The 128,014-nt window shown below is 54.1% G+C and overlaps 2 protein-coding genes across 4 annotated transcripts; one reads left to right on the forward strand and one right to left on the reverse strand.

Annotated features, from left to right (window-relative positions):
* Positions 1 to 1,962: 1,962 nt before the first annotated feature.
* On the forward strand, positions 1,963 to 4,938 carry PRF1 (perforin 1). Its single transcript, XM_055325759.1, has 2 exons — positions 1,963 to 2,501; positions 3,368 to 4,938. Exons 1-2 carry the CDS (start codon positions 1,963 to 1,965, stop codon positions 4,494 to 4,496), a joined length of 1,668 nt encoding a protein of 555 aa, XP_055181734.1. The 3' UTR covers positions 4,497 to 4,938.
* A 16,958-nt stretch (positions 4,939 to 21,896) lies between these two features.
* Positions 21,897 to 99,114, reverse strand: PALD1 (phosphatase domain containing paladin 1). Of its 3 annotated transcripts, none has more exons than XM_055325725.1 (20): positions 99,076 to 99,114; positions 58,541 to 58,754; positions 55,381 to 55,483; positions 54,242 to 54,421; positions 52,741 to 52,905; positions 51,588 to 51,748; positions 51,289 to 51,364; positions 50,422 to 50,573; positions 49,979 to 50,078; positions 49,712 to 49,816; positions 47,506 to 47,601; positions 46,944 to 47,072; positions 46,163 to 46,279; positions 45,895 to 46,050; positions 45,398 to 45,580; positions 44,129 to 44,269; positions 43,936 to 44,007; positions 41,179 to 41,319; positions 25,621 to 25,776; positions 21,897 to 23,655 (listed from the first exon to the last, which is right to left on the reverse strand). In XM_055325725.1, exons 2-20 carry the CDS (start codon positions 58,723 to 58,725, stop codon positions 23,503 to 23,505), a joined length of 2,571 nt encoding a protein of 856 aa, XP_055181700.1. In that variant the 5' UTR covers positions 58,726 to 58,754; positions 99,076 to 99,114; the 3' UTR covers positions 21,897 to 23,502. The 3 variants fall into 3 exon arrangements, with proteins under 3 accessions (XP_055181700.1, XP_055181701.1, XP_055181699.1); XM_055325726.1 differs by lacking the exon at positions 99,076 to 99,114 and adding an exon at positions 98,679 to 98,920 and having other exon boundaries at positions 51,304 to 51,364; XM_055325724.1 differs by lacking the exon at positions 99,076 to 99,114 and adding an exon at positions 98,679 to 98,920.
* Positions 99,115 to 128,014: the final 28,900 nt, after the last annotated feature.

Raw genomic sequence — 128,014 nt, forward strand, 5'->3', positions numbered from 1 at the left:
CTTGCGGGACTGCCCATCAAGCCCAGGACTGAATCTCAAAGTCCTCAGATCCCTGTGTTCACTCCACATGGATCCTCACCTGTCTGTCCAGGTCCCCACACCCCAGGGAGTTCTGCTTGTGGGATGAGACCCTGGCCCCCACAGCTTGCTTCCTGGAGGGTTGTCAGAAGGGCCGGATGAAGAGGTGAGGACAGGATGGGTGCTGGTGGGAGGGGGAGAAGAAGGGACCTGTGGCCACAGCAGGAGGGGCGGGACAGGAAGCAGAAGTGATATAAACAGTGGTCTGGGTGATGAGCTGGGTGGTGAGCCTGCCGGGGTGCTGACACCATTTCAGGAGCGTCTTCTGCGGAGAGAGAGCATCTGTGGAGAGCATCTCAATACGGGACCCCAGGTAGGGAGGAAGGCAGGCGTCGGGGAAGCTGGGAGCCCCTGGGTGGGCACAGAGGGGCATGGCAGTGGGGCTGCTTCATGTCGGGAAGAGCCTGATGGAGCAGGAAGTGCTGTGACCCATGAGACTGTGCCTTGTCACTGACTCTCTGGGTGGCCTCATGCCCGCTCTGGGCCTCAGTGTCCTCATAGAGATAGTGGAGACGTTATAGGGCATCGTCAGATGTGGACAGGGAAAGGCCGCGAGTAAAGCTAGAAACAGACTGCCTGGGAGATCGTATGATGAGGACCAGGTAGAGACAGAGCTCTGTGATTAAGGTCATGAACTGTGCTGGCCTCCCAAATGGGATGACCCTAACTGGGATGACCCCAGGACCTTCTCCTCTGGACTTCCCCAGGGCCTGCGTGTCGCCTGGAATCCTACCACCCCGTCATTCCTTCGGGTGAGGTGCAGGGTGCCCCAGCTAGAACACAGGGCTCCTGCTTTCCAGAGCCCCCCATGTCTCAGAGAAGCTGTGATCCCTGGAAGGTACTAGAAAGGACCAGCCTCCAAGGGGTCCGGTTTGGATAGGGGTAGAGTGTGGAGACTCCAGATGATAAACAGGTCTGGGTGAGGCTCCAGAGCCACCTCAAAATAAGGAAGAAATTTCAATTATTGTTCAACAGTAGGCCTCAGGCAGCTCGCAGGCGGTGCCAAAATTCTGCAGAGCATGGCAGAGAATGCCAGAGGAGGCGCAGGCATCAGGAGCCCTGGAGAGGGAACGTAAAGCCCTCCCCACACAGGTGCAAGGGCATAGGCACATGTCCAGCTTCCGGGCGGGAACACGGGCTGCTGTCCTCCCATGAGGCTCAGAGAGCGAGCCCCAGCGGGAAGGTAGGGACCATAAGGGCAATGCGTTCTTTCTTTCCCACTTCTGTTAAGGGCTTGGTGGGAGAGAGACAGAGAATGAGAGAGGAGGGGTGGGAAAAGCATCGCTTGTTCTGGGGCTCCAGAATCCAGGCCTCTCTATGGTCGCAGATGCCTCCCTAAATGTGTTATGTCCCTCTGCTATACGCAGAGCCCTGGCCCCACCAGCAGCGTCTGTGGTCCTGGGGCCAGAGCCATCTCCCTGGATCCCCATTACGCCTTAAATAATGAAATCCCAGCGACGCCCGGATGGCTCAGCAGTTGGGCGCCTGCCTTCGGCTCAGGTTGTGATCTCAGGATCCAGGATCCGGTCCCGCGTCGGGCTCCCTGCAAGGAACCTGCTTCTCCCTCTGCCTGTGTCTCTGCCTCTTTCTCTCTCTGTGTCTCTCATGAATAAATAAACAAATCTTTAAAAAAAAATCATGAAATCCCAGCAAGGGGCACCTCCTGCCTGTGTGACCCCCTTGGGCAAGTCACTCCGCCCCTTGGGCCCGTTTGCACGGGGGAGGGATGGGCCAGGTTTGTCAAGGCCAGCGCAGCTCTGACATTCGGTGACTTGCGAGATCTCCCCTTCCCTCTCCGCTCCATGTGCCACGATGGCTCAGCCTCCGCACCTCTCCTCTGCCCACAGCTTCTGGAGCCCAGACCCCCCCTGTTTCCGCAGCTCCATGGGTGCCCGCCTGTTCCTCCCGGGCCTCGTCCTGCTGCTGCTGCCCACGCCCACCCCAGCCCCCTGCCACACGGCCACGCGCAACGAGTGCCGGCGCAACCGCTGGTTCGTGCCCGGCTCGATGCTGGCCGGGGAGGGCATGGACGTGACCAGCCTCAAGCGCTCGGGCTCCTTCCCAGTCGACACAGAGAGCTTCCTGCGGCCCGACGGCACCTGCACCCTCTGCCGCAACACCCTACGGGGGGGTGCCCTCCAGCGCCTGCCCCTGGCACTGACCGACTGGCGTGCCCAGGGCTCTGGCTGCCAGCGCCGCGTGGTCAAGGCCAAGGCCAGCTCCACCGAGGGTGTGGCCAAGGAAGCAGCCAGCAACATCCACAACGACTGGCGCGTGGGGCTGGATGTGTCTCCCAAGCCCAACATCAATGTGCATGTGAGCATGGCCGGCTCGCACTCCAAGGTGGCCGACTTCGCTGCCCAGAAGACCCACCAGGACAGGTACAGCTTCAGCACTGACGTGGTGGAGTGTCGCTTCTACAGGTGAGCATAGCAGGGGGGGGGTGGAGGGGCTTGGGAAAAGGTGTGGGGAAACTTGGAGCGGTCTGGGAGCCCTGGAATGGCAGGGTGGGGACTCGGTGCCCCAGGAGGAGACACAACCCTGGTTCTCACACACTGGGTGGGACAGTGCCCCCAGGTCTCCTTCCCAGGGTCCCTGAACAGGAAAAGCCTCACAGAGAACAGGTGGAGGAGAAGCGAGCAAGGCTGTGCTGAGATCCCCAACACGGTGCCATTCAGATCTACGGAGTGCCCAGTCCCCTCTGTCCTGTGGGCAGGTCACCTGGCAGGAGACTTCCCATCACTGGGCCTCATGCACCCATCCACCCACGATCATGTCTGCCACGTATCAGGCTCTGTGCTGGGAATTAGGGCTATAGTGCCAGACAGCAGCATTACACCCCACCCTCAGGGACCTGGGTCTCACACCCCAGAAACACACGGTGTCCATGGAGGACCCAAGTCACCCACCCTGATTTCAACCACAGTGAGACAGGGTGGCCAGAGCCGTCAGGATCTCAATCTAGAGGCCAGACGGACCAAGGCCTCAGGACGTAGGTTCCAAGACTGGAAGGTCACCATCAGTGTAGCATCATCACCTTTATAACTAAAAAAGAACAGAGAAGAAAAAACTTAATTTTGAAATGGAAAAGGAGAGATTCAGCACACGTAGGTCACCACGGAGTGACAGACAGAATGGGTTTCCCTGGCGGCTCAGCGGCTAGAGCTTGGGCTCGGCGCCAGGCCACCTGGTTCAAGTTCTCTTTCTGTCACCTACCCGTGACCCTGGGCAATCCTGCGGGAAGGCTGATGGGGAATGCTAACCATCTGGTGTTCCTCTCCTCCTTCAGTTTCCACCTAGTACACTCTCCGCCACTGCACCCCAATTTCCAGAAGGCCCTCAGCGACCTGCCCCCCAATTTCAATACCTCCACAGAGGCTGACTACCTCAGGCTCATCTCCAACTATGGCACCCACTTCATCCGGTCCATGGAGCTGGGCGGCCGGATCCTGGCCCTCACTGCCCTGCGTACGTGTGAGCTGGCCCTGGAAGGGCTCACAGCCGATGAGGTGTCAGACTGCCTAACAGTCGAGGCCCAGGTCAGCATAAGTGACCACGCCAACCCTTCATCAGAATTCAAGGCCTGTGAGGAAAAGAAGAAGAAGCACAAGATGACAACCTCCTTCCACCAGGCCTACCAGGAACGCTTTTCCGAGATAATTGGTGGCCACCATACCTCCATGAGTGACCTGCTGTTTGGGAACCAGGCCGGGCCGGAGCAGTTCTCAGCCTGGATGGCCTCACTGCTGGACAGACCCGGCCTGGTGGACTACACCCTGGAGCCTCTGCATGTGCTCCTGGAGAGCCAGGACCCACGGCGGGAGGCGCTGAGGCAGGCTGTGAGCAAGTACGTGATGGACAGAGCCCGTTGGAAGAACTGCAGCAGGCCCTGCCCCCCGGGGCAGCAGAAGAGCCCCCACAACCCATGCCACTGTGTGTGCCACAACTCAGGGATCACCAACCAGGACTGCTGTCCCCGGCAGAGGGGCCTGGCCCACTTAGAGGTTATGAACTTCCAGGCAATGGGCCTGTGGGGCGACTACTTCACGGCCACAGATGCCTATCTGAAAGTCTTCTTTGGAGGCCAGGAGCAGAGAACCTACACGGTGTGGAAAAATAATAACCCCACGTGGATGACGCGGCTGGACTTCGGGAATGTGCTCCTGTCCACGGGGGGGCCCCTGAGGGTTCAGGTCTGGGACCAAGACTATGGCTGGGACGATGACCTCCTTGGCACCTGTGACCAGAAAGCACAGTCTGGCTCACATGAGGTCAGGTGCAACCTGTCCCACGGTCACCTGAGATTCTCCTACATTGCCAAGTGTTTGCCTCACCTGACGGGGGCAACCTGCCTGGAGTATGCCCCCCATGGTCGTCTGGGAGAGCCTCCAGGAAACCAGAGTGGGCCAGTGTGGTGAGAAGAGTGAGCCTTGAGAGGACCTAGGGTGCCTAGGCCTGGACTGAATGGGGTTCTCACAGAAGGAGCCAGGGCCTATCTTCATACCCCCATTAGACAGATGGAAAACTGAGGGCTTTTTTTTTTTTTTCCAATGAAGTGCCTGAAAGGCAAGCCCCAAGTTTCCGGTCCAAGGTGCCTTAGCTCTCTGATACACTTGTGCCTCCAAAACGAGCTGGGGCCAGGCCACAACCTCCAGCCCCTGCTACACAGGGTCAGGAGCTGGGCAGAAGGCCAGGAGGCCCTTCTTCCTAGGCTGCCTCATGTCATTGAAGACCTTCCCTTGGGGATCCCTGGGTGGCTCAGTGGTTTAGTGTCTGCCTTCAGCCCCAGGCGTGATCCTGGAGTCCCGGATCCAGTCCCACATGGGGCTCCCTGCATGGAGCCTGCTTCTCCTGTCTGTGTCTTTGCCTCTCTCTCTCTCTCTCTCTCTCTCTCTCTCTCTCTCTCTGTGTGTGTGTGTGTGTGTGTGTGTCTCATGAATAAATAAATAAATAAAATACTTAAAAAAAAAAAAAAGACCTTCCCTTGTGGCCCTTGGTAGTACGGGCAATCCTTCACCCTCTGGAGTCTAACCCTGCCTGCCCGGATGGCTCTGCCTTCCCTGTCTTCTTTGCACCACCCCCACCCCCCAGCTTTGCCCCTGAGCCAAAACGAGAACTGTCTGAACCTGCCTGGTGCGTGCACTGCCTGAAGGAGGACTAATAAACGCGACGTGACGGTGACGGTCATGGCGTGGTTGAGGCAGAGGAGAGGATGGGGACCAAAGACGGCCCTGGAGACCAACTTCTCCATCAGCAACCCTGCACAGTGGGACAGATGGCTCACCCCGGGGCAGGCTGGGTAATAAACAAACTGGCTTTCCCCCTTTTATTGGAAATGCGGGGACCCAAAATATTTTACTTCCCTCGTAAGTCTTGATTCAAGAAACAGCAGCACAAATTCGATGACCAAAGGCAACAGACGTTCAGCTCCCACCTGGGTGGCCACAGGGAGCGGTGGTGAGGACTACGGTGAGTTGACGGGCACGTGATTCATCTGTGCGTGTCGGGGGCGGGAGGGGGGCAGTGGGGGCTGCAGCTCTGCACCCACCGAGCATTCCCAGGCAGGAACGTTGAGTCGGGGGCTGGCAGGTCTTCTAACTTCTGCAAGTAGCCACAAACCCCAGATCAACGTCTCTAATTGTTGGCAATGCAGTGCACTTTGCAAAAATAAACCCACGTGGGTGCGGTAAAAGCCAAAGAGAATGTGTGTGCAGGCCACGGTCCACCCAGAGCCATCGGCTTGAGACCTGTAATTTCAACAGAACCCGTCCGATGGGCTGAAGAGCTCTCCCCTGTCCCACAGTGTGAGGGGCGAGGCGGTGGCTCCAACAAGGTGGTGCAAGGGGGAAGGCGGTGGCTCCAACAAGGTGGCATCTGAGGCCTCCTGGCCTTGACATGAAGTAAGCCCTGGGGCCTCGGGTTCTGAAATCAAATGAAATGGTCTTTGTTTCAAGGGCTTGGGACACAGGCCTTAGAACACAGGCCCACAGGGGGTGGGTGGCGAGATTTGGGCAGCCTCCTGGAACTGGCAGATTTGGCTGCCTTCAGAGGGGCTCCGAGTTGCTGGCGTGGCTTCCTGACTCTCTTTGAAACTCCCTGCAAAGTCAAGTCAGCCTTTTGAGGTCCACGTGGACCTGACCCTCCAACGCCCAGCAGTCACATTACAGAGCCCGGATCCCCAAGTGGGGCGGGAGGGACTGGTTGGCTCTAAAAGCCTGGTTGCAGCCCATGTTCTTACACCTTTCCCTTCACAGCCACGCACATACCCAGGAACACAGGAAAAACATTGGAATGTCATGCGGGCCGCTGCACCAATCAAAAATAAACATGGGTGTGGGCCGCACCCCTCTGGGAAAGCAGGGGCAGGGCAGGCCTGGCTGGGGGGCCCGCTCTGACCAAAGAGGGGCGCTTTGTTTATGTGCCCACAGGACCAGTGACCTCCAGCCATCACTCTGTGCCCGGAGCCTTGGTTTCCCCAAAGGCTACTCTTGATTTTTCTCCCTTCTCAGGACTGTTTGGAAGGGGGGCCGTGAGCCTTTCTAGAAGGTCAGTGCTACACACGGGGTCATCTCATTGCCCCTCCTGGTTTGACACATAGGAAAGCTGAGGCCCAGGACATACCCGTGGCTGCAGAAGTTACCAGCAGAGCCAGGTCTTTGGGTCCCGGCGATGCCACCCGACAGCACCACCAAGAGCCCAACGGGCTCGAGAGAAAAGGGCCCTCGGCCAAAGGGGTGTGGGATGGCCCAGGAGGAGGAACGGCCGAGGCCATGGAGGGCAGCTCGCCCCCGCCCTGATGGAGACCTAGTATGACAGCACCATTTCTGCCCACGCTTGGGAGACTGTGAGCCCCAGGCTCCTTGTTTTATTTGTTTTGTTTTGTTTTAAAGATTTTACTTATTTATTCATGAGAGACACACACACACGGAGAGAGGCAGGGACACAGGCAGAGGGAGAAGCAGGCTCCATGCAGGGAGCCCAACACGGAGACTCAATCCTGGGTCTCCAGGATCACACCCTGGGCCGAAGGCGGCGCTAAACCACTGGGCCACCGGGGCTGCTCATGGTTAGTGATTTCTAATGCAATCGTGCAAACAGACCTCCCTGAAATGATTATAATTCGAATGCCTCGTTGGCTTCCGCTATGGTCTGAGTGTTCGCGTACCCTCAAAATCCATATGCTGACATCACCAGGCCCAAGGCGGGTGTATCAGGACGGGGTGCCATTGGAGGGCTGCCGAGGTAAAAGAGGCCTCAGAGACATCCGTATGAGGACCCACGGAAGAAAGTGCTCTTCAAACAGCAAACAGGCCCACTGAGTCCACCGACACCTTGACCTGGGGCTTCCTGCCTCCGGAAGTCAGGGGAATGTATTTCTCCTATTTGTAAGACCCCCGTCTGTGATATTTTGTCAAAGAAGCAGAGCCACAGGGGCCCCGGTGACACACCACCTGTGAGTCCCGTGGAAAGCAGAGCCACCCCACCCACACTCAGCAGCTGAAAATGCCTGACTCTTGCTTCCCCATCGTCCCCTGCAACCAGGAAAGGACACGCGACAGGGTTGGCCCATAGGAGGCACCTGCCCCAGGTGTGGGGGTCCCTTCAGAAGCAGAGGGGAGCCCAAGATTTGAGGACAGGTGATGTATGTCACAGGCAACTCCACGAAGCCCGGCAGGGGAGAGGAGGAGTGAGCCAGGGAAGGGGTGGTGGCCGGCCATTCAGCAGGTCGCCACTGTGGGCCACCAGAGCCAACGAGGAACACGTACCCCGAGTTATCCCAGCTCGGCGTGGAGGGAGCTGGGTGTCAGCACACCGCCTCCCATCGGTCGTTGGTTGGAGCTAAATCCTTTTTCTGCTTATTTTAAATCCAGGCTTGAGGGACGCCTGGGTGGCTCAGCGGTTGGGTGCCTGCCTTTGGCTCAGGTCGTGATCCCCGGATCCAGGTTCGTGTCCTGCATCGGGCTCCCTGCGAGGAGCCTGTTTCTCCCTCTGCCTGTGTCTCTGCCTCTGCCTCTCCTCTCAATCTGTATCTCTCATGAATAAATAAATAAATCTTTAAAATAAATAAATAAATAAAAATAAATAAATCCAGGCTTGGCTTCTGTTTCTGGCAAAACCCTGGCTGATGACACCACCCCATCTTCTCCCTCATGGCTCAGTTGTCCCCAGCACCTGCCTCCCCCCGCCCAAGCGCATGGAGCACGGAACAGCTGGGACCCCTCGCAGATCCCACGGTTCAGCAGGTGGTTACGGAGCACCTCCTGTCAGCCACATCCCACAGATGCGCCATGCAGAGCACCCGCCCTCTTGTGGCCTGACAGACAGGGAGACAGATGTGCCCACGGACTGGGACCAGGGTGGCATTCAGGCCGGGGAGCTGGGGGATCTCGGCTGCGTTGCTCTTCTCTCATCCCTTCCCCTAGGTCCAAGGGATCTCCCTCTCCTGAGACCTGGAGCTGGCACTGAGCACAGCCCAGTTTGGGGGCTTTGCTGAAGCAGCTCCTTCCCAGACCCTTCATCTCCCTTCCAACACACTGAGTGACCTCTGGGGCACGGGCCCCACTGACGCAGAGGAGGACCCGCTGGAGAGCCAGCAGCGTGGGGGTAGGGAGAGCCCTGGGGAGGTGCCGGGGCCCTTGCAGCTTCGGGAGGCTGTGCATCCTCTCCACCATGTGCCTGATTGCCCCACGTCCGTCACCCACATCCTGCCATCCGTCCCCTTCTGCTTATAACCACAGCCTCACCCGGACAGCGACATCTCCCGGACATGCCTTCCTGTGGCTTCTTCACGGATCCCTGGCTCCTGTCTGCCTCTCAGGGTCCCTGCAGCCCGTGGTCACTGTGGTGCTGGCACGCAGACCACCTTCCCTCGGCCCACTCCCAGCCGGCCCCCACCCCCTGCCTGAGGCCCTGAGTGAGGCCCCCTCTACCTGCCCCACGGGGAAGCCAGAAGTGCCCCCTGCCACCGGCCCAGAACAGCCTTCACCCAATGGCTGATGGGAGGTGGGTGGTACAGAAAACTCCAGCCCCCTCCCCGTCGTGGGGGGGAATAACTCTGAGGGACACAGTCGACCCTGACTCCCAGGGCCCACCACAGGGGAAGCTCCCGTGCCCACAGTGGTGACTTGCTTGCCCACATGTGCTCTCTTGGCTGGCCTGCCCCCTGGTCTCAATCCCTCCTTCCCCTACTGGTAGTTTCTGGAACCACTCCCCACATAGACTACCTGCCCGCGAATCCCTGCCTCAGGCTTTGCTTCCAGAGGAACCAGCTAAGGCACACATCTGACTGCGTCATTGCCTTGCCTAAAACTCTTCACTGGTTCCTTGTGGCTCCCGGAAGAAAGCTCAGACCCCCTAACGCGACCCACATGTCGGCTCCCTCTCAACTGTGCCCCTCAGCACGCCCTGCCTCACTGAGCTGCCCGCTCCTCTGCCGGCCGCGTCTCTCTCGCCCTTCCCACAGGCTGCCTCCTCTTTCTGCAACTTCTCTTCAGCTTCCAGGTCTAGGTCACGGCCCACTGTCAGGCCAAGGGTCATCTCTATCTTAGTCACCGTTGCATCAACCAGCGCAGCAGCGGCCTAACTTTGATGCTTGAAAAACACTGGATGGGGCAGCAGGGGTGGCTCAGCAGTTGAGCATCTGCCTTCAGCCCAGGGCCTGATCCTGGAGACCCGGGATCAAGTCCCACGTTGGGCTCCCTGCATGGAGCCTGCTTCTCCCTCTGCCTGTGTCTCTGCCTCTCTCTCTGTGTCTCTCATGAATAAATAAATAAAATATTTAAAAAAAAAAAAGAAAAACACAGGATGGGTGATTAGCTGGGAAATGGATAAATGAATGAATGGAACCCACCAAAGAGTCTTCCGGTCTATGCTTGAACTCTCCCACAGGCAGGGGACTCATTACCTACAGAAGCAGCCCTTCTACACGTGGCAGGCTCTAAGCGCAAGCCATCACGTTAGCCGGAAACCTGCCTTCTTACAGTGCGCAGCCCTCGTTAGCAGATCAGGGGTTCTGTGGACCTAAATCTCTGGTCCTGTCGGCGACTTAGTTGGGTGGAGGGACCAGTGCGGGCCATGACTGCCTCTCATGCCTCCCTCTGTGAGGCCACGAGAGAGACCACACGCTGCCCAGTGGCGGTGCTGTCCCGGCCGCCACCTCTGCTCCTGCCAACAGACACGGGAGCCTCTCCTGGACGGGGACGGATGGCTCTTCAGTTACCTATCCAGGCCTCTCATTCTTTTCAGTGGCCCCAGTCATAACCAAGTCGCTCCCAGCTGCGGCCGTTCTGTCTCTGGACACTGCTGGGGCTCACTTGGCCTAGGCAAGGTGTGATCCCAGGAGGGCAGCCCCACCCCATGGGATCCCTCTCCATGACCTGCATCCTGCTCTCGGATGAGGCCTTTCCCAGCCAAGGCTTCCAAAGCCCGAGCGGGCCCCCCCAGGGACTAGGACAGACTGAGCCCCTGCCTGGCTTCATTCAGCTCAGGACAGGGCTGGGGGCCGAGGTGGGGAGTGGGTCTGGCACAGCTGAGAGTCCCACCAGGTGGCTAGGGTGAGTGTCATGCACCACAGGAGATCAACCCCATCACAGACAGGACCCTCGAGAGCAGCCGAGGACTGACATCCAAGCCAGGCCACAAATAAAATGATCCCGGCCACACATTCACCCCAGATGAGCCAGAGACAGATCATATGAACCTTGATTTTGATCCAAGGCTGAGTCCCAACCTCAATTTGTTCCCTGTAGCACACTGCAATCACACACACCCCCTCCGCCCCATCCCGGGGTTCCCGGCCATAAAACGGGGGCTAGAACACTGATGTCTACACCACCTTCCAGCTTGGGCCTCAGTGGGCATGGCCGGATGGACCCAACACCTGGACTGCCCCCGGGCACACCCCCTGAGCACCACCCTCCCCCTGCTTGGAGGAAGCCCTGCCCTGCTTGCCTGCCTCTTCCCAAAGGCCCCGACACACCACCCAGCCAGCGGGACCCAGAACAGCTGCTGTTGTTCTGCAGACTGTGCTGGAATCTGCGTACGGCCGGGCTCCCTCTGCACATCTGAGACATCTAGGACCAGCATTAATCTGCACAACAGCTGGTCCCCAGCTTCCTCTTAAAAGGGCAGTGACGTCAGCTCGCTGGCAGGACACTGGCTTTTCCCTTGGGAAACCCAAACTCCCTGTGACACTCAACCATCCGGCTGCCGCCACCCCCGGAACACGTCCTTGCCCCTCTTTTGTCCATGTTCACAGGAATCAGCACCTCTAGGACCGGGGACCTTTGCCCAAGGTCCCGCCACTGCTGGCAGAGGCGGTGACCCAGGGAGGGCATCGTACTGTCCACAGCCACCGCTCTCCCAGGGGGATGGGGGATTTCGTGTGATTTCATTCTGGAAAGCATTTTTCCAAGCCACAGGAATTGAGAGACTCGCTGCCTTCCCTCGCCCCTTCCCTTCCATTCCTTCCCCGTCACCAACACCACAGATGAAATGCTAACAACATTTCTGCAGCGCTTGCTGTAGCATTTGAAGGACCAGACACGTATTGGTGCATTTAATCCCCATCTGAGAAATGATGTCCCTTCCCCCACTTTTCCCGAACCTTCTCCGCTCGTGCCACTGTCGGACTCCTGGGATGTCGAGCGCACATTTTGCACTGTCTCCCCATCGTCGTCGTCTTCACCACCACCTCCATGCCTCAGAGCGGCTGGACGGGACCCACTTTAGGGGGATGCCCACAGGGGGAGGAATGAATCTCTCTATGCCAATCGCTTTTTACAAACGTCATAAAATATACAGAGTATGGCATCTATCTTTCTAACCATTTGTGGGTGCACAGTTCAGTGGTGTTGAATACAACCACAATGTTGTGTAAGCCTATTTCTGCTTAGAACTTTTTCACTGGGGATCCCCGGGTGGCTCAGCGGTTTAGCGTCTGCCTTCGGCCCAGGACCTGATCCTGGAGACCCGGGATCGAGTCTCGTGTCGGGCTCCCTGCATGGAGTCTGCTTCTCCCTCTGCCTATGTCTGTCTCTGTCTCTCATGAATAAATAAATATTTTTTAAAAAAGAACTTTTCCATTATCTCCAGCAAAAACTCTGCGCCCTGTGAACCGTGAGCCCCCCTTCCCGCCACTCAGCCTCTGTAACCCCTAGTCCATTTCCTGTCTCTCTGCATTTGCCTGTTCTAGGTGCCTCGTATAAGTGGCATCACACAATGTTTGTCTTCTGTGTCTGGCTCCTCTCACTAAGCAATGTTTCCAAGATCCATCCACGTCATAGCTCGTGGCAGGACTTTGCTCCTTTTATGGCTAAATAATATTCCAACCAACGTGTCCATCACTTCGTTTGTTCAGTCATCTGTCCATGGACACTTGGGTTGTTTCCACTTTTTGACCATTGTGAACAACGCCGCTTAGGAACCATGGGGTATAAGTATCTGTTTGAGTCTCTGCTTTCACTTCTTTTGGTACATACCGAGGGGTGGAATGCTGGGTCACGCGGTTGTTCTATGTTTAACCTTTGAGAAACCACCAAATTGTTTCCATAGCCGGCCACTGGCGTCTTAGCCAGTCTCTGCCCTGACCTTCCTGTGTTCAAATCAGGACTCGAACACAGATCCACCAATGTGGAGACCATCCTCACACTCACGCAGGGGCAGGGGTAGGAAGCTGAATGGGTGGGCGCCTGTTCCTGGGTGACGGGGTTCTCTTACCCAGTATGCTAAGTCGTCCTGTCTTATCGTAACTGGCTCCATAGCCCCGAGCACAGGCCTGGCATATAAGCATTGGAGAGTGAATAGATGCTGACATACATTTCTGCCCCCAAAGGACTTATGAGCCAGGAGTGGGTGAGACGGTGAACACAGGCGCCCAGCTCCTGAGAAGGCAGGCAAGGAATGCTGAGGCTGGGCTGGGCTGGAGGGAGAGCTGTGGGTTCCCCCATCTTCACCTTCTAAGGCTTCCCCTTGTAAAGGACCAGCTTCCCTGCTGCCCCTTGGTGGTGTGGGGAGCTGATATACTTGGATAAAGGAACCCCCCAGAGCCAGCCAAGGTGCCCCTGGTCACAGACATAGGTGCATAAGAGGCACAAACGTGAGGATGGGACACTAGGGGTTTCTGTTTGCTTTTGCCTTCATCTACCATGACTGAAGTGGCCGCTATGGGGCAGGCCCTGTGTAAATATGCATTATTTCATTTTGTTTTCCTAAAGCCTCACTTACAGATAAGGAAACTGAGGTTCAAGAAGGCATGGTAACTTCTTCACATTCCTGCATTGCTGGATGCCGGAAAGGGTGAGATTTGAACCAGAAGCTGTGCTGCCAACGGTCCAGAGTACACGTCCTGCACCAGCCCCCAGACCTTCGCAGGGCAACAGACCCCTAGCTGCTGCAGACCTGAGGCGATGCCCACCACCGTAAATCTCTCCTTTCCTCCCAGAGCTGAGGGCTCATTGGGGGCCCCCTCTTTCCTCTCTGGCTCCCCACTCCTGCGGCCCAGGTCCATCCTGCACTGTGAGCCTACACTGGCCACCCCCTCTGCTCTCCACGGCATTTGGAAATGATTCACACAGGCTGCCCACAGCTCTCCGGGGGCTAGAACGAGGGGCATCCTTGGTTCCCCACCCTGGGGCACTCAGTGAGCCATACCCTCAGCTCCCACACCCGCTCTCTGGACCAGAAGACCATGGGGATGGCTGAATTGGGAATTCCAGGAAGCTTGAAGGAAAAGTGGGGAGCACGCATTTGCAGAGCATCTCTCTGGAGTGGCCCGCGGACACTCCTCCGTCACTCTGACCTCAGCTGGTAGGCAAAGACCCCGCAGGCAGGACAGGACAAGGACTTGTTCAAAGCCCTGCAGACTGGCCTGGCAAGCCCACTCCCTTTCTTCCCAAGGGCCATCCCCTCCCGGACAGGAGCTGTAAAGGGAGCAGCCAGGTGCTGGAGGCAGCTCAGGGGAGGGGCCGGCACCCGACTGCAGCCTGGCCGGAACCCCACTTCCCACCCCTGATGGAGTGAGCTGGGCAGAGGAGAAGTAGAAAAGCCTGTGTTTAACTGGAGCCGGCAGTCTAAACATAAACATCTGTTTGTGATTTCAAAAACAAAACAAAAATACAGTTTGCAGAACCAATTCACGGGCAAATGAGATGGCAGGGAATTCTATGACTTTGTTAAGAACCCAAAATGTTTTCAAGTCCTTTGGAAACCATTTAAACTGTGCAAATGTGCTTATTAAGCAAACCATGCAAATTAGCTTATAAACTCTGAGTGACTCCTTGTGACTCCTCTCTGGTACTTGAAGCAGGTGCTGCAGGGACCCCAGCCGGGGCACACGGGAGCTTATTCTTGACTAGAATCTGTAGCATATGTGAAAATAATATTAGGGCTTTCCTTGGAAACAGTTCAGTGATATAGACATCATGGTCATTTCTTCCCTAATATGTCCCCCCAACTAGTAAAAAAAAAATTTGTTTATGGTCTTTGTTTTATCAATCAAACTGGGCAAAAGGGCCTTTATGGGTACCATCGGGAGGGAAGAGCATTCCCCAAGCCCTCCCAGACCAGATGTGTATGGCGGGCTACACCCTTACTTGCTAAGTGACCTGGGACAACTGGCTTCTCCAGCAACTACCCAGCCCACCGTGCATCACCTGGACAGACTAACAGCTAAATCGCACGTGTGCTTCCGTGGGAAGGGACTAACGTGGTGGCGCCTACAAACATGCTGAGTACAGCAGCATCAGAAAGGGACCCCGCTTATGGGCGGATGCCCATACTGCCTCTGGTTCCACAGACAATTGGGGAATCCTGCTGGAGCTCAAGGAGAGCATCTGGGGCAGGGGAGCGTTAGCAACTCCATTTTAGAGATGCAGAGACTGAGGCTGGGGCCACTGAAGCAATTGATCGGGCACATATTAGGTGCACAATAGCACCTGTCAGCTGAGGACTCACCCATGGAGACGCTGCACACTCATGGAGACAGAAGGATCCAGGTCCTCAGCCCACTGCTCTCCCCTCCCCTCCCAGAGACCTGCTCCCTCCTCAGCAAACCTGCCCTGGAAAAACCTCTGTAGGAAGCCAGGTCCTCAGCCAAGGAGAGAAGGGGCCTAGCAGAAGAGAACCAGCCAGTGTGCTGATGCTGACTTGACAGGGAGTCGCAGGCAGGACAGACCAGGGCCTGTCTAGACTGCAGTAGCCGCATGCAGGAGGGAGGGAGGGACCCTGGCAACCACAAGGGAGTGGGGTCATTACACATGGCCAGCTCCTCCTCTCCCTGGAGCTTTCATAACCCCCCCAACCTCCCTCCCCCACCAGGGTTTCCCATCCAAGGGGGTTAGATGCATCAGGTTGCTTGGGCCACTCAGAGCCCACATTCTTCAGATTCTCTCCCAAAACCCTTAAGAGGAAATTGAACCCAATGCACAAGGACATAACCTCCCTCTGGGAAATGCATAAACACACCTGTGTTCGTTCCCCTCTGGAAAGCCGGGGAAACCGCCACCCCCACCCACCTTGCTAGAAACACCACCCAGGCACCCAGCAGAGCCTGTGCCCAGGCCGCTCCAGCAGGTGCCTTTCAGAACTGTCTGCAGCTTCTAGGACACAAGCTCTAAGCAGCTGCTTCTTTGGGTAGATGGAGCAAAGCGAGGCTTCCAGAGGACAAAGGACATTTGTCCACATTGACATTTTCAGTCGAGGACAAAGGAACAAAATAAGGACCTGGACAGTGTGTTACAACCCCTTTGTCTACTTGAAAACCTGTCATTAACCCCCACTCCACGAATTTGTCCTTGATTTGGGGGGTTAAAATGTCCCCAGATTTCCCTGAAGATACCTCCAGCAGGCTCAGGGAATGCATGCTGCCCCCATCTCTTACAGGTCCAGGGGTGGTTACCACTTGCCCCCATACTAGCTCCTGGCAGTCTCACTATTCCTCGCTGGTCCCCTTAACCTGCGCACACCTCTGTAAATTGTCCTTGCATTAAATTCTCATGGCAATCCGAGCTAAGGCTACCATTCATTCTCTGCCAGAACCCTGACAGCCACAGGGTCTGGCATACAGTATAAACTATTTATATTTAAAAATTAAGATTAAAAATATGCTCTGATTTCCCTTTTCCAACCCAAAGTCCTTAAGATGTCATAAATAGTGTACAGTTTTAAAATTCTATGCCAGTTCTGGAGTAAGAAGAAGTCGGTTGGAAACTGTGACGAGTCCCTGAAAGATAGAAGACCCATGAGATGGGTCAGGCAAGGGGGAGGGCAAGCCCACAGACCATGTGGGTTAGGCCTCTGTGAGAGGATGAACCTGCTTTAAGGAAGCTTCCAGCTCAGAGATGCCAAGCCAGGAAGCAGGATGAAGCCTGGGCCCCCATTGTGGCATGGCTAGGAACATTCCAGCAGAGGCATCTGGAGAGTCTGACTCACCCTGGGCCCCCTAAGTAGCCTGGATCAAGTCAAGGTAGCAGTGGAGGTTACCCCATGTAGTAGCAGGGAGCAAGGCACGGAGGGCAGCACCCTGAAGTACACCTAGCACAAGGGGGCATCCCTGCCAGAAGGGCAGCCACTGGCCTGCACTGGTAACAGCATGTCCCATCCCTCCCCTGGAGTTGCCAGTTCAGGCTGTGCTAAGTAGGCACGGATCTTACAATCAGGCTAGTCTGAAATCTCAAGACAAAGATGAGCGCACAACCAAAATTCACCAGCCACTGGGGACAACCAACAACACGAAAGACAAGCACCCCACTCACTGAAGAACGAACACCCAAGGAACCAGGACTAACCAAATCAGCCTTCAGATAACAAGATCTTCAAAGAGATGAGGCTTTATCCAACCCCAAAAAAGAATGAACTAGAAATGTTATACATTTAAAATGTGACCGGAGGGTGGGGATGGGACTAGATCCACTACATACCTCTCAGAACGGCTAACGTTACAGATACAGATGATACCAAGGTTGGTAAAGATGTAGAGGTACTAGAACCCTCACACTCTGTTGGTGGAGATGAAACTGCTCATCAGCGTGGCAATCTCTTCAAAGGTCTAACACACACCTGGCATGTGCGTCACTCTCCTCCTAGGTATCTAACCAAGAGAAATGAGAGCATATGCCCAGGGTGCGCCTGGGTGGCTCAGTCAGTTAAGCATCTACCTTTAGCTCAGGACATGATCTCAGGGTCCTGGGATCAAGGCCTGCATCAGGCTCCCTGTTCAGCAGGAAACCTGCTTCTCCCTCTCCTTCCACCCCTTCCCTGACCTGTGCTCTCTCCCTCTCAAACATATAAATAAAATATTTTTAAAATAAAATAGTGACTAAGACCAGATAGACTGGGTCAAAGAACTTGCTGTACATCTAGCCAACTACCTATCTATGAACTAAATAGATCATATTAAACATTTATACCTATTAATCTTTTTTAAAAAGATTTTGTTCATTTATTCATGAGACACAGAGAGAGGCAGAGACACAGGCAGAGGGAGAAGCAGGCTCCTCACAGGGAGGGCGATGTGGGACTCATCCTTGGACCTCAGGACCACACCCCGAGCTGAAGGCAGATGCTGAACCGCTAAGCCATCCAGGCGTCCCTAGGCCTATTAACCTAAGAAAGACAACCTGATGGAAAAATAAACCCATAAGAGAATAAATTCAAAGGGCCAATAAACATATGAAAAGACGGTCCATCTCAATAGTAATTGGAAAAGCCACATTAACATAAAAATAAGACTACTTTTTTCCTCATCAGATTGGCAAAAGTTAAAAAGGTGAGTGACCTCAAATGTCAGAGTAAGAAGGGGGAAGTGGGTATTGTCATAAACCGGTGGTATTTAGTTCAGCCCAGAAGACGGCCTCACGTAGTTCAAAGAGAATGACAGTTCCATCAGGAGAGTGTAGACATGCTGTCCCATAGGCTCTGCGCATGGGTGACGTGAGCAGATGGTAGGAAAAGGAAGGAATCCACTAAGAGGAGATATGAAGTCAGACTTAAAAGGCCCAAGTCTTAGAAAATCTGTCACTGTGACTCATAGGAAACAAGCATTTCTTGTGGGCGTTGAGGGGAACCTCTTGAAAGAACATACGGGTTTGAACAACATCGAGTCCGAGAACCACAAGACCTTGAGGGAGGGTTTTCAGAGAAATCATCTGTCCCCCACAACGCCTGCCCCACCCAACCAGAGAGAGCTAGGGCACTCCTCCAGAAGGATTCCAATCCTTGAAAATGTCAGAGGATTCCACTACCAAAGAGAATCCCAATATTGCTAGCTCCGACACCCACCTCTGAAATGAGCTGGGCCTGGAATCAGACACTCTCTGGGCCTCAGTATCCCTATCTGTAAAATAGGAATCCTAAAACTACCTTGGGGTCTTGTTGGAGTATAAAATGGGATGTGACTATAAACAAAGCCAAATACAGCACCTGACTAAGTCATAGAGAACCTAATAAAATAAGCAAAGGTTATTGATCTAAGAACCAATAGGCTGAGGGCATAGAAGGACGAAGGGGACAGGCTCTAAGGGAACGCATGTGTCTGATGACATTGTGAGGCTAAAAATAATGAAACATATATGGGAAAGCAAGCATTACCATCTTTATAAATCAAGAAGGAAAAGACAAACGCCCCCAAAAAAAGTCAGCAAAGGACACAGACAATTCATAAAAAACACAAGTGGCCAATACACACGAAATTAAGTTCATATTAAAAGAAACACAAAAGTAAACAAAATTATGAGATTCTATTTTGAGCCACAAAATGGCAAGAACTTTTTAAAAGTGTAGCAAGCAGTGCTGGCAAGAGTGGGAAGCAGCATGCTCACGAAGGACAGCAAAACGGACCTTTCTAGAGCACACACGGGTGGTGCATATTGAAAACCTTTAAAATGGGGTATTCACTTTATTTAGAAATAATCGGAGGTTTGCACTGCCACATGCAGATTTGGGGGTATCGACTCCTTCTGTCCTCGTCTCTTCTCCACCCCTCTTATCCGCAAGGCAGACAGAGGAGCGGTGTCCTGGCCACAGTCCATACGACCCGTGGCCCCTCCTGGAGAAGGGAGGGCAGGGCAATTTTCTGGAAGCCGGGTTGTCTGCCCTCATCCAACTGTCAACAAATTTAAGAAACACTCTCTGGTCAGCTCACCCAGGGATCCACCCTGATGCCGGCTCCCTCTGGGCCAGGCTGCCCCACACCTGCGCTGGTTGTTAGAGACGTCAGCATGGCTTCCCTAACAGCCACCTGAGACGCTGAGGAGTGCCTTCGTCCCCTCCAACTGGCTCCTCCGGGAGGGAAGGAGACCTGGGGGGAGCTCGGCCTCCGGGGGAACTGGGGGCACCCATGGGCCTCTGGCTCCCCAGCATTACCCGCCTACTGGCTCAAGCTTCCCCGACTTCCAGGGAGTCTCCCATGTCCACGTCACTACTGTGGTGACATCTCAGCCGGACTCCTTTGCTCCGGGTCTCATATTAACAAACTCACCAGAGACCGTTCCTGCAGGAACTCCCCTGCACTAAGGCACGGCACTGGGCCCCTACATCAGGTTTGATCTTCCCCTACAGAATAAGTATTTCAGTCTCACAGTGGGGACACTTGAGACTCAGAGAGACAAGGTGACTCACCCACAATCTCAAATGTCAGGGTACGCAGGCTTGAAAGCATTCTGGCTGCCGGAGCAGAGAGGGGTGTGCTTCTACAGCCAGAGGGTGGGGCGGGGGTAGGGGCTGGGGGGATAAAGAGACTGGTTGAATTTTCATAACTGGCTGCTGACCATGCCTTACTTATGTGAGAAACAGATAAACAGCCTATTGTAAGGTAAAACCAATGTGAAGATCTGATGGTGCGGGTTCTGCTGGGGGTGAGGCTGGGGGACCCGAGGTTGGACCTGGCAAGGAAGACCTGTCCAGGTAACATCTGGGTGGGCGCTCCATTTTTCCAGCTCATCCTAAACTGGTTCTTGGGATGAGCAGAGAAGCCAAAGGCCCTCTGAGGGGTCCCCCTTCCACAGAATATGGCCAATTCCTGGAGTCTGGTCCAGGCAGGGAGAGTAAGCAGGGTCAGAAAGAACGCTGATCATTTGTGCTGTGGGGGTCCTGGGGTGAGGTGGCCTGACTCCAGGCCCCAAGGTCCATGCCCTTGGTGTTTCTTTGTTCTAGAAGCTCTGTCAGACAACAGCAATGGAAGCCAGGACCCGGGGCTGAACTCTGACCTTGAACCATACTCACTGCTCTGTGTACAGGCAGCCTGCGCCATCTCAGTTCTCGCCATACCCAGTGTGGATGACTTGTTGACTGTCTTCCCCGAAATACCACAGGCCCTGGAAGGCGGGGCTGTCCCTGTCACAGCCCAGTTGAATCACTGCCCACAGCCCACCTACGTGCCATCTCCAACCTACACCCTTAGATACAGAAGCCTGCATGTGCTCATTAGCACCCACGGGTACGCCCCTAAGTCGGGTAGGGTCCCAGGGAAGGCCCATCTGGTCTGGGCCCAGGGGCAAACTGATGTGGCAAGGTCCCCAGAAGACTCAGAAGCCTTTGGGAAAGAACACAGGGTAAGAGAGTGGCAGCTGGGCACATCGAGGCTGCTGGCCTAGGTGCTGGGCCCTCAGGGGGCTGGGGGAGGATAGGGCGACAGCTCAGCCAAGGGACCTAGGCAGGTTCCTCAACTACAAGTAAACGCAGACCCCAGGCCCTGTCCCACATGACACCGCCTAACCTGGGCACTTGAGCAGGGGAGGGCCTCAGTGATGTCTGAAGTTCCGGAAGCAGTAGGGATGCCCCCACAGCGATGACCAGACACAGGATAAGTGAGAGACTACTCCTGAGCACCCCAAAAGGATCTGCAGGGAGACTTTGCAAAGTTGGCTAAAACTGACTGCAAGCTTACGGCATGTCAGGGGCTGTTCTAAGGTCTCACGTGTATTCACTCATTTAGTTATTATATTTTGTATTCACTCATTTAACAGAGGCTTCCGATGCCCTGGACCACAGGAGCTACGGGCATGGGATCCAGTACTGCCACCTACCTGCCAGATGCCCTCCCACGGGCTGGACAGGCCCAGGGAGCCTGAGGGGACACACCCGTGAACACAGCATCTACTCTGCTATATCCCTACCCAGACCCTCTGACCCTGGGCCAAGAAGCGTCCCCTCCAACACCACGCACACCTACGCACACACGCCGGTTTGCATATCTCTACGTTCCCATTCAGAAGCCACGTGGAGCATCCTTGGGCTCTGTCGTGCTGGGAAATAACTCCAGGAGGCCTCCCCTCCCAGGCTGGAAAGATCACCAACCCTAGCACATGGAGCTCTGGGTTCCATTCTGACCACCTCCAGCTGACCGTGGAAATACAACCCAGGGGGTCTTATTCCCCTAACGCTGGGAGAGCTTGGAGAGGAGCCTGGGGTCGGTGCTCTCTGCCTCTTTACACACCAACCTCTCAATGCCATTGTGTCCAAGCATTTGGGGACTAAAAGAGGCCAAGCAAAGCCTGCAAGAGTGAGAGGAGGGAGTAGAGCCTGAGGTTCACCCTCCGTCACAGCCCCTGAATTTCCATGTTGCTCCATGTCCCTGAACAACACGACAGTCCTTCACACTTCAGCATGAATGAGCCTGTTACATGGCTTTCTTCAAGGAGAGGCTCAGCCCTGGGCATCCAGAGTGAGACAGTCATACATAAAGGATGTGAAGAAAAAGAGGGATGTCTGGAAAAACCTACCTTCTCTGAGAACTGGTGCTTTCAACTCACCTTGCCCACCCATTACTCTGAAGGAGCATCAGTTCTAGAATGTACTACAGACATTAGAGCAGACAGGCACACTTCACATTTAGCCATTTTTAATGCTCAAAAGCTCTGTACAAAAAAAAAATCACAAATGAATCCTCACAACACCCCTGTGAGGTAGGTAGGCAAGTATTATTCTCCCATTTTACAAACGGGGAAACTGAGGCAAAGAGGCGCAGCAACCGGCCAGTGGTCCCAGCACCGCTGAAAGTCAGGGCCACCCGTGAGAACACAGAGGATCCCTCACAGTTCAGCCTAATCTCTGACCCCTCATCTAGACCTTGTCTGCAAAGAAATGAAAACTCTCTAATAGATGCAAAAATAAAAACAAAAACAAATGGGAAAAGGTAGTGAACAAACATACAGTAGTTTTGCAGAAGACTTCAGCCAAGAAGGCCAAATGTTTTCCAATAGTAGGTAGATGTGAACAACTCTGGCCTCTTCTCCCGTGACCAGAGACACGTCCACCCACCTGTTTTTCTGCAGAAGTGCACGCACCCACCCAGGGAGGGCTCCCGGGCCGCCACGAGCCAGGCCAGGAGGGCGGCCTCTGCACCGGCCACAGCCCCCAGGGCTTTGGCGGACAGTGGGCCCCAGAGGAAGAAGCGCAAGACTCAAGGCCCAGCAGCCTTCCCACCGTGGGGACAGAGCTGCTCCTGAGGCTTCCCACTCACCATGCCTCGGCCCCTCTGCTCCCTCTGGAGTGAAGCTCAGGGGTCCTCAGCAAGAATGGCCTGGAACTTCCCTTGGCCTGCAGACTCACATACTCCACTGTTCACTCGGGGTCGCCCAGCAGTCCTCGGGGCTCCTGCTGCAGCGGCGGGGGACCTGGGGCCGAGCGGGGCTCCAGGGCAGGGAAGACGTGCACAGGGACCTGCCTCTGAGGGCTTGGGCTCTCTCTGCACCTCCCGCCCTGGCTCCCAGGGAAATGGAGCAGGCCTCTTCCACGGGGCTGCATCCACCTAGAAGGGCCTTCCCCCCGAGAGGGACTCTTCCCTTCTAGCTCCTTGGGGACCTCCACGGTCCCGCCAGCCCCAAGGGAGGGACAGGGGGAAGGGAACGAGAGGCAGAGCCTCCACCAGACCCAGCAGGACAGTAGTTGTGCTTCTTGGAATCTCCAGGTTGGAGACAGGGCATGAGAGGCAAGGAAACTGGTACAGCTGCCAGTGAGGTGACAAATCCACCAGAGCCTGTCCACTCACTGGGGAGCCAGGGGCCCCAGGGCAGGGCTGAGGCAGCAAGTGGGGAGAGGCTGAGTGGGGAGGGCAGCAAGAGAACACAAGATGGGGAAAGCAGCTCTGCACCCGAGGCTGTGAGGACCTCACTGAGGCGGGAGAGGAGGGCGTGCATGGACATGGTGAGAGCTTTGGCTGGCACTGAGCTCCTTGGAAACCGTCTGCAGCCTGCAAGGCACACACGAGGCCTTCCCAGAGGTCCACGCGGCTGCTGTTTACAAGTATAACTGTGCGCTACTTGTCCTATAAAAAGCTGGTTTTAATAAAGGGTGCCCACCCCACCCCAGGCTCTCTGGGAAGCTGAGGAATGGGCTCCTTGGGACCGCTCTCCCTGAAGAGCACCTGGTGCACCCCCAGCCTGCACGGGGCCCTGTAAAAGGGGGCGGCAGGGCCTGGGGCAGCACGTCCTACAGGAAGTCTCCAGCAGCCGAGGGCTCGGGGCTGCGGCTCTGCTCCTGCCACCTGCAGCGCAGTCTGGAGAAGGGCTGGGCCTGCACGCTCTCCAGCTCCGGGAAGCCCAGCTGATTGAGGATCTCGTAGACACCGGCCTTTGATGCCACCTGGGGGAAGACAGCAGAGATGGGGGCGGTACTCTCGGAGAGAGGTCACCCTGCCCCCTGCCACGTCACCACACCCTCTTCCCCTCATCGGGCTGCAGAACACACAGGTGAGCCTGGGGCCCTGCACGGCCTTCCACCAGCTCTGCGACCTGAGCAAGTTTGCCTTTTGGTGACCAGGAGCTTCAGCTTCTTTATAACGGGGACAACAGTGTCTATGCCCCAGGACGATGATGGAGGGCTCCAGAAGCCCAGAAAGCACCCAGCAGACAGTAAGGAAGAAGAAGAGTGGTGCAGGAGGCCAAGTACCCCTGTGTCCATGAAGCCCGGGTATTCCCACTGAGATGCTCAGGGTCGCAGGCCCGGCTGCTCTGAGCATTACAGCCAGGACCCCACAGAGGGCTAGCGAAGGTGGAATGGGCGTGGAAGCCAGCAAGAGCCCTGTGGCTGGCTGTTGCAGTTGGGGACCAGGCAGGCAGGCTGGGGCTCCCTGGACATTCTCCATCAGCCCTGTTGCCCGGTGGCCCCAGGCCTGGCACTAGATGTAACCCATTCAACAATCAGCCCCCTTCTCTCTCCAGCATCCTAGAAGATGGGGAGGATGTGCTCCACTCAGACCAGAGGTCCCAAGGCAACCCTCACCCCCACCCTCCATTCATCCCCGGGAGGGAGGGACTGAGAGCCCCTGAGGCTGGAGCCCATGCTCCTGGCTGAACCAGCTCTCTCCTTCCTTGACATCCCCCAACATGCACCACCCAGGCTCAGCTGGGGAGGGCATCGCACTCCTGCCCAGCCTCTGGTTCCCCCAATTTCCACTCTCCAAACAGAACCCAAGCATAAGTGTCCTAAGCAACCCACAATACCCAGGGGTCCAAAGAGGAAGCTCAGCCCAGGCCTGCCCAACAGGATGGCCCCGATGTGGCCTTGGTGGGATCCATCCCCTAACAGGCCTCCTGACTCTACACTCATCTGCCCAAGGACCACCCTCAAGGCTGGTCCTCACTATAAACCACCCAGCAGGCGCCAGGCACTGCAGTGGCCCCCCGCCCCGCCTCTGTTCCCTGGCAGCTCTGACCCCACCCGCACACTGCCTAGGCCCAGTGCCCCTCCTTACCCACTCTGGCTGGGGTCACCAGTCCCACCCTCCCACCCACCTGCCCCACAGGAGCTAACTCCGGCCTTGAGTGCAGATTAGAACTATCAGGACAGGCTGGCAAGGCCAGGAGACGCCAGCATCCTGGTGGAGGGGCAATTATAGGCCGCTCTGCCAAGGGAGGAAGGAGGCCTGTCTCCTGACCTGGAGGTGCCAAGGCAGCAGCTCTGCCCCTGTAACCACCAGCTGAGCCAGAGAACTAGAAGAACCGGGAGGCAACGTGGGGTGGGAGTGGAACAAAAGGCCACATCTCAGGCCAGATGTGGTGGGCTGGCAGCTGAGTGCCTGGCTCTGCTCCTGACCGAGGACAAGTGCCTCACTGGTCTGTGCTCAGCCTCCTCCACGTGAGGCAGACCTGCTCACATGGGGCCTGGCAGACGGCCCCCCACGTATCTCATGGAATCCCCATCACATCGCTCGGAGGTGGCGCTGACAGAGTCAAGAGGATCTCCCCCCTAGCGCTGAGGGTCAGCTGATCCAAGGTCATAGCTGGAAGGCGGCAGGGGCCAGGCCACCACGCCACCTTGTACCTAGCAGGGCACAGTGAGGGGTGAACACAGCGATCACAGGAAGCACCCAGAGAACGTCAGTCCCGGGGTGGGGGTGCCCAGAGCAGGACCCAGCCTGGCGCCCTGCCCCGTACTGCTCCCCACACCCCCCCTCTCCCTTCGTCCACTCATCCCACTTTGCCCAGCCGCCGGCCAGGTGCGGACGCGAGGCTGGACACCCACAGCTGAACGAGACAAGACCTTGTCGGGGAAGCCACCTGTGGAGAGAAACGATCGCTCGGGCCACCGGGAGCCTGCGCCTCTCACCTCCCACATCCACGAGCTGAAGGGCCTCCGCCAGGAGTCCGCCTTCTCCAGGTGGAGGTAAGCGTTGAAGAGCACCAGGTACACGTAACGCTCCAGGTACTGCAGACTGCGCAGCTGCAGCCTCCTGGCCTCCTGCTCCAATTTGGCCGCTCTCGCCTGCAGGACGGCACGGGGTGGCAGTTGGGGGGGTCCTCCCCACCCAACACGCAAGGACACACCACACACGCTCTACACACCGACACGCTCACACCCCCACTGCCCTCGGCACGATGCCGGGACATGAGGCAGGGATTGGGACAGCACAGTCAAGGGCATCGCCCTGGCTCAGGTTACAGGGGAGCCCAGCGGATGGCAAGGCGAAGCCATCGGGGCTCCGACTGTGGGCACAGCACGGCCTCTCCACCACCCCCGCGGCCTGGGCTCCCAGGCTTCCAGCTGCTCACACGCAGGGTGGTGTGTCTCTGCCAGGAGGGGGACCCCCATCTTGGCCTCTGACCCCGACTGGTCCTTCACTGACTTCATTGCCCTTTTCTCAAATGGCTCAGGGGCAGGGGCAGGAGGGGGTGAATGAATACAGCCCTCCAGCCCTGGCCCTCCTCCCCCAAGGCTGGAATAGATCCTAGAAAGGTCACCAGGGCAAGGGATCAACAAGGGATACAGTGGCTGAGGAAGAAAGGGGGGGGGTGTGTTGGGATGAGGAGGGAGGCATCGATCTTTTTAACAAGCCATCTTGGGCACCTTCTAGGAGACTGGTGCCAGGTGACACACTAGAGAGATAAAAGACTGCCACATGATTAAAGACAGGCTTCCCAGAGAGGGTGGGATTTGGCGGGGCAGTGTGGGCCTGGGGTTTGGGGGCAGAGAGCAAGCAGCCCACGGGCCAGTGCAGACATGAGGACGGTGCCCAGCAGGCGGGGACCTGGAAGGGGCTGGCCTGGCCATAACGAGGCTGGGAAGAGACAAGAAGGGGGCCTGGGCTGGCAGCCAGCTGAGGAAGCCCACCCTCTGCCCTAGCCCGGCTTCCCACCCCGGCACACAGATGCCAGGCCCCAGCCCAAACCAATCAGAGGGGAGCCCGTGAGACACGGGATGCTCCTGGGGAGACTGTGTGCAGCCAGGGGTGACTCTGTGCAGCCAGGGTGCAGCAGCATGGCATTAGCTTCCGAGAACCATTGAACGTTTAGGGGTAGGAGTGACCAGTTAATAGAAGGCTCACAGGAAGCTAATGCTCAAGAGGAAAGGGATTTAGATGGGGTCCTCTTGGGGCTTTCTCAGTGTGGACATCACAGGCACCCCAAGACGCACAGAGTCAGCTTCCCCGCTGCACGGGTGTCCCTGCACCATGCCCGAGATGCTCCTCTGACCCAACACAGACGTGCAGCTCACCCGGATGGGGAGCCCAGGAGAAGGAACGCCACACTTCACCTCACACTTGCCCCTTCTCACCGCACACCCTCCAGGCCTCCATCTGGGCCCCTAGCAGCTCTCTGTACTCCAGGAAGAAGACGGAGCACAGGGGCTGCTCCCTCGGGCACCTGGAACATCCTCGGGAGGGCTAACAGCCAGCCCTGGGCCTCCCAGAACCAGGAAGGACCCCACTCCTGCCCCCACCCCAAGCTAGGCTACAGATGAAAGCCTACCTGGATGGGCACACCTCAGCCCAGTGCATCTCCTCTGGGCCACTGCCCCCGACATGACACGACCCACAGCCCCAAGAGCCAGGAGCCATACTGGGACTGTCTGCAGGGCCCGTGGTCCCCCCTCTGTCTTCTGCCTCAGGTAAGAGCCTTCCTGGGGTTTGAGTAAGTGCAAGGGAACCTGCACAGCTGGCCCACCCACACCATCCAGAAGGGGCTCTAGGGTACTGGGGATGGGGCGGGGGTGGAAGGTGGGTAGCGATGGGGCCCAGTCGGAGGGCTCCCTGACTGGGCTCTGGGCCTGGTTCTGCCATTTAAACTCTCAGCTCCTGTGTTCCCGGAGGTAGGACTGCTCAGGTGCAGAAGGTACGAGGAAGCACCTATAAACCACGAAGAGTCACAGCAAGCCACGGAACAGCAGGGAGAGCTACAACACCAGGACCAAGAGGGCACAGGCCCCATGTCCACGGGATGTTTCTTGAGCACTAATTGAAAGTAGTTTAAAATGGCTCTTTCCTGGCCAAACTGTGGGGGAGATTCCCTCCTTCTTTCAAGAAAAATGTTCAATAAGCTCCAGGGATGGAGACTGTTCAATAAGCAGGCAGTGGAAGGGAAGGGGGTGGAAGGGCCTCGTGCAGGGCAGCATTGCCCTCCTTAGGGATAGCGGAGTGGTGGTGTACTGGCCATACTTTGTCTCTCAGTAAAACCTTTTGTTTTTGTCCATTGCCTAATTTCCAAACAAAAAAAAAAATTTTTTTTTGAGCACCTGCTTGGTTGATCCTTAAGACAAGAGGCACCTGGCCCTGCTCCAGTCATCTCCTGCAGCAGCCATGGGGCCATTGCCACCCTCACCTCTGCTAGAAGCCCTCACTGGCCCCTTTGTCTGTAGGATCAGGGCCTCGCTTGCCTTCCATACCCTGTCCTGGGCCCCAGTCTCCCCCTGATTGCCTCCTCCTCTGTGCCCCCTCTCCTGTCAGTCTACCTTGGATACACCCACTCTTGGCCCCTTCCTCCCCTCCTCAGATCACCTTTCTGCCCCCTCCCTCCCTCTTCCCACCCCACCTCAAATACCACCGCCTCTTTGATGCCCATCCTGGTCTAGTTACCCGCCCTGTCTCAATCCCCTGGCCCAGCTACTCTGGGTGCTCTGCAGTTGTCGTCTGCGCCACCCCCCTCCCCCAGCCCATGAAGGTCGCAGCAGGTGAGAGCTCTGGGGCTGGCCCAAGAGCACAACCACCTCAGCCTTGTCCTCTCCAAGCCCCGGCTCCCATGGGGACAGGGGTCTGCTCCTCCCAGAGACACCAGAGAGGACTGGGTCTGAGGAATATTCAGGGCAGAGAGGCTGGGTGATTCCTTCAGAGCCCTACCGGCAAGGTAGGATAGAATTATCTCTAAATTCGGACCCCAAGTAAAGGTGACACCTGACACCCCCTAGAAGGTTCCGTGGACACATCCTGCATGATCATAGTCTGTGATTTGAGATGATGGCCCATCTTCCTATCAAGGCCCTGGTTTCCTTAAAATCACCCCATGTGGGCACTGTCTGGGGAGGAGGCTAGGCCAGCCTCCTCCTGTTGATAAAAATAGTGGAGCTGTTTTTAAATGGCCTGGCAGGCTAGGCTGTCATTAGCTGTGGTGGAGCTGGACAAGCCTTGCTCATCCATTGGGACTGGGCCCTAAAATAGAAGAGGCCTAGGAAAGGTGGCCAGGGTGCTGGGCATTTCAGCTTGAGAAGCCTGCGGTCAGCCGGCGTCAACGTGGGCCGAGCATCGCCGGCGGTGGCTCTCCGGAAGCGCTGCTCTTTCTTGGCCACATGGAAGAGACTCACTGAGGCAGGGCTAATGCACCTCCCCAGGTGTGTCCAGGGCCTAGCACATGCCACGTGCCAGAGTGAGCATGTCACATCCAGGACTGTTAGATCCCAACATGCTCTCCTGGCAACCCTATGCAGAAGAGGGACACTCAGTTTGCAGATGAGGCTAGACAAGGTTAAGTTACTGCCCGGTGTCAGAGTCCCCAGGTGAGACACAAATTCCAAGTGCCCAGCTTGCTGACCACCCTGGGCCCTTTCGCCGCGGTCAAGCTCAACCACACCCTGCCTCACTCTTGCCTCTATACCCTTCCCCCCAGCCCTCCTCCTGCCTGGAAAGCCCTTCCCCTCCACCAGGTCAGGCTCTGCTCCACTTGTCCCTCCAGACCCAGGCCGAGCCCCAGCTTTCCTGAAGCCTGCTCTGAGTGCTCCAGCCTCTTCTCGGCCTCTTCTGCTCCCCAAAGAGTGATCAGTCTTGAAAACAAGCCTGGGGTCAGGCCCAGATTATAAGGAGGTTTACATCTTCCCACCTCCCCACCACCCCGATGTCAGCGCCAGGGCGCGGACTAGGTATGCGGCAGGTACCCGACTGGTGGATGAGCACGGACCCCCCCAGGCCGGCTCAGCAGGTCTCATGCTTCCAATGCCATCTGGAATCTAGATTCCAGACGGGACACTGGGGACCCCACATGGTACCTCCACCCCTGGGGAATCCAGACTATGACGTGCTACTGCCTGCCTAAGGGCTCCCGGTAGGTATCGATCCAGCTCCTCAAACTCACAAAACACGTCCCAGGAGAACCTCCTGAACTCTCCCCAAACCTGCCCACCCCCGTGTCTGCCCATCTGAATGTCCCTCCTTCCCGTTGCTCAGGCCAAAACCCGGCCCTCCTCCCTGACTTTGCCCTTCCTCAGCCCCACAGCCAACCAGTCAGGGCATCTCGTCAACCACTTCAAACATTCCCAGAGGCCGCTCACCTCTTACCACCTCAGGCCAAGCCACCTCACCTCAGTGACAGCCCCTGGCTCGCCTCCCAGGCCACCCTCATCCCCAATTCGTGCAGCCTATTCTCAACAGAGCCCCAGAGGGAGCCTGCTAGAACCTGGCTCCTCTGCTCAACCCACTGCACAGGCCCCCACTGGAACTCAGAGTAGAAGCCAACGTCTGTGAAATCATCCGGGCAATCCCAGACGGGGCCCCATCCCGCCTGCCTGACCCCTGACCTCTGTAGCCTCTGACCTCCTCTCCTGCCTCTCCCTGCCCCTCAAACATACCGGGAAGCCCGCCCCCCCACCTCAGGGCCCTTGCACATGCTGTATCCCTCTATCTGGATGTGAGCATGGCTCCCCCATTCGCCTCCTCAGGTCCGTGTTCAAATGCTACCTTTCACCAAGCCCCTTCCTGACCCAGACCATTTGTAAAACTGCAATCTCGCTATCCCCACAGATGTATCTCGATGTGACACGACATGACTTTGACTTCTGTATTTTTCCTTGTGTGTCTCCCTCACTGCAGTGTGGGATCCATGGGGGCAGGAACTTCCCTGTTGCGCTCATGAGGCATCTCCAGAACTAGCACAGTGCCTGGCACTTAGGAGGGACACGGTAAATATTAGCCAAATTGGTGACTAATACTTCTGTCTCCCATTTCTGTTAAGCCCTGCATCACAGACTGCCGGGGGTTACTCAGATCAACCCTCTGCTTTCCAGAAGGGGAGACTGAGGTCAAAGAGGTGAGCCAACCCACCAGGGTCCCATGGAGAGCTGGACGCAGCACAGGCTGTGCAGAAAGAGAACCCAAGGAGAGAAACAAGAAGAGTAGGTGAGGCCAGGCTCAGGGCGTGAGTCCGTCCAAGCCAGACGACACCCCCATTACTGGAGCCTGCCTGCTGCCCTCTCCCTGACCCGCTCAGTAGGAAGGGGCAGGGCCCGGCGGTCTCTGCCGTACAGCTGGGGAGGCAGCTGACAGCCCTCGGAGATGGCCAGTCTCTAGGGGTGAGGGGCCAATCTCTAGGGCCAGTCTCTGGAGCACCGACCTCACCATCCTTCCCAAAGCGCAGTGCCACCCCCTCCTTGTCAGACCCAACCAATCAGTGCCAGCTGCTTCCAGGGGCTTCCTACAAGTCCCCGCAAACCCTGTCCTGGGGCCTGTCCTGGGGCCTCCAGCACAAGGAAGCTTTCTGTACCTCATCCACAGAGGAGAGAAAATGGCCCTTGGCCCATAGAAAAGTAACCAGTTTTCCAAAGAACACATCTCATTCAGTACTTTCAAAGCATGAAGGGACTAAGGCTGGCACCACGGGCTTCTCTGTGTGCCTTTCATCCAACAAATGTTGTTTACCCGTAGGCCAGGCTCTGGGATTCAGTGCCAAGACATGGGCCTCAGGAGCCCACTCCCCAGCACATAACCCGGTGAGCCAGCCAGGTGTCCCAGCACCCCCACCCACCGCACGGACACCCACTCCCACCTCACCTGGTGCCCAGGCTGTGCTCACCACCACCCTTCAAGCCAGGTGGAGAGCATCAGTGACCTCAGGTGCTAGATGGGCAAGAAAAGGCCCACGCAGGCCAAAGCAATTCGCCCAGGGTTGTGTGGGGAGTCAGTTACTAGCAGAGCCAAGGCTAGAACACGGGGTTTCCATCCCAGACCCTGGGCATTTTTGGTTGCTGGACAAGATCGCCCTCTCCTGGCAGACCAACAACGTGGCCCAAGAACAAAAAGGCCTAAGGAAGGTAGGAGTCAGTTTTCCTGTTTCATCATATGGTGACTTATTCAACCTTCTGTCCATTCATCCACTCACCAGACAGACGTCTGTAGAGCCCTACTTGTGCCAGGCAGGGCCTGGGAGTCAGGGTCCCAGAGAGGAGCCCTTGCACAGCAGAAGAGAGATGAGCAGCAGACAGAGGCACCCCCGGTGACAACCACAACCCTAACAAGGTCAGCAGTGAGCACACAGGCAGGGTCTCGCTGATGGGCGGTGTGCCGCGGCAGAGATCTATACCCCCCCAGCCACTGAGACTCCCAAGCCTGATGCTGCACACTTAGAAACAAGCCTGGCCCACTGCAGGTGCTCAGTGGATGTCTGCTGTGGAATAAACCAGAAGGTCCCCCTGGAGGGTGGAAATTGTTTCAGCTCAGCCACACAAAGGGAAGGAGAGGAAAGCAAGAGGTCTCAGCCACTGACAACATGTGCTCTACACACAGATGCGTGCACACACACATATGCATGCACAAGCATGCACACAACATACGCACACACATGCGTGCACACATGCACGTGTATGCACACATATGCATGGATGTGCATGAGCACAACACAGGCACACAACATACACACGTGTGTGCATATATGCATACACACAACACACATGCACACACGTATGCACACACAGACACACACACACACTGTTCTGACAGCCACTCGTCCACCCACTAGCTCTATTTTGGGCTGGATGTGAAAGAGCCGCGGGAAGCAACCCTTTCCTCCCGTCATATTTTATGTGACAGCTCACAGAGCCCCAGGGCTGCTCTAATTGCATGACGCAGGCCCTGGAGACACATTACCTACTGGAATGAGGTCTCCAGGGAATGACTTTGGCCTAGCCAGAGCTGTGGAGAGACTGACAGGGACCCCGCCTGGGGCTCAGAGCCAGCGCTGTCTCACTCTATATTTTTCTTAAAATAATAACCTTAGCCTTTGGGGGCACCGAGCTGTATCTCTGACCTTTGGCAACTCTGCACCAAGCCAGACTGGCGTGAGCAGTAGAGGCCCCCTGGCTTCCTCACTGGCCCCTTCCTTTTTCCACCACAACAAAACTGGTCCCCTGGGTTGTGGCCGTCAGAGAGAAAAGGAACACTGGTCGAGGAGCTGGGAGGTAAGTTCTGGTCCTGCCTCAAGCTGGTCATGATGTCATTGGGCCTCTGCGTCTTCCTCAGTAAAATGGTCTAGTAAAGCCCCACCAACATCTCCCTACCAGCCACTCTGACGACCAGAGGAGACTAAAACTCTAAAAGCACTGCTCAAAGTTCAAGATTGTCTAGGAAAAAAAATCTCCATTTGAGACCAAAGGACATTTCATTTCTCTCGTGTGGCTACGTTTATCTCAGTTTTTCTTCAAACGCTTTCTGAAGGGACAGACGGGAGACCCATCAGACTGTTTTAAACACAGAACGCTAAGGATGAGCATCACCAGCCAAGGCTAAGGGAAAGGCTCCTGGCATTAATGACTCTAGCAGGCCTTCCTCCAGGAGCTCTGACCTTGGTTTGTGTCACAAATATTTTCCCCCTCCAGGCCCAGCAGGAAACAACTAATCCACCAGATGGTGTCACCACTGTGAGCTGGTGGCCATCCCAGATTCTCCTCAGCCTGGGCCCAACCTTGTCACCTCTATCACCACCTCACCGAGTGGCCTAGTTCAAAGAGCTTTCTCTTTCTTTTTCCCTTTTGAGGTGTTTTTTTTAAATGCCCTGAGCATGCTGGTGCCCTCGCACGCGCAGGGTTGATCAGGTCCTGGCCCAGTCTCACTGACGCTCCAGAGAGTGGAGGACACAACCCTGGGCTGCAGCTCGCAGAGGCCAGGCAGCTTGGGACGGGCCCAGGCAGACAGAGGAGCCAAGACTGTCCTACCAGGAAAGGCCTGTCTCTGTGGAAGATGTGTGTGCACATTGGGTCCCATCCCCCCCATCTCTACCTATGACTCGAGTCTGGGATGTGCTCTTGACCTCTGGCCTCCTCAGGCTGGGAAGACAAGGGGCACAGATTGTGGCTTCTAGTTCTCATTTTCTCCCACAGCAGCAAGGGCTCGAGGTGGGAGGGCAGTGAAACTGCCTCCTCTATCCGGGGAAGCACAGAGGGCCCGATCTGGGTGTCACACTCTGGGGTCCCGCTCTCCTTCTGGCCTCCACCAGCTGTGGGCTGTTGGGCAAACCCAGCACCTCCCCTTCCTCAAATGCAAAAATGATGTTACAACCTGCCCTTCACCAGGCGCAGGTACGGAGTAAGGACGGAGCCAGACCAGGGATGTGAAAATGCACAGTCAGCCTGCTGGGGGCATCTCCCACGCTGGTTCTGAGTTAGGGCTGGGTGTGGGGGCTGGGTCCCCTGGCCTCCAGCACTGGCTGCCAGCAAGTCCCAGCTTCCCCTCGGGAGCCCCTGTGTCCTCCTTCCCCCAGCCCACCCTGGTCACCCAGACCCGCCTCACAGACCCCAAGTCCATCCAAGTCTGGAGGAGACGCAGGGCTCACCACATCAAACACGCTCCCCCTGGGCTTTAGAGAAGCACCTCCCACACCTCTTTTGAACATGAGCAAGTCAAATGAAAAACCAAGCCCTGTGCCTGCCTTCCTTCCTCCATCACACCTCAGGGAAGTACCTTTCTGGAATTAATGGAGAGGGAATGAGAGCGCCAACATATCACCATTTATGCAAACCCTCAATGAAATAAAGGATCCAGGGAGGGACGCCAGCAGCTGCGAGATTGCAGGGTTTTCTGTACCCCTGTGGCAGCACACAGCATCACTGTGTCTATACCAGCCAAATACCAAGCTGGATCTGATCAAGCCTCTGGCTCTACCCATTGACAGGAAACACAGGAGCTGTGGCACAGCGCAGTTAAACCCAGGGATGTGGGATGCCTGGGTGACACGGTGGATGAGTGCCTGGCTTTGGCTCGGGTCATGATCGTGGCATCCCGGGATCGAGTCCCACGTCGGGTTCCCTGCATGGAGCCTGCTTCTCCCTCTGCCTGTGTCTCTGTCTCTCTCTCTGTGCCTCTCATGAATAAATAAATAAATACAATCTTTAAAAAAAACTCAGGGGTGCAATTAGCCAGGTCCAGACTATAGGATGCCTAGTGAGCAACCCAATCACCTCAGGGCTATGCGTCAAGAGAAGAGCTGTTCTAGACTCCATGGGCCACACCAGCCAAATGTGATCTGTGGCTCTTGTTTGGATACTGATCCAACTGCAAAGACTTTGTGAGACCACTGAGAAAATCTAAACACTGCCCAGGTATTGAGTGGTAAGAAATAACTTCTAGGTTTTAGGGACGATAATGGCTGATAATGCTCTTTTTTAAAAAGGTTTCCTCCTCCTTAAGGTATGTACTGAAATACTGACAGAGGAAGGAACTGAGGCCTGGAATTTGATTCAAAATGATCCAGAGGGTGGGGCTGGGGCTGGATAGGCTTTAGATGAACTAAGTCTAGCTCTGATTGGTCATTCCAGAAGCTGGGAGGCAGGCACACAAAGGTTTGTGAAATTATTCTCCCAAGTTTGAAGGCTTCTGTTTGAAATTTTCCAAAATAATTTAAAAGAAAAGTAAGATCTGACCTTTCAACGTTGTCAATAATCCTAATTCCATGCATCAGCCTACAGAAATTGTCTGCACCAGAGACAGAGCAACACTCAGTATGATGCTCACCACCCATCACCTGGCCAGAGAATGACAGCGAGCCATTGGGCCACCTCTGTAGGAACAGCACATGGCCACGGGCACTTCTGCTCGGCAGACGCCGTGACCGGTAAATAGGATGATGGAAGGTTCTTTGGCAAACAGGATAAAGTGTCCCTGAGCTGAAACTATGGTCTGATGTTGTCTTTATAACAACCAACAAGCTCAAAACAGCCCCCAACCTCACCGTGCAAGCCCACAGGCACAGAGGCTCCTGCACCCCGAGCCCTCCTTTCTCTTCCACAACAGGGAAGGGACCTCAAATGCTCCCACTCTTCTCTGCCAGGGACCCTGAAATCATTTTATTGCTGGAAGAAGCACACTCGTCGAGTTCCAGGAACTGTTTGCTTAACTGCTAATTATTAAAGTTTAAGTTCCCCACTGGACCTGGCAGGGGCCGGGGAAGGGAAATTCAGTATTTGGGGAACCTGGGGGGTTGCGGGCCAGGAATCTGAGGTACCACATACTGACGAGGGTTTCAGAATCCCACAGCTGTGGGCTCCCAGGAGGAAAACTTCAGATGGGCAGAATGTGGACAGTACCTAGAATGTTCCCAAGCAAACAGAGCCGATGTGGGTGATAAATCCTTGCCCGGCCTGCTCTGGGCAGACAGCTACAGGCTCCATTGGGCACTGAGTGGAGACTTCCAGCCCTCTGGTTAGAGGGCAGGGGTTTAAATAAATAGCCAGGTACCAAGGGCGAGAAACAGCTGACAATTTCAGAAGAAGTCAGTTCACTGGAGGGAAAGCAGGTGCCTTTCTGGAGCCTCAGGAAATGAGGCCCACAACCCACCAGACGACAGGGATCAAGACCCTCGGGTAAAGGGTGACATGGTCAGGGAAGAGGTTTGGGGCTGGGAGTGAGGATCGTTGCCTCTCATCCCTGCTCTGATAGCAACTCACATGGGACTCAAGACAACCAGCTCTCTGGCTCCTCTGTAAACAGAGGGGACAAATGCCCAGTAAGCCCTTGAGCACCAAAATCTGAGGGTCTCTATGGAGAACATCACAGGACCCTGCCTACAGTGACCCTCAGAGTTCTCCCATTAGTTTAACATGTGTCATAGGCCAGCCCCATGCTTCCTGTCCCTCATGTCCTTCCCACACACAGCCCTGCCCGGGAGCAGTACTGGTCTAGCCTAGCAGGTGGGGACACGGGCAGTCAGAGAGGATGAAGACTGCTGTCCAAACCCAGGGTCCTCCAACTCCCACATCCGCATTCCTTCTGCTTGTCAGCCCACAACAATCCAACCATTCCCAGAGTCCACACACCCACACCGAGCAGGCCAGTAGTTGGGATTAGAAACATTAATCTACTCAAGGACTCTATCCTGAGATAATGTCCATTCTACTTTTCTGGTACTAAGATATCCTTTCTTTTATTTATTATTCATTCATGAGAGACACAGAGAGAAAGGCAAAGACACAGAGGAAGAAGCAGGCTCCTCTGGGGAGCCCGATGTGGGACTTGATCCCAGGACCCCAGGATCACACCTTGAGCCAAAGGCAGATGCTCAACCACTGAGCCACCCAGGTGTCCTAGTAGTGAGGTGTTTAAATGTTTGCTTCTTTCTTTCCTTCTTTCCTTCCTTTCTCTAAAATGGACACACTGAACAAGGTTATACACTAGCAATGCTAGGAAGGTCCTTCCCCTTTTTAAAAACTGGCCTGTGACATCCCAACTACTGGGCTTAAGGTTGCTTTTACCTCTTTCTTTGTTTTCTATCAGCAGTTCCAAGACTTCTAAGATTAGTGTCCTTAGAAGAAAAGATACCAGAGGGCCCCTTCCTTCCTTCTCTCCCTCCCCACTATCTGTCCACATATAGGCACTGAGGAAAGGCCCTGAGAGGACACAGTGAGAAGGTGGCCATATGCAAGCAGGATGACAGCACTCACTAGAAACCAAGCCAGTCAGAACATTTGCCTTGGACTTTCCAGCCCCCACTATATGAGAAAATAAATTTCTGCTGTTTAAGCTATGCGGTGGCGGTATTTTGTTGTGGTAGCCTGAGCTGACTATTGCACTTAATGATGACCTCTCTCCTCTAGAGGTTTTGGTTTCATCTGCAAAAAAGTGAGCCAGTCACATTCTGTGAGGCCAGCAAGACCCTAACACCACACCAAAGATATCAAAGGAAAAAGAGAACTACAGACCAGGGCAAGGTCTCTTAAGAATCTGATGTAAAAATCCTCAACAAACTGAATCTAGCAATGTAAAAAGATACACACCATGACCAAGTAGGATTTATCCCACTCGGATAAATGCAAGGTTGGTTTAACACCCAAAATTCAGGGACGCCTGGGTGGCTCAAGTGGTTGAGTGTCTGCCTTTGGCTCAGGATGTGATCCCAGGGTTCTGGGATCGAGTCCACATCAGGCTCCCTACATGGACCCTGCTTCTCCCTCTGACTGTGTCTCTGCCTCTCTATCTCTGTCTCTCTTGAATAAACTAATAAAATCTTTAAAAAAATAAAACACCCAAAATTCAATGAAAGTAATACACCATATCAATAGAATAACAGACAAAAACCATATAATCATCTCAACAGACATAAAGAGGCATTTGGCAATATTCAACATCTCCTCACAGAAAAAAAAAATTCAGTAAACTAAGAATGGAAAGGAACTTTCTCAAGCTGACAAAGAACATCTACCCACAGTTAATATCATACTTAATGTGAAAGGCTGAAGGCTTTGCCTTTAAGATCAGGAACAAGTCAAGGATATCTGTGCTAGCTACTTTTACTTAACATTCCACTAGAGGATCTAGCTAGGGTGATTAAGCAAGAAAATTAAATAAAAGGCATCCAAATTAGAGAGGAAACAGCAAAACTATCTCTATTTGCATATGACATGATCTTATAAATAGGAAATTCTAAGAAAATCACTAAAGAAAGTATTAAAACTAATGAATTAATATCACAAGGTTGCAAGATAGAAAATCAATATGTAAATATCAATTGCATCTCTAAATGGTAACAATGAACAAACTAAAAAATTAAATTGAGAAATCAACTCTATTTACAACAGCACAAAAGCAGTAAGCTGCTTACGAATAAATTTAACATAAGAAATATAAAACTTACTTGGCAACTCTCAAATATCTTGTAAAAAAGTAAAGAAGAGGGGATCCCTGGGTGGCTCAGCGGTTTAGCGCCTGCCTTAGGCCCAGGGCGTGATCCTGGAGTCCCAGGATCGAGTCCCGCATCAAGCTCCCGGCATGGAGCCTGCTTCTCCCTCTGCCTGTGTCTCTGTTTCTCTCTCTCTCTCTCTCTCTCTCTGTCTCTCTCTCTCTCTGTCTCTCATGAATAAATAAATAAAATCTTAAAAAAAAAAAAGTAAAGAAGACCTACGGAAATGTCAAGACATCTCCTGTTCATGGATCAAAAGAGTAAGTATTGTAAAAAAAAAAAAAAAAAAGAGTAACTATTGTTAAGATGGCAACACTCCCTAAATTGATCTGCATAGTCAATGTAATACCTATCAACTCTCAGCTGGCTTTTTTTTTTCTTTCAGAAATTAGCAAGCTAATCCTAAATTTCATATGGAAACACAAGGGACCCAGAATAGCCAAAATAAATTCTGAAAAAGAAAGAGTTGGGAGACCTCATTTCCTAATTTCAAAATTCACTACAATATCACAGTAATTAAGACAGCATGCTACTGGCCTAGAATAGACAAATAGATCAATGGAACAGGATTGAGATCTCAGAAACAAACCCTCACATTTACAGTCAACGGATTTTTTTAGAGGTGTCAAAACAACTCCATGAGGAAAGAACAGTCTTTTCAACACATGTGCTGGGACAACCGGATATCTACATGCAAGAGAATGAAGTTGGATCTCTACCTCACACCATATATAAAAATTAACTCAAGATGAATCAAAGACTAAATGCAAGAGTTACACTATAAAACTCTTAGAAGAAAACTACTTACTTCTTAGAGGTAAATTCTCAGGACCTTAGATGAGGCACGACATCAAAACCAGAAAGTGATATAGCCATATAACAGGATACAGGTCATAAAAAGGAGTGAAATAATGATCCCTGCTAGAACACAGATGTAACTTGAAAACATCACACTGAGGTAAAAGAAGCTGATCACAAGGACCATATATTGTATGATTCCATTTTTATGAAATGTCCAGAATAGGCAATTCCATAGAGGCAGAAAGTAGATGCACGGTTGCCTAGGCCTGGGGGAGGGGGAAACGGGGTGATGAAAATGTTCTGTATCTGGCTGTGGTGACGGCCACACAGCTCTGTGAATGTACTAAAAACCACTGACTTGCATACCTTAAATAACTGGATTGTATGGTATGTGAATTCTATTTGCATAAAGCTGTTATTAAGAAGACAGCAAGAGGGTGAGACAGGACTGCACAGATCCCCCAGTATGGCCCCCCACCAGGAGCATCCATGTCATCTAAGAGCTCACCCAACATCCAGACCTATGGAATCAGAAACTCAGACCTGGAGCCCAGCAACGGGGCCCTCCAGGTGACCTTGAAACTCACCACAGCTGGGGACTCCTGCTTAAACTAGATGGTTCTCAACTTTGACCCTGCATTGCAATCACCTAGGGAACTTTTTAAAAAAGACCCACACCTTAGCCCCCAAGTAGACCTACTAAGTCAAAGTCTTTAGGGATAGAACTCAGGCATGGTTATGTTTCAAAGCTCCTGTGTGAAACTAGGGTGCCACCAGGGTTAAAAAGGCAGAGAGAGTGAAGGCCTTCTGCTCTTCAGCCTCTTTGAGAGTTTGGCCCAGGCCCAGCTCACTAAGGCCACCTGGTGGCCATACTGAGGAATGACTGTATTTTGCTTCTGCTCCACCCCCACCCCACCTGCCACCCCCACCACCAGGGAGCGCTGGACCCACAGGGTTCAGGGATCCCTCTCCTCCCACCCCTGAGGTCAGCAACATCCTGGCCTCTGGAATGGGGGCGGGTGAACTTTTCCCAGAGGGTCATATCACGGGGCCAGGAGAGCTGTGTATGACAGTGCTCTGCTGACGACTAACAGAAAGGCACATTTTTTTTCCTACACAGGATGAAATTCTGGATTTTTACATAAAACTTGTACTTTTATGGAAACCTTTTAATGTTTATGATTGAATGAGTTATCCAAACACAATTTTTAACTGAAGAGGTCAATCTGGGGGCCAGCGCCAGCCCCCAGGCAGCATAGACATACGTGTAGGTCCTGAGTGGTAGGCATGGATCAATCATCAGCCATTAAAACACTGAACGGCTGCCCTGCTGGTCATTAAACAGCCACCTGCCAAGACCTTGGAGTGGCCAAGGCCAATATGACTCCTTCCAGGGACCCTCAGCACCCCCATGACCCAGAAACTGAAGGGTTAACACAGGGCAGCACTGGAGTCTAGGACAGGGTGTTCATTCTGACTGGCCACATGGCTGGCCAGTCCCAGGGCTGCCACAGCTGTCAAACACTCTGAACATCACTGTCACCAGAGCATGCAGCTCGTCAAGCACTCCCAAATCAAGCCAGGATGAGTTGGGGCTGGGCGTGTTTCCATTTCACAGATCACTTCCAGAAGGTGCAGAAGTAACAGAACCGATGAGGGACCCCTGGCCACCTCACATCCAGTCAGCCACAAGCTCGCTGTGCACTAGGGGAGGGGCAAGGCTCACCTGGCGGTAGGTGCAGATGATGATTTCGCGCAGGTGGTAGTGCATGGGCGTCATGGTCTCACTGACCGTGTCCAGGGCTGCATCTACCTCCTTCTTCACACGGTGCCCATCGGGCAGCAGCTGCACTACCTTCATCACCACCTGGGGCCCGAGGAGCACAGAGAAAAGTGGGGGGTAGGTTGGACCCCCAATCCCAGCAACAGGCTCACCCCACACTAAAGGCCACCTCAAGGCCCATTTCAACAAGTGGTGCTGGGAAAACTGGATCTTCACATGCAAATTTAACTCAAACCAGATCAAAGATCTAACCACAGAGCTAAAACCATAAAACTTACAGAAGAAAATAGAGGGAAACCTTATGACATTGCATTTGGCAACGACTTCTTGGATATGACATCAGAAAGGTAACAAGAGAAAGGACACCATCCACAGTGTAAAAAGGCAACCAACAGAAGGAATGGAATTATTTGCAAATCACATTATCTAATAAGGCATCAATTTCCAGAATACATTTAAAAATTCCCCTAACTCAGGGATTTACCCCGAAGATTCAGATGCAATGAAACGCCGGGGCACCTGCACCCCGATGTTTCTAGCAGCCATGTCCACAATAGCCAAACTGTGGAAGGAGCCTCGGTGCCCATCGAAAGATGAATGGATAAAGAAGATGTGGTTTATGTATACAATGGAATATTCCTCAGCCATTAGAAACGACAAATACCCACCATTTGCTTCAACGTGGATGGAACTGGAGGGTATTATGCTGAGTGAAGTAAGTCAATCGGAGAAGGACAAACAGTGTATGTTCTCACTCATTTGGGGAATATGAATAATAGTGAAGGGGAATATAAGGGAAGGGAGAAGAAATGTGTGGGAGATATCAGAAAGGGACACAGAACATAAAGACTTCTAACTCTGGGAAATGAACTAGGGGTGGTGGAAGGGGAGGAGGGCGGGGGGTGGGGGTGAATGGGTGACGGGCACGGAGGGGGACACTTGACGGGATGAGCACTGGGTGTTATTCTGTATGTTGGTAAATTGAACACCAATAAAAATTAATTTATATAAAAAAAAAACACCAAATCAGTACCAGGAAAAAATAAATAAATAAATAAAAATAATAATAAAAAAAAATAAAAATTCCCCTAACTCAACAACAAAAAAACCAAATCAAAACTGGGCAAAGAACTTGAACAGAAAACATAATAATAATATTTTAAAATTTTGGGATCCCTGGGTGGCTCAGCAGTTTAGTGCCCGCCTTCAGCCCAGGGCGTGATCCCGCAGTCCGGGGATCGAGTCCCACATCGGGCTCCCTGCATGGAGCCTGCTTCTCCTTCTGCCTATGTCTCTGCCCCTCTCTCTCTCTCTCTCTCTCTCTCTCTCTCTCTCTCTGCGTCTCTCATGAATAAATAAATAAAATCTTTTTTAAAAAATGAAGCAGATTATCATATGATCCAGCAATTCCACTTCCAAAAGTGCAAGGAGATATTTGAACAGGCATGTGTACTCCCGTGTTCACAGCAGCATGATTCACGATCGCCAGGAGGTGACAATAACCCAAGTGTCCACTGGCAGATGAGTGGATAAACAAAATGTGGTATGTCCAACACAACAGAGTCTTATTCAGCCTTCCAAAGGAGTGAACTCTAATAGACACTCAACATGGATGAATCCTGAGGACATGATGCTGAGTGAAATAAACCAGACGCAGAAGGACAAATACTGTATGATTCTACTTATATGAGGTATGTGGAACGGTCAAGTCCATAGTGGCAGAAAATAGAACCGTGGTCACCAGCGACTGGGGGCAGGGAGGGATGAGGAGTTACTGTTTTATGGGTATGGTCAGTTTGCAATGAAGAGAAAGTTCTGGAGGGCTGGAGGGTGGTAACGGTTGCACGACAAAGTGAACGTACTCAATGCCACAGAACCATACACTTAAAAAATGGTTAAAATGGTAAATTACATGGTATGCATATTTTACCACAATTTAAAAAATAAAAATCTAAGAATCAGCCAATCAGCGGGGATTAGGAAGAGAGGAGTTTCAGGGGAGGGAAGAGCATATGCGAAGGCCAAGAAGCCGAGGAAGCTTGGCAAGGTTGAGGGAGAGTGCAGAGTGCCGTCCCAGGGTGATAGGACGGCAGGGACAGCAGGGGAAGGGAATGTGATGAGGCCAGCCATCTAGGCAGGAGCCGACCACGGCCTCGACACCAGAGAGCCACATGCCAGCTCTGAGCTCCACATCCCCCGGCCGTAGGATAGGGTCCCTGCCGCCCACTTGCAGGGTGTCTGGGATGATGGCGTGTGGCAGGCGCATAGTACAGGAAGTGTCAGTGGCCGTCCATCCAGTGCCCTGGACTGAAATGAGGGTGGAGTGGGACACGCCACGGCCCTACATCAAGGTCACCAGCCACAGCTGGGGCCCAGGCACCTGTTGGGCAGTCGTCAGCGTTACCCAGACAAAACGTGGCCAGAGGCCTCCTCCAGGGCAAGGGGCAGCCAAGGGCAGGGCCAGGCAGGGGGGTCAGTCAAGCCCCCCCTTCTCCAATAGCCATCTGCCAGGGTCCAGGGCCACGCTCACCCAGCTGCAGTTTGCTCATCTGTGAAATGGGAGCAGGGGAACACTCAGAGGACAAGGAGGAAGATGGTGATATGAGTAAGAAGAGCTCTGAAGACCCCCCAGACCTGCAGCAACACTTGCCCTCTCCCCTCACCCAGCTATCCCCGCAAGGCCCCAAGGGGCACGCTCACCTCAAACTCGCCCTTGGTGAACTTGGCATCGGGCACACTCACGAGTTCCTCCTCGTCCACCTCGGGGAAGCCCTGAGGGAGGACAGCGGCTGGGACGGGGAGCACCTCTGTCCAGGTCGTGCCCTCCCCCGTGCACCACCTCTGTCCCAGCAGCGTCCCGGGCCCAGGTGCCCCCTGCCCTGTCCACACACACCTGGATGTGCCAGAAGGTGAGCACGGCCACCACCATGGCTGTGGTGGTCCGGCCCTGGCCGCTGAGGCAGCTGAACACGAAGCCGGTGCCCGCGTCCAGGGCGAGGGCGGCCCGCAGAGCCTCGAGCAGTCGGTCAAAATCCTGGGTGGGGAGACCAGGGTGTGAGTCGGGCAGCGGGCGCCCGGGGCGGCCCCCACGCACCTGCCGCTCCCAACGGCAACCCCAGCGCAGCTGTCCTGGGCCGGCCAGGGCCCCAGCTGGGTCACGCTCACGGCCCAAGTCCCGCAGGTCACGCCAGACCGCGTGCTTGTAAAGTCACGCGCCTGTGGACTGTCACCCGCCCCCAGGCCCCGGTCACACACATGAGCGCGCACGCACACACGCTGACACCCTCCACCGGGCAGGACACAAAACGTGCGTATGCCACTCCCATGTGCCGTGTCCCCAGGGGACCCCTGGTGGCGATGGTGCCTGCGAGGGATCCAAGGCCACACACACACACACACACACACACACACACACACACACGTGCACACACACAGCCGATTGCTGCAGCACGGGTCCACCAGGGGGAGACAAACAACCGGCAACCAGAGGATCACCCCTGCACCTGGCAAGTCCCCACACGCGCCCCGCACAGATCCACACCCGCGTAGACACATCACCCAAACAACGGAGGCATCACACAGGCACACGGTGACCCACGTGCCGTAAGTGAGGACACACACACCACGGACGTATCCATGGACCTTGAGACACCCAAACAGCCCAGACTCCCACAGAGACCACACACATAACACACCAATGACCTTGGTCATACGCAAGCACTCCACGGCTCCCTCCACACACACACCACACCACACGGTTCCCCAGCCACGCACCTCTCCCCTGGTAAAGACAAGACGTGCATCACAGACTCCACACCAGTACACCCACCACACACACGTACACGCTCCACAGGGACCCCACACACCCTCCAAACATGTTTCCCCAACAAACACACATTCACACAAACACCAGGGACGTGCTTCCCCCACACACACACACACACCTACCACACGTAATGAACACACAGGTGCATACGTGCCCTGCAGACACGAAGCTAGGAGTGCTGTGAATAACCACTCGGTCGAATCAGAAGGTTCGTGGAACAGGCTCCCAGTCCCTCGGGGGAGCTGTGCCCAGGACCAAGTCCCAGGCCAGAGCAGGGGACAGCAGGAGAAGGCCTCCTCCCCCTCCCCAGAGGCCCGGCCTTCACAGCCCCCTCACCTTCTCGCAGGGCGCACAGAAGTCTGGCACGGGGATGCGGTGGTACGTGAGGCCAGGGTAGGTAGCCCGGTGCTGGCTGAAGACCTCCTGCATGGTCAGGCATGTCTGGAACCTGCGGGTCGGTGGACTGCCAGTGCCCGAGAGAGGCGTGCTCAGGTGGGCCTTCAGCTGGGACTCCAGGTGCTAGAGGAGGGTGGGACAGAGGGCTTAGGCCACTGAGGTAGCCGCCAGGCTGACATGAGCCTGACATGACCAGGACCAGTCTTGGCTACTGGGTGCACCCCTGCCCCTTCCTGAGCCTGAGGGGTCCGACCAAGAGCCAGGGAGACAGCCAAAGTGGGAGTCCTGATTCGGTCACTCCCTGAGTCTGCTCCTCTTGCAGCCTCAGTTTCTCCAACTTACAAGAGGGGCATGGGACCTTCTGAAGATCCTCCCAGGCCAGTTTCCCAGAAGGCCTCTGAGGCAGGCATGTGCAGAAGGCGGGGGGGGTGCCTCACCTCAAGCTGGTCGGAGGCCATGGGGGGCCCAGGACACCGCAGGCTGTGGGTGTGCCCATCACACTCCAGCACGGCCTCCTCCCTCAGGTTGACCCACACAACATGCCGTAGCTTCCTCTTGGCATCAGTCAGGTAGGCCAGGACACTCCCCAGGGCCTGGGGGGGACAGGAGGGCCATCAGTGAGTGACAGGGCTCACTCAGGCTCAGCCTTCCCCCCCAGCCCTGCCCCGACCCTACGAGTGGACCTAGGGCCCCTAGGGTGGTCACCTTGGCGCTGGGCTGGGCCGTGCCATAGATGGGCATGCGGGGCACCCGTCGAAAGTTGGCCACATCCATCTCTCTGATGGTGCTGAGTGCATCCGGGGAGACAAGGTCGTCTGCCACCTGTGGGGAGAGCAGCTGACTGAGGTTCAGAGCCTGGCCCAAGGTGGGGCAGAGGAGGCGCTTTACAGTTTACAAAGTTACGCTTGCACTCTTGCAACTTCATCACTGCGCTGGCGAGGAGAAAAGCGACAGGGCCCACTCTCCAGATAAGGAACCCGGCGCTCAAAAATGAGAGGCTGGTGACAAAAACATCAGAACCAGGACTCCCGGGGCACCTGGGTGGCTCTGTGGTTGAGTGTCTGCCTTGGGCTCAGGTCACAACCCCGGGGTGTCGGGATCGATTCTCGCATCGGGCTCCCTGCATGGAGCCTGCTTCTCCCTCTGCCTGTGTCTCTGCCTCTCTCTCTCTGTGTCTTTCATGAATAAATAAAAATAAAACCTTTACAAAAAAAAAACAGAACCAGGCTTCCCGCCTCCTTGCCCAGAGCACACGGGTTTGAGAATGAGGAGAGCGACTACACCAGTGGCCAAAGCTACAAACGCTCCTGAGGGCCTGAGATCAACTCCACATCACTCACAGGAAGATCCTGCCGCCCCAAAGGCCATCGCCCCTTTGCCTTCTGTGAAGGAGGGCAATGCCTAACCCGACCCATCAGGCGTCAAGGGCCCGCCAGCCCCGGGCCCACACCCATTCCCACTCCCTCAGCCAGCCAGCCACACTCACCAGAGAGCCCTTCGTGATGAGGTCCCCTGGGGCCACGGGGCTCGCGGAGTTCAGCGTCACAGGCAGGCGGTACAGCTCAGGATGGGCACACAGCCAGCGGCTGAAACTGAGGGCAAAGGCCAGCGGGTACTGCAGCCCGAGGCAGAGAGACGGGAGTTCAGGGGCACGAGGCCATCCCAAACTCTCCCAGCCTGCCCTGTGGCGGGGGAGCCCCCAGAGACATCCATCACGGTCCAGGGCAGGGATGAGGAAAGAGGGCCAGGAGGTCTGAAGCAAGATCTTTCCAGGCCCCAAAGCCCCGGCAAAGGGTACAGAGCCTGGGGCCAGGGGGGAGAGAGCTGGGTGCTCCCTCGGCCCGACCCACGGCTCTGGGACCACCACTCTAACTGGGTCTCTCCACGCACCCCCCACACCCACCTTCCTCTGGAACCAACACAGATGTCCCCACTCCCCTCCCCAACTCCACGGGGGACCTCGGCAGCCCCATGCCAGTCACCACGGGGGACAAGGCCAGAGGGACCCCAGGAGGATGGCTGTGGCCCTCCCCTTCCCCCAGCCCCACCTGTTCATGCAGATAGTAATTAAACAGGATCAGGTAAAAGTATTGCTCCAGGTTCTGCAGTGCCCTCTGCCGGACACCGTGCTGGCTGCTGCGGCCCTGCGAGGAGGTGACAGGGAGGGACACCGGTGGTAAAGGGCTCCTGGCACCACCCCATCCCCATCCCGTCCCCGTGCCCATCCCCGGACCGGCGGGAGGTAAGCCTCAGAAATCCCCCGGAACACAGTCTACCCCTCCTTCATAACGCAGTGCTGCGAGGCTGGAAATTCTCCCAAGTGGCTCACGCTATCCCCTTGGCTGTGATTAGTCTGTGGCACAGCGAAAGCGTTGGTGGCTACCCCAGCACTACTGCTATCGGATTGGGGACCGCCTCGCCCACAGGTTCTGAGCCCAGAGACAGGCTGGGACCCCCTCACCTCCACGCCCACTCTGTGCACCAAGTCGTGCGCTTGTATAATCAAGGTGAGGAAGCAAGTCTATAAACACCCACCTCTGAGCCAGAGGCCCCCCCCCTCAGAACTGTGACCCCACCACAAGGAAACAAAAAGACCCTCCTCACGGTGCTCCAAGGGGGCCATTATTTTCACCTTCACTTCTGAGAAATGAAGTGACGATGGCAAGGAGAGCTGGGTCCCCAGACAAATGTCCTAACCCCAGCCCAGTGTGCTCTGGGGGTAAGGAGCCATCAGAGAGGATCCCAAGCTCCCTCTCTCCACCTTCGCATCTCAGGGTTCTCCTGTGGGGTCACAACCACCTTCTGGAGGGCAAGTGAGGCTCATATAGGCCTGAAAGGAAGGTTATGCTCTTTGATTACATTTAACCCCATCACTGGAAATCCAGGCTAGAGCTCGGCAAACTTCTACTTCTTTCAAAGGCCAGGTAGTAAATATTCCAGGGTTTCTGCTGTACCTGCCTCACTCTGCCACTGCAGCCTGAGAGAGCCACAGATGGGACTGAAATGAATGGGCAAGGCCATGTTCTAGGAAAACTTCTTTACTGGGCTGGATTTGGCCCATGGGTCATAGTTTGTCAACCTCTAATCTAGCTAAGAGAAAAAAAAAATCCTAAATATAAAACAGCTTTGCTTTCATGAAATTATCTTGAGGCAAAGGAATTTACACAGATGAGAAACTGGAAGCAACTCAACTGTCCAAGGCCCATCCAAGGGAACCGTGATTAGTGAGTGAATCATGGCAGGTGACATTCCAAGGACACCTGCTCTGTGCCAGGCTCCCATCGAAGGGCTTCATGGCTCATATCTCAGCTGATCCTCACAGCAATTCTACAGGGTGGCTACTGTTACTGGCCCTGTTTTACAAGTGGGGAAACTGAGGCACAGAGCCGTGAAGCAGGTTGCCCACGTCCACTCACCTATATAGGTGGCAGAGGCAGGACCGGACCCCAGGTGGTCAGGCCAGAGCCCATGCTCTTAACCTAGCAGCCCAACGACGGCTGACGTCACAGAGCCAGCAAGCATGGCCATGACAAAAGCAGGGGTGGCACGGGAAGCTGAAGAGAAGGGCTACCAGCAGGCCGCAAACGTGCCGTGGAGCACCCGACACAAGATCGTCACAAAGCACGTGGGAGGAAGCCAGCCCCGGATGCTCACAGCAGCTACGCTGGCATTATGGGTGACTTTCTTCCCTCTCCAATTTCTCATTTTTCCATACCACACTACTGCTTTTCAAAGTTATTTTTTTTAAGTGTTAAAGAAGAAAAAGTCTCTGCCGGCCTTAGATTCCTTCCATGCACTGTCATGCGCAAACACTGTCAAGACAACCGCCTCTCCCCAGAGCGCAGGGACAGGGCGCTGAGACAGCCCAGAGCCCATCACTCTTCCAGACGCAGCGGGCTGGACCAAACCCCAGCCGACCCAAAGCAACAGCAAAGCACTGATTGGCAGGAGGAGGGGAGCCAGGAGCGATCTGGGAAGTCTCTGGACCCAGAGGCCCCCCAGCACCCCTGCCAGCAGCCCCTTCCTCCATCCTGTTTATTCTGCAACGAGGGGACCCGGCCAGGGAAAGTAAACTTCCCCTCTTCCCTGTCCTGTCCTTCCTGCAGGCCTCGCTCCTGCATCTCCCCTTCCTCTGAACACCTCTCTCCTCCAGGAGAAGCAGCAACCAGAAGAGTCGGTCGGACAGAAAGCAGCCAGCAGGCCTCACGGAATGAGGTCGCAGGACTCAGCAGCCCCAGACGGTCCGGGCCTCACCTGGGCTGGGCCCTCTGGCCGGGTGCCTTCCAGCTTCTTCTGGCGTTCCAAGACTACCTCCTTCAGGTCATGCAGCTCCGCGCAGGCAGTGAGGGCTCTGTCCACCTGGTGCCCCAACCAGGGCAGGAGGGCAGCAGGGAGGGAGCAGGGCCGGGGGAGGATGGCGGGAGGTGGAAGGGAAGAAAGGTTTGTCAAGAAGCGGCAGCGACAGCGATGGGGAGGAAGCGAAGCCCACCGAGGACCCCCGCCCCCAGACCCTTGGCTCACCTCCTCCACCATCTTCCTCCCCTGAGGCACCATGTGGAGAAAGCTCTGGATCACCTGGAGCTGCTCCAGGGGCAGTGGCTTGGTCTGCAGGGGGACAGCCCTGACAAGGAAGGGGTCAGTAGCATAGGCAGTGCCCCCAAAGGCCTCTACCTCTGTCCCCCCACCACACTGACGCTCCCATTCACACAGCTGCCGAGAAGCCCTGGACTACAGGGTCCAAGTCTTCCTTCCCATTCAGGTTGGGGGAAGCAAGGGGCATGCTCCCCACTGGGGAAACTGAGGCCCAGAGAGGTCAAGTGACTTTTTCCACGTCACTCAGCAAGTCTGTGGCAACCCAGGAGATGAATGCCACCTGCCCCACCCCCAGCGCCGGCCCTGGGCTCCTGCCATGTCCCCAGACTCCTTCCAGCCCTGCCCTCTCCACTCCTCATCCCCACACTCACTCGGGCCTCAAGGCAGCCCTGCTGTGGTGAAACAGGACGAGGGTACCCAGGGTCATTCCCAGGTTGGTCCTGCCCACGCCCGTTTGGCAGCTGAAGAGGAGAGCAGGGGGGGGCCCGTGGGCATCTCGGAGCAGCAGCAGGCTGGGGGTTTCCTGGGAAAGACCAGAACCATCAGCAACAGCGTGACCTGGAAACCCCTCTGCTGGGACCAAGCCGGGGAGGTCGAGGGGATCACGACGTGGGCCCACCCGTGCCCTGCAGTCTTTGGCAAGGATGGGGGGGTGCCTAGACAGGTGGCTCAGCCTCTCTTACCAAACTTCAAAGCCTAATCTGCCCTACCCGCCCCAAGGAACACAGCCCTGCCTCCTTCCCAGGCCCTGGCGGAGCTCAAGGAGTTGGTCTGAGAAGTGAGATTGCTCAGAGGGGACAGGCTTGTATTAACACCCCCCAAGCCCCGAAATACAAATTAAATAAGGTGGCTCTTCCGCAGGGGCTGGCAAAGAAACACCACCCGCACTCAGGAAACACCAGCCCAGGAGTCTACGGATAGGAATTTTTTAGCTCCAGTAACTTGGTGTCTAGACAGGTGATTTGTCCAAAGATCACACAGCAAGTTAACAACTGAGCCTGCCCAGAACCCAGGCCTTCAGACCGTCAGCGCTGGGCTCTGGCAGCGGAGAATGTACAAATACACACTCCCACAGAGATACGGACATTCCACCTCCTACACAACACTTTGCTCTGAGGAAAGCCAGAGGCCACACTTGCCCTGAGCTTCACCATGGAGACAGGGCCCAGACCCAGACCCACTCTGCAGGCAGCTGTCCCTACTCTGTGCTCCCACCAGCCCCTCCTGCCCTGACTTACCCGGAGGACACTCACAAAGGCATCAAACTGGGCTTCCAGGGGGGCCCCTTGCTCTGGCAGGGGCAGGCGGTGGTACCTGCCAGGCGAGGGGGAGAGACCCATCAGGCACAGCCCAGGCATCCCCCCTCACCCCTGCATTCCTGTGGGGGAAGAGGGTGTGGGGAACTAGCCCACCCTGCACACAGTGAAACTGAGGCCACAGCTGGAGAGCAGGGCCAGAGAGCACCCATGCCCAGCACACTGGCATCCTGTGTGGCCCTAGTCACCTGGTGACCCCAGGTGGGACTGGCGCTCAGTACCTGTAGGTGGGCTGCAGGAAGAGGGGCCGCTGGAACACCTCCTTGGTCACGAGCACATCGTCCTCGCCCCGGATGGTAACAGAGTGGGGCTCCCCCAGCAGGTCCTCAATGTTGTGGTAGACGTGATAGGTGTTCTCACTCAGCTGGGCAAAGTCGTGGATCTACAGGAGGTGTTGGGGTGGGGGGCCATGACTGACCTTCAGGCCCCTCCTGGCCTTCCTGGCTGAGCTCTAGAGGGACTGGACCCCACAGAGGCCACCGATGGGCCGCTCTGCCTCCAGGGGGAAGCACCTGGCCACAGGGAAGTACTCTGTGCCCTGGGAGTCCTGACAGGACGGAGGTGGCCCATGGCCTGAGGGCAGCCACCCATGTACAAAATGACATGGCCCACACTGGGGCCACGGAGGAAGTGCCCCGCCCTGTGGACAGCAGGAGCCAGCTAAGCCATCAGGCCAAAGGACAGGGGAAGCTCCTTCATCTGGGCACCAGAGGTGACGAGGAGGTTCCTGCCCGGGGAGTCTCTGGGGGCCCCGTGACCACACACTCCAGGTACACAACCCCACGGTGTGTCAACGGCCTCAGGAACTTGGCAGGCCTCCCATGTTGTGGAGGAGGAGAAGAGAGGCACCTCAGAAACAGACAGAGGCCCATCGGGAGCAGTGGCGGCTCACAGAGGGCTGACCCTCAGTGTTGGGGCTCTTCGTCTGATGCTACTTCCACTCCCTCCTAGACAAGGGTGCTGAGTGTGAAGGAGGTGTGCAGGGAGGGAAAGGGGCAGAGGCAAACAGAGCTGGGCCAAACAGAGGCAAAAAAAGTCCTTCCTGGGGTGCTGGGTGGCTCGGTCGGTTAAGCTCAGGTCATGATCCCGGGGTCCTGGGATCAACCCCCATGTCGGGCTCCCTGCTCAGAGGGGAGCCTGCTTCTATCTCTGCCTCTGCCACGACCCCCTGCTTATACCTCCCTGTCAAATAAATAAATAAAATCTTAAAAAAAAAAAATGTCCTTCCTCTGGCTTCCCACGAGCTGGCCTTCCAGCCAGCTGCTCGCCCAAGCCGGGGAGGGATGTGAGTGGGCATGGGCCAGTGAGGGCCGATGAGCTGCCCGCGGCCTGCCAGCAAAGGGGGGCCCCCCCACCCACATCAGTGACCCTCACCTCTTTCCGGATGGCCAGCTCTAAGCTCTCTACTTGGATCTCGGGTCCAAGGCCCTGGAGGTTCTCGTGAAGATTCTGCTTATCTCGGGGTGTGTAGGGCACGAAGTCCTCGTCGGCGCGCAGAAAGAGCACGGGCTCCTCCCGCACACAGAAGATGATGCACCCCTGCCAGGAGCCCAAGGCGGAAGAAGCTGTCACCACTGTCCAGCACGGACGCTCGACCTTCTTAGCTCTGGGCCTTTGTACAGGCTGCTCCCCCCTCGTTGAGCACCTGTCACCCCGCCCGGTCCCTGCAACATGAATCCTGCCCAATAAGCAAAGCTCAGTGCAAATGCCACCTGCCCGCGACTCTCCCTCTTCTCGGGGCCAACAGCCCTTTGTCCAAAGCTCATGGTGGTAACTCCTGCTTCATACTAACATGATCAGTGAGTACATCTCCCTTCATGGACTACAGGTTCCTTACACATCCCACTAGTCCTAGCACGAAACGCTGGATCAATCAAGTGCTTGACAGACACCAGGTGAAGAAATGAATGTCCACCACCATGATGCAATCATTCATTCACTGAGCACCTTACACCCAGAGAGGTATGTGGGCAGACCCTTCCCTGTGGAACTTGCTGTCGGGCTGAGAAGACAGGACCTGCACAGAGCTAACACCCCACCCCACTCTGGTTCACTTGAGAACTCTCCAGCTAAACCTCAGGTCAAATCAGGCGTGGGCTGCCCACACTGAGCCTGCAATCACAGCGGGCCCTCAGCCTCCACCCTGCAAACACTCAAAACCCCACCTCAGCATCAGGCAGGAAAGAGCAGACATTAAAAGTAGGCGTTTAGGGATGCCCGGGGGGTCAGTGGTTGAGCGTTTGCCTTTGGCTCAGGGCTCAGGGCATGATCCTGTGGTCCTGGGATGGAGTCCCGCATCAGGCTCCCCACAGGGATCCTGTTTCTCCCTCTGCCTATGTCTCTGCCTCTCTCTCTGTCTCTCTCATGAATAAATAAAATTTTTTAAAAAAATATGCATTTAGAGTCCAGATGCCTAGTTTGGGTCTTGGGACACCATTCATAAGCTGGGCCTCATAAGCTGACACCAGTCATTCATCCTCTCTGGGCCTATGTTCTTCCTCTGAAATGGGAGGAACTGCCCTGCCTTCATAGGGTTGACACAAGCATATGTCAGCTCTGGTCATCATGCTGTGGCTCTCTCGTTATCACCTGTCCCCTCTTGTCACTGTCACCCTTCTGACTTCTCCGAGGTTCTCAAAGTTAGGTGTATAAGGGCTCCTGACCTTAGGGCCCCCATAGCCACAAATGACATGGCAATAAATATTGGCCCAGAATCTCAACCATGCCGACCACAATGATCATCACGGCATTCAATGCCCAGCAGAGCCCAGTCTGCGTCCCCAGCCACCCTCCCTATCATGTGGCCAGGGCCCTCCCGGAAGCCCCTGTGCCAGATTTGGGGGGCCGGATCCTGCCTGGAAGCAGCGCTACTTACCCTGTGTCCGTCCTTCTGGAGTTTCTGGAGAACCTGCCTGAATCCAGAGAGGCTGGGTTGTCCCATGCCAAACACGGTGAGCCCACCCTGCACTTGCCGAAAGTTGGGGGCCCCACAGCCCCGCAGAGTGCCCAGCACATCCATCTTCTCAGCAACATCCCGCACCAGGAAGTAGCGTCCCTGGCAGGGGGAGAGCCACAGGGGGTTACTCAGATGGCTCAGGGACATCTTTCGTAGGTGGAGTTCTATCCCAGGCCCCAGAGGATGGGGAGCAGAGAGATGGGGCAGGGGACATGCTCTTCAAACTGTCTGTAAGCTTTTCAAAAAAAAAACAAACAAAATACATGACCATCTGTGATCCCAAGAAAGGTGTCATTTAGCATGGGAAAGGGAAAAACAGTTCCTCCTGGTGGGGAATCAGAGAAGGCTTCACACAGGAGGCAGCATCAGAGCCAGGCCTTGAGAAGAGACCAGGGAGAGGCACTCCAGAGGAAGGAGACTGAGGCTGGCCCTAGGTTGGGGCCCGAAGCTCTCCACGAAGAAGGCAAATGTCTCCCTTGGCCAGAGAAAGGGCTTGGAGAAAGGGCCAAGTAGGGATCACAACTGGGGCCTCAGGAATCAGCTAGAGGAATCCTGCACTAGCCCTTTCCTGAGGCCCTGGAGCTCTGACGAGGGACGGAGCTCCTCCCTCCCCGGCTGGCGTGGATGGACGCACTGACCACAGAGTAAAAGTCATCTGTGCTTGGAGACTTCACTTTCTAGGGTAGAGGTGAGGGGAAAAAACAGCTAAGCCAGAGAAGTTCTGGGACTCAGAGACTGGGATGGAGATCCCCAGGCTGGGGGGAGCAGGCTGGGACCCTGTCTCTGTTCTTCCTGCTGCTCAGAGGGTGTGGTGGGGGCAGGCTGGGGCCAGGCAGTGTCCTGCCAGAAGAGAAGAGCCGGGGACTCCACGGGCAGGGGGAGTGGCCCCCAGAAACCAGGGCGTGGGAGGAAGTGGATAAGGGCCCCAGAGGGTGGGGTGAGAGCAGAAGCAGAGAAGGGAGGAGCCAGCGGGGAAAGCAGGAGGGAGGGACCCTGGGAGGCAGGAGGATGGGAAGGGGTGGGAGAGCCTGAAGGGGGAGGGCCCGGGCTGACCTCACCTGCACCAGGTAGTGCTCAGGGGTGGCATCTGACAGGCGGCCCAGCGTGTAATGGGCCTTGAGCAGCTCATCATGGATCTGGAACTCCTCCTTGCAATTATACCTGCCAGGGCAGAACAGAGCCCAAGTCAGGAAACCTTCACGATCTGACTAACCCCCATCCTCACCAGACCCCACAGCAGGGCCACCCCACCCTTCCCAGGCCCTGGACCACCCCTCTGTGGCAGAGATGGCCTGCTGTCCTCAACATCCACCCTCTCCTTCAAGAACAGAACCCTGCAATTGTGACTGGGCCATCCAGCGGGGAACTATATTTCCCAGCCTCCCTTGCAGCTATAGGATGGTCATATGGTTACGTTTTGGCCAATGGAGGGACACCTGGGTGGCTCAGTCAGTTAAGCATCTGCCTTGGGCTCAGGTCATGATCTCAGGGTCCTGGAATCAAGCCCCTACAGGGCTCTCCGCTCAGCAGAATGTCTGCTTCTCCCTCTCCCTCTGTATACCCTTCCTCTCTCTCTCTCTCTCTTTCTCTCTCTCTCTCTTTTTCTCTCTCTCCCTCTCCCTCTATTGCTCTCTCTCAAATATATTAAAATCTCTAAAAAGAAAAAAGTTCTAGCCAATGGGATATGAGGAAAAGTGCTATGTGTACAACTTTTGGGCCATTCGCTAAAGAAAAGGTGGGTGCCTTCTTCTCTCCTTCTCCCTGGCTAGCACCCAGAAGTGATGGCAAGAAGTAGATGCTGATGATGGTGGGGAGACAAGAGAGGAGGGGCCTGGCTGACCCAGAGCCACCATTCCAGGCTGGAGCACCTCCTGGACTCTAGTGTAGAGAGAAGCTTTGGTCTTGTTTAAGGCCTCCTATTCAAGGGTTACTTGGGTCCCAAGTGACCCTTCCATCAGATTGTCTCTCAGAACAACGCCACACTGAGAATCCCACAGCACAGTGAGGTGGCTCAGGACACAGGCTTCGGGGGTGTGTGACCTGGGCACGAACCCAGCTCCAGCACTCGGCAACCCTGTGGCTTTGGAGTTACTCAACTCTCTGTGGCTCCGTTTCCAGTAATCCTCACCTCCCAGGGCGGCTGTGAGAATTCAAGGCACGGCTGAACGTAAGCGCTTAGCCAAGGGCCTTGGGCACAGGGTTTATTAATAGAATTACTTTTACTAGTAGCAATGCTACCTCTACACAGGGCCATTTCAAACAAAACTAAGAGGTACGAAACTAGAGTTCTGCAGATGCTAAACCAGGGTGGGTCTGTGCGCTCAAGACACGACAAGCTTCTGTGCCGATTGTAACAAATGGATAAGACACTCGCACTTCTCTGGTGTCTGCTCCTCTGCTCCCTGCGTCTAGGGAAGGCCAGGTGGTGGAATGAGTGGGACAGGGGAGCACTAGGCGAGGAGTCAAGAGACTTGGGGTCCCGCTAACAGCTCTGCCTCCATCTCGTCACGTGGTGTGCAAATCCCTCTACCCCAGGAGTTCCAGTTTGTGTGCTCAGATCCAGTTTTCACATCTGATCTAAGACGTATAAGATGAGGAGTCAGAAAACCTTTGATAACAAGAACTGGATAGTAAATAATTTTGGCTGGGGAGCCATACAGCTTCTGTTGCAACTACAAGTCTGCTACTGAGGTGTTAAGTATCCACGGATAGCATATAAGTGAATAGGACTGGCAGTGTCCCAATAAAACTTTATTTACAAAAACAGATGCCAGGCGGGATTGGGTCTGTAGGATACAGTTTGCCAAACCCCATGTTGGGTGATCTCTAAGGTCTCTTCCCCGCACCCATGCTGCAACCCCAGGGGTACTGCACTCATGCTGGATCCAGGAGACACACACAGTCCCACTGTGGCAGATTTCTTCAGCAGCCCCGTGACTGTTCTGAGCCACAGCACTTGGTTAAATATCTTGCAAGTCATCCCCACATAATCTGCTAAGAAAAATGAGACCCAGAGAGGGAAGAGGATTTGCCCCAGGTCACAAAGCCAGGCCCAGGACCAGTGTCTTCAACACCGCTCTCGGGGGGCCAAACCTAGATGTGTCATCCCTGGGAGAGGGAATACATATCAGGTCTCTTCTCTTCCCCTTATCAGGAGCACAGTAATGGATTAGGACTCTAATTTTCCTGCCAGGCCTCAAAGCCAAAAGGCAGATTTATCATTCCCGGCCCTCAGGTCTCCTTACACAGAAAGTCCCGTCTACTAGGTCTCTGCCAAACTTCCATGTGTGGAACACAGTTCATTCTTAGCTCACCGTGTCCTACTTCCTGCGTCCAGGAGGGGCCCAGAGGCAGATTCAACAGAAGATAAGGCTTCTCCATTCACCAGGAGACACAGCCAATGCTTCTTTTGTCCTCCTGGCCTCCGGCTCCCAGCAGCCCCTCCTTGACTGACCCCATAAGGGCAGACAGGGTTGCAGAGCCCCCTTCCGGACCCCTTTCCTCTGGGTGCATGTAGTGCACTGTCTCAAATACAGTGTCAGAACAAACCCTCAGCCTCCTCGTCCCTCAAGGACTTAATTTTTTTTTTAATTTTTATTTATTTATGATAGTCACAGAGAGATAGAGAGAGAGAGAGGCAGAGACACAGGCAGAGGGAGAAGCAGGCTCCATGCACCGGGAGCCCGACGTGGGATTCGATCCCGGGTCTCCAGGATCGCGCCCTGGGCCAAAGGCAAGCGCCAAACCGCTGCGCCACCCAGGGATCCACCTCAAGGACTTAATTAAGAGAGGTAACCAACAGCTTCCAGCTTTTTCAGCTCACAGCTCTTTAACGACCTGGTATTAACCTCACTTTCAAGCCATAATTACTGGTTGTGAAAAATAAAAATCTAAGCTTTATACATCCAAGTATATAAACTCCCTTTGAAAATGTTGGGCCAAAAATTATTTTCAAAAGGGCGTCCCCCCACCAGCCACTCCTCCCTCTCCATGCCTCATGTCCTCATGCCCATAAGTAACATGAGCCTAGAGACCCACTCAGCCACTCACTTGCTGCGTTACTCCAGACAAACTGCTTAACCTCTCTGGGCCTCAGGATCTTCATCTAGGAAAGCGGTTTGCAGGCTACGTGCTGGGTGCCACCCCTCCTCCAGGCCGCTGCCCCAACCCTGTCTTCTAGGGACATGGTCACAGCCCCACCCCACCCCCGCCACTCACGTGATCACGACGGGGGCCACTTTGTTGGGGATGATGGACTTGGCCTTACTGTTGTGCAAGCCTGTGCTCTGGAAGGAGTGGACGCTGAGTGAGTGCGGACCGTCCATCGTGCCTCCGCCCTGGAGGCCCTCAAAGGGGGCGCCCGCCGAAACTGTCTGCTGGGCGGTACTGGCCGTTGTACCCATAGTCTGCCGGCAGCCTCAGGACCCCAAACCTGTGGAACAAGAAGCATGTGGTAGAGGAAGGGGTAGGAAAATCCAGGGCAGGAAGGGACCTGGCCCCCTCCACCTCCGCTGCACAGATACCAAGTCTGAGACCCAGAAAGGGCCAGCTGACCTGTAGCTGGAGACAGGGCAGGTATGTGGCCTACCACGTGTTCATGAGGGCCTGCTATGGGCCTGGCCCTTTGCTGCTGTTTTCGGAGGGTCATGGATATGAAGAGACACAAAGACACAGCCCTGACCCCTTATAGTCATACTCTCCTGGCAAAAATATGACTGTCAGAAAGGGGTTAACCCTCCACACCTGGTCAGGACCTAGGGCTGTAAGTGACTGGATCAGGCCACCCAGAAGCCAAACCCCGCTGACGGGGAGGAGTGCAAAGACCTAGGGCAGGTGCAAAGGGAAGTCAGGCTTGGCTCTGAAGAGTGTGGATGTGGGGTGCCTGGGTGGCTCAGGTGGTTAAGTGTCCAACTCGATTTCAAACTCAGGTCATGATTTCAGGGTCATGAGATTGAGTCCAGGGTCAGACTCTGCACTCAGCAGGGAGTCTGCTTGAGATCCTTGCTCTCCTCTCCCTCTGCCTGTTGCCTCTCTCTCTTGCTCTAAAATAAATAAATCTTCAAAAAGAGAGAGAGAGAATGTGGATGGGAACAGGATGCTGGAGGACATGCTAGCCACAAATCTCACGAAATGAGGCCAGAGACATCCAAGGGTTCAGTGAAAGCACCAGGCCCCCGAATTTGCCATCACCATCATCGATATCACCAACAGCCGAACCTTCCACCCATGTGAGGCAGGCTGGGCACCCTGGTGGACGCAGTAATCCCCACCCCACAGTGGTCTCCCCTCCCAGAGAAATACTTAAGGATGCATGCAAAAATCAGGCTTCCAGGGTGTGTGGTTGCTGGAAGTGTTATTTAGGATGGCAAAACCCCGGGAACAACCTCCAGCCAACAACAGGGGCTTTGCTGAATAAAGGAGGGGGCATCACTAAGGTGAAAGGCTAAACAGCCATTAAAAATACCACAGTGATGGATTTGAAAAGACCTCAAGGACACAGGGCTAGAAGGAACAGGTTGCAGGGCAAGAAGAGGCTACAGTCCCTTTTTAATTCATGGAAACGTATCAGAGAAAAGTCTGGGGGACACAAGAGGCTAATGTGAGTTATCACCATGTGAAGAGTACACTTCTAACTTCTCCTTTTGCTTTTTCTCCCCTGAACACTAGGTAATAAAGTTAAACCCTACTGAGGACAAATAAGAGAACATCTGGGGAAATAGCCAGAGACCAGTGAGGAGCTGCTGGAGGGCGTGAGGAGGACTGGCCGGGGTCGGAGGACCAGCCCTGGGGAGAAAGGAAGGGGCTGGGAGTTCCTCGGGGCCCAAGGGAAGGGTGACAACGGGCAGAGACAGGCTCCAGGGCTCTGAGGGTCCAGCGGCCCTTGGCCCCAGTCGACCCCGATGATCTAGGATCAGGACAGGAGGGGCCCACCCGGCCCGCCCATCCCCGGCTCCATCTGCACCCTGACATCTCTGCACTGCAGAAACACCAGGACATGACCATCCCTCAGTGGCCACTGGCCCGGTGTGAGCTGCTCCGTGTGCTGGGGACGGTCTGCTCCAGCCACGCTCCCCAGCCCTCCCTCTCCACACCAGCAGCAGCACCTTGGGAAGTGGGTGGCAGAGGCAGGGTCAGTGTGTTAGTGTGAAGGCTGAGCACACTGTGCCTTCTCTCCCCCAGGCCCTGAGGACTCGGGCTCCCCGTCCCCAGAGCCGCTGAGACAGATGACTAGACTCACCCACCCCTCCTCGAACCTTCCCCAACCTGTCCTTCTCGGGTCTGGAAACGGCTCCCTCTCTCCCTCCAGCCCTGCCTCATCATCCTTGAGATCTCCCAGCAGCCATGTGACAGCTCTGTCAACATGCACACCTTGTGTTTATAAGAGCCCCACCAGAGCCCATCCAATTTCTCCCTCCCTCCCCCTCTCCATCTCTGACAAAGGTGAAGGGAATGAGCCTCTGTTCCCAAACAGAAACACAGGCTGCTCGGAGAGCACGAAGGGCTCCACAGTGGGCCCCAGCCTGCCACAGCAGAGCCAGAAACTTTTCTCCACTTCACTGGCTTTGGCAGGCTCCCAACACAGCTCACCAAAGTTCCCCAGACCCCTCTCAGCAGCCTGGCCCAAGGAGGAATGGACGAGTACAGTCTCCTCCATGAACAGGAGCACGGGAAGCCACCCCAAGTGAGGGTAGGAAGGACAGGACGTGGGAAGGGCCTACAGAAGGCAGCAGTGGATCACAGCTGCCCAGCCCTGGCCACGTCCTGCCCCCCCCCCCGGATCGAGCTACGGCTGATACCCCCACAGCTCCAGCTCCAGCCACCCCCATTTCTCACAGGCTCCACAGGCGACAACAGGCCCCAGCTGGGCCCTGTAAGGACAGCTGGGAGACAATACACATGTGCACAGCTGCAGGCTACAGGGGTGGGGGAAGGACAATCTCCTTTGAAAGTTGACCAGCTTCCAAACTGTCTAGAGGGTGAAGCCCCGGGATCCCCAGGCCTCCCACTCTGCAGATCTCCCCCCATCCTGAAAACCATTCTCCACCCTGCCTGGAGTGAGCCTCGCCAGCACAGGGGCCTCATCCTCCCCACATCTGCAGCTGTAAAATGGCAGTAGGGATGGGACGGTCCAACAGCTTCTTCCAGATTCAATCGGATCTGACTCCTAAGACTAGAGGTCCTGGCGGTCAATGCCCAATGTCCCTAGTGCTCAAACCTCTGCTTGAGGGGAGAGTGGGGAGGGCAGGGTGGGAGATGGGGAGACTGAAAGAAGGGGTCCATGGAACCTGGATGGTTTGTAAGCAATTATGCTGGTCCAGAACTTCCTTCGATCACAAGTGAAGGCCATCATCCCCATTGCACCCCAGGGCCTGGGACGTGGTCCCTAGAGCTCACAGGCCCTTTTTCTTTTTTCTTTTTATTTATTTATTTATGATAGTCATACAGAGAGAGAGAGAGAGAGAGAGAGGCAGAGACACAGGCAGAGGGAGAAGCAGGCTCCATGCACTGGGAGCCCGACGTGGGATTCGATCCCGGGTCTCCAGGATCGCGCCCTGGGCCAAAGGCAGGCGCCCAACCGCTGCACCACCCAGGGATCCCCACAGGCCCTTTTTCACACTGCTGTTGTGCAGATGTCTGGAAACATGGCTTGCACACATCCCTCCTCTGAAACCACAGGGACCCGGGGCCCTGCCCACAGGCACTGGGGTGACATGACTGACCAACTTTGGGAAACTATGTGCCCGGTGGTCCTGAGCCCCCCAGGCTCTCACAATCAAGTGACCTTACGAGCCGGTGAATTTCGAGGACATGAGAACAAAGCATAACCTCACTGCGCAAAGCGAGCTATAAAGATGCTGCTGTGCCATTTGCAAACTGGGGTTCTCGACACCAGAGACCAAAAGGACAATCAGGACTGTCTGGTGTCCATGGTGCGGACGGGTGCCCATCAAAGGCACACTCCAGCTCAATGCCCCCATCCAAGCAGAGCGACAGCAGCCCTGTCACTGTTGTGTCTTTATAAAATAAAATTTAACCTCGGGTCTGGAAAGGGCTCCCTCTCTCCCTCCAGCCCTGCCTCATCATCCTTGAGATCTCCCTAACAAGGTCATAGGTTATATTGTCAATAAAATAATAACCGACATGTGTTACTACACCACCAACTTGTTTTGTAGTGTTTCTGCTCTCCGAATACGACTCACTTCCTCTGTAATCCCATAGTTTGTGCACCTGAAAACATTCTGGAAAGGCGCTCCATAAGTTTCTGCCAGAGTGTGAGAGTGGCTCTTGGAGGAAAATTAAAAAAGAAAACCCTAATTTGAGGGAAGAATATTCCCCACCAAACATAGGTCCTCTTTCACCTTCTCCTTTGCTGCTGCTTGTTAACATTTCAAAGCACCCCTGAGGCAGTAGGCACCCAACAAGCCCTGAGATCCAGGCCCAGGGCAGCCCGGGTGGCTCAGCGGTTTAGTGCTGCCTTCGGCCCAGCGCGTGATCCTGGAGACCTGAGATCGAGTGCCCCGTCAGGCTCCCTGTACGGAGCCTGCTTCTCCCTCTGCCTGTGTCTCTGCCTCTCTCTCTGTGTGTCTCTGTGTGTCTCTCGTGAATAAATAAAATCTTAAAAAAAAAAAAAAAAAGATCCAGGCCTTACTGCGTCCACTTCCAAGGAGGATGGTTGACCTCTGCTAAGTGGCAGCAGTTGACATGTGCTCCTCATCAGTTTGCCTTCCTGTCTCTTCACAGCTGCCCTGAGAGCCAGAGCATGCCCCACGCTCTCCCTCCCTTGCTCTTGGATCCCCGTTCATCCACTCCACTCTCTGCCAGAGCATCCCAGACACGGCCTCCCAGACAGGGAGAGAGATGCACGGTTTCCCACAGAGGGATCAAGGACTCCAGGCCCCATTTCCCCGACAGAGACCCGCAGTGATCAGCTAGGAAGCCACAGAATCATCTGGACTACACTACCATGGCATGTGAGAAAGTCCCTCACATGGATGGACACGCATCCTCCTGCCTCCACAAGCAGTCATTCCTGAGACAAAAGAAACTGTGCTATGGAATTGGTGGCACAGAGGTGACCTTGTTTCCCCAGGAACAATTCAACTTCAGGAGCTGGAACATTAGCTCTAGCTCATCCACTAACTGCCTGATGCCACAGCACAAGTGCCCGGGCTGCAGAGGGATGAGCTTTCTCGTCAATGGCAGCATTCAAGCCGAGGAGGTGCTGGCGTGATGGGGGACAGACAAGAGGTTCAAGAGCGGACTTCTAAGGTCTTGGCCCCCAAACACCTCGTGAGTCGAAGTCCATTTTTTAAAAAAGATTTTATTTATTTATTCATGAGAAACAGAGAAAGAGAGAGAGAGAGAGAGGCAGAGACACAGGCAGAGGGAGAAGCAGGCTCCATGCGGGGAGCCTGATGGAGGACCCGATCCCACGTCTCCAAGATCACCCCCTGGACCGAAGGCGGCGCTAAACCGCTGAGCCACCCAGGCTGCCCAAGTCCGTTTATTTTCAGGCGGTTCTTGGTAGGACTGAACTGTCTCCATTCTGGCCTCAGTTTCCCCATCTGTAATCAAAGCTCACAAGTCCCCTACCTTCTTTGTCCCTGTCGTGGTGCAGCAGCCATGACCTCCGGGTCTGGCAAATCCCATGGGCTTTTCCAAAGCAGAGTCTGGCTCTTGAGACTGAAGTGGAGAGCTGCCCGTCCCCGTTCCTTCCTCTGCCCTCCCTGCCCACCAGGATGGACCCCAGGCCCTGTCGCAAAATCCCAAGTCCCACATCGGGGAAAGATGTGACTACAGGCCACAGCTGTCACCACGGGTCCCCAGCAGCAGCTTCAGAGCTGGCTACGCCGCTGGAGGCCAGCGAGTCCAGCCCTCTGCCTCCACAGGTGAGGAAACAGAGGCCCAGAGAGGGAGAGCGATGTGCTCGGGTCACAAGGACAAGGCCGAAGCCAAGAGCAGCTGCCTCCCAAGCCGAGGCTCCTAGGCTGGGCCATGCCCACTCCGGCCCGAGCAAAAGGGGAGAGTCTGCTGTGAGCACAGGGAGACGGTGCCGAGCTGATACTGACCGAGTGTGTAATGACCCTAGCCAAAGCACGGGTGTGTTCCAGAGTGTGTGAGTCCCGTGCCTGCATCTGGGGGGCAAGGGGAGGGTCTCAACGGTGACCCTGACTGCAGAGAGGGGGTGTCGGGAGGGCCGATGGCAGATCTCCACGTGCAGAGCACTTGACATAGAATATCTCCTCTAAGGGGATCCCTGGGTGGCTCAGCGGTTTGGCGCCTGCCTTTGGCCCAGGGCATGATCCTGGAGACCTGGGATCAAGTCCCACATCGGGCTCCCTGCATGGGGCCTGCTTCTCCCTCTGCCTGAGTCTCTGCCTCTCTCTCTCCCTCTCTCTCTCTCTCTCTCATGAATAAATAAATAAATCTTAAAAAAAAAAAAAAAAGAATATCTCATCTAAGCCTGACCAAAAGAGGTGCCAACTCTTACAACATGGTCCCAAGTTAACAAGAAAGCCAATGAAAAATGAACAAAAGATGGGGCATCCGGCTGACTCGGCAGGTGGAGTATATGACTCCTGATCTCGGGGTTGTAGCTTTGAGCCTCACACTGGGTACAGAGATTACTTAAAAATAAAATCTTTGGAGGCACCTGGGTGGCTCAGTTGGTTAAGCATCTGCCTGTGGCTCAGGTCATGATCTCGGGATCCTGGGATCAAGCCCCAGGTCCCTGCTCAGGGAGGCATCTGCTTCTCCCTCTCCCTCTGATCCTCCCCCTGCTTTCTCTCTCTCTCTGTCTCTCTCTCTCTCAAATGAATAAAATCTTTTAAGAATAAGATAAAATCTTTTTTTTTAACAGGTGAAAGATTTGACAGTATATGCGGGAGCCAAATAAGTCCATAAACACACACCTAGCATCATTCATCATCAGGGGAATACATTAGAGTAACAAATACTAAAAGACCAACACCAGGGCAGCCCAGGTGGCCCAGCGGTTTAGCGCCGCCTTCAGCCCAGGGCGTGATCCTGGAGTCCCGGGATCGAGTACCACGTCGGGCTCCCTGCATGGAGCCTGCTTCTCCCTCCTCCTGTGTCTCTGCCTCTCTCTCTCTCTCTCATGAATAAATAAATAAAATCTTTGAAGAAAAAAAAAAAGACCAACACCATTAAGCACTGGTGAGGATGTGGAACAAAGTGGATCCCAGACACGGCTGCTGGAGTGTACGATCGTGCAGCCTCTCTGGAAGACAGCTTTACAGTCTCTCACGGTCCAGCAATTTCAGTGGGATGTGCTGCAGGTGTAAATGTGCGCACACATTTCAAGGAATTCGAACAAAAAAAAGGGAATCCCGTTAACAGTGTAATGTATTGTGTTGAGTCATGTCAAAATGATAATATGGGCTGATATATTGGGTTAAGCAACACCATTAAAATTACATTCATCTATTTCCTCTCACATTCTTAACGTGACCATTTAGAATAAGGCAGGTGGTCCAGGTGACATCTGACTGGACGGTGCTGCGGAGTCTCAGTGCTCCGCGGTCCGGGGGGCACCCCGCGGCCCACTGTGGGGGGTCGGTCAGGGTTAACCCGCAACCCTTGCCGGGGGTGAGAACTGAAGAAACCTGTTCCAGGCCCGAGGACTCCCGGGAACCAGCGCCAGCATTCCCAGGATGCTGGGGACTCACGGAAGCTGTCGTGACTCTCTGATGGCCTGGTACCCAGTCAGGGACACAGTGGCTCCGACTCCGGGAAGCACGGGCTTGGGGGCCCAAGTCCGGCTGACTCGCGTCTCCACCACTCCTCGGGGCCCCTGGGTGTGTGGCTTACCTTCTCTGGGTGTCAGTTTCCCCTCTAAGCAGAGGAGCGTCCCTATGCCACCTGGGTTGGGTGGCCTAAGCAAGGGCTAGCCAGCCTGACACCCAGCAGGGGCTCCGACCCCTCAGCCCCTCTTCTCCTCCCAGGGGCCCCCTCCTCATGCACTTCCCTCCCTCTCCTCCCTTCCCACGTCCCCTCCCTGCCACAGCTGGATGGGAACCTCCCTGACGGGGCCGGGGCCTGACCCAGACAAGGCCTCTGGAGGGAAGGGTCGGGAGGAGTGAGCGGGTTCGGCAGTCCGCTGCCATCCGGGGCAAGCACCAGGGCAGAGCGGGCGAGGCCACAGCAGCTGCCCTACCTGGGTACCACAGGTACAGCTCCCCATTTCGCTCGGTCTGCTGGGCCACCCAGGGAGGTTGCCATCCGCTCCTAGCCCAAACCAAGAACCAGGAGAGCCCTGCTCCAGGTGGCCCCGGGCAAGCCCTCTGCCCGTTCCAGAACTCTCCCCACAGAAGACTGGGGTGTCCCCTCCAACCTCCTCCAACCTCTGCCACCACCCAGTCCTGGCCACCAGCTCCTCACGAGGCCAACTGCAGCAGCCCCCAGCAGGCCTCTCCTTCCCCCCACCTGGGCCTCCCGACATCCATCTGCCATGCGACAGCCAGAGGATCTTTAAAACCCTGAATCAGGTCACATAACCTCCTTATCTGGTCACACGGCAACATCCAGCCCCCTGTGCTGAGGAGGCCCCACCTCCCTGACCTCACTCACCCTGCGTGACCTGGCCTCCATGCTCCTGCCACTGGCCACAGGCCCCTCCTGCTTCCAGTGCCCCAGGCCCACTCCTCCTCACCAAGGCACCTACAGCCCCTCTGCCTGGAACATTCTTCGGCTTATTCACAGGGCTGCCCCTTCTTGCAGTCTTGGCTCAAATGTCCCTCCTCTCTGAGCCGCCAGTGACGCTGTCTGCCCACAGCACCCCCCACCACAGCCTCTGTCCATCCACGAGCCTTCATTTCCCGGCTGCCTCACTATGCGGTTGTCCCTGTCACCTCAGTCTCCCCCAGTCCCTCAACAAGCTGGGACAGTGCCTGACTGATCCACACCGCGGCCCCAGAATCAGGACAGCGCCCGGCAGATGCTCAGGAAATATTAATGAGATGAACATATGACCAGCCTCAGGCACCTGCAGCTTCTAAAGACGCACAGAGGAGCGGGCACCTGGCTCCAAGGAGCAGGTCTCAATCCTTCACAAGACGGGGAGGGGGAAGCTGCTCCCACCCAATCCTCCTCTTGCCCCGGACTGCCCTCCTCCCTCCAGCCTCCCACATTCCGCCCTCCCCTAGAGGTTAAAGCCCAGCTCCTCCAGGAAGCCCTCCCAGACTACACACCCACCCGCACCTCTCCACACACACGGCCCATTGTGATCATCACAAGATGGGACACTCCATTCCCTTCCACAGCACGCTTTTCCTGGCGGCGGCCATCCTGTGTCCTTCCTGGCTCCCATCAGCTGCCTGGTCAGGGGAGGAGCTGCACACATAATGACAGAACAAATCAGCTCCATCTCTTTACCTCCCCACCCTGCCGGGCTCACCTCGGATGGGAACAGGGGTGGCACTCAGCAACACGTAGGCACAAAAGAACAGGAAGGATGTTTACTTAAACACTGTGGTACTTAATCCTGAGTGGGAGGGACAGAGAGAGGTATTTACTTTCCTTTTGCTCATCGTCGCTTCTCAGTCTCCTACAATGGACGTGATTACTCCGGGAACCTTTTTTTTTCAGTATAGGTATTTGTAATAGTTTCAAAGTTGGACAAAGGTCCCAGCTCCTCACCTAGGGTGCCCCCGAGGCCCCAACGATGCTCCTCTAGCTCTGTATCCACCGCCCCCCATGCCCTCTGCCCACTGCCATCCACGTTTCCATAATCACTCCGTGCACAGCCTGGTGGGATATTTCATGTCTTTGTGAGGTTTTTCTTCTTTGCTAATGTCAACAACCTTAAGAGGAGGTGAGACAGGGTTTATGACCCCCACTTTATAGAAGAGCCTCCAGCTAAGCAGAGCCAAAGACATGAATTTCTCCCAGGTTCCACTGCTGGATTGGAGGCAGAGTCACATGGTTTTGGCCGTGTGTGTCTCTGAGGGTCGCCCGACCCCATCCCTCCACAACCTCCATCCCTCAAGCCTCCTTCTTTTGAAAACTTGGAGATCCAAATATGAAATAAAGCCACCAGGGCTGGGATGCCGGGTGGCTCAGTGGTTGAGCGTCTGCCTTTGGCTCAGGGTGGGATCCCAGGGTCCCAGGATCGAGTTCCACATCAGGTCCCCCGCGGGGAGCCTGCTTCTCCCTCTGCCTGTGTTTCTGCCTCTCTCTGTGTGTCTCTATGAATAAATACATAAAATCTTAAAAAAATATATCTGAAAGTTAAAACCAGAAGGTGGAGGAATGTTTGGAAATATTACCACATACTCAGCAGGCGGAAAGCCACTGTGGAATGGGCCTAGAGGTCTGGGCTTCAGCCTGCAAACTACAGGGAGCCTTTGAGGATCCCAGTTCTGGCAGGGACAAGTCATCCTTGTCACCCCCTAAGATGACGTGTTGGGGTGGCCTTGGAGCCAGGAGTGGACAGAGTGGGCATAGTGCGTGAGGGGCCAGCCAAGGAGCTGTGGCAAGGGGGGGCCAGCAAGGGGCAGCAGGTCCCACTGAGGATGGAGCACCCAGGCTGAGAGAAGCTGCAGGGGGAGCGCCAGCTCCTGCCTTTGGCGAGGGGGAGAACACGCCTCCAGTTCAGCTCCCCTAACAGGTGGAGGACAGAGAAGGAGCTCCCACCTGCTCTTCCTCCAGCCAAGACCTTGGCACTTGTCACCACATGCTCCTGCATGGCCCCCGAGGCTCCTGGAATTTGGAACCCTCAGGAAGGAAAAGGGTCGCTTCCAGCACCCTTAGGTGCCTGCCTCCATCCTGGGGAGCCCCCCACCTCTGATGCTCCCCTGCAGGTTAGCTCTGCTTGACCGAAAGCTCTGTCTCAGGGCGCCTGGGTGGTTCACTCAGTTGAGCATCTGCTTTCAGCCCCACTGCTTGTACACAAGCACGGGCGCACTCGCTCGCTCTCTCTCGCTCTCTCTCTCTGTCAAATAAATAAATAAAATCTTTTTTAATAAAAGGAAAGAAAGAAAGTTCTGTCTCTACAGGAGCTTGGATTGGGGAAGGGGGAAAGATTAGAATGAATTTGGGGACAGGTGGGAAATTTTGAATACGGACTACATGCTGGATCAGTAGGTTAACTCCTGGGGTGTGATGATGTTGTGGATACCGTGTTCCTGGGAGATCCAGGCTGAAGTGTCTAGAGATGAGATGAGACACCTTGATGTCTATCACTTGCAGATGAGACAGAGTCACAGAGACACAGAGGGCACAAGCAAATGGAACAAACGTCAGCCACTGGTGAGCTCAGACACTAACTATATTCTCCCCCCAACTCTTCTGGAGGCTTGAAAGTTTTCCAAACAAAAAACCGAGGATGAGGGGACACCTGGCTCAGCAGTTGAGCATCTGCCTTTGGCTCAGGGTGTGATCCCAAGATCTGGGATCAAGTCCCCCATCGGGCTCCTTGCAGGGAGCCTGCTTCTCCCTCTGCCTGTGTCTCTGCCTCTCTCTGTGTGTCTCTCATGAACAAATGAATAAAATCTTTTTTAAAAACTGCAGATGAAAATATGTTTAAAATAAAAATTTTAAGAGAGTAAGCTGCCCTATGAGAAGCTGGTCTTCCACACACTGCCCCCCTCACTCCAGTTCTCCCCTCGAAGAGACTCAGGAAGGATCTCATCTAGAGGGAGGAGGTCTGTAGGACCCCTGCAGTTCTGTTATTTTCCGCTCTAATTAGCAGCAGGTACTGAAGAATCAAAAGGTTTCCAATAAAAGTGCAGATCTCTGGTTTCTCTTGAAGGCACAGAGGCAGGGAGGCAGTCCTGGGGTCTCGAGGGGGAGGGCGAGGCTCCCAGGGGCAGCCCTGTAATCGCTGCATCCTGTCTGCCTCTGTCACAGCACCTGCAGCCCTTCTGGGAGTCCCCTGGCCTCGCGGCCACCCTCCAGTGGCGGAGCTTGTCCTTTCCCCTGGCCCCAGCAGCCCGGACTCTGAGCCCCTCCGGAGAGGCTGGCCCACCTCCCTTGTTCTGACCACTGGGCTGCCTCCTAACCCTACACAGCTTCTCTGCATCCTCTGGCTGGTCTGGGACATGTGGCTTTCTGGTCCCTGGATAAAACTGACCTCTGTGTCAGGGAGACTTCCCGGTCCCTGAAGTGCTTGTCCAACTTCTTAGCCTGGGGGCATCCTCAGTTTGACCAAAGTGCCCCCCAGGCCTCCAGCCCCTCCCTCCCTGCCATGTGTATTAATAAGCCAGTTGAGGGGGCAGGAACACACCCCCTTCCTTCCCTGCAGCTACCTGTGACCAGACCCAGCTAATGGAACATGAGGGGCAGTGTCGCGCGGCAAGTTCCAGAATCTTCCCTACGAGCCCTCCCTCTCCCCCCCTTCCTCCACCCTGCTGTCTGGAACACAGATGGGATGACTGAAGCTTCACAGCCATCTTGAACCACGAGCACATGAAGCCACACCCTCGGAATGGTAGAAGTCAAGTTCCCCAAGGAATCCATGGCGTGGAACCACCGCGCCAGGCGTGGGCTGCGAGGCTCTGGGTTTGGACAGGACATAGCAATAAACTTCCATCTTGTGTAAACCACTGCTGTTTGGCTTGTCCTATTACTCGCAGCCAAATCTAATCCTGACTAATGCACTCCATTATTTTTAGGTTTGACCCTCAGTGACCGACAGGCCACATGGCAACAAGACAGAACTTACTTCTTTCCCTTCTTGCAGGAGAATGTCAAGTTTCCCTGCTGGTAAGAGTCAGGCAGAGGGACACCAGGATCCTGTGAGCCCAGCCCACACGGGGGTGTGGGGGTTCACAGAATATAGAAGACATCGTCTCCGGCCCCCAGGGCCCACGGGGTCTCTAAGGAAATGCACACAGGACATGATTACAGCACCAGCCACTGCTAGATGGTGTGGTTCAGCAGCTCCCCCAGGTCAGCCGCAGAGGTCTAGAAAGTTCCAAGCAGCTAAATGTCTGTTCCATGCTATAGAGAGAGGCTTGGCCTCCATTGCTCCAAAAACGGAGAGAGAGACTACAAGTGTCCCCACACCACTGGGAGTCTCTCTGTGGCCCTCTTGGCCATTCTGGAAAACAAGAAGGTGTTATCTGGATAGGAAGGGCCCTGCTGGTTGGATCTTTCAGGGAGGAGCAAGAGGAGGGGATGTAGCACTTCCCAGGGAGGGCCCAGTCTGCTCTGGGAGGCAGTCATCCTGCTCCTGAAAGAGTCTGAGGCACCGTCCATCTCCAGGATCCATGCACCAGGGACTGGGAGAGGGGAGGCCAAAACTCAGGTGGGGAGGACCCTGGGGAGGAAACCTAGAGTTTCCTGAGACCCCACTCAGGACCCTGGGCCTGCTGATACTCATCTGGCTGCTTCCTGGAACTGGGCCCCAAAGGGCCAGTGAGAACTTAGGCTGGACCCCACTTCTGACTTCCAGTAACGTCATGGGGGCCAGAGGCTTCCTTTCAAAGAGCCTGGAAAATCCACGGCCCGAGGACACCTGGGTGGCTCAGCGATTGAGGGTCTGTCTGCCTTTGGCAGGGCGTGGTCCCAGGGTCCGGATCAAGTCCCACATCAGGCTCCTTGTGGGGAGCTTTCTTCTCCCTCTGCCTGTCTCTGCCTCTCTCTGTGTGTCTCTCGTGAATAAATAAATAAATTTTAAAGATTTATTTATTTATTCACGAGAGACACACAGAGAAAGAGAGAGGCAGAGACACAGGCAGAGGGAGAAGCAGGCTCCATGCAGGGAGCCCGATGTGGGACTTGATCCTGGGACTCCAGGATCGTGCCCTGGGCCGAAGGCAGGCGCTAAACCGCCAAGATACCCAGGGATCCCAAATAAGATTTTTAAAAGAGAAAAAAAAGAAAATCCACAGCCCACTTCTGGGGTCTGTCCCCATCCTTCCACTTCTGTGGCTTCCAGTCTAGACTCTCCTGCCTGGCACTCAAGAACCCCCTTCCCGTCTTCAGCACCCCCACTGCCTTCCACATCCCCAACATTCCAGGCAAGCCCTGGTCCCAGATACCCTATGGTACAGAGCAGAAAAAGCTCCAGTAAGTGTTCCTCGCCAGCATGGGCTTTCGGACAGGTCTCAAGTTCAGCATATCCCTCCCTGGGCCACACTTCATTGCCATCTGGAAAGTGAGGGGGCTGGACAGGATGGGAGGCTTTCAAACATTTTAGCAGCTGAGCCCTTTCAATCCTTGATGAAAGTCCAATGTGTAATGCAGCCCGATGTGCAATACAGCCAGCCGCAGAGCCACTCCGCTGGCTGCCAGCTTAGGAAGGGAGATGCAGCGAGTCCTGCCCCAGCCCCACCCGGGGCCTGCTCCCAGGGACGAATAGCTCCAAGGCCACTGGCCAGAGATGCTCAAAGCCCTCCCTTGCTCCAATCTCTCAGGACACATCCAACCCTTCCCTGTCCCCGTGCATCTGTCCTCCCTGGTCCCATAACCAGGAACACCATCCGCACCCTCACCCCCTCACTCCCTCTTCCTCCAGGGTTTGCAGCGCACAGCCTGTGCCCCACATGACCCCAGCCTGAGCTCACTGGCCTGGTGTTTGGTAAAAACATGCTCCATCTCCCCACCCTGGATCCAGCGTTCCTCCAGAGCCCCCACAGAGCAGAACCCACAAATGTCATTTCCCTAAACAAATTTCATGCTCACGACCTCATTTCTGCTTCGGAACAATCCTCTGAGAGAGCCAGAAGCCCAGGCCACTGTGCCATTCTGCAGATGGAAACACTGAGGCCTCTGAGAGTTCACTGGGTGACATAACAACAGAAGCCGGCCTTTGGTTCCACAGCCTGGTTCTACTGCATCATCACCCACGCACCCTCTCCCATTCCTCCTGACGCGACTCTCACTTTCCCAAGACACGATGGGAAGGTTAAACCAGGGACCTGGCAGGAGGCACAGAACAAGTTGGTCCCAGAAAAGAGGACCCCTTCCAGGGCCATGGGCTCTCATGCACCCCAGGCAGCCAGATGCCCGGGGCGGGTAACAATGGAGCTAAAAATAGGGCAGGAGGCTAAGTGGCCAGCTGCCGGAAACATCTGCCTCTGCTGCAGAACAAACATGAGGGAAGTCACCATGCTGCAGGGTCTCTACCGTGGGGCAGGGGACAGCTGGGGTGGGGGAGGGGAAAGTCAAACCTTCAGGTCTTCACCCTGGGCAGGGGGCTCAGACCAGCCCCCACCCGCCCTGGGCCCCATCCCTCCCCACACATGCTACAGACACACACGTTACACCTTGTGCACCAAGATGTATCTCCGAGTCAGAGTCAGATGCGCCTTTGAGACCCCAGTCTGTTCCTCTCATTTTACAGAAGAGGAAACTGAGGTCCAGAGTAGACCAAACAACTGCCCACAGTCATGGAGACAGTGCACAGCAGGGTGAGGAGCCGGGGTTCCATACCCCTCTCCTCTGCAACTCCCTGGCCATCTGCTTCCCGGAGCACGTCCATCCAGGGCCGGGAAAGACCCTGACCAGGAAGGGCCTTCCCGCTCCGCAGAATGAAGCACACCAAGCACAGGAGACAGATTAGCACAAAAGACTTCAGCTCAGGGGCGCCCGGGTGGCTCAGTGGTTGAGCACCTGCCTTTGGCTCAGGTCATGATCCAGGGTCCTGGGATCAAGTCCCACATCAGGCACTCCATGGGGAGCCTGCTTCTCCCTCTGCCTGTGTCTCTGCCTCTTTCTCTGTGTCTCTCATGAGTAAATAAATAAATCTTTTTTAAAAATTCTTAATATAACCCGTAAAGGACAAGGCTGGGCCATCTCTCAATTGGTCCAACACAGTTTTCCTCCAGCGAGCAGCAAATGAGGTTGGAGAGCCACGCACCGGCCTCTGCTCATCTGCACATCTTCCTGCCCCACTTGCTCCCTCTGCCTAGCTGACTCCCATCCCCTGAACCAGGAACCTCCTCCACGTCCCCCAGGCCACATCGCACCATGGCCGTAGCCTCCCTGAAGCCCACTGGGCTGGGGCTGGGGCTGGCCTTCGATGGCATCCCAGTGTTTGACACAAAGTAGCCACTTGAATGAGCAAAACTGGACAGATATTTAAACAAAAAAACCCCGATGAGCTCTGTGGGTGTCCATGCTGTGAGCACAAATTAGACAAAACAGGTGGGTTTTAGCCCGGGGCCCAGAACACAAAAGGCACTCTATAAATGCAGCCCTGTTTCAAGTGCCTAAGAAAATGGGGCTGGGGTGGGGGGAGACACTGACCCCTGGGTCCCATCTGGCAGAGAAGGTTAATGAGGAAGGGACGTGAAGGCCAGAGGCTGTGGAGGCCCCTTCCGGCCAGGAAAGGGCGAAGGTAACTCTGAGGGCCCCATTTGAGAAACAGACCCTCCCCTGTAGAATTGCCTCGCTGAGACCCCTGGTCTCTCGCGTTGACTCACACTCCCAGGGGGACAAGAAAAATGCGGCATCTAAAAAGTCCCCTGGGCTCCTCACTCACTCCTGAGGATTGAACACATTAGTAGCTTGACCAGGATTTAAAATCACAAATGAGGGCAGCCTGGGTGGCTCAGCAATTTAGCGCTGCCTTCAGCCCAGGGCCTGATCCTGGGGTCCCGGGATCAAGTCCCGTGTTGGGCTCCCTGCATGGAGCCTGCTTCTCCCTCTGCCTGTGTCTCTGCCTCTGTGTGTGTGTGTGTGTGTCTTACGAATAAATAAAATCTTAAAAAAAAATAAAATCACAAATGATGAACTTCTAACCCCAAAGGGCTTACAGCCCCACCCCCTCACCCCAAGTTGCACTTCCAGGTATGCGTAGCGGGCCGGAGCCCAAGGGAGGCTACCACCCGATCACAGTTCCAACGGCACTCTCCGCAGAGCCCAGGTCCCCAGTGCCTTCCACTGTCCACAAGGTCCAGACTATTCTCAGGACAGTACCAAGTATCACTGCCTTCTCACCACGAATGAGCATGCTGATGGAGCAAAGCCACCGCAGTGGGGGACACTCAGCAAGAGGCATGGCACTGGCCCCCAACAAGGCTACCGGTCACTCATGTAACAAAAGATGCCACTATCACTTAAGAAGGTCTTTGATGAGGGGCACCTGGGTGGCTCAGTGGTTGAGCATCTGCCTTTGGCTTGGGTCATGATCCTGGGGTCCTGGGATCGAGTCCCACATCGGGCTCCCTGCGTGGAGCCTACTTCTCCCTCTGCCTGTGTCTCTACCTCTCTCTCTCTGTATGTCTCTTGTGAATAAATAAATAAAATCTTAAAAAAAAAAAGGCCTTTGATGAGGGCACCAGGCTGGCTCAATCAATAGAGTACACAACTCTCCATCTCAGAGCTATGAGTTCAAGACCCACATTGGGTGTAGAGATTACTTAAAAATAAAATCGCTTTTAAAAAGTCTTTAATGAATCAGTAAAATTAATTTCACTGAAGCAACGGCCTTGAGTACGTGTCTTTTTACTACTCTGTGAGATGACCGAGCGTGTACCTGGGCAGGTGTCTGAGGGAAAGGCACCTGTGAGCCAGGCTGAGCTATCAGCTCAACTAGCATCTTTGTTCACAGAAAGAACAGCCAGCAGACAGACAAACACCAGTTACTCAGAATTGGGTAGCTGGCAGACATTTTCTCAAAAATGAACAAGGTGAGCCTGTCCTTTCAAGGAAAACAACTGACATTTGTTGCCAATGATCAAGTTTGAGCTTTAAGGTAAACATCAGAACTTTGGAAAACTGGCATCAGCCGTTGTGAGTCTGACCACTTCCCCAAACATAAAGACTTTGCAATGATACGGGTGATGATGTTAACATACGTAATTTCTGGATATTGCTGAAATGAAATGTGTCCACATTTGGAAGACCTGTGTAATTCCATGAACCAGCATCTTTCCGATGACCAATATGTAAATGTTACAAAATCACACCTGTGTCAAAGACCCATCCAGGCAGGACGGTCTGATGGATTTTAATGCAACAAACTGAAAAATTCATTAATATGTTTGCAGATTCTACATTTCAAATGGCCTTTAAGAAACTATCACATGTTGAATTTTTATGTAGTCTCAAAAGAAAATATCCAGAGGCTAATAAAATATTCATTCCTTTCCCAATCACTTATCTGGGTAAAGCTAGATTTTCTTGGGGATCCCTGGGTGGCTTGGCAGTTTAGCACCTGCCTTCGGCCCAGGACGTGATCATGGGGTCTCAGGATCAAGTCCCACATTAGGACCCCTGCATGGAGCCTGCTTCTCCCTCTGCCTGTGTCTCTGCCTCTCTGTGTGTGTGTGTCTCTCATGAATAAATAAATAAATTTTTTTAAAAATCTTAAAAAACAAAAAAGCTAGATTTTCTTCATATACTTCAATCAAAACAACATATCACAACAATTGAATACAGGAGTAGATAGGAAAACCCAAGTGTCTGTTATTAAACCAGACATTAAAGTGATCTGCAAAGGCACCAGGCTGGCTCAGTCAGCAGAGCATGCAACTCTTGATCCAGGAGCATGAGTTTGAGCTCTGCCTTGGTGGGGAGATTACTTCAAAAAAAATTTTTTTTAATCTTTATAGTGATTTGTAAACTGCAAAACAATGCCACTCTTTCCAATGTAGTTTATTTGGGAAAACATCTCAGTTTTCAGAAAAAAAAATTGTTTATGTTAACATGTAATGGGTTTGCTATTATTTTTTAAGTAAATGTATACATATATGTTTTAAAATATATTCAGTTTTTAATTTCTAATATGGTAAATATCAATTTATGTATATAACCCACATAAACAGAAATGCTTTGGAGCCTTCAAATTTTAAGAGTGTAAAGGAAGGAGTCCTGAAACTAAGAAGTTTCCAAATAGCTATGATTTAACTCCCACAGTAACCCTTTGGTGATCATGTATGAGCTGGTCCCATCTTGTAAGTACAGACCCTGAGGAACAGAGAGTCTGGGTGACCTCCCAAGGGCACACAGGTGGCAGAGAGCTTCCAAAAACGTGCTTTCACCCTCCAAATTATCCCTCCCCTAATACCATGCTCCCGAAGGAAGTGTAGAAGGATGAATAATGACTTACTAAAAAAAATAAATAAATAAATAAGTGAAAGAAGACAATTTGGGGGCAGAAAAGAACTTTCTGTACAAAATGCTAGGGAAGACATACAGGTAAACATCAGTAGATCAGACTACATAAAACATGGTCAGCTTTGGGGTGCCTGGCTGGCTCAGTCAGTGGAGCTCTTGATCTCAAGGTTGTAAGTTCAAGCCCCACGTTGATTACTGGAAAAATAAAAATCTTTTTTAAAATGACCAGCTTTTAACCAACACAGAAAAACCACGAAGCTAAAAGACAAATGGCAAACTGGATAAATATATTTTTGACAGCTTTTTATTATTTATCATATTCAATAAAGCTTTTTTTCCAAACCAGAAACCAAGTATATCTTGAGACTGTAACAGACCCAAGAAACCCCAAAAGCCCAATCCAGAAATACAAATGGACAATGAATGTCAGAAAAAGATGTTCAACCTTACTTGTAATTTGAAAACTGGAAACGACGAAACGCCACGTCTTGCCTATCATGGTGTCACAGGTACAACAGCAGGACACACCCTGTGTCAGCATGGGTGCCAGGATGGGCTCTCCCTGAAGCACCAGGCAGGATGCAACCTGGCACTGCTCCCTAGCAGCTAATCCGGCAATAATTCTAAAATACCTTAAGAGCACACAACTCTTTGATCCAGCCAAGTTTCCTATCCGTTGAGTCAATGCAAATAATCAGAGATATGGCCACAAAAATGCTCGACACAGCTTTGCCTAGTTTAGTCAAAGACTGAGAACATCTTTCACATGAACAGTGGTCAAAGTCCAATGTATTACAGACGTCATCACGCAGTCATTAAAATGGATAGAGTGTCAGATGGCCGTCACTTAACAGAATGTGGAGGGAAAGAAGCCAACATCAACAAACGCTGTCTAATTCCCTTCATCTAAAACTCAAACACAGGCCGAACTAATCTATGGTGTTGGAAGTCAGACAAGATGTCCCATCTGGAGCAGGAAGGAAGGGATGGCGATGAGGTGTGGGGATCCAGGGTTCTGGAACACTTCTGTTCCTTGACTTGGGGGAAGGCTCTGAAGGCTGTGCTCATTTTGTGTAATCAGGGTGTGTACTTGCGAAGGGCGTCCTTTTCTGGGCATGTGAAACTCCAACTTAGAAGTTTCAAAAATAAGAAGTAATAGTTTACTTACATAGGAAAATGTCTATTGTATGTTTAGTCACCAAAAAAAAGGCGAAGTATACACACACACACACACACACACACACACACACACAGAGGAAAACTCTCCAGAAAGATACATCTCAAAACCTGAATGGTGAACTGTCCATGGTGAGTGAGCTGTGGTTATCAATGCAAAGTGGAGTCACAGATGGTTCTTCGAATCTTCCTGCATATCTTTATTTTCTCTGACGTTTCTTTTTTTTAAGATTGATTGATTGATTGATTGATTGATTGATTGATTGATTTGAGAGAGAGTGTCAACCAGACCCCCCCACTGAGCATGGAGCCTACCACAGGTCTTAATCCCAGGACCCAAGATCATGACCTGAGTTAAAACCAAGAGTCGGATGCTTGACTGACTGTGGCATTCAGGAACCCCTCTCTGATGTTTCTATGATGAATGAACATATACTATTAATAGAAAAAAAGAAGGAATGGGGCACCTGGGTGGTTCAGTCAGTTAAACATCTGCCTTCAGCTCAGGTCATGATCCTGGAGTCCTGAGATCGAGTCCCATGTCCATTGGGCTCCCTGCCCAGCAAGGGGGTCTGCTTCTCCCTCTGCCTCTACTTGCCACTGCCCTTATTTGTGTGGGCTTTCCCTCTCTCTCTCTCTCTCTCTCTCTCTCTGTGTCAAATAAATAAATAATATCTTAAAAAATTAAAATCTTTAAAAAAAGAAAAAAGAGACAAGCCCAAGAACTGTGCAGTATGGCTGCTGACAACAGCAATCCTGTTTGTGTGTCAACCCTACAGCCTGAAGAGCCCCTGACCCCACTGGAAAAGCTCAGGCAACTGAGGGTGGTCCTGAATTGCCGTCAACGGCTTTTGCTAAACACTTGCCCATGGAAATCATTTGGATATAGGAATCAGAAAGCCCTGGGTAGACCCCAGCCCTGTCCCCCTACCAGAGGCCTGGGCCACCTACTTAGCCTCAGTTTCCCTGTAGTGGAAAAAGGGTTACATGAGGTTACAGATGTAACCTGAGCACATCTGACACACAGGTTCTCCCAGTTTCCACAGTAGAAGAAATGGGGGCCCTGGAGGCTGAGTGACAGCCCTGGGAGACGCCCAAAGAGCCTCTCCGGCCATCAGTGCCCCCACCGGACGGTGCGCGCCGCACACTGGATTTGACCTCGGGTAGCCTCCCTTGGAACCCACACCCATCATCCCCATGAAACCTCCACGTGGAAGGCCACGGCAGGAAAGGTGGGTGGCGGATCCAGACAGGAAGTGACCTCGCCGGATGAATGACAGGCCAACATTCCACCGGGAGCCCCACCTGCTGGGGACCTTCGGGGTCATGGGAGCCAGGAGTGGGTGGGCACACGGAGGCCAAGGAGGAAACAGGATTTACTGCAGAAGGCCAGCCACATGGCACACTTCCCCAGGCAGGGAAGTGACTTCATTTCACAGTCTGTCGCCCTCACTTCCGTCCCTCACGTGGCAAGGAGTTAACCCTGAGAGGGCCATGCTTCCCTGGGCTCTTGCCAACTCCACACGAGCCAGGGCAGGAGAACCCAGGCTTTCTCCTCTCCCCCACTCCTGGTACCCCCAATCCACGGATGAGGAAACTGAGGCTCAGAGAGGCTGTCCACGAGACAGGGACTCCAGGACCTTCCCCACTACACTGAGCTGCACGGAGAAGGGAGATGTTAATTCAAGGTCAGGAACTCAGGGAAGACTTCCTGGAAGAGGAGACCACTGAGCTGCAACTTAAAAGAGGAGCAACATTTGACGGACAAGAAAAGCATTGTGCAGGGAGGAAACTGCACGGAGAAAAAGAGATACTTGGCGCTGTACAGAGTATTAAGTCCAAGTATTATGGTACTTGTGAGGCCAGAATACAGGATGGGGTGGGGTTGGGCTGAACCCCAACTGCCTTGGAGACTGTGCCAGAGAGTCAGGATATTGCTCTGTGGGGTGAGATGTGCTGTGCAGACTGGGGCATGAGTAGAGCTGCAGGATGGTGCCCGTGTGTCAGCCTAAGAGGGCTGCACAGAAGAGGCAACACCCAGGGAACCACCTCAGCAAGGGCTTGTTATTACTCTGGGACCCCTGAGGCCCACAGCTCAGCAGGCCTCACCGTGCCCCCCACCTCTGCCCAGGATCCCCAACTACACTGGGCTTCTCCGTAAAGGAGAGGGAAGGAAATCCACAGTACCCACACACTGCGAGCCGAGGTGTGCATCGCATGCCAGACCGTGACACAGCAGGGCGCCGATGACACTGAAGGCGCCAGCCTCAGCGCCACGACCACCGGCTGCGTGATCTTGACAGAAACACTTCACCTCTCTGTGCCTCCGCATCCATCGGATGCAGACGGTGTGTCACGGCCACACTGACCCACGGGCAGGCGGAGTGAGCTGGCTTGGGTCACATGGCAAAGCAGCAGCAGAGCCAGGATTCAAATTCGGGCCCACCTGGCCCTCACACCCAGGCTTCTCCCAGCCCTTCAAGCAAAACAAAACCTGAAACCCAAAAGCTGGGGCTCTCCAGGCCTCTGGGCGGCTTCTGGCGGGGGAAGAGTCTTCCCACCCCAAACCTCCAGGAACCAAGGGCAGGGCAGGGAGAAAACAGTAGGGCACGGCAGGGGAAGAAAAATATTTTCAAGTTTCTCCCTCTTCCTGTTTATCTATCCTCTTGATCCAGAAGCTTCTGGTAGCTGTTTGTCCAGGGAAAGTCCTGCCAAGAGTGACATCCTGCCATCCGCCGCCCTGGGCCCAGCAGCCCCTGCCCGGCCTGCACTGGAGGCAGCGGGGACCACTTCCCTGCAGACCCTGCCTCGCCAGGGGGGCTGCTGCAGAGCCGGGCTCTCGACCGATGCTGGGGCCCAGGACCGAGGACCCGGCCAGGGGGGGGGGGGCCGCTGCCACCGCCTGCTCAGCTCCAGCTGGCACCAATCAGCTCCACACTCAGCTGCAGAGAGGTGATGAGAAGGATTCAAGGAAATGAGGCCGAGCCTGGCCTGGGCGCTGCAACGGGGGTGGGAATGCAGAGCACAGGTTGTGCAGCCAGGCTGACCTGGTGTCTGATCCAGGCTGACCTGCAACTTGCTGTGTGACCTTGCCCAAGGTACCAAACTTCTCGGAGCCTAACCCCCTGATGTGTAAAATGAAGATAATATTGGAACCTGCTTCATAAGGATGTACTGAGGATTACAGGAGACAATGTGGGGTAAGGGCTGGCACCTGGGAAATGTGAACAAATATTATCAATTCCCACTCCTACCATCAAGCTGACCCCCTCGCTCAGTCCTGAAGCTCCGAGCTATGTTTCAAATAAGCTCAGGGGTACCTGGGTGGCTCAGCAGATTAAAAGCTCCGAGGTATGTTTCAAATAAACTCAGGGGTACCTGGATGGCTTCAGCTCCAGTCATGATCTCAGGATCTCAGGATCAAGCCCCACCCTGGGCTCCCTGCTCATTGTAGGGAGTCTGCTTCTCCCTCTCCCTCTGCCCCAGCCCACTCCCCCACCTGCTTGTGCTCTCTCTCAAATAAATCAATAAAATATTTTTTAAATAAAATTAAATAAATAAAATGAGCTCAAAAGAACAATTATAGCCTCAAAAAAATGAAATTCTGACACATGCTACAACACAGATGAGCCTTGAAGATATTATGCTAAATGTTTAAATAAGCCAGACACGAAAGGACAAACATTGTATAATTCCACCTACATGAGGGACCTAGCATAGTCAAAGCACAGAGATAGAAAGTTAGAAGGGTGGCTGCCAGGGGTCGGGGTAGGGAGGGTGATGGGAAGTTAGTGCTTAGAAGCCACAAAGTTTCAGCTTCAGAAGAGGGAAAAGTTCTGGACATGATGATAATGGTTATACAACGGCGTGAATGTACGTAATGCTATTGATCTGTACAATTAAAAATGATTAAAGGGGTACATTTTATGGTACATATATTTTATCTCAATTTTTTAAAAAGGGCTCATTCCAAAAAAAAAGGGGGGGTTGTGATGCCCATATTAAGGTTTGTCCCTGTCCTTGGATAGTCCAGGGTCAAGAGGCAGGACAAGCATGCAAAAAGCAGAAGGTGCCACCTCCCAGGGAGCTGGTGCCATCAGAGACCCGAGTGATGGGTGCTGAGGAAAGAGGGGCATGCATTGCCTCCTGGACCCGGCTGGGCTGGGAGGGGAGGCAGCCCCTGAGCCCACTCAGCCAGGCTCCTCCCAGGACATGATGGAGCCCCAGGCTCCTGCACCCACCAGGAACACAGTGAGTGTGAGAGATGCAGGGCCCCTCTCACACCTCGTGCCTGTGTGTGCACACACTGGCACACACACACACACTCCCAAGGCCAAAGACACCAGAGCAGCCCTCACAGGCCAATCCCACCTGTGTCTGGCCAGCCCAGGCACCAACATCCAGTAACAATGGCTCCTTATGAACCCCAGCACCCACCACCCTGGAAGGTAAACTGCAGCCTGCCCACCATCTCCAGGGCCAGCAATGGGGAAGGAGGTGTGTGAACAAGAACTGCTTACTGGACACACCCCGTGTACGGAGACCTAGAAATATGACCCTCCAGAAGCCCCTGACCTCTGCCTGACAACCCTACTCATAGGGCTTGGGTGAGAAGCAGGCCACCTCTAGGGGGTAGGAGGTGGGTAAGAACAGGAGTGAGAGGGCCGGTGGGGGGAGGGGTAGACTGGCTGAGGTCCATCGTGAGTCACTGTGTGACCCTGGGCAAGTCACTTCCCCTCTGGGTCTTTTGAAGACTCCTTAGCTTCCTTCTTGGTAGAATGAGCCTCTATCCCACCACCCAATGGCCATACATCCTACAGAAGTGTGTGCGTCCACCACAAGACGAGCAGGAGTGTTCAGCAGCTTTTCTCACCATCACTAGAAGCTGGAAACACACTGAAAGTCCATCTACAGGGAAAAACCAATGTGAGGTGGTAACACCTCTACAACGGAACACTACAGAGCAATGGAAAGGGACAACCCGCTGAGGCCTACAGCATCACAGATGAATCTTACAGAGTTGATGCCAACAGAAAGAAGCCAGAAAAATCCAGATAAAAACAGCTCACATTCTGGGGCACCTGGGTGGCTCAGCGGTTGAGCGCCTGCCTTTGGCTCAGGGTGTGATCCTGGGGTCCCAGGATCGAGTCCCACATCGGGCTCCCTGCATGGAGCCTGCTTCTCCCTCTGCCTGTGTCTCTGCCTCTCTCTCTGTGTCTCTGATGAATAAATAAATAAAATCTTTTTAACAAAAAACAGCTCATTTTCTCTGGTGCCATTTACAGAAAATTCAAGAGCAAGTAAGACTAACCCTTGGTAGGCACTCCAAAGCACGGACACTTGAGAGTGGGGCTCAGGTAACTGACTGGGAAGAGGCCCCAGGGAACCTTCCAGAGCACTGAAAACGTTCTCTATCTTGGTCAGGGTAGGGGTCACACAGGTGAGATACACCTGCATCCTTCTCAAACTGTGCCCAATTTACCGTCTATAAATGAGACCTCAATTTAAAATAAAATGCCTAAATAAATAAATAAAATAAAATAAAATAAAATAAAATAAAATGCCAACAGCGATAACTCCTACTCTGTCTTCCTCTGAGGACCACGGTGAGGCTCTGCTGAGTGCGCATGTGGACAGGGTTGGGTGGCGATAAGAACATGGGCTGTGAGACAGAAGGACCAGGGTTCAAATCCTAAGCCTCCCTCTGACCGGGTCCATTTTATTTTCCTTGTTTGGTTTATTTTTGGTGGTGTTGGCCAGATTTTTTATTACAGGAGTATTTGTATTTACTGTCCAAACCAGGTGAAGACGCATAAAGAAAAGGTTTATGCCCTTCCCATCCTCCTTGAGGCCACCTCTTAAAAACTTCCTCCTACAACAAGGCTTCTCAAACCCTTAAGTAGACAACACGAACACCCCTCGGGTTCATACACAGACCTCCCACCCTGTCTGCTGACAGGGCAGGCCACTGACTGCAGTACTGCTCATTCAAGTAACAGCTACTAAGCATCGACCATGTCAATCAGCCAGACACAGTCCTGCCCCTTCACGGAACCGACATTCCAACAAGAGAGAGAAAAGAGAGGGCGAGAGGGATGGAAGGACGAAGGAGTCAACCAAGAAATACAATGATGACACGTGTATACGTTATGTGCATCGCAACGTGGACGCCAAGGGACTGAGAAGCTCAGATGGAAAATGAGGGAAAGGACCACGGTCACGGAAGGTCTATGCTATGAGATCCGAAGACAGGGAAGGTTCCAGCCACAGGGGCAAGCACTCCAGGCAGACAGAACAGCATGGGCAAATGCCCTGGGGCATGGGGAACTCGGAACTGAAAGGAAGAGCATGTGGTCTCCAGCGAACTGCTGCAAAATCCCCGTGCACACGGCCTTCCATCCTGATAGTGTACATCTGTGGCACAGGCCACCGAAACCCATACTGCTGAGATAGAAAGGCCTGTGCATTTAAAACCACAGTAGGGGGATCCCTGGGTGGCTCAGTGGTTTAGCGCCTGCCTTCGGCCCAGGGCGTGATCCTAGAGTCCTGGGTTCGAGTCCTGCATTGGGCTCCTTGCATGGAGCTTGCTCTTCCCTCTGCCTGTGTCTCTGCCTGTCTCTCATGAATAAATAAAATCTTTAAAAAATAAAAATAAAAAAATAAAACCACAGTAGACTCTGTAGTCTTATTTTTCCAAAAGGCAGCAGCATTTTGCCCAGCAGCCAGCATGGCTGAAAAGGGCCAGTTTCCTCCCATCTTCACCAGTTCAAGAAGTCATCAATCTTTGTCCTTTCCGACCATATAAAATCTCTCCACGTCCTTGTCTGTGGAGTGGGGTCGATGACAGTGCCCCCGCTCCCAGCCTCAGGATGCTACTGTGAGATTTAAGAGAGAAATAAATTCACCTAATTTGCTAAGCTCGGTTTGCACAGAGGGAGCACTCAACAAGCGGGGGCAGCCTGTTACCACCATTTCTGCACAAATGCCAGGAGACACACGTGTCACCTCCATAATCACCATACCAATCAGGCCAACTTGCTAAGGGGAGCTGTGAAGGCTCAACCCCCGTGGTGTGGCCTGGCGTTCCCTGGAAACGGACAGAGGGAGGAGGCTGAAATCATGGCTCAGCATACAGCAGTGAACTGGCTGGGTGGGAGTCAAGAGACTAGTCAGGGCAACCTGAGACTCAGCTTCCTCGTCTATAAAATGGGCTAACTCATACGTGCCTCCTGCAGACACTCGACGGATGTCCCTGGAGCACCTGCCATGTGGGAGGAATTATTCTAGGAGTGGAGGATGCAGAACAAAATCCTGCAGCGGGCCCTGGAGACCCATGAAGAAGGACAAACTGGTCGTAAGGCCAATGTGGAAAAGCCAGCACAGCATGCCTACAGGCTTCACTGCCCACAGAGCCTAGGCCATGGCCAAGGTGGGGAAACTGAGAGAAGCAGGTTCTACAGTGGTCACCTGCCGTTTAGATGCCAGAAAGACACGGAATGAGCTAAGGAGGAGGGCGGGTGGGAAGCTAGCCCATTTGGTTCCTGTAGTTCCCACCTACCACCCCAAGCAAGGACCATGGGGCTCAGGCCCCACATCTGCACCACGCAGGAAGTCTGCAGGACCCACAAGGCAATGCAGGGCTGTGGGTTTTCAGGCATTGGCAACACAACTCAATCCAGACTCCACGATGTGTGCTCTGGGATCTGTGAGCTCTCTCTCTCTCTCTCTTTTTTTTTTAATCGGGATTTAATTCACATACCATAAAATTCACCCTTTTGAAGTACAATTTGGTGGCATTTCATACATTCACAAAATGTTGCGCAACCATCACCGCTGTCTGACTGCAAATATCAAATCCAAAAAGTTAAACACACGGTTACCATATGACCCAGAAATGCCATTCCAGGTATATACCCAAGAGAACTGAAAAGAGGTATCCAAACAAATGCTTGCACACCCATGTTCACAGAAGCCCCATTCACAGCTGGCGAAAGGTGGAAACAATCCAAGTGTCCCTGAACTGATACGTGGATAAACAAAATGTGGTCTCTCCATACAATGGCTTTCTTATTCAGCTATAAAAAAAAATTTAAAAAAAAAAGGAAGCACGGCTACATGCTATAGCACATGTGCACCTTGCTTGATAACATGATTCCAAGGGAAAGAAGCCAGACACAAAAAGTCACATATTATATAATCCAACAGGTGAACCCACAGAGGCAAAATGCAGATTAGTGGTTACCAGAAGCTGGGAAGAGGAGTGGAGGGCAGGGTGATCCCCAGTGACTGCTTATGAGACAGGGGGTTTCCTTTTGGGGCAAAGACAATGTTTTAGATGTTTGACATCATCAATCAAGGAAATACATATCAAAACCACCTCACGTCCATCAGAACAGCTATTAAAAAAAAAAAGCCACAAGTGTTATTAGCAGGATGAAGAGAAACTGGAATCCTTGCACGTGGTCAGCAGGGATGTAAAATGATGCAGCCGCTCTGGAAAAGGGTACCGAAGTCCCTCAAAAAATTTAAATAGAATTTACCGTAGGATCCAACAATCACACTTCTGTGGACATTTACCCAAAAGAATTAAAACCAGGATCGCAAAGAGATATTCACATACCCACGTTCACTGTGGACAATTCACAATAGCCAAGAGGTGGAAGCAACCCAGATGCCCACTGATGGATGAATGGATAAAGATGTGGTCTGTACGTACAACAGAGTATCATTCAGTCTTAAGAAAGAAAGAAATTCTGCAATGTGCCACAAGGTAGATGAAGTAGATGAACCTTGAGAACATTATGCAAAGTAAAATAAGCCAGTCACAGACAGACGAATGCTACAGATTCCATTTATATGAGGTACCTAAAGTAGACAAATTCATACACTCGCAGAGTGGAATGGTGATATCACGGGAGGGGAAACGGGGCTAGTCATCCACAGGCATAAAGTTTCAGTGAAGCAAATATGAGTAAGTCTAGAGATCTGCTGAACAACATTGTCTCTATAGTCATCCTGTATTGTACACTTAAATTTTTATTAAGAAGGTAGATCGCATGGTAAGTGCTCTTACCACAAGAAAATAAAATTGTGAGAAATGTTTTGGACTTAACACAGAGGTGACGGTTGGTTGCACAACGTTGTGAATGTACAAAATGCCACTGATTTAACTCCGCACTTTAAAACAGTTAATTTGGGGGCAGCCCGGGCGGCTCAGTGGTTTAGTGCTGCCTGCAGTCCAGGGCGTGATCCTGGAGACCGGGGATCGAGTCCCACATCGAGCTCCCTGCATGGGGCCTGCTTCTCCCTCTGCCTGTGTCTCTGCCCTCTCTCTCTCTGTGTGTCTCTCATGAATAATTTTTTAAAAAAAGTTTATAAAACAGTTAATTTGGGCTAATGTGAATTTTACTTCAATTTGTAAAAAAAAAAAAAAAAATGAGCACATCCCCTGGGTTGTCTAAATGACCTCATAAGCAAACACCACCGTGCAATTTGGGGCTGAAGTCGGTCCCCGTGTTTACAATCGAGTTCCTTTTCTGTGAAGGCCAAATGACATCATTGCACATGGTACAAACAAAGGTGGTGGTCCAAACAGAGGAGGGGTGGGATGGAGGCTGAGCCACCCGGTAGCTGGCCCATGGAAGCCTGGATGTGGCCAGTTCAAAGGCCCTCCTCTCAGGAGTCAGGACCATGTTCGTGTTGACAGCATCTGCGTGACCTGAGCAAAGTCCACCTCTGTCTATGCCAAATGCCTGATTCCCACAGGAAGCGGGTTTAAGAGCCACTAGATGCAGAGTTCCATAACACCACTATTCCGCTCTTATCTTCCAACAAGCCAGCTTCCCAGATACCAAGTGGGGCACTACCGAAACATTACTCACTGGCAGGCTGGGCTCTAACGTGAGTGATCAGAATTCACTCCAAACCATCCAACCAGCCAACATCATTAATGTCACTCTGTACAGCAAGCTGAGGTGACAGAAGCAGGGGAAGAGACCCAGCTCTCTACCATCAACCCAACATTGGCAATTCGGGTGCAGCTTACATCCTCCCAAAACATTAACATTGTTCCTTTGCAATGGGTTGGCTTTCTCCTTTTATTGGTATTTCCCATTTATTTCATGGTTATGGAGAAACTATGTAACTCTAAGGCATTTACATCTAGTTTATATTTGTACACATTTCAGTTATTCTAATAAGAAAACTTAAATCAACAAGTGAGGTTTTTTACTTTCTTTTTTTTTTTTTTTTTAAGATTTTATTTGAGGGATCCCTGGGTGGCGCAGCGGTTTGGCGCCTGCCTTTGGCCCAGGGCGTGATTCTGGGGACCCGGGATCAAGTCCCACGTCGGGCTCCCGGTGCATGGAGCCTGCTTCTCCCTCTGCCTGTGTCTCTGCCTATCTCTCTCTCTCTCTCTCTCTCTCTCTCTATCATGAATAAATAAATAAAATCTTTAAAAAAAAGATTTTATTTGAGAGCATGCGAACGAGAAAGCATAGAGGGAGAAGGAGAGGGAGAAGCAGACTCCCCCCGCTGAACAGGGAGTCCGAGGCAGGACTTGATCCCAGGACCCCAGGATCATGACCTGAGCCAAAGGCAGATACTTAACCGACTGAGCCAGGGTCTTGGGATCCTGGCTCAGGTCCCCAAAAAGGGATTCCCTTTTTTTTTTCTTTTAAAAAAGAGTGCACAAGGGGCACTTGGGTGGCTCGGTGGGTTAAGCATCTGCCTTTGTTTGACTCAGGTCATGATCCAGGGCTCTGGGGATGGAGCCCAGAATGGAGTTGGGCTCCCTGCTCAGTGGGGAGTCTGCTTCTCCTTCTCTCCACCCCTCCCCTCATCATGCTTGCTCTCTTTCTCAAATGGATAGATAAAATCTTTCAAAAAATAAATAAAATTATAAAATTATAAAAAACTTTAAAAGGGAGGCCACAAAAAAACCCACACACTGTATGATTCCATGCAAAATGTCCAGAACAAGCAATTCTACAGACACAGAAAGCAGACCAGTGGGCTGGGGGTGCGGAGTGACAACGTACACAGAATATCTTTCTGGGGTTCATGAAAATATAATCAGACAGCGGTGACTGAGGCAGGACTCTGAATATACTAAAAGCTACTAAATTCTGTGGGTTTTAAGATTTTATTTATTCATGAGACACACAGAGAGAGAAGTAGAGACACAGGCAGAGGGAGAAGCAGGCTCCCTGTGGGGTACCTGATGCGGGACTCAATCCCAGGACCCCAGGATCATGACCTGAGCGGAAGGCAGATGCTCAACCACTGAGCCACCCAAATCCTGTGCTTTAAATCCGTGAATTGTATGGCATGTGAATTGTATCTCAAAACACTATTTTAATTTTAATTTTTTAAAGATTTTATTTATTTGAGAGAGAAGGCAAGAGAGCACAAATGGTGAGGAGCAGCAGAGGAAGAGGAGGAAGCAGGCTCCCCACTGAGCAGGGAGCCCAATGCAAGGACTTGATCCCAAGACCCTGAGATCATGACCTGAGCTAAAGGCAGATGCTTAATCAACTGAGCCACTCCAAGCACCCCTCAAAAAGCTATTTTTACAAGGGGAAGGGTCCACATGTTACCCAGGTTTGAGAAGCACTAAGCTGGAGAAATCACAGGGAAATCAGGAAACCCACCTGTTGCTAGCTTCCCTCCCAGGCTCACTCCCCTCTCCCTCCTCCTAAACCATCCCCAAGGGCTCAGAGAAGGAGGCTGACATGAAACCTTTAGTCACAAGACAAGCCCATCCTGGAACACAACTCCCATCTCATGGAGCTCACCTCATACAACAACAGTAAGACCCTATTTTGAATTATTAAACTAGGAAAAACTTTAAAATGATTAAAACAATCTATGTTAGTGAGTATGCACAGAAAGTCAATCATTTATATGCAGATGACAATGGGCAAGGAAAGAAGCAGGACAACACAGATGAAGAGCCTCCATGACCCAATGGGGGCGGGGGGGGGGGGGCAGGGGGTTGTAGAGCCAGGCTCATGCAAATGTGGGCACAGGAGGCCACAGACATCCCCGCCCTGTACCCGCACACCCGCACACCCAAGGGCTCCTGTCACCTCAACAAGGTGCATTTTCACCACAACAAGAAGGGAGGCCTCCAGGGTCCCTTTTTGGTCGTCCAACAAATCACCCTCTCCTTGGGCCTACTCCTTCCAGCGATACGCCACGGAGCCAGGAAAAGGGAGCCCCTGCAGCCGCCCCCAGTGGAAGGTGGTAGTGATGACAGCAGGAACGCAAACCCACCCAGATGCCCAGCTACCCACACACCCACCCCAGGACAGTCTGATCTCTTGTGTCCCAATTCCTCCCTCCTCCAGAAACCTGATCTGAATGGACCACCTGCAGGAAGCCTGTATCCTGTCTCCCCAAAGCCTGGCTGAGCCCCAGCCAGAGCCAGAGGGCAGGGACACCTGCTCCCGTGCCCCAGGCCCCCATCTCTGGGCCCTCGGCTCTCAGGGTACGGCTCCCAGGGAGGGTACGTGAAGCACCAATGGCAGTGCTGGGACCCTCCCTAAGAGCAATGGCTAAGGAGTGAAAAAGTAGGTCCCAGAGTCATGGACTAGTGTGACTGACACCCCCAAATCAACACTACACAAAGTCACAGAGGCACGGAAGCAAAGTGAATGGATACTCAGCAAACTGCTGACGGTGTTATCTCCGGCCAAGAGAGGAAGTGGGGCAGGGGTGGGGTCCGTTTTACTCTCTGTGCGAAGCTGCTACTTGAATCTTTCATAAATTACTTTATATTCTTTTTTATTTGAAAGCATTTTCAGGGATGCCTGGGTGGCTCAGCGGTTGAGCATCTGTCTTCAGCCCAGGGATTGGTCCTAAGGTCCCAGGATTGGGTCCCCGCTTCGGGGTCCCTGCAGGGAGCCTGCCCCTCCCTCTGTGTCCTCTTATGAATAAATAAATAAAATCTTAAAAAAAATTTTTCAAAAGCAGGGCAGGCAGGCATCCCCTGGGAACCTGATAAGCAGTCCCCCCACACCCAGAAATTCTACTCAGCAGTCAAAAAGGCAGGCACATCCGAAACGTCCAGCAATGTGGGCACATCTCAACACCACGTGGAGCAAAGACGTCAGACAGGAGACTACCTATGATGTGAGTCCATTTACGTGACAATCTAAAAAAAGCAAAACCAGAGGGACAGAAAGGATATAAGTGGGCCCAGTGCCAGGGGTGGGAGTGGACTGGCTGCAGCAGAGCTCGAGGAACCTTCCAGATGGTGACGTGCTCTCAGACTTGACCAAGGTGGTAGCTGCATGTCCCTGGCACTTACCAGCACTCATGCAGCTGTGCACTGAGAATGCATGAATTTTATGGTTCATATGCTTCCATATAACTTTTTTAGGGGCACCTGGGTGGCTCGAGCGGTTAGTGGTTCAGGCCATGATCTCAGGGTCCTGGGATCAAGCCCCATATGGGGATCCCTGCTCAGCCCAATGTCTGCTTCTCCCTCTCCTTCAGTCCCTCCCTATGCTCATGCTCTTGCTTGCTCTCTCTCTCTCTCTTTCTCTCCAATAAATAAATAAAATCTTTTTTAAAATTTTTTTAAGGTAAGGCAAGAGGTTGGAATGGAAATTAGCTCCTCAGTGGGTACGGGCTTTCCTTTGTCGTGATGAGTATGTTTTAGACCTTGGCAGAGGCGGTGGTTGAATGACATGTAAATGCACAGTCCACTGAAATGTACAATTGAAAATGATTAATTTTATATCAAGTCAATGTCACCTCAAAAAAATTTTTTTAATATCTTATTTATTTATTCATGAGAGAGACAGAAAGAGAGGCAGAGACACAGGCAGAGAGAGAAGCAGGCTCCATGCAGGAAGCCCGATGTGAGACTTGATCTTGGGACTCCAGGATCAGGCCCTGGGCCGAAAGGCAGATGCTCGACCACTGAGCCACCCAGGTGTCCCCCCCAAAAAAATTATTTTAAGGTAGGGAGGGTAAAACATTATTATCCCCATTTTGCAGATGAGGAAATTGGGCTCCAAGGCAGCGGTGAAATGCCAGTCCAGGGCTTATCCACCTCAGGCCCAACTCAGGGCCTGGGAGAAGAGAGACCTGAACTGCACCTCCCTCAAGGACTCTGCACCTCGGGGGGTGGGGGGGCTGTCTCCAGGGAGGGCCCTTCTCTCTGGGACATCTGGAAACCAGAGCTTCCCAACAGGCCTTGGGGTGAGCCAGCAGAGCGGCCCCTGCAGGAGACCTCCAAAGCCCATGAGATTCCATGCAAAGGCAGGGCTTCCAAGCAGGTGCTCACATCGAGGCTGAACCGCTAGGCCAGGATGCAGGTGGGGAGGGGGGGGTCATCAGATCCAGCCTGGATGAGGTCTTCCAGGCCCTGGATGGCAGGGCCCTGACGGAGGGCTGCCCCCGAGAGTTAAGAGGTCAGCACCCACGTCAGGGACCCCAGGAGGCAGGACTCAGTAACCACAGGGCAGCAGTCAAAGGGGACATGTCTGGCAGTCACTTTGGAAGTTTTTTGTTGTCGCTGTTGTTTTTAAGATTTTATTTATTTGAGAGACAGAGAGTGAGTGACAGAGAAGGAGCAAGGAGAGGGGCAGAGGAAGAGGGAGAAGCAGACTCCCCACCGAGCAGGGAGCCCGACACAGGGCTCGATCATAGGACCCCAGGATCATGACCTGCGCTGAATCTAGATGCTCAACTGACTGAGCCACCCAGGCACCCCTGGCAGTCACTTTGTGACCAGCAGGAAAGGGTTAACTTCTTCAATGGAATCCACAGTTCCCGGAAAAGGAAAAGGAAAAGAAAAGATGAGGAAACTCCCCTCTGTGCTTTCTAAACATCCAACAATCTTCAAAACATCCAAGAGTCCCTGTTCTGTGCTCTGGAGAAGGCCTGGACAGAGGCCACACAGCCTGCAGACAGGTAGTGCCTGGGGCTCGGCAGGCAGCAGAGGCTGGCAAGGCCAAGGTCAGCCAGGGGCATCCACCTCTCTCCTCCTGCATGGGGCCAGCGCAGGCTCTTGGCAGTGGGGCTGCTCCTCAGGGGCGAGGGCGGGAGGCCCAGCGGCGGACGACAGCCCTCCCAGCACCACACCCTCCCTGGAGTTTCCAAAAGCCCTAGCTCTCTGGGAGCCCACAGGGTCAGCATGACACACCCAGTTCCCAGATGTTCCCTGCTGCCTGCCTCAGACATGTAGGTAACCCCAGAGGCCCTGTGCCTCTCTCATTGGAGTACCCCAGCCAAGAAGGGACACCCCTCGGAGCTAAAGCCAGTCCACACATCAGTTACATATATATAATATTATTTATATAAAATTATATGAATAATATATATATGTATATAACTCATATATATATATATATATAAATGCTTCCCAAGGTCCCAGAATTCCACCATTAGACATTCACTCCTTAGGAAAAGCTAAGGAGTTTTCAAAGGCTTCAGTTCATTCCCAAGATGGGAGACCTATTAACCCATGGGTTTCTTAACTAGGAGCAAAAAACAGGCATGTTCCTGGGGCAGGAGCAGTCTGGAGCCCCAGCTCAAGAACAAGGGCCCCTGGAGAGGGCTGGCAGGCACTTCCAAGAGGCAGGAGGGTCTCTGGAGAATGAGGGTACAGCAAATGGGATTCCTAAAAGGGAAGTGAGAGGCTCAGAATTCTGGTGGGCCTCCAGCTTGTGTCCTAACAGGGAAACCAGGGCTGCCTCCAAGCCCAGAGTGGGAGGGACAAGGGTTTTCTTGACAGGGCGAGGGGCTAAGTGTGGGTCCCCTCTCTAGGGGCATGGACCAAGCTGTCACACATCTGCACAGGCCTCTCTTTCTGCTTGGGGAGGCTTCCCTCACCCTTGCAAACTCGGGTCCATCCTTAAAGCCCACCTGAAGCATCGCCCCACCCCCAGGCAGGCCATCCCCTCCCTCCAGCTGTGATCACAGCTAGCACAGGCCCTGGGAAGGTGCCAGTCGGGTATGGTACAATGTATGTAGGTGTCCCCGTCACCCAGCAGGGACTCAATCTCACTCACCTTTGGTCCCCCGCACCTCTTACTGAACCCAGAGCCAGGAGCCCCAATCAGGAGGCATGCCAGGGCTTTCCAGCCATGAGGCACTGTGCAAGCACCCAGGCCTCACACATCTCTCCCTCTTGGAGAAAGTAGTAATCGTGGAAATAACAGCAGCACTCGGTGTTTAGTGAGCACTTACTATGAGCCTCATGCTACCCCAAGGGCTCTCCACGCACCACCTCCTTTCATCGTTGCAACGTCCCTATAAGGGAGTTACGGTCATTAACCCTGTTACACAAGGAATCAGGCACAGAGAGGGTACGTGAGCTGCCCAGGGGCACACAGCTAATGAGACCAGGACCCGGAATTCAGACTCTAGTGGTATGGTTCCAGAACCGGTGTTCTTAGCCACTAGAGATCCCCTGGTGGGGAGGAAGATGGTCAGGGAGCAGCCGACAAGCTCTGAGTGGAAGAGAACTCAGAGATTTTAATGACCAGTGCCTCCCAGGCCTTCTCTCTCTCCAGGCCCCAGCCAACGACCCAAGAAGAGCCGCAGAGCCTCTTCCCAGACCGAGCCCGCTGCTCCCAGGCCCATCCCTGTGCTGAGTGCCAGTCGTAAGAAACGTTAAAGACCCCACAAGCACCTTGGCCCACACCAGGGAGGCACACGGCTGCCTGCTGGGAGGCAGAGCCATGATTTGGGGCTATTCTTAGCAAACCACTGGCTCCCCTCCCAGAGGCCTGGCAGGCAGCAGGCCTAAGCTTCCCAACGCCCTGCCTGCCACTTCCTGACCCTGCATGTGGAGTCCCGCAGGACTAAGGAGCGGAGTGGCGGGTGGGCGAGGGGTGAGGACAAAGCCCTCCGGTTTCAAACGAGAGGTGTCTACTTGCCCAGCCTTCCCAAGGCCAGGCAGCTGGCCGCTGGAACAGCTCTGGGGGGTCCTGGCCACAGGGGAAGGCTCGTAATCAAAGATCCACTGGCCGCACTCGCTCTGTGCCATACCCTGGGCCGTACGCCTTCTTCTTATTTTCTCCCATTTAGACCTCAAAACACCCTCAAGGACTAGGGACTTACTGGTCCCATTTTAAAGATGAGGAGTTTCATGCTAAAGGTAAATCAATTTGGACATTAAGAAACCTGCCCAGGGTCACGCAGTGAGTTAGTGTCAGGCTGTGTCTAGACTCTGGGTTGGCTCCAATCTCCAGGCTGGACAGAACAGAAGTGACCACAGCCAGAAGGTGGGGGGGGGGGGGCCTTCCCTGTCCAAGCCCAGGGTTTCAGGGAGGGGCAGTCCATACCTGAGGGCAACAGTCTCAACAAAGACACTCCCCCGGCCCCCCTGCTGCCACAGGTCTGCCTTTTCTCTTCCCTAAGAAGGGTCCCTTCCTGGGGCACCTGGTTGGCTCAGCCTGTGACTCTTGATCTCAGGGTCAGGAGTTCAAGCCCCACGTTGAGTGTAGAGATTATTAAAAACAAACAAATAAATAAATAAACTTATTTTTTAAAAAAAGAATCATCCCTTCCCCACTGGAGAGCCTCAGGCTTGGGGTCCGAAGGAGATTTCCCGCCAGGTTCCTTCCCTACCCAGGCCATACAGCCTCACTTCAGGAAACTTCTGGAAACCCAGGATAGAGGAGACTTTAAGGTTCAAGGAGCCCCTGCTGGTGCTGAGGGCACGCACCCAGCCGTGTAACTTAGGAAGTAGGGAGGTCAAATGACGCTCAGAGTAAAACAAAGAGCAAGTCCTGTAGGGTCTTCAAACCCCAGTGGGGGCCTAGAAACAAAGCCACACCACAGATCACCTGTACTACCACCACCACTCAAAATGGGACAACTTTCCTCTGCCACACGGAGTCACAAGGGCAACTGAGCAGTGCACACTGCAGGCTACACTTTGGAACCCACCTGACCATGTCCTGGCCTGACGTGTATGTGTCCACTTCCCCCAGGAGCCCACGGCCAACTCCACATCTGGCTCCAGGTACTCGAGCCCCTTCCATGTGACTCCAGGCCCCGAGTCTGTGGATGTCAGCTCACATCCATGCCCATCATCCCTATGCCTGCCCACGACACATATGCCTCTTGTATGGGGAAGCTCGAGTCCCCACCAAGGTGTAATCCACCTCACGTCTGTGGCCCATGTGTGGTCCACGCTTAGGTGTCCACATGGTCACCTGCACACATCTGTACCCTTGGGTTGCCTGGTCCACCTCTGCTGCCTTCCTGCATCTGTCTTCATTCTTGTCTGCATCCAGTTCCCCTCTGCCTCTGCCCACACAGCCATAAACCCCAGCATGCGCACCAGTATCCCCCACCTGTGCCCGGGTGCCCCTGCATGAGCCGACTCTTTGGAGGCGAGTGGTGTATTCACACAAGTGCTCACAATGCCAGCCATGGGCAAGCTCGGCAACCCCCTCTCCCAGAACAGTGCCCAAGGCCATGAGCTCAAGCACAATGCCACCTCCACCAAGTGTTCCAGAAAAGCAGAAACCTGCCAGGGACGATGGGGGCGGGAGCAGAGCCCCAGACACAGCAAACTTCAGAGTGAGGTCAGTGCTGGCCCGGGACCACCCACACATCAAGCCAGCCCAGTCCTTCGGCACCCCCAATTCCATCAATACCCACATCAATACCTGATGGCCAGCAAAGGGGAGAGTGCCCGTCTGTGCTCACAGGAAACTCTGGCTCAGGGCCTCCAGCCTTCCAGCCTCATTCCCAGCCCCGGGCAATAGAGGCTCTTCAGAAATGAAGTGAGGACTTCCTCCCTGCTGGCCTCTGAACCTCCTATATAGGGTTGGACCCAGACCTTAAACCTCAGAGGCCCCAGGGAAGCTGAGAGAGTCCCGAGCTCGGCCTGACTCCAAAACCAAATGGGTTTCTATAGAAATCTACTGGGCGGGGGTGGGGGGGGGCTGAGAATGGGGCTGGGGACACATACACTGGGATGGGGGCACATACACGCAAGAGAATCCCTCCTGCTGCTCCCTGTCCACGGAGGTGGAGAGGTCCTCACTACCAGCAGGATAACAGGGAGGGATGGGTATGGTGCTGGAACGTTTTAAATAGATTTAAACAGACGCATATGATTGCCTGAGAAGGGATCCCAGGACCCTTGCCCCACTGCGCCCCCCCCCCCATTGATGGCAGCCTACATCACTCATTTAGCAATTAATCGCATGTAGCCTCTTGGCACTTCCACTATTATTAGTCTGCGACTGGTATGGAAAGCTTGTATCAGCAAACTTTCTGTATGTGTCTTGCACTCTCCAGAGGCCTGAGCCACCTGAGGGACAGCGCGCTGGGAGTCCTCCCACACTCCCACCCTCCCCAGCAGAGGCCAGGGCCAGGCACTTAAGAGGTGCTCGGTCACTGGGTCCAGCTGCTCTGTACAGAAGCCAAGGAGTTGGTGCCTAGACCTATGGTTGGAAGAGTCAGGAATCCCAGAAGCTTCCTGAAGCCATGAAGCTTTCTTCCATTTCTCAGTCCCCAAGGGATAAGAACAGGTTCACACTGTCCTGGCCGCTACAGTGGCAGGTGCAGCCGGCCTCCCACACCCCACTCTGCTTTCTGACAAGTCCCTGGCTCTTCAGGAGAAACCTCTGGTGATGAAAAGAGTGAGTCTTTTCACTCTTTTCCTGGGAGACCCAGGTCTGCAGACGGACCCAGGTCTGCAGAGGGACAGGGCCAGAGGAGCTCAGAATCAAAGCTGGAGCCACTGGGCCCTCGTAACCCGAACCCGTTCCATGGGCCTCAAGTCTTTTAAAGATGCGCCCGGAGACCCCCCACGTGTGGATCAGGAGCCGGCTCCCCCCTCCAACGGGCGCGGGGAACCTGGCTCAAGGCAGTGCCCCGGCCTGGCCCCAAGGGTGCAAGTGCTGCCCGCCCACGTTCACCCCAGTGCGAGGGAAACCTTGGGGCAGGACCCAGCCCGGGACCGGCGAACCCCTCCCTAACCGCCCGCGCTTTATCGAGGTCCCGCTTCTCCCCGGGCGCTAATCCCGGGCGGGTTTGGAGCGGAGCCCAGGAGGCGTGCGCTCCCGGGGCCGGGGCGTGGGTGGTCCGAGCAGCCCCACGCAAGGCCAGGGGGTGCCCCGGGGACTCCGGGCCTGCCCTCCCGTCGCCAGCCCCGGTCCGGCCGCGTGGGTACCTGCCAGCCCGCGGCTCCGGGGGGCGTCCGCGCTCCTGCGGCTGGCGCGCTGCGCCCGGACTGCGGGCGCCAAGTCGGGCGGCGGCTGGGCGCGCCCCGCGCGGGCTCGGGCTCGCTCCTCCCCGCTTCCCCAGCCCATCCGTGGGCACAGGCGGCTCCGGGGGCGCGCAGGCCGGGCGCAGCCGGGCGAGGCCGGGGAACCGCAGCCCGCGCGCAGGGCGGGAGATGCGCGCCCCGACCCCCGCGGCCGCGCGCCGCGCTGCGCCCGAGCCCCCCACGCCGAGGGGCGGACCCTGCAGGGCCGCCAATCCCCGCGCCCGCCCCCGGCCCGCCGGAGCCCCCCCCCCCCGCCCAGCCGCCGAGGGGGCGGGGGGCGCGGATTTAAAGACACACTCACCCGGCCGCGTCCGGATCGGCCTCCCGGGGCCGGGGCCGGGGCCGCGGGGCGGGGAGCGCACGGCTGGCCCCACCCTCTCCGCCCCGCTTCCTCCCTCCGCCCGCCCACCCTCCGCGGGGAGGAAAAGTTTGGGGCGGGGGAGCCTGCCCGTGAAGCCAGTTCCTCTTCCCTTGCCATTAGTTCGGCTTGTTCTGGAAGATGCCCAAACCCTGCATCCAGCCTCCCGGGCTGCAGAAAGAAGCCAGCGCGCTTTGGCGCCACCCCCCCCCCAGGCGCCCGCTCCCCGGGAGCTCGGCGGCCGCAGCTCCCCCGCGCGCTCCGCTTTCTGAAGCCGGGCCGGGCCTCGGCGGGGCGCAGACGAGCATCGAGCATCCGGGAGCCCGAGAAATGCCGCCCGGTGCTGTGCACCCTGAGCTTAGGCGACGGCCCTCTCTGGGCCGCGGCCACTCCGACGGGCACAGGGCGGACTGTCCGCTCGGCGCGGGCCCTCCCCAGCCCTGGACGCCCCTCGGCCCGAGGCTCAAAGCAAAGAGCGCGGCAGACACTTGGGGAAGCGAGGGGACCCTCGGCCCCCGTCCCCCTGCCCGCTCACGGTGACACTCGCGACCCCGCCCCTTCGGCGCCCAGCGGCCCACGCGGGCCCGTGGCCACCCCGCCCCCGCCCCCGGCCCCGCCCCCGGCCCCGCCGCCCGCACCCACGTGCGCTCACTCTCGCCGCCGCCTCCTCTCCCCGAGCCCGGCTTTGTTGTGGTTAGTGAGTCACTTCCTCCCTCTCTCCGCGCTCGGGAAATCCTTCTTCCTCACCTGTCACTACCTGTCTCGCCCCCACGCGGGCCGGAGGGGGCCTTGGTGGAGCGGCTCTCCCCAGGACGGTGGCCTCACCTCCTTCCAACGTCAGGCTGTCAGGCCGGAGGGCGCTGGGCTGGGAGGGGGTACCCAGCTCCCGCATTACCCGCCCCCCCCCTTAGCCCTGGGAATGAATGAAGACAAAAGGAACTGTTGTCCTTGGTGGTTCTCTTACCAGGTCTCCAGCACCCACGTTTCAAGTGCTTCATTCACCTGGAATGATTTTGTGAACTAACTACTGTCACTGACCCTATTTTAGTGGATGAGGAAACTGAGGCCCCTGGAAGGCCTGCCCGCAGCTGCAGGCTGGCCTCTGCCCACCCAACATGTGCCAGGAGCGGCCAGAGAAGCACACCCGACAGCCTTCAGAATCGGGCAGAGCTAGGCTCAAACAGGCCCACAGTCTACAGGCTGTGTGGTCTGGGATGCGTGATACAAGCTCTCTGATCTCCAGGTTCCTCATCCATAAGCCGGCCTGGCTTCCTTCCAGGGGGTGCTGAGAAGCCCAGAGCTGGGGTGCCTAATGCCTGGGGTAGCATGCTGCACATGGTAGGCTCCATCCTTGGGCGCCATTCCCCTCCTTCCTCCTCTTGCCACAACCACATAACTCACCCCACCCCCTGCCAGATTCCCCAGGATATCCCTGCCTGCCATCCTGAGGATGCTGCATTCCTGGACAATGCCCCCTTGAGGCAGGACTAAAGTAAGGGTGTACCCTGCACGAGCATGAGCACGCGCACACGGGTGCATGCACACATACATGCATGCACGTGCATACAAATACACACATGTGCATACATGCGGCTCCCTCTCCCTCACTCTCCAGCAGATGCTGGGGGCTGCGTCTGCATCCATCTGTTTCTCTAGACTGAGCCCCTGGAAGACAAATTTCTGACTCTGACCTGTCTTTTGGTCTCCAGCGCAGTGCCAAACTCACTCATTTCTTTTCACCATGGACACAGTAGGTGTGCACCTACTATTCTTGTTGAATCAAGCAGAAAAGCCCAGGGCAGAGGTGTCCCCCGGACAGCCAGCAATCACAGCCCTTCTAGCTCCAACAGACAGCCTCGAGGCTCAGCGGGTAGACCCAGAGGTAAAGGACCGGAAGCCTGAAGCTATTTCAGGGTCACGTCTCAGACTCCATCCAGACCACAGTGCTCAGCCTCACCAGCCCACCCCCAGCTCCTGAGGTTCCACCAAGTCCCTGCGGGTCATGGGGCTGAGGGTCCTCCCAACCACAAGAAAGGCCCAGGACCAGATGGGCCCCACCCTGGACCTGGGAGGAAGAGAGTAAGGAAGGGACACAGAGCAACTCCTAGATATGCCCAAGGGAAGGCACTCTGCTCCCTCCCCTGCCTGAAGCAGGAGGCAAGAATCCCTACGCTAATACTTTGAGCCTAAATTGCCCCCAGAAGCTTCTGAGACATCTGGAAGCTTGGAGCAGAAGCCCAAAGGTCCCTGAGAAAGGATCAATGGTCCCAGAACAGGATTTCAAACACTAGAGGGCTCGGGACCTATGCCCACTCTGCCGGCACCCCCACCAGCTAGTTCTACCACCACCCCACATTCTACATGCATAAGCACCCAAGACATCACCCTAGCATAAGCACCCAAGACATCACCCTATCATCTAAAGAATGCCAGGAAAAAAAAAAAAAGAATGCCAGGGCCCCGTGGGTGAGCACTTGTGTGTGCATACATACATGCTTGTGTTGCTCATGTATGAGCTCATGTTTGCAGAGACGTGAATAACGGGTATGCATGTGTGCACAAATGTCCAATGAGCGCGAGTGTGGACATACAAGTGAGCCTGTGTGTGTGTGTGCAACAAACGAACCTACTGCAGCCCAGAGCTACAGAGAGTAGCCAAATAGCCCCACTACTCACACTTCCAGAATTGCCAGTGGCCTCCACAGCCCCCTTGGCCCAAGCAGGCAAGGTGCTGGTGCTCTTGGAAGAGACTCTCAAGTTCAGTCCCTGCACAGAAACACAAACTGTGGGAACCCCAGTTGCCTCATGGGAACACTCAAGCCAAAAATTATTTCCTGACAGGCACACAAATGCCTCACCGGAAGGCAGAGGAGCTGAGTTCAAACAGCAAAGATGAGACTTGGCGGAAGATGACAAACAGGCCCTCCTGTGCTTCTCGGCTCCTTGCTCCCCGCTAAGCCCACCACAGACCGCAGGAGGCTGGGCTGGAGGAAGGGACGGAGTCAGGGCAGGGAGCCGACCCAGCCTCGCTCCCCATGGCATTGCTCTGGTGGGCCCACCAGGGTGGGGGGTGTCTCGGAGCCTGTGGTCTTCCCCTTGAGCCAGATGGCCCCTGAGCCTCCCTATCACACACCTGCTGTCTGAGTCCCAACACAGACCAATTCCCACCTGCCCTGGCTGCCTGGGGTCCTGCTGTGCCTGTCTGGCCCTCCAGGCCCACTGCCCCATCTCCAGGACTCAGCATCCCTCTTCGGTTCAAGCCCCTTCCGTGTACGGCCTGGGGCTTACAGACATGGACTCTGAGCAGAGCTCTGGATCTAGCCTCCCTAACGTTACCACCATGAGATCCCTACCCTAAAAGTCCCCACATTTTTCGAGTTTCCTTTTCTTCATTTGTAAAATGATGTGTGGCTCCTGCCTCCCAGGAATGTCTGGAGGATTGAAGGGGTGCCTGGCACTCAGCTGGAGCTCACTGATGGCACCTATGGCTAGCGTTACTATTATTGCCACCCGAGCTTGCACTCTGACCTAGCCCTGAACCTGCCAGGCAGAGGTGTTCTTCAAAGGCTGCATTCACACTTTACCTCCTCCAAGCAGTCTTCCCTGCTGACAGGATCTCTGTCTCTCTGGACTCTTTCCCCCTCACCTCTTCACAGGGCCCTGGACCTGAGCACTCCTACCAGGCACAGGATACATGTTCAACAATTGGCATCATAGTCATCAGCAGGATCATTAATGTTATTGGTTGTACCCTCTTTTGGGTCTGGGTTCAGGGATGACATCTCCTGTGACTGAAATTCACACACCTGGTTCCAACTTTTTTGACCAAGACTCCAGGTAAGAAATAGGTTTAACATCGGGACCACCAGAAGTGAGATCATTCTGGAGGGACTCATGCTATGAAGTAAGTAACACAAAAGAATAGTAAGGAAGAGCGTACTACAGGGCTACTTGAGAAATGATGGAGGCCTCTGAGCCTCCGGGCACGCATCTATAAAAGGATGACAGTGACACCTGGGCAGGTGAGTGTCACCCTTAAATGGGGTGATGAATTCACCACCCCGCAGCACCACCCTGGCACAGAGCAGCCTTTATCACCACCGTGTTTAGGTGGATACCAAGGCCCGATTTGAAGGCAGGCCGTGATGAGCTGCACAAGGCAGTGCAGTGGGGCTCAGAGGAGGATGAGGGGACAGTGCCAGCCGCAGCACAAGCCCAGACCTATGCATGTATTTTTTTTTTTTAAGATTTTGTTTATCCATTCATGAGAGACAGAGAGAGAAAGAGACAGAGGCAGAGACACAGGCAGAGGGAGAAGCAGGCTCCATGCAGGGAGCCCAACGTGGGACTTGATCCCAGGTCTCCAGGATCAGGCCCTGGGCCGAAGGTGGCGCTAAACTGCTGAGCCACCCGGGCTGCCCCGACCTATGCATGTATTGACTTGTCCCTCTGCACACCCGCCTGGCTCATCCCTCCCCATTCCACCCCCACTGCTCTATTCCAACCGTCCTCACCACGATCCACCCTAGCTCAGTTTGCGTTGTCCTCTCTCGAAAAGCTAGAGCACTGAGGAGTTAACTTCCTTCTAGTGGGGCGTCCCAGACCATGCACAGCCAGATACCCTGTGCTCCCATACCCAGCAGCCCTCACGGCTCTACCCTGTGCTTTGAAGGGCTCCCGGCTCATCAGACCACACCTGCCCAGGAACATGGGTGCCGGATCTCAGCAAGACGGCCAGAGGGTGCAGATCTGAAACCCAGCCCCAGGGAAATGCCAAAGGGCCCAGGTCTATCCAGCTGGGGCAGAGAAAGCTCCAGGGGAGGACACCATCCTTTCGGCTCTGCAGGGCTATCAGGGTGACCATGAGGACCCTGTCTCAGGGAGAGCTGCTTAAGCACCCCAGCTCCATGTGACAATGTTCTCTAAGCACCTACAATACACCTGACCCTGGGCTCAGGGCACAGAGGTAAACAAGACCTCACCCTGCCCTAGGTGCTCACAGACCTGTGGGAGAGGCCAACAAAGAAACTGAGAGTTTCCCACCCGGGTGTTTCCTGCGCAGGGAGTGGGGATGGGGGGCACCCAGCACGACCTTCCAGGTCAGCTCAGGATGCAAGTGGGTGCGCTGCAAGGGCCCTGCCAACTCTAGCCATGTGCAGTGCTTCATTCCAGCTTGGGCATCAGATGGACCTGAGTTTTAATTCAGTTGCTGCCACTTGTTAGCTGTGTGACCTCAGGCGAGGCTCTGAGCCCCTCTGAGTCTCTTTTTCTATATCTATAAATTGAGAATAGTCACGGGGCGCCTGGGTGGCTCAGTAGTTGGGCATCTGCCTTCAGCTCAGGTCATGAATGTGCAGTCGCAGGATCGAGGCCCGCATCAGGCTCCCTGTAGGGAGCCTGCTTCTCCCTCTGCCTGTGTCTCTGCCTCACTCTGTCTCTCATGAATAAATTAAAAAAAAAAAAAAGGAGGGAGAGAATAGACACATCTACCTCAACTGGGTAATTAAAGCTCTTAAAAATGCATTGTCTGAGAGGAAGCTCAATACATAGTAGTAGCTGTGGCTACCATCATCATCAGAAGAGCCCCTCCGAGGCCTGTTCCTCGCCTTAACGTCCTCCCTCCTCTGCCTTCCCCAGCCAGCACTTGTCCAGTGCCTCCCCAGGACCTGCAGCGAATCCGCCGCCCCCCTATCAGAAAGGTGCTCCCAGTGGCCTTCTGCTGTGTCTCCCCGCAGAATCCCAGGCCCTGGACACTGGGAATAATGAGACAGGAGGTGGGGGGAGCTTGAGACAGGGTCTGCCAAACCCTGGGGCAGGGAGATCGTCCACTCCTGAATAAACAGGCTGTCACCCCTTCCCTCCCTCCCTCTCCCTCCTTTAAATAACCCAGATCTGTTGCCCAGTTGTCTCCAAGCAACACCACTCTGGCTCCCAAGGATGCCTCACTGTGACAGAGCCGTTTATGAAGATGCTGTAGGGAAGGTGGGGGCAGGGCAGGGGCGAAGGGAGCTACAGAGGCTGGACACCGCGTCTTCCCAGGGCCTCCGTGTGACAAGCTCCTGGGCTGACCAGGCCAGTGGGCGGTGCTTGCTTACCAGACACATTCCAGGAGAGACGAGGCCTTCAGACTTATAGGGAAGGTCCCAGGCCCCAAGCAGCTCGGGACACACAGGAGCCAGCCAAGTGCCTTGCAAAGATCACCAGCCCAGGCTCAGCCTCCTGGGCTCTGGTCTCCATGTCAGCACTCACTAGCTGTGTCATCCCAGCCTGGTCACTCACCCTCTCTGAGCCTCCAAGAACCGTAGCGCTAGAAGACAGCTTCAGTGGGGGGTACAAAAGGAGCACTGTCACACTTTCCAACAACGTCTATCCAAATGACAAATGTACAGACTCTGCTTCAGCAGCTCCACCTCCGGGAGTTTCGCCTACATGTGTACACATGCACAGATTGACGACTGCACAAGGCTAGTCACGCTTTGCAATGGTGAAAGATCAGGAACCACCAAAACGTCTGTGGAGAAGGAGAGATGGCTAGATGGCTAGATCAACTCCGGAGCATCCAGAATCGGGAAATAGCACGCAGAGGTCTTAACACACGAGGCAGGTGTATGTGGGCTGATGGAAAAGGATGTCTAGAGCCGGGAGCAAAGTCTAGACGTGGACGAGGCCACGGACGGTCAGGGCAGAGTTGTCTGGGACGGTGGCCTCAGGGCCCATCTCCACAGGAGTGGCTGAGTCACATGGACCCCAACCAGGGAATCCTGTGCAAGCTCCACCCCAACCATCCAGGTGTACACACAGAAATGGGGAGCGAGGGTGAAAATGCAGTGTTCTGGGACAAACTAATAAACAGAACTCGATCGGCCACATAATACCATGGATAGGAAGGAACGACGTTTATCTATAGAAAAATACCAAAGTCCTTTGAAGTCAGGATGTGTACATTATGTGAAACCATTTGTCAAACACAGTACCATGGGTGCTTGTGAGAAAGAAGAATGAGGGACGCCTGGGTGGCTCAGCAGTTGAGCATCTCCCTTTGGTCAGGGTGTGATGCTGGGGTCCTGGGATCAAGTCCTGCAGTGGGCTCCCTGCAAGGAGCTTGCTTCTCCCTCTGACTGTGTCTCTGCCTCTGTGATTTGTTATCTCTTAAAATATGTCTTAAAATAATGGGGGGGAAAAGTGAACTCATAGGTCTGTATGTACACGTTCGGTGTCCGGCAGGGCTGCGGAGGATGCTGGGAAGGGGGCTCAGTCCCCACAGGGGACATGGGCCCCAGGAACGGCAGCCAACTTGCCTTCCACTCACTGTCCTTTGGTGCCGTAGACTTCTTTACCCCGTGCATCTAGGACACGTTCTGTTAACTAAGTCATTTTTAGTTTTTATTCTGCACATTTTCTATACACACAAAAATAGACACCAGTACAGTCGATTCTACGTACCCATCACCTGGATACGACAACTATCATGATTTTGCCGTGCCTGCTTCACCTGCTGTTGTCTCTTTTTCTCTTTGGGTTTCCTCGCTGGAGTATGTTAAGGCAATCCCTCGACATCACACCGTTTCGCCCCCACCCGCATCAGGATGCATACAACGGATGTAATAAATGCAGTTTAAAGGAACAAACGCCGAGAGGGCGAGTCCATGCACTTCGCCAGGCATAGAAGGATTCCCTGTATGAAACCCCTGCCTCTGCTTGACTGTTCCCAGAGACCAGGAGCTCACTAACTGACCCAGTCTCTTTTTTTGTCCCTAATGGCCTAGAACTAGGCCTCTCAGAAAGGACAGACACCACCCCAGTGTTCCTTTGCTGTCTTAGAGGCACCCAGCAGTGGGCCTGGGCCGCTCCAAGCCACAGGGAAACAGGCCAGCTCATTAGGGGCTGTTCCTCTCCAAAACAAACTCGGAAGCATAATGGCACGCCATGCATATTCACAGAAACTGGAGTCCACTGAAGCTCTGCTGGCTTGGAGGGCCCGGCCTGCACCCCCCAGGCCATCTGAGACAGGCATTCACTGTGCTGGCAGTCAGGGCCAAATCCGGGGCCAGGACTGGAGAGTTGGTCTCTGGCTTGCCTGAGTGTGCATTTGAATCGCCGTAGAGAAAGGTTCAACCTCAGACCCCTAGGCTCCACTCCAGTCCTCCCACGCCAGGATCCCCAGGGCCGGAGACTGGGAAAGCCCCCCTGGCTGGCTGGTGCTAAGGCTGTAGTCATGTCTGGTGTTTGGGAACCACTAAGCCAGTAACTCCGAGGCGCTTTTCCAGCTGCAACTGGCCATGCCAACTCTAGCACCTGCCCTTGTACGAGGATGCTGGCCTCCCCCACCCATCAGCACCGATGCAACATTCCCACCTGCAGCTGATACGGCCCATGGTGATGCCAGTTCCTCTTAAGAGTGTGCAGGCGAAGGCTCAGAGGAGCCCATACCGCGCCCCAAATCCAGAGTGCTTTCTGGAGCTAGAGGCAACAGATTCAGAGACGGCATCCTGCTCCCTCCTCTGCACAGTCTTCTCTCCTCCAGGAAAGGACAGACACTGAGCATTCACTCTGTGTCACGGTTTGTGTGCATTAACTCACTGAAGGCTTGCCTCCATCCCATGATGCAGGAATCTCCTTGGTCTCCTTTAGCAGACGAGGAAACTGAGGCTTGGGGAAGTGAATTAACCTGCCCGGGGTACACAGCTGGAAAGGGGCAGAGCTGGGAATCTCACCAGGCCACCTGACTTCAAAGTTCACCTTTCTCTCCCCATAATACTTGGCTGCCCTCTTACTCCAGCAATCGAGTGGGACATCTGAGGTCCCCTCCGGCCTGCCACCAAAAGCGGCACCACTTTATACCATGTGTCAGTAATGACCCACAGGAAAGCAGACAGCAAGGCAGAGTGAGCTGTGCAAGAGCCTTACTGGGGAGAATGCATGTGAGAGACTGGGGAGAGGCAGGAGTAGGAGGGAGAGCATTCAGAATGCACTGCAGGCCTGACATCTATGAATGGGTTGTGGGGGGGATCAGGCAGGAAGGAGGATGGGAAGGAAGAGCCAAGACCTGGCACAGCCCTGAATGCATCACTGCCAGGCCCAGGGGGCGGCCAAGGCAAAGATTGCCCAGTAAAGTAGTCCTCATCTGGCAAATGTGGCCCTGCTAGTACCTTGGCTGGGCTCAGCCACTTGCCAGGAGCAGCCCAGGGAGATGGTGCCCCGCGTGTGAATGCAGCAGCCTATCCTGAAGGCAGGGCAACCAGAGGGAGTGGGGCAGTCTGCTTAGGGCATCCTGCAGCAAGTTCTCTGGAAGGGAGCTCAGAGCAGCACACTTCAAGGCTGCCACCCACCCCCCTGCATGACTCATTGGTCATGGCTTACCTGTCCCTTCCACCGCCAGGCCTCCTGGAGGGCAAGGGACCGTGCAGTGCTCATCACTGCGTTCCAGCCCAGGGCATGACATATACTAGGAGCTTAATGAATTCGTGTATATTGGCCAGACCAACCCTGCCACCACTGCAGAGCAGCTGCTTTCCCTGTAAGAGGTGTTCTTGGCAGAGAAAACAAGGAACAAAATCAAGCCTGGAGTACTTACCATATGCCAAGCTTGGGACCAAGGTCCATAAAATGCTTTTTGGGTTACAGAGGGCTTTCTCGAATTTATCATGTTGGTTATTCTCAGTCAAACTGGGAAGTAGCTGCCTCTCCCACCTCCAGTGAGGCTCTGATGGTGATGTCACTCATCTGAGGATGGTTCTCCTGAGGCCACACTGTGTCCAGACAGCAGGTCCACCAGAGGCCCCGGGCAGGGGCTCCTCCTGGGACAAGGACAGAAAACTACACACCTGAGGCCCAAAGGAAGCTTCCTTCAAAACCTTGCCTGGTGCCCCTCATCGAGCTTTGTTCCCAGGAAGACAACCAGGCAACCCCTCCAGCTAAGTGGAAAACCAAGGGGTCACACCCAGGCAGGCTGGGTGTTCGGGACCCTGACCAGGCTTCCAGAGACCCAAGACCCTGCCCCAGCTCCTGCCTCACCAAGTCCACATGGGGCAAGTCAAGGGACCTCTCTGGCCTCGTCTGTAAAATGGAATAAGTAATTCTTGTCTTACACAGAAGCACAAGAGGTAATCTCCTACTCTCCTCACACCCATCTGTGGTGGGTAGGTGGACAGCTGCCCATCTGGTGGCAGGTGACAAGCTTCAGACAACTCTGAACTCTGTCAGGATGAGCCCCATGGTTCCCCTTCCATGAAACATCAGGGCTGAAGGATCCCCTGGGTGAGGATTTAATGGAACTCCCCACCTCACCCAAGAGTGCTCCCCACAATAGCCCTGTCCCTCACAGGGTGGTTTCTAGGTGCTCCACACTGTGTTAGATGTCATATCCACAACCTCATTCCTCACTTTTGAAAAGGATATCCCATTACTCTTATTATTTTATGAAGAAAGAGTGAGATTGAGGAACTCACCCAACGGCCCCCAGGCCTCTCTGACTCCAGAGCCCTGTGTCCAGCCAGTAAACTGCCGCCTGACTGTAATCCTCCCCAGGCACGGGGAGCTCACTCCCCAGAGAGTCTTCCCTGCAGAACTGCAACGGGCATGGGCATGAGGACGTCTTTCTTCTTTTTCCTCACATGAATCTGACACCCACTTCCCATCATTCCCCTCAGTCCTCAGCTGGTCCTATCCCCTCCCCTCCGGGACCACCAGATCACATTTCACTAAGTACCACTTTCTTTCAAATATTTGAAAAAATACCCATCTCATAGCCGGGCCCCAGATGTCTTCAGCTGTTAACACACCCAGGGCTTCCAAGCTGGTGGGAAACTTCCAGAACCAGAAGAAACCTTAACTATTATTGTACCTCCAGACTCCCCCAGGAGGCTCCTTCCCAAGAGGGTCAAGAAGAGAATGAAGCGCTTCTTTCTCTCACCACTCAGCACGCCTCCTACCCCCCAGGAAGCTGCTCTTCTGGCTCTGACTTCACACCAAGCTGATGTTCGACATTTAGAAACCTCTAGACAAATCTGCTTCTGGGGCCAGCAGCCACCTCCCAGCCCGTGGGGGTGCAGTGCCGAGCTGCTGCTGGGCGAGGCAGTGAAAGGGTTAAAATGCCCTCCATTCCAGTGTGAAGAGAGAGGGAGCAGCCGGGATGGGGGCAGGAAGGAAATGAAGAGCCCAGTGCAGGCAGTCAGGAAAGCCCCAGCGGGGTCTTGGAGGAGAGCGTGCTGAGCGTCCCACTCAGGGGCCCTGGTTTCCCCGCAAATCCCTTTGTTCCATCTTCCCTCGCTTCCTCTCGCTTCCTCTCGCCTTCCCCCAGATTACTCAGGGCAGGCCACCTCCCACCGCCCCTCTGAAAACCACTATTCCAAAAGCCTCTTTGAGTTAGTAGAGAGTTCCATTTGGGGATAATGAGAAAGTTCTGGAGATGGACGGTGGCGATGGTTGCACAATGCAAATGTACTTGCTGCCACTGTACCATACACTTAAAAGTGGTTCCAATGATAAATTTTATGTGTATTTTACCACAATTTTTTTAAAAAGGACAACCCACGGAGTGGAGGAAACAGTCACCCACACCCACACCCACATCCACACAAAACGCCTTCAAGGTCCCAAGGTCCAGCTCTGAGAAAGGAAGACTAGTAGGATGTGGGAGGTGAAGACCCTGCACAGCCCCAGGGCTGCGGGGGGTAAGTAGGGGGGCAGGACCCTAAAGTCCCAACACCTCTCTCCCCTCTCTTCTCCCTGGTAGCAGCCCAGGAGCAACGGGTACCTGTCAGGACAATGAAGGCCAGGAGACCCCCAGTCCCCACCCCAAGTGAGAAAGTCCTGGGAACAACTCAGATACCCATCAGGGGAGAGTAGATAAACAAATCGCGGTGTCATGTCATAATGGAAGAGCCCCAGCAGCTAAAATGAATGAACTACCCACACAATATCCTGCATGAGTACCACAGACTTCGTGAGTAAGAGGACGGCAGATGAAGAGGTGGCAAAAGATGTCCTCCATGGAACTGAAGTCCTAGCCTGTGAGGGTCGAGGTCAGACAGCGGTCACCTCTGTGTGAGGGGCGACACTGACTGGGAGGGGGCCTGAGGGAATCTTCTGGGGCGCTGGGCATTCCACGTGTTGCTCTAGGTAGGGGTTACGGGGACGTACACATCTGGGAAAGCCCACCAGCTCGGGACTGTGGTCTTTTCCTCAGCCTCTTCACCCGCCGAGTTCCAGCCTAACTTGTTTGAGTTCTTCAAACTGCCCAACTACGAGACCTCCTCAGGGCCTTTGCACTTGCTGGTTCCTCTTCCTAGAATGCTCTTCCTCCTCCAGACCTTCCTTCCGTCTGCGTAGGCCTTTGATCAAATGTGGCCTCCTTGGAGCAGCCTCCCCGGCCACCCCACCACTCATTCCAAGCCCTGGGATGATCCCCGCATGGCACCCATCACCATCAGATGTTTCCCTTGCTCCGTTTGCTTGTTCAAGTCTTTCCCCCACTGCGACGATGTCCTCTCTATGAGAGCAGGAACTTGTCCCTCTGGGTTCATATCTTAACTCCACCTGGAGGAAAGGCTGGCAGACGGTGGAAGTCACTTAATAAATATTTGTGGGATGAACAGGCCATCTCTAGAGCAGGCCAGATTATGTCTCGCATCTTGACTCTCTTCAAGGTAGTGAGAGGAAATTCATTTTTTGTTTTCTCAACCATCCCACAAACATGCCAGACAGGCCACTATGTGCTGGACACAACCCAAATTCCTAAGGGGTTCACCACGGAGCAGAGGAGAAAGGCCCATGCCAGACCTTTCTGGTAAAGTGTGGGGAATGGGCAAAAGGGGGTCTGTGCCCAGGGCTGGGGGAACACCCAGAGTGAGCGGCGACGCTCAGCTTCCCAGTTCCCAGGGCAGGGACACTGTGGTGGACTCCGGGTGTGGCCGCGGCTGCCGAAGCCAGCTGAACGTCTGGGTAGCAGGAGGGCCTGTGCTTTGGCAGGAAGCCACCGCCTTCTAAAAAGCCAGAGAGCTCAGCCAAGGCCAGCCCCTGTCCCGCTACAGGCCCCATCACCTGCTGCCATGGCAACCTGTTCTGTCAAGCCAGTGGCACTGAGTGCAGGGGGCGGGGCCACAGTGCCAGGAAGGTGACAGGGCATCTGCTGGGCTCCCCTGTCCTGGCAAGGGAGGCACCTCAGTCTGCCTGCGCTGTAGCTGAGAGAACTGGGTGCTGTTCCTGGGCTTTTTCCTATATGGCTGTGTGCACACGTGCTGCACACCTGCACACACGGTGCTGCCCAGTGCCACGGTGGGCAGTCCCTCCTGCATCTGCCATCAGGGGCCCGGCAGGGGGGAAAGGAATTGTTCAATTGAGCCCTTGTTCCCTGACATTTATTTCACACCATTCTAAATACTTTCCACGTATTTCTTCATTCTGGTCTCACAATGACCCTAGGAGGCAAGTGCTAGTCTCACATTTACAGAAGCAGGTGCCCGGGTGGCTCAGTGGTTGAGCATCTGCCCTCAGCCCAGGACGTGATCCTGGGGTCCCGGGATTGAGTCCCGTATGGAGCTTGCTGCAGGGAGCCTGCTTCTCCCTCTGCCTGTGTCTCCCCCTCTCTCTGTGTGTCTCTCATGAATAAATAAATAAAATATTTAAAAAAGAAAAGAAGACACAGATCGGTTAACTGACTTACCCCAAACTTACCTCACAACTAGTAAGCAACAGAGCCAGGATTAGAGACCCGGCAACTGGGCTCCACAGCCTTAACATTAACCACCCAGGGAACAGCCTTTCCATGGGACCAAGTTACCTTGTTTTCCACTCATCATTAGTTTAGGGACAGAGCTTTGCACTGTCTCCAAGGGGAAAAATGGGTTAGCTCCGGTCTCTGGCTTAAGTTACCACAAAACCCATGCAGGAGATGTGGGCAAAAACAACCAGGGCGCAATACTTAAAAAAAAAGTGGGGGAAGTGGGTGCCTGGGTGGCTCAGTCAGTGGGGCTCCCGGCTCTTGATTTCTGCTCAGGTCATGATCTCAAGATCATGAGATGGGCCACATGGGGCTCCACGCTCAGTGAGGAGTCTGCTTGAGATTCTCTTTCTCCCTCTTCCCCTCTCTCCGCTCCCTCAAATAAATAAATAAATCTAAAAAATAAATAAATAAATAAATAAATAAATAAATAAATAAATAATAAATAAATAACCATGATGTGGAGTCACAAGTCTCAAAGAAGTGTGGAGGGAGGGCAGACTGGCTCCCGTACCTGCCTTATTTATTTATTTATTTATTTATTTATTTATTTATTTAGAGAGGCAGAAGCAGGCTCCATTCAGAACTCGATCCCCAGACTGGGATCATACCCCGAGCCAAAGGCAGATGCTCAACTGCTCAACTGCTGAGCCACCCAGGCGTCCCTGCTGTACGTGCCTTTTATTTTTTTTAAAAGATTTTATTTATTTATGCATGAGAGACATATAGAGAGAGGCAGAGACACAGGCAGAGGGAGAAGCAGGCTCCATGCAGGGAGTTCGACGTGGGACTCGATCCCAAGTCTCCAGGATCACACCCTGGGCTGCAGGCGGCGCTAAACTGCTGGACCACCGGGGCTGCCCTGTACCTGCCTTTTAGATCTCCAACTGGGAGGCCCTGGGACCTGAGGAGTGGTCCTGGAATGGAAGGACCCATGTTCTGTCCTGGGAGGCCACCTGCTGGACAGATAGCAACAGGACAGCCTCAGCAGCCAGCCTCTGTCCTCTCCCTCACAACAGGTAGCTCCTGGGTGCCCACGGTGTTGGCTAAGCCCCGTACTAGGCGTAGAGATGCTGAACAACACAGACAGTAAAGTCAACAGCCCGGCGGCACTCACCGTCTGGTCGAGGAGGCAGACATAAACCAATGGCAGATGTAAACCAATCACAAATAAAGACACAACTAGAACTGACAATAAGTGCTCTTGAAGGAAAGCTACAGGGTGTTCAGAGGGAGCGTGAGGGGGGCATCACTGGACAGGGTGGCTGAGGGAGGCTTCTCTGAGGTCTTATCTAAGCAAAGACTTGGAAGTGGAACAGGTGTCTGCCAGGTAGAGTGGGAGAAAGAGCATTCCAGGCAGACGGGACGGCAAGGACAAAGGCCCTGGGGTGGAAGCAAGCTCATCAAAGTCCAGGACCCGAAGGATGGCTGGTGTAGCAGGGAGCGATGAGGCCCACAGGCAGGAGCTTCAGGAGCTTGTATGTGCTCCTAAAGGCGGTGGGAGGCTCTGAAGATTCTACACCAGGAAAGTGCTGCAGTCCCACCTATGACAGCAGCCCCCGTGGGAGTAGATCATGGAGGGCGGCACAGGAAGACCAGCAAGAAGGCCAGTGCAGTTGTCTAGGTGAGACACCATGGTGGCTGGGACCAGGGTGCAGACAGAGACGATGGAGAGGGACAGGCAGGCTCTAGAGAACCATTTTGGAAGCAGGATCAGCGGGGTTGGTATTGGATTGGATGTGGAGTGTTGAGGGAATAGGGGGTTGAGTAACTGGGTGGAGGGAGGGGCTTGAGTGGATGGGAACAGTGGGCAAGATACACAGAGCTCAGTCTTGGACGGGGTGAGGGAGCGCAGGATGCCTCCAGGGAGCCCAAGGGAGATGAGCAGGGGATGGTGGATCAAGGCCCTCGGGCTCAGAGGAGAGGCCTGGGGCAGAGAAAGGCAGGGCACCACTGGTATGGGGGGGGCTTTAAAGCCTCGAGGAGAAGCGAGTAGTGCGAGGAGAGGAGAGTCATGGGAGCAGAGTGTGGGGGTGGGGGAGCAAAGGAGGAAGAGGCTACAGGGACAGGGACTGAGCAGGAACACCAGGGAGGTGGAAGGGAAGCTAAGTGGCATGCAACCCAGGGGGTAGGGAAGTGTTTCAATTGTGTCACAGGCTGGTGTGAGGTCAACTAGGGCCAGAACCAATTTGGCAAGTGGCCCACAACCCAAGCATGGTGGGTGGGGACAGCAGGAGGCACTCTAGGGGGTGAGGAGTGACCCTGGGAGGCAGTGATTGTGCGGAGCCAGAACCCATCAACAACTCGGCGGTGAGAAGATGTAGCAGCTGGAAGGGAATCGGGGTGGGTGGCTGTAAAGATGGGGTGTCAGGGCACAGTGGTGTGTCCTGGTGGGATGAGGGGCATGGAGGCAAACGCAGGACACTGACAGGGCTGCAGGACCCAGCAGCTTTCCAGAGCCTCTTCCTTCTGCTCCACCCCCCACCCTCCTGTTCTGTAGTCAATCCTGTAAGGACCACACCTTCCTCTGATGAGGGAAACTGAGCCCCACAGAGAAGCTCCAGGTCACACGAGGGCTCTGCCCAAGCTGGCTCCTTCCACAGGTGGCAAAGGGGGTGGGTGACCAGGGGGGGCCAGGCCTTTTGGAGTCCTGGGAAGCCAAGAATCACGTGGGCGGTCACATGAGCCCCTTGACTGGGTCTGCATGCCCGGCCCTCCTGCCAGGCCTGCGCACCCCCACCCCCATCCCCCACCCCCACCCTTCCCCCAGCCACGTGGCAGAGGACTGCAGACAGAGGAGGTACCCAAGAGAAATCACTTGTTGTAGGGCCTGAGCCTCCTATTGCTGGGGGAGGGAGCTATTAAAAGAAAATACAAAAATACAAATACAAAATAGGGTGGGCGGCCTTGGAAGCTTACACTTCAGGAGCTTCAGGGGGACTCCCAGGACCTCCCAGTGCCCACTCTGTAGAGCTCTGAGCACCCCATGAGACAACTGTGCCCTGTGTTGACCATGGGTCTGGCTCAGGCACACGTGCCCTGTGACACACCGCAGCAGCTGCTTGTGTAGCCCGGGCTCCTGCAGGGCTGGACCATGGTGGGGAGAACCCTGATCTCAGGGAGCCCAGTGGCGGCAGGAGCTCCTGGGGGCAGGAAGCACTGAGGACAAATAGGGGGATTAGGGCAGCCCCGGTGGCTCAGCGGGAGGGGGGACGTGATCCTGGAGACCTGGGATCCCTGCGAGGAGCCTGCCTCTCCCCCTGCCTGTGTCTCTGCCTCTCTCTCTGTCTCATGAATAAATAAATAAAATCTTTAAAAAGGGGGGGGAGGGTATGTGTGTGACCCAGGCTGCCTGTGGGACCCCACCCCAGAGCCAGCCCGGCACCAAGTGGGGGCTCTGCAGATGGCCCTGAATCCCAGAGGCCAGCGGCAGCAGCAGAATGAGGCCAAGGGGCAGAGCCCAGGGTGGGGATGCGGCAGGTGCAGGGGGACCATCCGACCGCCGCTGACCACCCGGCTGCCCGAGGGCGGGGGGGGGGGCTCACATCCGAGGGCCCCTGGTTTGGCGGGGCTGTCCAGGACCGCAGGGCCGGGGAGCTGCCCCCGGGGCGGCCCAGCTGGCGCTCAGGCCGTTCGGGGCTCGGGGAGGGGAGGGGAGGGGAGGGGAGGGGAGGGGAGGGGAGGGGTCGCCCCGCCGCCCTCCCGCCCGCGGGGGACACTCACCACCCCGCGGCCTCGCCCCGCCGCTCGGCCGCTTTCCCACGGAGGAGGGGGCGCGCTCGACCCGCGAGTCCGGTGGGCGATCTCCGCGCCCCCCGCGGTGCCAGCGCAGGGCCGGGGGCGCCCTCACATCCCCTCCAGACCCTTCTCGGGGAACAAGGCAGGCACGCAAGGTTTGCCCCCAAGGCCCCGGCTCCTCCTCTCCCTCGCCGAGGCCACCACCTCCCAATGACAGCCACCGGCCTTCCTGGGGAAAGCGAGCCCTCCGGTAAGAGGAGTACCCTTTTGGGCCTCATGTATTAGCACCTACTGTACACAGGGCACTGGGAGCAGGGGTCAAAGGAGACGTCTGCCCCCTGGAAGCTCAGGATCCAAGAGGAGGTAGGCAATAGGGGGCATGATGCAAGGGCCCTGGAACGGCGCCAGATGCGCAAACAGGCTCCACGAGGCCACGTGCCTTGGCCAAGGTCAGACTGGTCTGGGTGGAGCGAGAGGAAGTCCTAGGAGTCCCAGCTCCCTTCACCTCCCCTCAACATACACGCAAGTCTCATTGGTATGAATTTTTTTTTTTTTAGAAAGACGTTTTTAAATTTTATTTATTTATTCATGAGAGACACACAGAGAGATACAGAGACACAGGAAGAGAGAGAAGCCGGCCCCATATAGGGATCCTGATGTGGGACTCGATCTGGGGACTCCAGGATTACGACGTGAGCTGAAGGCAGGCGCTCAACTGCTGAGCCATCCAGGGGTCCCCACTGGTATGAATTTAAACCAATACTTTCTTCCCTGTCTGGGCTCCCCTGACCTGGGGTGGGGGTGGGGTTTCTTGGCTGGATACCCCAGCAGGGCAGGGCCCTGTCAGTCTCTATTACCAGCCCCTCCAGCCCTGCTAGGGCAGCTGAGGACCTGAGGCAGGGACAGGCAGTGAAAGATCCTGTGATGTGGGTGTCTGGGTGGCTCTGCCTTCAGCTCAGGTCGCGATGTCAGTGCCCTGGGATCAAGCCCTGCATCAGGCTCTCTGTTCAGCAGCGAGTGTGCTTCTCCCTCTGCTTCTTCCTCCTCCATCTCTCTGGCTCTCACTCTCAAATAAATAAATAAAATCTTAACCAAAAAAAAAGGGTCCTGTGATTTTAAATCTTACCCGTGGGCAAAGAGCAGCACTCTGAGGCTGCAGCCTCTGAGTGTCAGCTGTCAGGGGAGTGATCAGGGTGTAGGGGATGGATATGAGAGCCACAGGATAATGTGTGTGTGGGGAGTCTTGAAGATTTATAACACCTCAGATCCTGGGGATATTATCTCAGCATTGGATTACCCAGTCCCTGTCCCCCAAAGATGCGAATGTACTAAGTGGGCAACAAGGCACAGTGCCACCACCTCCTGTGCCCGCCACCCTCACACCAGAGTGAAGGCAAGACCAGAAGAACACCCTGGGGTCTTAGCTGTTTGTCCCCTTACAAATGATAGGATGGGGAATGGAAGTTAGAGTCAAAAGGGACCTGGGCTCCAGTTCCAGCTCAGCTGCTTAATATCAGCGTGACCTTGGCCAAGTCTTTAAGCAATCCAAGCCTCGGTTTTCTATCAGTAAAATGGGAATAATTATACCTATAGAATACAATGTGAAGGGGGTGCCTGGGTGGCTTAGTTGGTTAAGCGTCTGCCTTTGGCTCAGGTCATGATCCCAGGGTCCTGGGATGGAGCCCTGCATAGGGGGGGGGGTCTCTGCTCCGTGGGGAGTCTGCTTCTCCCTCTCCCTCCACCTGCCACTCTGCCTGCCTGTGCTTTCTCTCTAGCAAATAAATAAATAAATAAAATCTTAAAAAATAATAATGCAACGTGGAGGTTGCTCCTTGGAGTTGTGCACGAGGCATGCATCCAAAGCACTCAAACACTGTGCCTGGCACAAACTTGGTAACAACTGTTTTCCAACATGTTTTTCCATCTATGGAATGGACATGCATTTGGCACAGCCCCCAGCTCACCCCTAACCCCCAGGTGTCTACAGCGTCTGTGAGTAGCCACAGAGTGAAAGATCCTGAGGGTGAGGGAGTGGGTGAGAATGTATTCAAGTTCCTTCCATTGAATGATCTGCTCCATGAAGACTCTTCCTGCCCCACTGGGTCCCTGGTTAATCATATTAGCTCTCCTGGGCTTTCCTGCATACCTAGCCAGGTATGTGCATCTCCCCTCAACCTGCCTTTGAAGCCCGGGGCCCTTTGATGTGAGTGGGGGATGCGTCAGCCCGGGATCTTGCCAGCCTTGTGGTCAGTAGCCAACAGGGCATGGGGCTTGGTGGAGTTTGGAAATAAGAGTGTGTCACCACCCCCACCCCCCCTCCCCAACCACCACCCTGCCTGAGTTACCCGGAGTGCAGGCTTTGGAGTCAGACCACCTGGGCCTGGATCCCAGCCCTGCTTTTAACTACCTGCATGACCTGGGGCGATTTACCCAGCCCCTCTGAGCCTCAGGCCCAGAAGCAGCTACCCCGTGGGTTTGTGGAAAGACAGAAGAGAGAGTAGAAAAGAGAAAGAGATGATGCTGTTTTGCACTGCACCATACTCCTCCAGTGAGTCTACAGACCTAGAAGACTTTGGTATTCCTTTTTTTTTAAGACACATTTATTCAGTGTCATGAGCAGACTATAACATTTACAATCAACACCATGGGTGCAAAAAAAAAAAATCTACATTAAAACCCTTTGTGGGAATGCTTTACACTTTCCACAGAACAGAAACTAAAATAACCTGTTATACAATTAGTCACAAATACAGTCCTCGAGTTTTTTGCCCAAACACATGAGCATTGCCTAAAATATGTCTTCTTTGTAGCAGCTAGGCCCTGCCACCACTGTACTGGACTGAGTTCAAAAATCTGTTGAAACCTGTAGATTTCCTGTCACTTCTCTGGCCAAATCCGTTATAGCCATCCCCACTACCACTATATCCACCCCCCTCAACTGTCACCAAAGCCATCTCGCCCACTGAAGTTCCCTCCAGGACCAAAGTTGTTAGTCCCACCAAAACCACCTCCACGACCACCACCGAAGTTTCCAGAACCACTTGGACCTCTTTGGCTGGATGAGGCACTAGCCAACTCTTGCTTAGATAGGGCTTTCCTTACTTCACAGCTCTGGCCATTCACAGTGTGGGATTTTTGAAGGGCAGTCTTGCCTACTGAATCAGGGTCTCCAAACGTTACAAAAGCCAACCCTCTCTTTCTGCCCCAGCCTGGGTCAGTCATGGTCTCAATCACTCCAAATTTCCTATACTGTTCAAAATAATCTCTTAGATGATGTTCTTCAGTGTCTTCTTTCATGACACCAACAAAAAACTTTTTCACAGGTAAGTGGGCACCAGGTCTTTGAGAATCTTCTCTTGAGACAGCCCTCTTTGGTTCCACAACTCTTCCATCCACCTTGTGTGACCTTGCCTTCCTTCATGGCTGCATTCACCTCCTCCACAGTGGCTTAGGTGACAAAGCCAAAGCCTCTGGAGCACTTGGTGTCCGGATCTCTCACGACCATGCAGTCGGGAAGCATTCCCCATTGCTCAAGAGGATTCCTCAGACTTTCATCGCCTGTTTCAAAGCTCAAACTTCCCATGAAGAGCCTCTGCAGCTGCTCAGGCTCTTTGGGAGACTCTTAGACGGGAGACTTTAGCGATGCTTACTCGGCAGTGTCCATGGATAAAAAGCAGACTTTGGTATTCCGAACGTCTTAGTGTCCTTGGAAGCTTTAGCAGAAGTAGAGTCTATTAGATGGATTTCTTTTTCAGAACCATAAATGCCACAAATTACAAAGAACACTGAAGCTTATTTATCTAAATTTCTTTTTTTCTTAATATTTATTTATTTATTCTAGAGAGAGGGGGGACAGAGAATCTCAAGCAGACTACCCACTGAGCTCGGAGCCCGACGTGGGTTTCAATCTCACGACCATGAGATCATGACCTGAGCTGAAATCAAGAGGTGGATGCTTGACCAACTGAGCCACCGAGGCATGCCTCTAAATTTCTTTTATGCTTATTTAGTTTTATGGATTTTGAAAAATAATTTTTGTATTTTGAAGGCTTATTAGAGTTACATTCATTGTGACAACTTTATTTTCTGATTTTTTTTTAAAGATCTTCTTTTTTTAAGTAATTGCTACGCCCAACATGGGGCTTGAACTTACAACCCTGAGATCAAGAATTACACACTCCACCAACTGAGCCAGCCAGGAGTCCCTGTTGTTACAAGTTTAGTAAAGTATAATTGACACACAACAGCTACAAATATCTGAAGTGTGCATTTTAGTAAGCTTTGACATGCTATGCAGCCATTGCTACAATCAAGACAATAAATGTATTTATCACCCCCAAAACTTTCCTTGTGCCCCCTTATAATTTCTTCCTCTCCCCTCTCCTCTAGACAACCACTGAACCACACTGTGCCCTGCTTCTCTGCAATCACTAGTCTGCATTTTCCAAAATTCGATAGAAATAGAATCATCCAGCATATACTGGATTCTGTAACTCAGCATCATTACGTTGAGAGTAATCCTCATTGCGTTATCAACAGTTACTTGTCAAGTCGTATTCTGATGTTCAGATACCCTTTACAGTCTGTGTATCCAGTCACCCACTAATGGGTGTGCAGCTTGTTTTAAATTTCAAATAATGAAATTTCATCTAATGTTTTTTGGAAGACAGCAAAAAACAAAAAAATTTTAATTAAAAATGTCTTATTGGGGCGCCTGGGTGACTCAGTTGGTTAAGCGTCTGCCTTCAGCTCAGGTCATGATCCCAGGGTCATGGGATGGGATGGGATGGGGCCCTGAGTCCGCCTCCCTGCTCAGCAGGGAACCTGCTTCTCCCTTTCCCCCTGCTTGTGCTCTCTCTCTCTCTCTCTCTCTCTCTCTCTCTCTCTCTCTCAAATAAATAAATAAAATATTTTTAAATGTCTTATTAAAAATTTACAAATAAAATAAGTACAAAAGAGGGGATCCCTGGGTGGCTCAGCAGTTTAGCACCTGCCTTTGGCCCACAGCGTGATCCTGGAGTCCGGGATTGAGTCCCACATCGGGCTCCCTGCATGGAGCCTGCTTCTCCCTCTGCCTGTGTCTCTGCCTCTCTCTCTCTCTGTGTCTCTCAAGAATAAATTTTAAAGATCTTAAAAAATAATAATAAAATAAAAAATAAGTACAAAAGAAACATAATTGCACCATTGAAGGGTGGTTTTTTTAAGTTTCTATCATTGGTATTTTTAACATTGTTAACATTTCAAAGGGCACTAAAAGTGTACCCTGACTTTTGGGGCTCCCTTTATCTTTAATAAGTGCACGTAAGTCTCTCGGCAGAGCCAGTACCTGGCACACAGGTAGCACTCCCTAAGCACTCCTTATTCCCACAGTACATGCTCCCTTGAGTGTTTGCCCTTAGTTCTGATTCTTTTCCTTGCCCTACACATACATACACACACATACACACACATGCACGCACACACACGCATGCACACATGCATCCACATACACGCACATTGGAGGCTCTCCAACCCCAGGCTAGGTTGTGTCATCAAACTCCAGCTCAACTTCAGCACCAGTGAGACTCAGTGGCAGGAAATAGGAAGGTGGGAAGCAGGAGGTGGCTGGCAGGCTGTGGGAATCTCTGAGAAGCTTCCCAGTGGGAGGACAGGGATTCTCCTGGTGGTCTCTTTGTTTGTTTCCCAGGGCAGTCGGAGCCTTCACCTCCTGACCCTGTGGGAAGTACAAGCCGAGCCTGGGCTCTACCCAGGAGGGGTTGGAAGGAGAGCCCGGGCTGGAGGGAGCGTCAGATTCCAAGTCAGACAGGCCTGGCCACTTTACCATCTCAGGCTAGTCCCCCTCTCCAAGGGTGACGCCAGCCCTGCTCAGGTCACACAGCTCCTGCAAGGATCTGGAGCAGCAATGGAGGCAAGAGGGTGGCATGAAGGCTTCTTCACATGAATCATGGTCATAAGAAGCCAGGAGCACTAAGGAGGCACTCTCTTGCTGATGCCAAGACATTAACATGCTAAGATGGGTGTCCTAAGCATTTATTGAGCATCTACTATGTATCCCCCCTCCAAGTGCTCAGGACAGTGAGGTGAAAGAACTTGAAACCAGAGAAAGCTGGTGACCTATGGGGCTTATATCCTTTCAGTGGCCACTGGATCTCCCTGTCCTCGTCTTACCTCTGGGTCCCCCAGTCCAGGGACTGGGTTAAACATATGCATTCAACAAATATGTACTGAGCGCTTGTAGGTGTCAAGGTCTGTGCTAAACATAGGAGGTTCAGTGGTGAACTGGACAGAAAATCCAGCTTAAAGCCCGGTGCTAGAGGAGGGAAGAGACAAAAACTGAACAGTACCAGGAAAACAGGTTCATTTCTGCCCGTGAGAAAAATGAACACGGTGATGGGATCGACTACAGGAGGCCGACGGAGACGGGGTAAGTGGGGAAGGGCTTCTCTGTGCAAGCAGAGTAGCAAATGACTGTGTTGGGACATAGCAGTGTCCAGCCTCACTTCCAAAGCCAGAATAACTCAGGATCCATCAGAGCTTTTGCACTTGCTAGGTGTTCTTTCTTGAGCAAGCTCTGAGCCACAGATTCTTCACCTGTAAAATGGGAGTAAATATCCCATCTGCTTCACAGGGGCAGGAGGGGTAAATTAGACCATGCAAGCCCATTGTGGTAAGCACTTATGAACTAATAGATTATTTATAGCTCATCCCCCGTGGGCCAGGTACCCGAAGTCTGTGGGCTGGTCCCCATGGAGTAGGACACTCCTGACTGAGTCTCTGTCTCCTAACAGATTCCAGAGTGTCTTCCTCTCATCCAGCATACAGCACGGGTCTCAAATTCATCTGTCTCGGGGGTGGGGGGCAGGCAAAGGGGTGTGATAAGTTAAGGAGTGATGGGGACCATGGCTCACTAGAGAACAAACCCTGCCAGGAAGAAGGAGGCTACTGTTCCGCTCTAGGGAACATTTGCTATGTTGAGATGAGGGGAAAGATCTTTCCATTTCCCAAATGATGAAATAAACCATATCATTCAGGGGTGCCCTGCTGTCTCAGTTGGTAGATCATGTGACTCCTGATCTCAGGGTCATGAGTTCAAGCCCCCATATCAGGTGTAGAGATTACTCTTAAAAAATGCCAAACTAAAAAAAATAAAAAATAAAAATGCCAAACAATTTTATTCAAAATCTAAAGCATTTTTAGTGTTGATGATTTAAACAAAAACCTTTCAAAACACTGTTGGGGGTAGACAAAACATTGCTATACGCCAAGGCCAGCTGCAGGCATGGTTTGCAACCTCCACTTACAGAGTGCCAAGCCCTCTGCTGAACACTCTGAAGAATGCAAAGCGAACCAGACAGTTGGCTTGCTGGTGGGAAACTCCTGAGGGCTTGAGGACCTCAACCCTCAATGAAGAATGGCCCAGATCAGAGCCTGCAGCGGGAGAGAGCCCATGTAGGAAGCCTTTGTGGAAGAGGAGACCCTTGAGGGTTCTGGGTGGCTGGTGCTTGAGCATCTGCCTTTGGCTCAGGTTGTGATCCCAGAGTCCTGGGATTGAGTCTCGCATCGGCCTCCCCACAGGGAGCCTGCTTCTCCCTCTGCTTGTGTCTCTGCCTCTCTGTGTCTCTCATGAAGAAATAAAATAAAATCTTCTTAAAAATTAAAAAAAAAATGGGGGATCCCTGGGTGGCGCAGCGGTTTGGCGCCTGCCTTTGGCCCAGGGCGTGATCCTGGAGACCCGGGATCGAATCCCACATCAGGCTCCCGGTACATGGAGCCTGCTTCTCCCTCTGCCTGTGTCTCTGCCTCTCTCTCTCTCTCTGTGTGACTATCATAAATAAATAAAAATTAAAAAAAAGAAATTTAAAAAAAATTTTAAAAAAAAGAGGAGACCCTTGAGCTGAACATGGAAATAAATAGGAGTGTCTTGTGTGAATAAGGAAGGGGGAGAACTACCCTGGACAGAGGAAGAATGGCTTTGAACTTTGGGGGATGGGTAGATGTTCCCCCGGGGCTGGTGCACATTTGCGGTACAGGGGCACTGTTGGGGGGAGGGCTGGGTCTCTCGCTCTCTGGATCACACGAGCCGCATGTGCTTGGAGGCGCCTCGATGGTACTTCTCAGCTCTGGGTGTTGGCCTCCAAGATCCACAGCATTGGGATATTTACTACCATTTCTATTTTTCTTTTTTTTAAAGAAGATTTTATTTATCCATTTGAGAGCGAACACAAGCAGGGTCCCCGCTGAACAGGGAGCCCGACGCAGAGCTGGACCCCAGGACCCTGGGATCATGACCTGAGCCGAAGGCAGACGCTTCATCGACTGAGCCACCCAGGTGCCTCTCTACTGTTTCTAGGACTGGGGTCATTCATGGGGGTTGAAGATCACAGCAAGCAACAGTCAGCTCTGACCCAGGGGCTGCGGCATCAGGAGAAATGAATCGGGAGCCATCTCTGCTTCTTGGGAGGCCACTGTCCAATGGCAGCCACCCAAGACTTTGGACGACGGCTCTATCACACTGTACTTAGAAGAGGCCCCTGCCACGTTGCCGGGGAGCTGGTGATAGGTCTTTGGAGGAAGGGAACTTTCAAGCTGTGTCTTGAGAGTTGAGTAGGAGTTCACTAGGGGGATACGATGGAAACATGCCTGTGGAAGAAGGAGCACATGAAACGCAGAGGTTTGCTGAGAAACTGAAGACAGCCAGGGTCACACTGGGATAGGGGAGATGCTCATCAAATGTGTGCAGAACTGAGATGCCTTCCTGCCTTGCCCCCGAGACAGTCTAGCTCTTGCCCTTAAGCTGCTGTGGACGCACTAGGAAAGGAGGTCCCTTCAAGGAATGAAGACACAGGGATGCCTGGGTGGCTCAGCGGTTGAGCACCTGCCTTTGGTCCAGGCTGTGATCCTGGAGAGCTGGGATCGAATCTCACATCGGGCTCCCTGCATGAAGTCTGCTTCTCTCTCCACCTGTGTCTCTGCCTCTCTCTCTCTCTCTCTCTCTGTCTCTCTCTGTGTGTGTGTGTGTGTGTGTGTGTGTGTGTCTCATGAATAAATAAATAAAATCTTGGGGGAAAAAAAAAAGGAATGAAGACACAAATGGCCAGATGCTACAGGCACTATGTGCTTTACACACACTCACTACTTAGAACATTCCTTTCAAGGAGATACTGTCCTTCACTTCCATTTTACAGATGAGGAAGTATGGTAAGTGGCTGGTGTAATGAGCCCAGGGAGTGAGGAGAAGGATCCTGACTCTGGCTCCTGGCAGCCTGACCTCCCAGCTCCAGCACTTAACCATGCCACACACCGTTGCTCACGTTGAGGGAGGGTCTGGGACGGTCTGATGGAAAGCATTCAAGAACTTCAAGGGACTTTGCTCCCCACCCTCCAGCCAGCTGGGATGGCCCTGAAAGGTTATCTCGCAGGTCAGGTAATCTGTTGGTCAGTCCGTCTGGGGCAGGGGATGTGAGAAGGTGTCATTCCTCACCTGGAAAGAGGGCACTCTGGATCCTTCTTGCAGGCAATGGATCCTGGATGAACAAATACCCTTCAAAAGTAAGAAGGGTATCAGCCTTGGTCCTGCAGAGGTGACAGAGATTCGATTTCTTCTAGGTGCCGGAGCTGCAGAAAGGGCAGTGATGGATGGGCTTTGACAGAGTCGCTCTTGCCGGTCAGAGAGTGATTCCAGGCCCCTACAGGGCTCTGGGCCAATACACATCAGAAGGAGCTCTGTCTGCAGCTCCCGGGCCCAGGAAAGGCAAGACTTTGAGAGTCGTTTAAGTCTTGGTACATGGTCACCCTCTCATCTGTGGGGAAGCAACAGGGCTAAAAGCACAGGTTTGGGTCATACGCAGACCTGCCCTTCACAAACTGGCTGTTCCCACCTGTAAATCTGTGGCCTTGAGCAAATTGCCTTGTTTCTTCCGTTTTCTCATCTCTGAAGTGGGCCTAATGATAAAATCAGTGCAGTGATGAACAGAGCACTAATTGCATTAAGTACTCAGTAAGTGTCAGCTATTTGTCATAATCGTTCATTTTAGCTAAGACATTTATTAAGCGCCTCCTGTGTGTCCCATGGTGCAAGGGACACAGGATGAATAAGCTTTATCCTGAATTTCAAGAAGCTTCTGGTCACCGTGAGAAGTAGAAGAAATATCTTCTTTCTCGTTCCTTTCCATCCTGGTGGATAAGACCGCTCTGGGCTGAATGTCCCTGTTTAAACAGGGTCTATGAGGATCTGAGGTCACTTGGGGAGATCCAGGTTTGGGGGAGACTCTTGTACCTCTTGCTAGCTATCTGCACCTCCCCTGTGGTGCCATTCTTGGTTCTCAGGTCCTCATCAGGACTCCCATTGCACTGACCACAATCTGTCCCTGTTTTTTACGTATATATTCACAACCTGGGTGAGGGTGCCTTCTGCCTCCGAGGAAAGGTTTGGTGCAGATGGCTGGGGCTGATGATCCCGAACCAGCAAGCCCCCAGACTGGGGAAATTGAAGGACAACCACGGAGCACCCATAATCATATCCCAACATGCATAAAGCTCTCCAAATACATCAGGTTTTAGAGTTTGTGAAGCACTCTGCCATTCACTTCATATAACCTGTATGGAGGGTGGTCTCCGCAGGAACACTTTACAGAAGAGGAAACTGAACCCAGAGAGGTGGCTTCCAAACTGCGCCTAGAACCCCAGCCCACCCAGGTTGGCAGAGTTGTCTGGTAAGGACCACCAGTCCCTTGTGAAATATGTAGATTACCAAGCCCTGTCTCCAAATCCTAAATCTTAGAGGTCTGGATTGGGGTTCAGGAATCAATAGGTTTAACAAACACCCAAGGTGCTACTTATCTTGGGGCAAGTCCGGACACATTTCCATTCACTGATTTATTTACTTAGCTAAGATTTTTCGGGTCCAAACTAAAATGTGTACTGTGAGGAAAACTCGATGAACAAGGCAATCCCAACTTTAAGGAACTAACAATCTGCAGGCTGAACAGATCGTCCAGGTCCCATGGCCCTCTGGGGTGTGCAGCCCAGGTCTCTCCTAGGGGAGGCCCCTTCCTGCTGGGTGGGCCTGCCCCACCCTGCCTCCCCCTACCCCAAGTCTGCAGCTCCAGGCTGAGCCTGCTGGGCCCGCTTCCCCTGTCTCCACCAGCTCTGGGCTGAGCCTTGGTTCTTTGGAGCTGGAGCAACCTGTGGAAGGAGCCGAGGTGGGCCCGGCACCTAGCATTTCAGCAAAGGCCAGCCAGCTGCTCATGTACCTGGAGAGGCTAAGAAAGGACAGGAGGCAGGAGGAGGCCTCCTGTGTTGAGGGAAACAGCTCGGGCCTGACAAGGGGCAGGGATTTCTATTTCTTTAAAGGTAATTCCAGCTCTGATCTGACTGTACCTGGAAAGGGAGCCAGACAAGAATCAGTCCTGTGCAGGTGAGGAA

This window comes from Nyctereutes procyonoides, unplaced genomic scaffold, assembly GCF_905146905.1.
Source record: "Nyctereutes procyonoides isolate TBG_1078 unplaced genomic scaffold, NYPRO_anot_genome, whole genome shotgun sequence".
Taxonomy (NCBI): Eukaryota; Metazoa; Chordata; class Mammalia; order Carnivora; family Canidae; genus Nyctereutes; species Nyctereutes procyonoides.

What these genes read in the sequence shown, in the direction of transcription:
- PRF1 (XM_055325759.1), top strand. Translation starts at nt 1,963, where the DNA reads ATGGGTGCCCGCCTGTTCCTCCCGGGCCTCGTCCTGCTGCTGCTGCCC. An exon ending in GTGGAGTGTCGCTTCTACAG is followed by an intron (nt 2,502 to 3,367) that starts GTGAGCATAGCA and finishes CTCCTCCTTCAG; the next exon opens with TTTCCACCTAGTACACTCTC.
- PALD1 (XM_055325725.1), bottom strand. Translation starts at nt 58,725, where the DNA reads ATGGGTACAACGGCCAGTACCGCCCAGCAGACAGTTTCGGCGGGCGCC. An exon ending in GGAGGAAGATGGTGGAGGAG is followed by an intron (nt 49,817 to 49,978) that starts GTGAGCCAAGGG and finishes TTGGGGCACCAG; the next exon opens with GTGGACAGAGCCCTCACTGC. An exon ending in CGGCCCAGCCCAGCGCCAAG is followed by an intron (nt 46,051 to 46,162) that starts GTGACCACCCTA and finishes TGTCCCCCCCAG; the next exon opens with GCCCTGGGGAGTGTCCTGGC.